Consider the following 144,179-nt stretch of genomic DNA (forward strand, 5'->3'; position numbering starts at 1 on the left):
ACATTGCTTTTGTGCTGTGTCTGTAGCTTTTCATTTGACTTGCACAGTCTCCAGCTTCCTCCTTGTCTCTTTTTCTTCCTTTTTATTTTATGATCAGATCTGAAGAGCCTATACTCTAGGTTGTCTTTCTGTTCTGTGTTTTACAGTACCCAGTGTAAGTGGGAATACAAAGTTGTAAGATGGCAATAATATTCAGATAGCACTGTGATTGACAGGCAGACTAGATCTTACCCATCAGATCCTTTTCACAAAAGAATAGTGAATTTGACATACTCAGTTATGAAATTCCTTCATAGGCATTTTATTTCGTGGTGTAAACAGTGATTCAGTTCTTGTTACCTGAAAAACATTTTGCTCAGTTTATCTGGAGGAAGTTCCTGTGGTAGGCTTTATTTGACTGTGAAGTTTCTAAGGTGCTTTGAATCAGGACAGTGTCACCTTGTACTACTCCAGTATGATTTTGTTGCTGCTTATTTAGTGACTTACAAACTAGGTTTTGACGTTTTTACTAAAGCAGTAACTTCTTTCTTTAATAGGAAATGGACCTTCAGGAATTTGTCTTTCTTACCTGCTCTCTGGATACAGGCCATATTTATCTCCTGAAGCTATACACCCGAACCCCATTCTACATACAAAATTAGAAGAAGCTCGACATCTTTCCATTGTTGATCAAGTAAGCTTTGAATCATAGAATGGTTTGGGTTGGAAGGGACCTTAAAGATCATCTAGTTCCAACCCCCATGCCATGGGCAGGGACACCTTCCACTAGACCAGGCTGCTCAAAGCCCCATCCAGCCTGCCCTTGGTTGCCATCTTGTCTAGCCTTTTTCCTACCGCAAGCTGGATTATGAAACCGTAGGCTTTCTTTTAACTTACATAAGTAGTTCCATAGACAAAAAAAAGACTTAATATTCTCACCCCACAAAAAATTAGACCGCAGTAAAGCACAGTAACTGTGTGGCCTCAAACGACTAGCTTTGTCTCTTGGCCTTGGTTTTTCCTACCTGTAAGATAAAGAGCAGTATGTATCTTCTTCAGTGGCTTGTAACAAATTATATATAGGGCACTTGAGATGAAAAGCAATGCATTTTAAGAACCGCTTATCCAAAAAATTTATGCAGATTGCATTGTGAAGAACCAGGTCACTTACCTAATCATATTTCTCATGCATTAGTAAGTTATTTTGTTATTCTGTTAATAAATATAATCAACTCATGACCATTGGATCTAGTCCTGGGTCATGTGGTGCTTTTTGTGGTTCTTGAGGGCTTTCTGTTTGTGATGGTTTTTGTTTCTACAGTCTGCCCTTTGTCGTGTTCTTGCTACTTGCCAAAAGTGTCTAAAGCACCACTTGGTCAGGGAGTAGCTGATGCAGGAATTCCAGCTTTCATGTCCTAGGATGTTTGGGCACTATCGTAAAAGAACACATGCTGCTAACATACTTCAAGTACCCAGACTTCAAGATAAAATTTTCCGAAATAGCACAATTCTCATTAAGACTTCATTTTTTAGTAATGTTAGGGATGTATATCCTCTATCAACACAACCCATTTTTCTTTTCTGAATAGTATGCATGCTTCAGTGTTTGTGTTGCACTCACAGTTGCTTTTGTGCTGTATTTGTTATCCTCGTATACATCCAATTTTTCTGTCTTGTTTGATTAGTTAAATCTTTTCCAATATTTTTCTCCCCCACTTGTCCATTTGTTTGCCATGTTATTGTTTTCTATTCTACTATCACTATACTCCTGATGGATTACTCACAATTCTATCACTAACTGCATTGCCTGTGTGACTAAGTTGTTTGAAATAGAAACATGCATATGTGTTTGTAGTAGGGAAGTAGGGGTGGTTTGGCTTTGGGTTTGGTTTTTTTGTTTGTTTGTTTAGTGCTGTGCTGTTTGCATGTAACCTTAACCTCAAGTCTCAAGGTTTATTTTTTTGACAGGAGAGTAAGTTGCCTAAGCTTTTGGCTACAAATGTTTCATGTACTTCATCCTCCCCTGTCCCTCTGAGATTTTCCTAGTTTAGGAAACTAAACTGTCCTGTCTTTGTCAGCAAAAATTGTCCTTATGGCCAATTCTTTCTTCAGATCTCTATTGTGTCTTCCAATATGTGCCATTGCATCTCTGAGTTTTTAGAACAGGGCTGGTTAATAGATGCTGAAATGTGAACAACTAAAAAAGTTCTCAAAATTGTTCTCGATGTTAACTGCTTTGTAAAATAAGCCTAGTTTTAATTAATTTTTAAAAATAATACTTAGAATACCTCCATTACTTCAAAATATAATAAAGTTATTGTTGGAACTACCTGAGAGCTGTCAAAGGAGCTTTTTCTACTCAATCTTTAAAACTTAATGTTTTTAGATTCACTTTTGCTTTGTCAAAATGTGGGTCTTAGAAATACTAGCAGTTCTTCATTAAAAGCAGTCTGCTATCTATAAATATAAATTTTACTAAGTTGCTCTGATCTCTGAATATTTGTCCCTATATTTCTTTTTCTACAAGGAATTTCAAATACTGACCTGCCCCGGTATTCCTGTGGTGTTAATATGTAATTTTTAAATGAGTGAAATGCATTATTCTGAGTTACAGAAGACCTGAATCATGGCAGTTATTTCTGAAAAGTGCTGTGATTGTGATTGAATCCCTACACTAAATAGTTACCTCCGCTTAAAATGTGACTTGAACTAAATGTCTTTTCTTTTGAAATTTGACTTCTGTATATCAGAACAGCATGATGAATAATAAAAGCTGCATGAACAGATCAAACTTTCTTTCATACTTTAGGATCTGGAGTATCTGTCTGAAGGCCTCGAAGGACGCTCTTCAAATCCAGTTGCAGTGCTTTTTGATACACTGCTTCATCCTGATGCTGACTTTGGGTATGACTACCCACCGGTTTTGCACTGGAAGCTAGAACAACATCATTATATTCCCCATATAGTGCTTGGTAAAGGACCGCCTGGTGGGGCTTGGCATGTGAGTAAAAACTTCGTATTGCTTCCAGGGTAACTTGGTGGTTTCGGGGTTTTCTTACTATCCAAAGTTGTTTTAGATAGTAATGGCAATCACAGTTTCAACTGGTCAATTACCAAAGCCCAAATATGTTAGAGAGATGCAGAAGGAAGGACAAGTTTTCCTTAATTTGGAGACTTGTGACCATGACTGCTGTCTTATGTGGGGTTTTATTAGTTTTGATTTAATGACTTCTAATGAAGAGTATTTTCTATTTCTTTTTTCTCCTGTCTTTGCATTGTTTCCAGGTACTGTTTGTACAAAGTCTTAAATCTTAATGTTCATTTTGTGTTGGTTGGAGACTTCTTCTTTTGTATTTTAAATAACTTGCTTTTAGTTTCCCTTTCACTTGTTCTCTCTTCACCTTCTGCTTTATTAGATCATGTAGTTGCTCCTTAAAATAGCATCTAACTGTAACACAAAAAGTAGTTCATCAACTCTTCATGTAATGTCCTGGTATTATGTTATGCTCTGGTATTTTACTGCTCTAAGTGAATACCGTGAGAAGAACTTACCGGTGTTTTACGTAAGTGTATGTATTTGAAATGTATCTGGTCATGCATCTTGGTTTTTTTCTCCACAGTCCATGGAAGGCTCTATGCTAACAATCAGTTTTGGAGACTGGATGGAATTGCCTGGCCTCACCTTCAAGGAGTGGGCAGCTAGCAAACGCAGGTAAAGACCTTGCATTATGTATTTGGGGAATGTAGTTGCTGTAAGAATCCAGATGATGTTATTTTAAGAACTGAAAAACATTCAAGCTTCATTGTTCACAGGAGGGCTTCTTGTTTTGTTTGTTAAATTGCCTGATGGCACTGGAAATGATTCTGCTGTGTGTACTCTGATGGAAAAAATGGACAGTGGTTGGCCAGAGTAATTGCTTTGAGTGTATCAAAAGCGTACGTACTAGCAGTGGTGTGTTTTAGCAACACTTCACAAAGCAGCGCTGTTTAAGCAGTTTTGCTCAGAGTTGAGGGAAGATTGAGGGAGGAATTTAAAATCTGAGGAAGTACTGAAGTTCCTCTTTCAACGTCGATGCAACTTAAGTTGCTGTGCACACTAGCTTTCTTGTAATTCAGGAAGTCGTCTACTTCAGTATTTGCTTTTACAGGCAAAGCTGCAGCATCTGAAGTGTTGCTATCTATGAATTTTAATTTTAAGAGCATAATTCAGTATTTCCATATGTTATTTTCTAGTAGCAAGTTTTTTTTCAAAAAATTTAGAGAAGAAGAATCACTGTCTTGTCAAGTTCACTGTTTTTACTTCATTATACAAGTAGTTCACAAAGGTCTGTGTCAGAAGATGAACCTAGGAATGCTCTACATAAGCTTTTTCTTAAATTTTAATTTTCCTGACTTTGCTCTAGCAAAATTGAAGGAAGTTGTTCTTCTACCACGTATGGCAAAAGTAGTAGAAGAATTACTTGGGCATATGTCTTTAAGGGGAGACTGTTACTCATTTCAGGACAATACTTACAGTGAAGAAACTGTACCTTTGTTCTTTAATTGCTTTCTTAGATAACCACAGTAATCTTGCCTCCTTATTAACTGAAATCCCATAAGCTGCTTATTATCAGAAGCTAATTTGTTTATATTATAGTTTCCAACAATACTAAAACCAGAAATGCTGATCTATTGTACTACAATTAAACATATTTAAAAGTATTGATGATAATGAAAACTTGTAGTCATGTAAAATAGTTTCCCAAGTTTCATTATAATGGGTGTCACACTGTTGCATTATCGTCTTCAATAAATATGTCATCAGGATTTCCAGAGTAGTAACCTGAACATTTAAAACTACATATGTTATTACCTTGTTAATCTATGAGAATGAGTAGCCCAATCTCTTGTAAATATGCTTTTAAACACAATTAAGTGGCATTCCTGATGTTCACTACTGTTTCTTTTGCCTTCTTCCTAGACCTTACTTCTAAAAAAGCAGCAAAACTCGTGTACCTGTTCAAAACAATTACATTTTCAGCTTACTTTTTTTATAAAGGAGAATGCAATAAGCATGAGAAAAGCATAGATGTAATATCAGGATTGCACTGAAACAATGTTTTTATTGGTTACTTGGACATCATAATCCTATTTACATAGTTGTATTAAGGTTCTGTGTCACACTTGCTTTGTTCATCCCTGTGATAGGGAACTACTTAATTTGATACTTACTGAATTTACCTGTACCCAAGGGAGAGATCTTTTGCAAGGTATAATGAAGAATACTTGCGTCATGTAATATATCAAACCAAGAGTTTCAAAATCAGCACTTAACAACTACTATGATATTTAATTACTTATACCCTAAGTAAGTGTATTCTCACTGAGTACCAGTTTAGCCAGTATTGTGTTGTTGACAGTCGTGATGCTAAACTGGCTTTGTAAAACACTTCCATACAGACCTGCTGTGATACTGCACATTTTTGTCATGCTTAATTTGTTAATCACCATAGCACTGTACGCTGTAAAGATTTACAACTATTAAAAAAAAAAAAGTTAGCTTGTCTTGTATATCAGCAATCAAGAGAACAAATAAAACAAATTGAATGCATTTAAAGATATTGAACCCACTGTCAGTTACACTGAGCAGATTCAGTCCTCTTCAATGTGACTGTCATGTGGTATGCCATATATGATATTCAGATTACCGATAAGGTCTAAATATTAACTGGAACCATTCAATTTTGTTTCAGAAACATAAAGAGTGATCGAGTAATGCCAGAAGAAATAGCTTGTTATTATAAACACTATGTTAAAGTCATGGGTCTCCAAAAGAATTTCAGAGACAACGTTTACATAACATCAGTATCCAGGCTTTACCGAGGAAAGGATGATGAAGATAGAAGTGAACTAAATGAAAATATTTCAACACAGCATTTGGAAATGGAAGATGGACAGAAATCACTGATTAAGAGAAACTGGGAAGTCAGAGGTTATCAGCGAGCAACAGATGGTTCTCATGTGCCCTTCTGCCTCTTTGCTGAGAATGTGGCTCTTGCCACAGGAACCTTTGATTCTCCGGGACGACTACAAGTAGAAGGAGAAGACTTTCCTTTTGTGCTTCATTCCATGTCTGACTTCGGAGCTGCTATCAGCAAAGGAAAGTTACGTGGGAAGGCAGACCCTGTGTTAATTGTGGGTGCTGGACTTACAGCAGCTGATGCAGTACTCTGTGCCTACAACAACAACATCCCAGTAATCCATGTGTTTCGTAGAAGAGTTACCGATACAAGTCTAATTTTCAAACAGTTACCTAAAAAGCTTTACCCTGAATACCATAAGGTCTATCATATGATGTGTACTCAGTCACATACTGTGGACTCTAATGTACATTCTGCTTACACTAGTTTCCCTGAACACAATGTGCTTTCCTTCAAGCCTGAAATGAAATGTGTTCTTCAGAGTGCCTCCGGACTGAAGAAAATTTTGAAGTTTTCTGTAGCCTTAGTTCTGATAGGTTCTCACCCAAATCTTTTCTTTCTAAAGGACCAAGGACATAGCATAGGTCATCACTCTAATCAGCCCATCACATGCAAGGGGAATCCCATAGAGATTGATCCATACACTTATGAATGCACTAAAGAAGCTAACCTCTTTGCTTTAGGTCCTCTGGTGGGAGACAACTTTGTACGGTTTTTAAAAGGAGGTGCGTTGGGCATTGCACGATGCTTGGCAATAAGACAAAAGAAGAAACATGAATTGATTGAAAGTGGGGATGGAGGAGGTGATGGGGTACCATAAATGAGACATTAGAAATTTTCACGTACAGGATTACAGATGTAGTCTAACAGAACACTCATGGACAGCGCAAGTTGATAGCAGTCACATTTCTGTTGTATACAAGTAACCTGTGCTTGTATTGCTTGGTAAAGGATGCTGCTACTACAATACTTCATCTTTTCAAAACACAAAAGATTGATCTGCTATTACAACTGATCTCTACTCAACTGGAATTACTTCCAGATAGACAGAAAATGAGACTAACTCACACTGACCTGCCTGTCATCTCTTGCTCTGCTAAAAGAGCAGACTTCCTCTGGGATAGGCAATGCCTACCAGAGTGGCTTTACATTTCAGTGTCAAATGTGACAAAATATTTTTACCATGAAATTAAAATAACTTCTAAAAGCAGAAAGCTTGCTTAGTACAAAGCTGTTCTTGGTCCCAAAGCAAATTTGGAGCCTTCTGCTTCAAACAAGGATTTTATTTATTTGCCATAGTAATACAGTAATACTTGGAATGAGCACTTAGTAAAATGGTTTTTACTATAAGAAGGGTGGCTGTAAGCAAGAAGTATTCCTCAACAGTTATAAATTATCCTATTTGATAATTGCAATAAAAGCATAAGCATTCCCATTTAATCTTTAATGCGTGATTTGACACAATCTATTACGTTTTTTCACACCATGCCTAGATTTGGGTGAGTGCAGAAAGACTAACATGAGATGTTCCCCTATAGTGATATGTACATTCTGAGAATACTTATTAACATAAACAATAAAGTACTGATGTAAGTGCTCTTATTACAGTGTCAATATAATGAATATCTAGTGTACTACTGAAAAATTAAGTACATGAGAAAACTTAAGGTTTTTTTTGCTTCCTAGCTCAGGAAGACTGAATGGGGTCACTTGACTGATGAAGGTGGGTGATAGATACTCTCGTCTCCCATTTGACCACGTATTGGTTATTTCTCTTTTTTCTAGAGCAGCACATAACACTAAAACTATTTTAGCTTGCAGTTTCTGAAACTTGAAAAAGGCTTATATCTCACAGCCAGCTTAAAAAATAAAGAAACCAAACCAAACATGCTGTAGTTCCTATAAATCTTAAAGCTTCTTATGAAAGACAAAGACTTAAGTTGTACCTACCTCTGAATTGAAGTTTCACCTTTCTGCTCCGTAACTTAAGACCTAGATTTCATTTGCTGGATTTTAGAGTAGTTAGTTTACCTAAACACACTCATGAGTTATTCACCATAGTGAGGTAAGCAACCACTGGTTAGAAAACTTAAGTTATCTTCCAGAACTCTCAATAGACCAAGTGCTTGGTTTGAACTGATTTATTACCAAACATTTTCATTCAGGTCCAATGTGATGGAATAGATGTTATTTAATTTAATTTTTTGTTTGGGGCTTTTTTGTCTTAAGAATGTCATGTTAGTTTAAGGTATTGTATTTGCATGATTAAAATCTCCATATTAGAACTTGAACAGATTTTAAAAAGGAAATTAGGCTTAGGCTTTGTGAAACTGCTAGTGCTTGCTGGTTTCCCAGCTGTCTAACTTTCGTAAGTTGTAGATACCTATATGCAATAAATGCCTGTTTTCTGTGCCTACTGAATTATGGGGTTCTGTGGCTACTGCAGGCCTTTATGCATCTGAGTAAGTTACTCAGACTTTGGACATAGAAATTGAAAAGGTAAAGTACGCAAGGATTAAAATGACAGTATTTTCAATGAAAGTCCAAAGTAATTTATGAAATGATACTACTAATAGTAATAAATTTTAGTTTAGAGCCAGCTTAATTGTATAAAAATGAACACAAATGAGGCAAAATTTGTATTAATTTATGCATTGCCTACATGGTTGGATTTAACCATGCATTGTCAATACTGGTTAAGATATCTTTTTATACTTATATCTGAGCTGGTTTTAATTATGCTAAATTCTGGGCTTATTTTCTTTATAATTTAATTGAGATTCTATAATTTGCCGCCTTTGGCGGAAACTGTGTGTATATAGATCTATCCGAAACCTGTGATACCTAATAATTTAACTGAGAATCAATGTTATGAGTGCTAAATACTTGATTATAGAACTTTATTTCAGTTAATATATTGGGAATACATCTGCGCTGTGATTACATTCCTTCAGTTTTGTGTCAATATAAATGTCCAAATACAACAAATCATGTCACGTTACTGCATTTTCATTTGTCACATGAAACGTTTAAAATGCCAGCAAGACAAAGGAAGCAATTTACTTAAACATTTTGCAAAAAGGGGGGGAAAGCTTCAAACAGCCAAATTTCTAGCCTCAGCTGCTGCAGCTACTTGCAGGCTACGTGTGTTGTAGTGACAAATTTGTAGCAGAGATTTTTGTCCTGTTACTGCACAGGTATCTTTCACTGCAGTATTACAGCACCTTGAGGTTTAACTGCTTTTTTTCTTTATCAATCTTGATGGTATTTTGGAGATAGAAAATTGCATGTGAGACCCCTTAGTTGGGCAGAGAATTTTTCTCAATGGTCACGTTTATTAAGACAGCATAAAAATACTTTCTTCAACCAAAGCTTTACTAAAAAAATCATCCTGTTTCTTCTAGGAATTGCTAGTTTAAAGTTGTAGCTAGACTTTCTCACTTTTGGGTTTTTGATTTTGAGAGAAATTTCTGTTTCTTTCCTCTTTGATATTTTGAGAGAACAAGAGATGTAAAAATTCAAGCTTTGCCTTAGGGTAGTTTTACCTAAAGCATTATATCATACTTACTGCATTTATTGTGGTTTAGATCTTGGCACTGAATAGTTGTCTTTTGGGGAAATACTTTGTTTCTCAGATTTAAAAAAAAAAAAAAAAATTGAATTTCCTGTATGTTATAATAGTTCCAGAAGGGAGACTGTTTGCTTTTCAGCTCTTCTTTCAGTAAGAAAGATAAGGTTTTAAACATCATGGATTTAAAAGGGATGCTTACTACTTGAGCTTTATTACTAAAATACAGACAGGAAGAATATCGGTTTTAGCTAAAGGAATTTAATTTGGATTTATGGAGTTTGTAAAGGTATGTTAACCCATACTGTGTATTTTCTAATAGGATAGTGGGAAAATGTCTCTTACGCTTGGGTTTGGTTCTTAATGCTGAATGTGTCTCCTAGCTAAATTATTGCTAAGATTATTTTAAGTAGTATCCAGCCGTTGAACTGGGACTAAGATTTGTCATAGTTCCCTAACAACCTGCCTTGTATGTGTGTATGTGATTATTTAACAATAGGTGCTTGTTAATGAAGGCACCTGACGAAGCGGTAGGAGACAGCGCAGCCTTTCTTTTGGTTTCCAGTGGATGATTGACTTCTTAAAACATTTGCCACAAAAGAGCAAGGCTAAGTTTTACCCTGGTGAGTAAACACAGAAATCCGTTCTGCGAGTAATCCAGAGAGAGTGGTGACAATAACATTGGATTCTTCTGTCTCTTAGGAAGATGCATTGCTTTGGGCTGGCACCATGGCTTGCCAGTGAATGCACAGAAAGAGTACAGGTCCCAGAAACAGCGCCTATAAACTGAGTAAGGGACACCAAAGTGCATCCCACAGCTCTGCGTCCCTAGTCCTCAGCACGTGGGGAATTGTTAGGGTATACTGTGTTTTCCTTCTGGCGTGGTGAGTGTAGGCACCTTTTCTTTTAATGATTAATTTCATAGAGTGGTGGTTGCATAATGAAAAACACTAGTTTTGAAGAGGGATGTGGCTGTAGGTTCTTTCTCTTGCAGCTCAAGAACTGTGACGAGAAGGCTACAGCCAGAAATCCAAAGTGCTTATTCAAAGATGGAGGAAATTAAATGAAGACCCAAACTTTGAGCAGGCCTGACCTGCATATCCGGTTGAAAGGAAGAAAAGGTCATTTTTAGGCCAACTGCTGTTGAGAGAGAAAGAGGGTGTAAAATTTGCAAACTCCTAGTAAGTCCTCGCTGATAACAAGTGATGACCAGTGAGGAACAATGGGAGGAAAGAATGTGAGCAATATGAACTGTAAACCTATAGGTGCTGAAGTGAATCCATGCAGCGTTGATAGGCTGGTGTCTTCCATCCTCTTGTGTCAAGGCCGGCATACTGTAACTTTAGAGCTCTGTGCTAGAACTGTTGGTCTAACGTTTTTACATTTTTAATTGGCTATTAACTGAAGTTACACTGACGTGCAATACATATGTATGAGCTAGAAGCAATTGTATTTGCTCCAGAAGTTGTAGGACTGGATCAGTAAGGTGGTGCCAAGAGATGAGACTTGGTCGCCCTGGTATCATATTTTCTACTTCTGAGAAAGCAAGAAGGTATTTTCATGTAATAGAGGGATCTGTGCTGTAACAGTGCAACCTCCCAAACGTTTCTAAACAGCAAGAGGTAGCACACGTATGCCTTAAAGGCAGATGATTATTCGATTTTATTATCATCCTTATAGTAATGATTTCATTTTGAAGGAGTTATGGAACAAAAAATGCTAAGAGGTTTATACTGTTACATTTTAATTTAGATAATATTTTAGAACCCTACAGTAACAATATTCTGTCATCATTTTGGATTATTTTTTGAGGTGAGAGCAAGATGGGAGCACAGTACCTCAACTGATATGAGAGGTTTTTGGACATTTACTTCCCCCTCTTCCCCTTGCCCAACCTGAAAGAGAAGTCATGCTTCTTTTGAAATAACCATAATACTTGATTCCATTTAGCAGAAACAATGGAAACTGGAACACTCTTTGACAGAGAAAGGAAGGCTTTGGTGACATTAGGGGTACAAATTTGAAGTTAGGATATTGAATTATAAACAGCTCATTTTTCCTGAAAAAGACTGTATTTTGGGGAATATGATACAGGCATTTGAGTTCAGCTAATTTTTGAAGCTCGAATTACACAAGGAAGTGTGAAGTCAAGGATTAATTTAGTGTAAGGAACAAAGATTATGGAGGGGGAAAAAGGTGTTACAGTATAATTGAGTAATTGTAGTGAAGCTAAGCACTGTTTTAAGGATGGTTTTGTCTTTGCAGACACTATGGAACATTTCAGTTTAAACAAACCCTGAACTTGAGTTCACATTACACCTGTCTGCATGCTAGCTGATTTTCTAAAATAATTTTGTACTTATAGAGCACATTAAGCCAACTTTTAGAACCTAGTGGTCATCAGTAGTCATCAAAACTGGGAAAAAAATATACTTTGTATTCTTAGCTCTCCTATCCTTTTGAAACAACTTGTTCTGGAGACTAATTTAACCTAATTTGCACTTTCCTCCTCCACCTTTTTATCCTGTGATCGCTGGCAATGTGCAAGTATCAGCCTACATTGCCTACAGTGCATGCTTCAATAAAGTAAAATTCAGGCTCATGTTCCTGGACACATTCTATAGACTTACATGCCAACATAAAGAAAATTAACAACTAGGTTTGTTATGTAGTCACAAAATATTATGGAATCCTGGCATTTTTTAGGTTCTTTTTTTAACTAGGTATGTAAATAAAAAAATAGTTGTCCATAAGTCTAAAGCTAGAGGCAAGATGATCAGAGAGATTTGATACAGTTCCACGGGGTACTCTGAGGAGAGGGAAATGGTTCATTTTTCATCAGTTTGGATTCTAGGACCAGCTTCTATGTGAGCACTGAGTTACTGCTGTTCAAGAACTGATCCTGCTACCTTATATCTACCTGGCACAATTTGGAAAGTCAGTACTCTGATCTTGCCTGTTTCTCTGTTAGGTCCCGGTATGCTGCTTGTGGAATTCCAGTTCTAAATGAGATAAAGGCTTATATTCATCTACCTATATTTATGTTCACACACACGATACACCTGGACTTGGAGATACTATGTAAACGTTATTTCCATGTGTCATGCCTCAGTTATTTCTGCTTTTGCTGGAGTATGCTTGGGTTACACCCTTTCTTTTTTTAGATGAGCAATGTAAATGTGTACAGAACATCTGCTGTCAGCTGAAGTATTCTCTCCTGAGCTGCAAGCAACTTGTGGGCAAAACCTCAGCTTTGATTTAGATGATAAACCTACCTGAGGCTTGCATGCTAAGCTTGTTTTATCTTTATGTGTGAAAACTGATGACAGATGGAAGGCTAAAGGAGTAATATTAAAACAGTTTCACCTAGAGGCCAATTATTTTGGTTTGGAGAAGCGGGGAACTCTTAAGTCAGAGTCAAACTATGGGGAGGAAAAGGCATTCAGAGAGCTGTAGTGTTCAAAAAGAGGGAAAAGGTGGTGGTTTGCATGGATCTGGTGCTGTAGAAAATGCTTGAGAGAAGATTCTGATAGTCAAAGCTGGGGCAGAGTGGTATGGGCATAGTGCTAAAGCAAATGGCAGAGAAAGTTGCTAGTTGGGGAGATGTGATTTTATAGCATTTTTATAACTGTCTCACTGGAATGTGGTGATGGTGGTTATCAAAACAGTGTAAGAGGAAGGAGGAGGAATAATAAAGAAGACAGTTCAGTTTTTGCCATGTTTGGCTTAAGTTCTAGGGAGATACCAGAACATGGAAGTAGCTAATTTGTGAATCAAACACCAGGTATGGCCACATGTGACCATGGATAGATTCAAGAAATGGAACAGAGCAAGAGAAGGGCTAGTTGCATGGGGGGGGTGGGAGGTGGAGGAGGGAGACAAGGTAAGAATCAGGACTGAGAAAACACCTGTACAAAACAAATTGGTAACCCGAGTGGGTTGGAGGTAGGTCTGTAGCAGAGATTTCAGCTGGTGTATCAGTGACAAACTTAATGTTTGATGGTAAATGTGGACTAGAGCCTCTCGGACATATCAGGAATGGAGGCATGAAGGGGGCTTAGCATGCTGGAGGAAGCTGATGGGGAGGTCGATGGAGGGAAGAAACCAAAGCTGACTGCAAACACACCTTCAGAATATAAGAACTGGTGCAATGACGCAGGAGAGGCCAGCCCTGCTGCACCAGCCCCCCCTTTCTGGCAGAAAAGGGGAAGTAAGGAGAGGAAAAAAGGGGCAGTCAGTCACAGATGTGAATGGACAGAAATAGACAACAAACTTCCACAGTGAGAGTATCTTGGTAGTCTTACCAACAAGGGCAGTGGGTTTCCCAACAGATGTAGGAAAGATGGGAAGTCAGCTGAAACTGGTGTGAGTTAAATTGAAAATGAAGCATGTTGTTCCTGCAGGGATACAGCACCCATCTTCTATTTTAGTGGTGCATGAAGTAATTCAATCTGCTTTAAACCGTGTTCAGCTAAGCTGCCGAATGCAAGACTGTGTTTTAAAAGCCTTGCTAATAAAAAGTATATTTAGCTTATGTATTGTGTGCATCTCCTTCCTGTGAGCAGTGTGAACAAAGATAACGCATGCTATAAAAATAGCAATCCTAACAAACCCTCAAACTTTGTGTTACACAGAAAAATGCAAGAAACAAGATGTGAAGATAAGTTTCTGCTTAGATTTATTTTTGTGAAGAGCAGCACTTTGTCAAAAAGGTGTGGTTTGAGGCAGATGAGAGAAACCTTAGATGTCATGTCTGAGTTACTGAACTTTTTTTAACCTTCTAAAGAAAATCAACACCACACACATTCTCTCAGAAAACTGGTGAACGGCTTATTGAAACCACAGGGCACAAGACCCACATAATGAAGATGGAGCATGCAGCAATAGTTCTGAACTGCAGAGTGCAAAGTTAATTGCCTTTGCTTGTGCTCACAGCTTCTGCTTCACTTGTAAAACTGCCTTCAGCTCAGCCTGTATGTTTTTTCCACTTTTACCCTTCTCTCTCTCCCATCCCGCTGCAGGGGGAGCAAGTGAGCAGCTGCATGGGGCTTAGCTGCCGGCTGGGGTTAGCCCACAAGAGTATGTTTTATAAAATAAAGGAAGCATCAAGTCAAGTTAATGACATAGTTCCAGGGGTAAGGCAAATACTGTTGTAATTTATTGGATGTTCAGGCTCCCAAGACTTGGATCGTGTGGTGGGTTGACCCTGGCTGGACACCAGGTGCCACCAAAGCCACTCTATCACTCCCCTCCTTGGCAGGACAGGGGAGAGAAAATATAATAAAAGGCTTGTGGGTTGAGATAAGGGCAGGGAGAAATCATTCACTAATTACCATGAGGGGCAAAAAGACTGTCACTGATACACTTCCACTTGGGAAAATTAGTTAATTTATTATAAATCAAATCAGACTAGGGTAATGAGAAATAAAAACAAATCTTAAAATGCCTTCCCCCCACCCCTCCCTTCTTCCCAGGCTCAACTTCACTCCTGATTTCTCCACCTCCTCCTCCTGAGCAGTGCAGGGAATGGTGTGATGCAGCCCATCACATGTTGTCTCTGCCGCTCCTTCTTCCTCAGGGGGGGACTCCTCACACTCTTCCCCTGCTCCAGTGTGGGGTCCCACCCACAGGAGACAGTCCTCCATGAACTTCTCTAATGTAGGTGCTTCCCACAGGCTGCAGATCTTCAGGAACTGCTCCAGCGTGGGTCCCTTCCATGGGGTGCAGTCCTTCAGGAGCAGACTGCTCCAGCGTGGGTCCCCCATGGGGTCACAAGTCCTGCCAGCAAACCTGCTCCAGCATGGGCTCCTCTCTCTCCATGGGTCCACAGGTCCTGCCAGGAGCCTGCTCCAGCACGGGCTTCCCATGGGGTCACAACCTCCTTTGGGCACATCCACCTGCTCCAGCATGGGGTCCTCCCCGGGCTGCAGGTGGATATCCGCTCCACTGTGGACCTCCATGGGTGCAGGGGCACAGCTGTCTCACCATGGTCTGGCACCATGGGCTGCAGGGGAATCTCTGCTCCAGCGCCTGGAGCACCTCCTCCCCCTCCTTCCTCACTGACCTTGGTGTCTGCAGGGCTGTTCCTCTCACATAGTCTCACTCCTTTCTCCTTGCTGCAATTGCTGCTGCACAGCAACTTTTTCCCTTCTTAAATGTTATCCCAGAGGTGCTACCACCATCACTGATGGGCTCGGCCTTGGCCAGCAGCAGGTCCACCTTGGAGCCGGCTGGCATTGCCTCTGTTGGCCACAGGGGAAGCTTCTAGGAGCTTCTCACAGAAGCCACCCCTGCAGCCTCCCCTGCTCCCAAAACCTTACCAACACAATACAAACCCAATACAATACTGCAATAGCAAAAGGCTCAGATTCACTAATCTACAGGCTTCTCATCAACCAGACAGCAGATGCAACTGAATTAGCAACCAAATTATCACATATTAGGCACCCTCAAGTTGGACCCAAAACAGGAATATATGCTGGGTGTATCTTTAGCCAAGTCCTAACTCTTTTTTTCCCTCAGCAATACTGTGGAAATCCCCAGAATGCCCTCCCCTCTTGAGAACACACAGCACCCCGTGAAAGACTGCAAAGAAATCTGAAGATGTTAGAATTGTTGATACAGAGAAGACATCTCAAACAAGATCTATGAAGAAATCTCCAAGTATTTGTCTGTGGGTGCTCCCTCAGTCACATGGTGGGCGAGTCTATCAGTCCTAGGACACTAAATAACTAAAAAACCAAAAAGTATCAAAGCTGCTAAATTCAACTCTCTGGAGAATTGGATTTGAAGACTCCTAATCATATAACATGAATAGAAGGTGAAAGGTGAAATGACAAGTGCTGTTTTTTACAACTGTAAACACAACCCTTCTGAAGGATCTTGTCCATTGATATTCTGCTACCCAAGCTGTTAGCTTGAATTTAGTTACAACCACCAAAAAGGTCATCCTCAACAGTCTATAAGAGGTGCCCTGTTGGACCACTGGGTCTTCAACAGGAAAACCTGGAGATTCTCATTGTGACCATAGAAAAATTCATCTGAGGGTGCAACAAATAGCAGTCAGTACATCTCTTCCAGGAAATATTTCAACTGTTGAAGAACAGTGTTTTTAAAGGTATTTGGTGGACAAGATTTGATGTGCCCTGATGCAAGTTACAATACCAAAGCACTCCCATGGCTATTGCTGAACTCAGAGGTACTGGTCTTGTACTTTGTGTATCACTCTGGACAGCCCTGACCAAGTGATCAAGAAGCAGCCAAAACAGACCAGAGGAAAGACTGGTTTTTGAAGACCAAGTATTTTCTGAGACCATGCAACCATGTTGAGTAACCTGCTATCTTGATATACAGAGATCTCAGGATGCCGTTCTTCAAATTTGATACACGACAGAGTGGCTTGAAAACACCTCAGCTCAGCTCATCTTGCTTGCACATTCTGAGCCAGAGGAAGCTTACTGAGTACTTAAATTCACTTACATCAACAAAATTACTTCCTCACATAAGGAAGGAGATGCTACTATCCTGCCTCTTGAAACAGGATGCAATGGAGCTACTGTCCATCTTCATCTGTATGTGACGGTTTCATACAGCTGAGCAGAAAATCTGGAAGGCTGTTCTCACTCTACTTCCAGGGGAATCCTTCAAATTCCAAATTCTCAGATGAGCTCTCCTAACCCAAAAATGGGTAGCTGTTTCGCAGCTTTCACTGTCGATGTAGATGATGGAATTATTTTGAAGGGCAGATTTTTTACACAGTGATTGAAAAAAGTAAAGACATGGATAGCAGACATTATTTCCAATAGCAAGGGGATTCATTTGGCTTCTCTGCCACTCCCTGATCTGGAGCTTTCAAGTTTTTCTTTTTTTATTTTCCAGGGAAATTCCCCCCAACCCCCAACCATTTTTTATTTTTAAGTCTTATTTTTGGCGTGTTCCACTTGCCCTCCTTGACTCCTGGAAACTATCCAATTCAGTCTTCTCCCCCTCTAACTTGAGTCTCATTACAAATAGAAACAAACTACAAAATACGAGACATCATTATACCACAATTTACACTTCTGAGGAATGTACAAGGTTATTTCTTATTTAATACTACAGGAAAGTAGACAGACTCTCATAATCTGATGGTTCTCAGATTTTGGGCTTTCCATATACATCTTTTGTTCTTAAACAGCCATTTTCAAACACATCTCTCTCCTATTTGCAAAGGAAAGGAAATACGCAGAAAAAGAAACTGCAGTTCCCCCTCTCTCCCTTCTCAACAAACCAAAAGTAAACTGCTTGTTGCTGCTGCAAAATTTTTTGGTATCTTTTTCTGAGTTTATAAGAGTGTTTCTAGTCTGTAGGCTGTTGAAACAAATATTGAAGATTTGAAGACATAATAGGGCAAAAAGTTTAAATTCTAAAATTCAGTGACATTTGTTGCAAATCTGTCATCACACAAAATTGGTGGCTGGCTGCAAATAATTTGGTATCACCAACTTCAAAAAATAGGAAAAAGCTTGGCCTTATCAATATTAAATACTTTTTGTTTACTCAGATACAAATTTGAAGTTTAGTCTAACTTATTTATGAAGTCTTCAAAATCCTCCACCTCAAGACTAAATTGCCAATATACAAAAAATCTAATTAACAAAGCCTTTCTGCAAAGAAAAAAGCCTGATGCTGATTTCCTTTTTTTCCCCAAAGTAGTACTGACAAGCAAACATTAGAAATAAACAGCCTAAATTGAAATTCTAAGTATCTATGGTATTTTACTGAGCATTACTCTGAAGCAAATAATGTGAAGGTCTTAAAAACATGCAACCCCTAAGTACCAAGCAGCGAAAGAAACTTTTCTTTTTCTTTAATAAAAGCAAGACTTAAAAACAAGTCGTACAATTATATGGTCATATGTAGGTATATATGTAACCAGCAAACCTAAGGAACAGAAAGCAGATTTTGCTAGAGAACTGTAAATTCAGGTCACAATTTATCTTCTCCTTTTCACATTAGGATCGTATCTGCAACAAAAAAGAAATTTTGTCACAAATAAGTAAAACTTAATGATATTCGAAGTTAACAATGTGATATAAATAGCTTTATTATATATTCATAACAAGGGATTTATCAGTGTTCAGTCCTTTCCCTGACTGCACTTCTGTAACTACAGTTGCTATAATTTGACTGAAGGATGCATAAGCTAGAACCTGTGCATGAACTAGGGATAACCTTTACTAAAATTTGCACTGACTTCCTACCTACTTAAAATCTTTAAATCCGACGCATGAACAAGCTTCTCCAAGCCTGTAATGTCCCAACATTAAAACCCTCACTAAAAACAAAAAAACGGAAGAGGGAGGGGAAAGGGGTCCTGTATATTCACAGCAACGTACAACATTTGGCCACTACTCATTCAGGCAAAACCCTTTTGCTGCTTCCTACTCCCACACAAAGCAGTTCCTTACCTTACCTTCCCCTTTACATAGCTTGATTGATTTTTAGTAATTTATAGCTACTTTCTGGATATACTAAATAGTTACTTGACTTACTGCAATATGCTTATAGTTTGCCTCTGCTTGACACTGCTATCCCTTGGCCTCCTCTTTCCCTCCGTTTGTGCTTTATCTCCCCAAATCCTGTGTCGCTTCTTTGAAATTTTGATGTGTTTTGTATTCATGCATGAATAACTTAAGGACACAATTGAATGACCAGGCAGTTTTACTTCCACTAAGTCTGTTCTCATTCATCAACACTTTTTTTTGCTTAGACAGGAAAATGTGACAACTTGTGAGCCAAATTACATCACCACATAACTAGAAAGGTATTAGAAGTCACTGTTGTTGCTATACAACTCAGAATTCTGGCAAAAATGAAATGTGTACCCTTTGAAAGAAATGCTCTATTATTAACTGTTAATTAACAGTGCGAGCTGTTAATGCAGTAATATTTTCTGAATGGCTCTTACACATTGATATGCGGTATTATGTTTCTTTGATAGTGATTTGGACAAAAATGTCTGTCTTCGCCATACACATTTTTCTACCTAAATGCACAATTTTTAGTGTTAGTCAAATGCATGGCAGGTGAGAAGTCAAACAGTGGTTGCTTGTTTCTTCACATAAAAACTAAGAAAAGAATGAAACCTCTGCTAAACAAAATGAGATCCTTATATTAAATCCCAAAGCATTTCTTTGAATTTATTGCTATAACATTGTAACACATCAGTTCTACCTTTTAAATATGTCCTGAACACCAAATCCTATTTTGGGGGGGTGGGGGCAGGAAGGAGTGTGAGGAAAGACACCTGCCATCAGGACACCAACAGCTTCAACCCTCTCTGTGACTGGCCTATGGAGATGCTGACATTGACCGTCATGAACATCTTTTTATGTAATCTCCCCCACCTCACCTCCAGCCATTTTCCAGGTTAACAAAGCCTGGATGATGTTTTCCAGACAGAAAGAAATCAAGCAATATTATCAGAAAGGAAACTGTACAGTGCCTGTGGCCTGAAATGGAAAAAGGACGACAGAGATTCTACTACTGTGAGTGAATGCACAAAGAAACAAAGGATCTTGCTGGGAACAGGGAGTAAAGGATACAAAGGCCTATTACTGAACATAATCTGTATATCTGTAGTCTTACAGATAGTATGATATGCCTTCCCTTCCTCCTCTATCTCAATACGCACTCAGCAGCAGTTGAGGGTACAGCTTTTCTTTCTAGCTCATCTTCACCCTGGAGTACTGCATGACTTTTTCTAATGGCATCTTCAAATGCAATTTTCATGGGAAATTGCAGCTGTTAACATTAGCATTATGCCAAGTAGTTTTATTCAGGATTAAGGACAAAATTAGAAGTAGGTTACAAACTGCTGAACATTAAATTGCATGTTTTAATATTTCTGTGGCAACTTCCATAAAGTACAACTATCCTAAATAAATTGGAGATGAGGTAAAAACTTTTCTAAGCATGAATGCATGCAAATTATCTAAGTTTCCACTGCTGTATTTTGAAAGGCTAAAATTAATCAAAATTATTTTGGACCAGTTAATATTCCAGCACAGCAATCAAGCTGCACCATGTTTTTATAAATGTCTTCATAATTGACATATATTTAAAGGCTATACTTAAATTAGGATTACAGTTGAAACTAACTGGACAGGAAATCAACTGAATGGGATGATTCTCTCTTTCAAAAGAGAGATTAGGGAAAGTGTTAGACAACTGAAATGAGGGTTATTGAAGAAAACCGCTGAAACAGACTGTATTTTAGAGGCAAATGTAATGAGTTATGGCAAAAACCAATGGCAAACAGCCAAGGTGAACATGGACCTACCAAATAAATCTCTCAAACTCCTGTGACATAAGCACTGATTAAGGCAGAATTAATGACTCTGCTACACTGTCTGCTACAGGAGCATAGAATGATTGGTGTAAAAATGCCTCCTCAGTCTTAAAACTGGAAAGATGGTAAGGCATTCAGGTAGATTCTAATAAGTGAAAAAAGGTAGGAACTCTTTCATTGTGAATGGTTTGAAAGCAGCTTAAGTTCTCAAAGATAAGGGACAAAGAGGGGCCACACTGAAGGATTTACTACTTTTGGTTTTTTTAATATTTGTTTTAAATTCTGGGAATTATTACTCCAAAGATTAAAAAAAAGCAAGCAAGCCATCCTGCCAATCACTTTTTCACAGAATTAGTATTCTGTTGCTTTAGCTCCCTCAAGTGACTCAGCACAGGAACAGACAAGTGCCATGGCCAGAATGAAAAAGTGGCAGACCCCATCACTTTTTCTTGGAAGTTTGGATGACTGACTCAATTGTAAGATCAAAACACTTCACTAGGTTCTAGCAACCACTAATGGCAGAAAACCTGACCCAGGAATCTCTTCCAGCCTTTGTGAACAATCAAGCTTGTGCATATGAGACAGGAAATTGCAACATTTTTGTTTTGAGAATGCTCTTATTAAAAAATTGTAGCAAGTCTGAATTAAATTGAAAGTTTAAGACATAAAAAAAATAGAGAGAAGTTGATGAGTTATTTGGGGTATATTCCATACATGGGAATACACAGAATGTTCAAAAGAATAGTCAAAGAAGTCTTTTACAAAACTGGAATTTGTCCAAAAGAAGATGTGATGCAAGTTATACACACACAAACACAAAACCCTTACCTAAAGAGATCATCAGCAAGTGAGTCTTCTCTTGCCTGTCGGTTCTGTTCCTGAGAAAATAAGTTTATTCAGTATTTGATGTGAAGGGTGAAGCTAATGAACAACACAGAAGAACAATATATCCCTGCTCTAACACAGCTTTTCCTGAAGAAATAAGTTTTCTCTAAGTACTCCCTTCAGCGCACATTATATTAGATAATACAATGCACTACTCAAGTTTGGCTACTGCTACCAACTAACGGAACAGATTAGTTTGTGCAAGGTATGAATTTTGGTCAGAAATGTGTTTTTTGGTTTTTAAGCATCATTACAGAATAGGGACATTTTTATCTGATTATTGGTGTGTAACAGGAATTTTAATTTGCATTATCTATACCCAGGGACAAAAAAAAAAGTTAATAAAAAAACATTGATGTAACAGGATCTCGATCAGGCTGTGGAAACAGAATATGGCTCATCAGCAAGTACTTTTAAAGAAACTACTGGAAAATGAAATACTGGAAAACAAAAGTACTAGAGAACGGCTATGATAAAATATAGTATTTTTTAGAACTTTTACATACTAAGGGGAAGATTTTTATAATAGAAAAATATTGAATTTATTCTTACTGTATCTCTTCAGCCTACTGCAACAGAATTTTACTCAGGTATTTTCTGTTCAAGAGTAGAATATCAATTGTACTGTATAAAAATTTGAACACAGATTACCATATAAAAGTTCTTCCTAGTTCTCTGTCACATTTTTAGAAGTCACAAGTGTCTGTAATGCTTCTTTTGCTTATTAAAAAAAAAAGATCATACTCTTTCAGGTTATTGATTTTGTTTAAATCGGTTTTTCTTTTTTTTTTTTTATATGAATGTTACATGTAAAATGAATTCAAATAATCAGCAAAAAATGAGCCCTACCACTGACTTTAGAATTCCAGTAACTTTCCTAATGCTTATGTTCCTATGAGCATGTGTGGACAGCTAACTGGCTGAGGTTTTATTTAAAAAATAAAATTCTAAAGTATTTCAGAAACAACCACAGGTTCCTATGACCACTTACATAAGACAAGTTTTTGTTTGGTTATCTTTCAGAAAGAATTCCTTACCTCTATTTCTTGCTTTAACCAGTCTTCTAGCTCTGAATTCTTTTTAGCATGGTGAGCAATCAAATCTGACCCTCCAATAATGTAAGGAGGTTGTCCTGCCCCTGGATACGCTACCTGTTGGACAATAAATTCTTACAGTTACAATACAAGGCAAGCACACTGCAAGTAAAAAGTCTTTTAACAAACTCAGAAAGTCTATTTAGATATCACAGAAGAAGGTCAGCCAGTCTTTCTTTGAATAACATTTATCGGGGATCATATTTAAAAGCAAGCTATTAACTCCCTCCTTTTACCAAAGGAAACAAACAAAAAAAGCTGACAAGTCACATATGCTAAATAAATCTGACTACATTAAATGGAGTTTGAAAACATTTTAAACTGACTTTTACTGATAGATTCTATTTTATCATCAGAATGCATAAGAATCTATTACAAAACAGTGGAAAAGAAAATACTATCAGAAATGTTACCTAAAAATGAGTGTTATCTAAAAATGAGAGCATACTCCCAGAAAGCTGGAATTTGTATTATGTGACTCACGTTGTCTACATAATATTTTCCTGAAATGCATTTCTAGTAATCTTATTAAAAATACATAAATATATATGGTATATGAGCTGAAGTGGTATTTTTACATTAACACTAAGAATCTTCTTGAAATTATCTCCAGAACCCAAGCAAGCAATCATCTTACTTTTGTGAGACACTAGATTTAGTTCTATTTAGAAACCAAAGATTTATTAGATAAAATGCAAGATGCTGAATCAGCATATGCTTTATATGTAGGTCTTTGGAGAAGTCAAATTGCTAGCTTTTGGAGGTACAACCGGAAGTTATGGTAGGCATCACTTAACAACTTATTCCCAGTAACAGCTTGGAATAGAGAGTACCAGTATCTAAATAATCTAGCATGAGGTAAGGCTTTGGCAGCCTGGTAGTTATTTAGTCAATTAGCAAAATATTTGTTAACAGTATAATATGGTACTTAAATTGCTTCTTTCTGTAGTTACTATCAATTTAAAAAAAATCTTTCATAACATATTTCTACAATCTTAAGGCAATACCTTTTAGTATTTTTAAACAGTGCCATCTTGTGACCATTTCAAATACACACCAACCTTTCTGAACATTTTGAAATTCTTCTTTCCCCCGTAGCTGGTATTTCCAGTAAGCTGACTGTTCTGTCTTGGATGGCTAACAACCAACGATCTAAACTCAGTCAACAGAAGTCTGCTAGGAAGATTGCTGGAGTCATCTTGAAGTTTGTTGTGGTTCTTACGTGGGAAGAAAAAGGAAGGAGCACTTCAAGCGTATAAACAGACATACAGCATATCTAACAGTACAAACTTTAGAGAAAGAAATTATAATGAGCACAGCTGAGGCAAAAGTTACGATTACAAAAGGGCAAGGGGAAGCAGCAGCAGTGCTAGAAGCCAAGAAGACAGATATACTTCTCGGCCTCCTTATATACTACCAATACAGCCGGGAGCTCAGTAAATTTATTTCTCTCATATTTACATCTGTTGAAAAGACAGGATCATTAAGAACTGCACTAATAATGAAGTCAGTGTACCTCATTTCACTAGGATTTTACTTCAAGATAAAACTCCAAGTAAAAAAAAAAAATTTTTTTGCAATTCAGCTATTATCCAAGAATGACTTCTCTCCTCCCCTCCACCTTGCTTCTCACCTGAACAAATTTAACCAAATATGCTTATGCTAATGAAAACTCCAGCTAACTCCAAGGAAGACGAAGTTGAACACCTTCAGCTCATTTCTAGCCTACAGATTTACCATTTAGGCCAACTTTAGGGCTGTTAGCTGGATCTGATCCATGAAGCAACTTTTTCTTGTACACAAGAATGCTCATACATCAGCAAGTTTGCATGCAAACTTTGGTCCTTGGGGCTAGACCTATGTGGGTTAAAAAGGAAGTCGGGGTGCAGGACAAGTTCACAAGTAATGTTAAACTATCTTCATGGACAGCTCCAGCCCAGATGTAGTACAGTTGTTTTACAGAAAAGTATAAACTAGAAGTCCCTTAATCTGAGCTGACCCTGCACTTCAGTATACCTGCACAGCATTCCCTCTTCTTGGACTGTTTTCTGTATGTATGTGAAAAGGTTTTAACCTGCCCCTTGTTGACTGGCTACAGTCTCCTTTATCTCTTCAGATTCATTCCATGTCATTTTCATTTGGCCTTGTGTCCTTTTTCTCTGCCTCACTGCCATTCCCAGCAACTCTCCCCTCCTTCCTTCATTCTCTCACCTATAACAAAGTTAGCACACTATTTACTGTTAATCAGTGTATGTCATATCTATTTTCTCAATGGTCCATCTCCTCCATTCTAGCTGTGATCTCCTTACAGCAGACAAGGAGATTACATTCTTGTCTGGTCTTTAAGCAGTAACCTAACAAAAATATCAGTACAAGTATTAACCGCACTGAAGGGTTAATACAATTACATTAGGTTTCTGTACATTAGGTTTCTGTAGTTTAAGTATCTTAAGTAGCCATCCAAATGCCATTACAAAAGCATGCAGATGAACTACAATTCTCTGTCTTTTCACGGTCAATAATTGGACTGTACTATTCAAATTTACACATGATTATTTTAAGGAGTACAATCTTCAGAACTTCCTTTACTCTGAGAAGCATTAAGAAAATGCATCAAAATTTTGCTTTTAAGAACATAGTATTTATGGATCCTATTTCAAAGTTTCCTGTTCAAACTTACAATTAACTGGTTTCTTACCAAGACTGGGGACTCTTGCCTGATCTCACTTTTCATTTCTGAAGTTAGAACTGATCCAAGTTCCTCTTCTTTCTATTTGATTAAAAATTATTTAAAATGTAACACTGAAATTAAATGCAAATTTAATTACATAAATTTTTTTCTGCTCTTTACAGTGGAATAAGCGTTTTCAAATCAATATAAATATTTAGACAGAAAAGAAATCGCACTGTACTGTTAAATTTATATGATTTTATGTACATTATAACAATTTTGGTTTTTTTCTCCTATTAAAAAAAAAATGACCATTATTTTCTCACTTTTTTTCCTTATACCAATAGCAAGTGTTGTCCATGCATACAATCTTTACAGTCCTGCCAGGTTCTGGAAAATACTGTAAAAGCTTTTATATTTAAAAAGTAGCATTTTCAATTTCATATGTTAAGTGCCCATGTGTGCAGAACGAAAATTTCATTACTAGGATAGAAAAGTATTCTGTGGTTTGCTTTCCTCCCATAGTTTAAAACTGGATTTGTCTTTCGTAAGTTATTTTCAGTGGTTGAAAAAAAAATCAGATCAGCTTTATGCACTCTGTAGATTTTGAGTCAATTACTGACATTGTCTGTCTTGCCAGATACACAAGGTGCATCTATACTTAAAGAAAATGGGTAACATAAATATGCCTGTGGAACTTTATCATGAAATCTCCTTCCTATTCCACTGGAAATATAATTTACATAAATAAAATAGGTCACTATTAATTAAACTATTAAAAGACTTTTTGTCAGCAAAAAGTGCTCATCTGATAAAATAACAGCTTAGTTTTATGTAAGAATTTGTTTTCCTTCATGATCCTGACAAGAAGTTAGACTAGCAAAACTTCCCAGGCCATAACAAAATTTGAAAGACTATTCCAAGTAGCCATTTTAGTCTCTCGGTACTGTTAGACCCGATAGAAAATACCTCCTCTCTGACAGTATAAACAGCAAAAACCATAGATTCTCTACAATTGTAAGACTTCCTTGTCTTTTCAAACTTGCCTGTTACTAACACAAAAATAAAGCATTATAACAAAGTTCAAAATTCACACTTTGCCCGAAGCAAGCTCCGGTAAAGTATCAAGAGAAGAGTGTTAAGCTAGTCTGAGCTAAGGATGCACAGACAATTACTAATTCTCATCTGATCCAAGGTAACTTGGAAATTCCAGTTACTCAATGATACATTCAAACTTTATTATTACAGCATTTGAACACTGCCTACACTGTGTAAGAATTGACTGGACAGTAAGCTTTAATATATATATTTTTTTAAAGAAACAAAAATTAAACCTCTGTTCCTTCTCTCTTATTCCTCTCTGCATTGTTAATAGTCTGCTTTGCTAGAGCTCTCAACATTGTTTTCCTCTACAAACCTGCTTTTGTGTTTTTTTCAATGAAGTGACTACTGTTAACTTAAAATCCATTGTTTTCTTTATTTCTCTTAGAAAACTGCCTTATTGTTAACAACAAAACCAGAGAAATAATCAGAAAAACTAATCACAAGCTGTGGGTATTTTTTTGTTTGTTTGTTTGTTTGGGTTTTTTTAAGAGGACATTAGTGACTTGAATTGCCTCATACAGGAATTTTAATAAAATAAATTTCATGTGACATCTAGAGATTCTGACTTGAAAGACGTTGGGCACTACTGTGGTATTCAACAGAAGAGGTTAACTAAAGGTTTCTTCAGAAAATTTATTACATAAAGATAATATAATTAAGTATTATTTTAGTATAAACATCAACATTACACTTAACACAACACCACACAGTATGAGAAGTTTTTTCTGGGAACAGGGATATATTCTGCTGTTCTACCTACAGTACTTCAAGCAAAAAGAGAGGAAAACAACGAATACAAGCAGCTTTCAATTCAGAAAGAAACAATGTCCTCAAAAATGAAAAAACATTTAGATAGGTGTAACACTGCAATGTTCACATATAATAGATACATAATTTCAGTTTTTAGGTTAGAGTGATTTGAGAGGTTTAAGCAAACAAATTTTACAAAGCCACTTTCTGTATGCAGGCAGCCTCATCCTTAAAGGAGCTATCTGCATCCTTCTAACACAGTCGTAAATTTCAAGAGTAGGCACATGGAAAGAATAAAACTTACCAGTATTTTATTCTCCTCTCCCTGTTTTACATTTATTTCTTGAATCCAGCTTCCTCTGGTTTCCAAACATCTTTTTTTTTTTATATTTTCTTGAGCTTCCTGGCCATGATCTGCCATTTGACCTTCCCAGTCTAGGTCTCTGCTTCCAAACACAATTTCTAGAGCCTCTGTATCTTCAGCTGAATCATCTAACTCCTTTCTCTTCTTTGGTGCATGCTTTTCATTAGAAGTAATTTTAGTGTCTGTTTTCTCACTTGCTAGTTTGCCACCTTCCCCCCTAAGTTTTATACCTGTGCCTTCTAATGCAACTGTGTCTTCTAATGCAAAACTTGGTTTTGGGTCCAGGATGTTACTTTCCTTTTGATGCTGTTCTGCTTCATTGTTCCACACTGATGAAGCTGTGGGTTTGGTGCACTTGGAAACCGGTGACGACCTTTCCTCCAGTTTTGCTAGTTTGGGTACAGATGTTTCTTCTTCTTCTTCAGCTCTTTCCCTTAGCGAGAAAGTAATTACAAAAGAAATAAATCACAAAAGCATTTTTTTATTATGACTAGCTGCATCTGCAACATAACAGCTTCCTGGGGTTTTAGTGACAGCATTGTAAAATTTGACCATTAAGTACCTTTGAGGAAAAGCTTGCCATTCTAGGATGCTGATCCAAAAATTACCTTTTTAAGTATGTTTTGAATTAAATGTACATCCCTTGAGTTAAAATTATTTTCCAGAAACAGCACCAACATAACAGTAAGGGAAGTGATGTCAAGAACATTTCAACATACCTTTTTCCAGCTACCTGGAAGTAATTTGTAATTGAATTAGACTGGTGACGTGAAGCACACTCTCTAGGTTTACCAGCTTCTAAAATTTTAGATGGCAAGACAGAATGGCTTTTTTGACTAAACCCAGATATTCTGTTCACTCTAGGTATCGATGTTCCTGCATTTACGTTGCCACTTGTGCTAGGGTTTTTCTTTACAGTGGTTATATCCTGGAAAGCTATTTTCTCTCTTCTGTCCATCTGGGGAGTATTCTCTATCTCCATACTATATTAGAGAGAAAAAAAATATTAAGTGAACACACAAGAAGTTACCACAGAGACACACTGTAGAATACCACTTTTTAAAAAAGCTGTACTTGTACTTTGAACATACTTATGAACAATGTAGGTGTGCTAAAAACAAACTATAAAATCCGCTGTGACAAACATATTTTTATAACTGTGAAATGGCTTGAAAATTTTTAATAGTTAAGACAGTCAAGTCAGATATACAGTATCTACATCTGTATCTGAAAGAGTGCAAAATCCTATGTGATGTTTTCTGTTATCTACCACTCAAAAGCAGAAATCATCTCACTGCAGACAAGTGACAGCAATTTAGTAAGTGCCATTTCAAACACTGTGTATCTTTGTCCATGGTAATGATACAGTTCCTCTGCCACAAAAGACTGCTTTATTTGCAAGTATTAGCTTAGAAACGATTTCCATTAATATTTTACCATGTCTGCTCTTCTATTTCTGTATCAGCTATATATACTGCGCTGTTATCTGCAGCAGTTGGCATTACGGTTTCATCCACTGCCAAACTCTGAGAAATGGCTCGCCCTGCAACAGCTGATGCAGGAGTACTTTTAGTTAAAGCTGCAAGATGAACACAAGAGAAGAATTAAAAGGTTAATATCAAATCTGTGTTTCTTTGCATGTGTCATCACACATTGGTAACTGATCAGGTGAGATTTCTGTAAAATGGTCTTAATGCAATTTTAATAAAAAAAATTAAGCGGATTTATTGATTCAAAAAACCTGAAAGAAACAGTTATAAAAGACCATATTTCAGTTTTAGTTCAATATTCCACTAAATTAAGTCATGGAATTTTGCTTAAATAAAAATGAAGCATAATGTGAAATCACATATGAATAAGGACATAATGTAATTAATAAATCATGCAATATGTATTTTATGAAAAACGATCAGAGCACAAAATTCCTTACATTTACTGTTTTATGATAATCTCTACCATGTGATTATTATATTTGGGATTATTTCTATTAATACAGAACCAATATTTGCTATCCAAAAACCTTAGAATAAATGTCTTCTACAGCCAATTTCTCACAATCCCCATAGTCAGGGGATTGCCTTAAAACATCGTTTGCTGCTCTCTAGTTACTCACATTATTTCTCTGTAAAACAGAAAGAAGAGCATATACAACATCTTTTATATTGTCTGCCCTTTCACTTGTCCTTGTCTTCATATACTTATGTCTTCTCCAAGTCAAAGGATACTAACATTTACTATTTCCATATATGTCTCATCATGTTTCTAGCTAACACTGGGGTCTTTTTACTGCTCATCTCTCAGTCCTTTACATTCCTCCTGCACCTCATTCAGATTGAGATTATGACGACAGTACTATCCTTTCAGAGCACCCCTTCTTTATACATCCATTTTTTCCTACCGTTGTAATCTATAGAGGAATAACCTATAGGGACACCTAGGTCTCCTCCTTGAGCAACTTCACATTATATATGTTGCTATTCATTGTTCTGAGACACGATCAGAGGAAGAAGTCATTTACAATCCCTTTGATCTGCAACACATACATGGAAGTTTTTTGTAACTCCCAAACAATAGCATTTGTTCCCTCTTAGCAAATAAACTCTAAACATAGCCACCTTTAAGAGCCTGATATACAGTCCTTTTACACAATTCAATCAGACAATTTAATTTTTATCCAATTGAATCATTCAGACTGAAAAAAAGAATCAGCATTTCTGATTTATCCAGATGTCTGCAGGGTCAGTATCTTGAAATTTAATCTAAGAATCAATTTATTTTGTATTGTTTTCTAAACTAACTGAACAGACAACAGATCACATGCAAGTTATTCATACAAGAATACAAGTCAGCCAAAATATTTTTCAGAGCTCTGCCAGTACTGCATGTATATCTTTCTCTCTTCAAAACACATTTTTGAATAGGTAATGTTCTTGTATGTAAAGACAAATTTATGGGTTGTTTGATTTTTTAAAAATTGTAGGATTTGCTACTTAATGCAACACTTTGTAGAACAGAATAGAACCTAAAAATTATACACATAACTCTGACAAATTTTATAGAAACAAACTACAGACCAACAATTTTGGAAGAAGCATGAAAAGAGAATTAGACAAACAAAGATTTTTATTACTACTGTATTAGCAAATACAAGTTAAGTTTCAAATTGAGACTTGGAATGTCCACCCCCAAATTATTACTTTAGCAAATGTGGCAATCACATCTCATTGTTTTTACTTGTTACATCGATTACGTTTGATTTTGAACTGAGCAGGGGGCAGTTGAATTTCCAAAAAGCAAATTCCTTTTTTTTTTGGGGGGGGGAGGGAGGGAGAAAGTAAAAAGGTAAGCCTTTATAAGTTAATTCCAGTCTCATTCTCTCAATTTCTAACATTCACCTTCTACCACATTACACCAGTCTTCTCATAGAAGATAGAATAGCATGGAATTCAAACTACCACATACATACTAATTCAGTGGTCACTAAAAATGTGAACTTCAGAAGATTGTTTTAAAGTACCTTTCCTTTAAAGATCAATATACTATGTGTCTGCTTTTTACACTAATTTGAGATCTGCTTTTTTTATTTACATCTAAGAGTCATATAATTTTCATTGCAGTTTATTGCAAGACCATTAAAAAACAATTACCTCTTCAGACTTGTATACATTTTTCATACAGTGTAATTTTATTTTAGTGGTCTTGCAAAACAAAACAAAAGAACTGGAACATTAGGCATTGATGCCCCTGTACAAAAAGAAATACTGCCTCTTTAATGCTGTTAACTTGTTACTACTCTTCTTCCAATTACCTTTGTTACCAGGCTGCTTTTGAGGATTGCAGTATTTTTCCGTAGACATGAAAATAACTGCCAATCCAATTTCTGCCTCGGGAATAGCTCTGAGATCCTTGCTGTTAATATACAAAAAAGGAAAATGTTTCTCAATACAGATTCAAAGATGAATAGGCAAATGGGCACAGATATGACAAAGTACAAAATATTGCATTCCTCCTTTCAAAAAACATCCGTCTACACTACAGTTTTTCACAACACAGTAAGTCAGCATATTACCCATCATTATACCCATGTCCCATACATATGAACTTCCATGTTTCCTGCTGCGGTAGCCACTGTCTAGTCCTAGTAATCCAGCCAATGCATCTCTCCCTACCTGATTTATGAGCATTTAACCACCTGTGCTCTACCTCTGACTCAAAAATGTGTGTGAATGGAAAAATGACTTGAAAGATTTGAGCACTTCTTACAAGGCACACACACACCTCTTCCATGCTACAGCCATGAGAAGAGCTTGAGTACAGTTTTCTTGATATAGCAGCAAAATTCAGAGGAACTAGGTTTAGGTATTAGGTTAAGGGTTGGCATTTTGATTTCTTTCATTGTTTTAATAAAATAGCATCATGAAAACCCTGGTATCTATAAAAATATGCAGTCTCCCCCCTCAAACAGAAAAAAACCACCATCAAAACAAAAACTGATTTTTATTAAACAGAAGCTGCTCTTCAGAAACATTGCATGCAAATAATTAGATGGCAATGAACTACATGACTTCAAGGTGTTATTTTACCTGTTTTCCATTAGATAAATATGTATATTTATTGAAAAGTCATATATTTTGCCATTCTTAGAATATATTCATTTTTAACTTCTTTTAAATAGTAGAAGAAAAACCAGTTGCTGTCTGTAATTTCAAAGCAGTTTCATTACAATTAATTTTTGTAGAACCGGATCCAAAGGGGGGCAGGGCACGGGGGAAAGAAAAGCCCCACCAAATCCTCACAAAACTGCCAAGTCCTTTCTTTCCTGCTTCAAGAAATTTTAGTTACTATGTTAAATACTTCAAGCAATGAATAAAATACCCTCTTTATAAGCATGCTACTGCTTAAATATGTATGCAAACACCATGACTAATTCTCTGCAGAAATTCTGAAATTACCATACTGCTGTACAAGAGAACAATGCTGCACCTTTGCAAGACAGTCAGAATAGAACCAGTCCAGTTTCTCATGGAGTCAGATCCTGGGATCTGAGAGTTTGTCAACCCCACATCAACAACACAAACTTCAGGAGAAACCAGTAAAGAAGTTTCGTTTCTTCCCTCCGTCATCAATTTTGCTTCCCCTCCTCCAAGAACAACTGCTGGACCCAGTTTCTTGTACTAAAAAGAGAATACAATTTAAAAAAAAAAAAAAACTTAAAATACAGCCAGTTTAGAAGTATCAGCATAATGAACTATAAGCATAATGCTTATCACTGATGCACTAATGCAGATGTGAGGTGTTCTGTTTCTCCCCCTGTATTTCATCTTGCTTAGGCCATCTTATTGTAAGAAGATAAATACAAAGAAATCCTTCTTCCCTGATGAACCCAGAATAAGCATGAATTCAGAGAGAACAGAATCTGTGCTTAGCTACCCCTGCAATATTTTTGCAATACAAAGCCTAATTACCTGCTTGTCAGTGAGAAATAAGAAAGTTTTTCCACTGAATATTTTTTTCCTTTCATGATGCTCAGATAAATCCAGGTTTTCGGTGCCAATGGAAGGCTCATCAACTGGTGGACAAAAGCTGCAAGAACAGAAAATTAAAGTTATAAAATTCAGATTTACCTGTCAGTACTGTTTTATAGTCGTTTCTGTTTTAGAGTAAAGCTCTGAAGTTAAAATATTGTATTCCTCTCTTAAAACTATTTATATAAATGCTTTTCAAGAGATTGTTAAGAAGAAACAGAGCCTCTAACTTCTCAACATCTAAGCTAAGACCAAGACTTTCTACTTCAGTAACTAAGAGGACAGCACTTTTAGGAATGTATTCAACCTATCCACACTACCAGCATCTGCTGTACACTTATCTAGTCTCCACTAACAATACTGACAACTGAGACTGCAATCTCATTCTGCACTTACTCTAGCTAACAATAAAACTCCACACAGTTAGCCATCTTGCTCCCGCTACCCTTCAGGTGGGGACAGCCACTCCTCCTCTTTTATTGGATCAAGAAATTGCGTACCACCGCACTACATGACAGCAAATAAGTACACTTTTCTTGCTGGTGAGCTGGAGAACTGAACTGATTCACCCTGCAGATTCTCAATTGTTTTGTCCAATAGAAGAAAAGCGACCAGGAGTTCAGCTGTGGAACAGATTAGGCAGAAGTGAAATTCCACCCTGAAGCTCTAATTCTTCTCATGGCCTGTGATATCAGCTCTAGTTAATGAGAGCATGCCCACATCATAAAAAGCCTCTAGAGTTAAGACAAGTATCTAACTGATAATTTCAGGGTAATATTTACAGGATCTTTGAGCCACGTATTCACTGCTACAGCTCTTCTGACAGAGCCAGGTGAAGGTACATACTAGAAAGGAGGGCAACTATAGGTTGATTTCAACTGTGCTATACTACATCTGTACCTAAACAGCAGTTTCTGTATGTACTCTGTCTGAACAAAGAACTACCGATCTTTATTTTGACTGTTGATTATACATCCTTCTTATAGTACTACACAGGAAAAAAAGATGCTGAAACACACTCCCAAAATCTGGTTTAACAGCCCAATAGATTACATATATACATACACACACGGATATGTTTTTAAATTATTTTTTTCCTCATTTATGCAAAGATGAGCAGATTCTAAGCAAAGAAGCATACTCCATGAAATGCTGAAATATTTAAGTTTCTGAAAAAAATGCATTTATTACATAGGCAATTTCACCATCTGTAAACATATAAACATTCTTCAGACACTGCAAATATTCACATACTTAGAGCTGAACACAAAAATAAGCATGTACATTTTCTACTGCATCCAAATATGTAATTCAGTTATGATAGACTAAAATGTACTATATAGGTACAGTTAATTTTAAATAATCTTTGTTCTTTTTTGTTCTTAATAATCAGTTTCTGAAGCTTTATGGACACAATGGAAATTAACCAGCAGAAAACCATCAGGTTAGGAAAAATTAGTATTTGATAAGTTTCAGCAACCTGTTGAAGTCTGCAAAAATATTGTTCCATTGAAGTTGAAATAGATACAATCAATTCTATTAATTTTAAGAAATAGGGCAACTCAGATTTTAGTTACCAAGCCAGAAGACTTCTGATACCAAGCCCCACAGAGACAGTTATTAACCTAAGATAAATACAGGGGACAGTTATTTTTAGAAACCAAAGGATGAGTAAGAAGGGAGAAATGGCAGTTGCCATTACTTCAGAACTGAACTATAGTTTCTCTAGAAACACATTTCAAATCTCTGGTTTTTAATTTCAGCAGGAACCTTCAACTGATCCATTTCCTCCTCAAAGAAACCTTTGATTTTCCTTTGAAACTCCTACCCAATCCTGGCGTAAGCTCAAAGGCAACAGTCTTTTTCCATCTTATGATTCTGAAGCACTCATTGTACTCTCTCCCCATAAGCTTTGAACAGTAACACCATTATCCAGCAAGGACCCTCTACAGTCTTGAATCTTTCAATAAATAGAATTTGATTCTTGATAAGCTGCTGTTAAAGGCTCAGTTACTTTCCTACTTTTTCAAAGCCCTGCACTATTTACACTGGACTGCTGTAATAAAACACATTATTTCATATAGGGCTGCACTTACGCAGCTATTAATGAAATCCCCAGTTATTTTTCTTCGTTGCCTGGGTTATCAGAGAGTATCAGAGGACTGGGGTAATACAATTCACTGCAAAAAGCATCAAGTAAGAAGCCACATTCATTATGTGAACTGCAGGTTTGCAGTTCTACAAAGTCTTAGTATAAACAACAAGTTTGGGTTTTTTTTTAATTTTAGGATTTTATTTCCCTAAGATTGTTTTATCAGATCTACAGTAGCAATCAAGATTTAATTAACAGCATCACCCTGTATTAATTACCATATCAATATGCCTTTCTCATTTCATATCCAAACTTATTTCATATCCAAGTTGTTTAGTGTCTTGCAGAGGTACCAGCTCAAGTCAGCTCTAGCTACAGCGCACAACATAGAGATTCCTGCGCAAGTTAAAAGCATTTTTGGAAATTGAATGCAAACAGTTGCTAAGTAAATTTTCAGTATCTTCCCACAAGCTTCATTTTAAAAATATCACGTATTTAAGATACTGTAATTATTTTAAATATAGAACTGCGTATTATATCAGCTGTCTCATTTAGCTTGATGCAGAACTCTCTGTGAAAGCTAAATAATAGATATACTGCTAGTGTCAATCATGTTTAGTGAACTCAATCCCTCTGAGGGTCTGAAAAGTTAACAAAAACGTTAAAAAAAGGGAAACATATCCATCTGATTCTATTTTAGGGAGCACTTAACAGCTCAATTATACTGTCACTTCTCTAGTAAAGGAATGGACAACATGCACCTTGGTTTCAAGAGCCCAAACCACTGTCAGCTTGTTAGTGTAAAAAACAGTAACAGCAGCCTTACAGCTAAGTAACATTAGATCAAGCGAATTTCAGATTGAACAACCAATTGCTAGCTTTTGATGGCTTGTACTACCTATACTAAACAAACAAAAAAATCTGCCAGAAAACCTTATGTCCGGTATTTTGGAGAGGACTCTAAATAGTTTGCTTCATTTTCTCATATCCTTACCAAACACAGAAGTATAAGCAGAAGGAAAATTTAAAATCCATGAAGTTTCCTCCTTTCTTCTGAAAACTGGAGACCAAATGAGCTTTAAACCACTCACAGATGACTGACTGGATGTATTACATAAACCCCTGCAAATGTAAAACAGCATCTAGAAACTGAAGAGTATTTGCTACCAATCGCTCCAGAGTGGCACCTGTATTGTTCTAACAAGGTACTGTCACACTCTGTGAAATATATTTTAACACGCAGCAAGTGCAGCATATTGTGACTCCTCTGCAGCTTTGCTTCCATTACCACATGTGCATCACTGAGGTTTGTTTAGCTGCCCTTTTTCCCCCCGTTCTTCAAACCGTTCTACTAATGGCTATCATCAGACCCACTAAAGAAAATAAACTGCTATGTCCTAACACATAATGTATGTATGGATATACATACATACATATGTAAAAGCAACAAAGTGGCTTCTCTTCTTCACCAATTATTTCCCCCGAATCAAATGTCTGGTGTCCAGCATCCATCTGGTTAAAACAACACATCCAGAAAAATCACAATGTCTTGAATGTATTTAAAGTAATTTCACAAATTCTTCTCCCTGTTAACTGACATTAAATGTTCAGCATGTTACTTTTGCAAATGCCAAGTATTCTTACAATTTCCATTCATTATGTATTTCATTTCACAGTATCTTCCAAAGCATACAAAGAGTAGAAGCGATAAAAACACAAGTACCCATGCAGTTTACCTTTTAAAAATACACGATGGAAATTTCTCACCCACATAAATCATGTGTTCATAAAAAAAACTTCAAACAAACAAAACACAACTGTGTCCCTTTTCAAGGTAAGAATAGTAGCAATACAGGCTCAGATGAAATTCTCTCATACAGTAACAAGATCAGTGTACACTGTTCTACATGGAGAAAATAGCTGAAAGGGCTATTCTAAAGTACTTATTTATTCCAAAGTAAGAATTCCCTTTTCAAGTTAGTTTAACCATGAAAACATGAGTATTTTATTCTCATATAGTAAAGACCAATGCACACTAGTCTCACTTCATCTCTTAACAGATAATTAAAAACCCCTGCTATTTCAGGGAATTCAATAGTCAGGCTAACTCTGTTTTGACTAAAGTTTACAGTAAACTCAGTAACTAACTGCGTGCTGGGAAAATATGTCCACATAACAAAATATGTTTGATATAATTTCTTTTATAAAAATATAATTTTCTTTATTTTAATCTATCAGCTCCCCAAGAGTTTAAATGTTGCTTCAAGCATATCAAAAAAACAAGTTCCTATTTAGAGCTAGTAACATCTCTAAGCAGATAGTCAATTCCAAGAGCTCATTTTATAACTCCAGGTATGACAGCAAGAAAATTGCCTGAATATTAAAATGTGTATCATATTAAGCATTTTTCCACAAATAAAGTCACTGTAATTCACATATTCTGTCAAATATAATCAGATAAATGTGTAGTTATTGGATAATTAACTCCCATAGATTTAATTGTGACATTGGAAACATGATACTTACCTTTCATGACTTGGCAACTGTTGCCTGGACTGAATAGCTTTGATTAATTCAACAAAAAACTCTGGTTTTACAATTGGTCGGCCACAAACCAAAGCACATATAGTCTGAAAAGACAGAAAATATCTATTTACTGTATGGAAAAAGTTCAGCTAGAATATGGTTCAAAGGACGTTAGATTTTTAAGATCTCAGACGTGGAAAAAGTCACACAAACAAATAGAACAATACTGAATTTTGCTACTGAAAAACAGTTGCTTCTAATAGCCTAGCTTTTAATTACTGTCTTGACCAAAGTTATGAAAATGTACAATGCAACTGATGAAAATCAGTAACAGTCTTCAAAACTGGCTTTTTTCATTTTCTTTCCCTCCAACCTCCCACCAATATGCACCTCTTTCTAAACTTGGGAAAGGAAGAGTTGACTTCATTGCACTGTAGGGGAAAATCTTGAGCAAGGCTAGAATTTAATTTGCATTTGTGGGAAAACTGCAAAGCAACGCCATCAATATGCAAAAGCTCGACATACCTTAACAGTAACTTTTACTGATATCATTACAAGGTGAGTACACTCTTTTGTCCATTCATTCACTACAAGACCTCCAAGCTGCTGGATGGCTTGATTTAAAGCAGTTTTCTGAGCAACATCCAAACATGAGGAGCAGACAACCAAAGGTTCATACTCTACTCTGAAAAGAACAAGTGAAAGAGAATTGCTTTAGTTATGTCAGCCAATCATTATGATGAACAGAGCTGACTGAACTATCTTGTTTGTGTCTCAGGGAAATCTGGGGAGAAAAAAAAAAAAAAAAAGGACCCATGACTCTTTACCTAGATCAAAACTGTGCTTTAAAATTTCCTGAGAAAGTAAACACTGATTTTTACTCAGAAAAATTAATAACATTTTGACTCGATGTCTGAAATATTTCTAAAGACTTTTGGATCTTTCACAGATATCACATAGAGTTAGTGCTTCAAGAATACTGCAAGGTCAGGGAATATCAGAAGAAATTGAGCGTGCGCTTCCAAAGGCAAAAGTGTGCTCAACAGAACAGTCCACAAACAGATTACTATTTAAAAAATATAAATGTCATAGAATGCAAGTTCAAGTAACTTTTTTCACCTAACACTGCCGTTACCCTTGACCTTCAGCCTATTTATATTTGTAGATCTTCCATATGGAGTTACAGTGTATCAAATCCATGATTTGATTTGGTTTAGTCTACAAAGCAGAAAGAAATTTAAATAATCTTTCTGGTACAACAGTCACAATGTATCTGGTCTCACGGCATGATTCCTGTACCACACGTCAGGTATGTTTACCTAAAATATCAAAAATACTTTATTGTAATCAGTGGACGAGACTGACGTCTCTTCTATCAAATAACACCAGCAGCAGTGACAAAACAGAGTCAAATTTTAAGGAACAAAGCCAACCTCTGGTTGCTTTAATGCTGATTTGAACGGTCATTAGAATTTGTTCTACTTACCTGCCACTTTACTTCAAGGAGTGCTTCATATATTCAAACAGATAGCACTGACTACCATGTTAAATTTGAAAAATTAGCAAGGTGGGTTCACTAAAGAGAATGCAGGCATACATCAAAGCAACAAGCATTCAATGGCTAGCACTGCACAAACCATCCTCCAGCTATTTCGTTCTTTTTTTGTTACATTATCAACAACTAACCAGCTCTCTCCCTACCCTAAACCTTCCTCCCTTCTTTAGAACCACTTATGGTTTAGGATTTTGTTTTTTGCCTAAGACAGCCTGAAAACACTCACTGTACATGATACAACATCTTCTAATATGCCAATGCTTTACTATGAACAACTTTAATCTCTTAGTTTCAAAATAAATAGTATTATAAAAGTATGTAATGGAAAACTATTGCAGAAGCAGGTATGGAACACAGGCAAAACACTACTTCCTTTGCTTTCTAAAAACTCATCATTGCTGTATCACTTGCAAAGTTGTATGATGTGCAAAAATACTCCTTTCAAAACTGGCAGTTTTCTACTTGATATTTTATAATCAAAGCACTTACCTAAACTTGCTCTCAAAGACTCCGAAGTTGATTCTGTCACCAGACTGCACAGACACTGAAGCGCCATTGAGTTTTGATCCATTAACAAAGGTACCATACTTAGATGTATCTCTTACTGTTAATATAGGGACTGAGAGAGAGTGGCTCTGAAAATAAACATAAATAAACCATTATAGTTTATCAGAATTAGGTAGTTTCACCAGAAACAGGTTACTACCATTATGGATCAAAGCAGTAGGTAAATTAAGAAAAAGCCCACAAAATACCATCCTAAATAAAGATTTTTGACAATGAGGCTGGCCTCATTGTCATTATGTGTAATTATGTGTATTTATTCATCTATGTGTAATTATTCATCTTCTGGTTTACACTGTGAAGGAATGAGAGAAAAGGTACCTATTTTTAGCTTCAGAACTTTTGTGCTTCTTACATTGAGCCTTTCTGGAGGCTGTGCAAGGCAATCATTCACCAACCCAAAGCCTCTGCTAGGGCGACTTAGCAAGGCTCTGAGATTTATTATTGATGCTTTTACCTACCATTCAGCCCTGGCATAGGTGCCCAAGTCACTTTCCCTCACCTCCTTCCATTAGCACTGCTAGTCTTCCACAAGCTGCAGGGCATGGTGACACCAGCATGTCTTGAGAAGAGGTTAGACACTGTCGTATCTCCCAAATGGTTCACAAGCCAATGAGAACACTGTCAGCCCGTTTTTATGAAATTTTGCCATGTAGTTATACACTATTTGCAGTCTTAGAAGGACAAATAAATTTAATGTATTTCATTTCAAATTCTATATAAGGTTACATAAATGAAATTCCTGATGACTGGCTTCAAAATGTCTGTAAACACTGCAACACAAGTGATAGTAAATTGCTGCTTGCTAATTCTCCTTGGGACATTTTTATTTTCGGTCCCCTAAGCAAATACAGAATTCATTATGTGAAATGAAACACAAAGTAAGCCTGCAGTAAGACAGCTGAAGCACTTTCCAGGACCAAGACCTAAAACTTGTCTATGTAATGAAATTTAATTGCATAGGTTTCCTGCTATGATTATTTTAATACAAATTCCTAGTGAATCTTCACTCTGGGATAAAAGAAATGCTCAAATGGGAGCCTGGACCAATAGAATTATGACACGAAATTTCTCAATACAGGCAAGCAACCCAGAGGGGGAAAAAAAAAAAAAGTTAGGACTAAGAAAAGACAGGTGGTCAATGGTTCTGCTCTATGCATAAAACACCAGTGAGAGCAAACTGAGTGTATGTATGGTCATGTGAATTATCCACATAGCATATTGATAATGCAGTAAAATACTGGCTACTTACAGGGGTTGTTTCAGGACGACTTACTGTCAGAACTGCATGACTTCGACTGATGGACTGATCACCCTGAATTAAAATCGTGCAGTTTCTGCGTCCAACAACATATTCTGTACCACTTAAAAGCCGATATGGCTCTCCTGAAAATAAACAAGAGACAGAAAAATACCAATTTACAAAAAACTCCAAAATGCTCAAAGCACTTAGGAAACGTTCAAGAAGTTTGTAGTATATCTGAAACTCAACTCTGTCATGCACCATTTATTACGCTGACTAGAATTATGCATTTACGGACAAAGTCTCTTTCTCCCCCTCTTACTTGCTTTGGCCATTATAAAAGGGTACATTTTTATGATTAACAAAGCAGTTACAAAAGTGGCAGCACACTTTTTTCAAGGACAATGCATTTTTACTAATATTTTGCTGCTTATCTTTTCTCTCACATTACTTCTTGAGGATTAAGTGTTACACACAGAAGAGGGGAAAAAAAAAAGATTACTATGTAAGGTAGCTTTCCCAAAACACAAGTTTTAAGGGCACATAATTTTTTGAGGGTACATAATTTATTTACATAACTTATTAAGTGGTTCAGAGGAAAACATCCTAATGAATGTGGGAAGATCTGCAATGTAAATAAAACTGATACTTAGTAAGTTCAGTCTCTGACCTATGCTTTAGCTCACTTTTGGTATCTGTCATCTATCAAGCCACATGGTGGCTTTTCAGTGAATGGCCTGACTACATCCAAAAGGTGTGTGTTACCTACTGGTCAACAAAAGCAGAAGAGTTTCTTGATGAAAATGGATGAATAATTCCAGATTAAATTCTAGTTATCAACCCATGACAAATAACTCTCCAAATACGAACTGCATCCTGGATACAAGAATACCAATGCTTTGGCTCTTGCTCAAGTTCTCAGGCAGTAAGAGATAACTCAGTTCATTTCAATGGGATTAGGTACTGTTGCCACCAGAAGATAAAGCAAACATCCAAAATTCATTCCTCTTGAATTAGGAAATAAAGAGGAGATGCATTTGTGGTAGGACTGCTCGTTATACAGAAGAGAAAACCTTTAAGTCAAGAAGAAATGTGTGTATTATGTGATACCTATTATCAGAGTTATCAACATATCAGAGCTCCTACAGATAAGGAAAGTGATGAAGAAAGGTACAGTGGCAATTCAGTTTCAAAGCTCTGCATCTAAGAAACAACATGATTTAAATCCAACACCTGAAACAACATAATACTTAGACTCTGAAAGGAGAGACTCCTGAGGTTGACTTTGCATCTGAGCTCAATTCTTCAGGTATTTTAAAGCAGCACTCTGCGACCTGCTTCACTGGCTGCAACAGCACCTGAAGACATCCCAGATGTACAGAACAGCAAAACCAAAAGCCCTATTAAATTTAACGGGAGCTGTGCTCCGCAGTGCTCAGGGCTCAAGGAAAAACGGAGGCTCGGCCGCGGACGAGCGCCCGGAGCGACGAGGGCTCCCGTCACTTGTGCACGCCGGACCAACGCAGCGTTGCCCGGGGAGCACGGACAAGCACGCCCGCCGGCAGACCCCAGTGGAAGCCGCAAGGCCGGCTCCTGGCGCCGGCACGCCTCGGCAGCCCACGGCAGCGGCCGGGCCGGCAGCTTCGGCCGCGGGCCGCCGCAGGATGCCAGCCGCAGGCCGGGCGCCGGCCCCGGGGGCTCCGCGCAGGTAGAGCGGGGCAGGGCCGGGGGCCCGCGGTGCCGGGACCCAGCCCGCCCGAGCGCCGGCGGGTCTGGCGCTCCCTCACCGTTTCCTGAGGCAGGAACCAGCTTCCACATCCTGGAGGGCGGCGAGGGGCGCCTCGGCGGGGCGGGGCGGGGCGCCGGCTCCGCACAGAGCCCCCCGGCGAGCTAGGGGCAAGGCTGGGGAGGGCAGTGAAAAACCCTCGGTCGCTGCTGCCGCCGGTGCCGCCGCGTCCCTGCGAGACCCGGGCCGCGGCTGCGGCCGCGCCCTGGGAGGGGAGGGGAGGGGAGGGGAAGGGAAGGGAAGGGAAGGGAAAAGAGGAAGGGAGGGAGGGAGACCGCCCCCTGCCGGCGGCCGGAAGCCAGTGCAGGCGGGGCGCGGCGCGCATGCGCGGCGGGGAGTGGCGGGCCTGCGCGGCCCCGGGGAGGTCCCTGGCCCCTCGGCACCCCCGCTGGCGGCCTCCCCCTCTCCCCTGCCCTCGGCCCTCTTTCAGCCCCCCCGGGAGCTGCCAGTCCCCCATGCCCCGTGACAGCTTCGGCCGGACCGACAGCCCCAGGCTGAACTGGGGCAGGGTGCGGGTGGGGGCCCCCGGTGAGGCTGGGCGGGGCTGGCAAGGCCTGAGGAGCGCCCCTCACCCCAATAGGGGCGTCCCTCTGTCCTGCCCTTCGCGGTGCGCTAATAGCCCTAACGAAATGCATTGCAAGAGGAACAGGAAATACTACAGAAAGTCATCTCTTACGGAAAGAAACTTTTGGATAAAAAGAAAAAAATAAACTTACTAGAATTTTAAGTAAAAGAAAAAATGCCTGGGAAGTTTGAAGGCTGTTTGGTAGGTTACCAAGGTCTTGCTACTCTGTTACGCTGATTTTCTGGAAAGGAACAGCAGAGGACAGATAATGGAGAAGCCATAGGTGGGGTCATGCACATTTGAGGTATGGCTGAAAATACCCATTTCTCCTTGCGCTATGCAGCTCACAAGGAGTAGGGTGGCAAATTGCTCATGTCCATAATACTGGCCAGCAGCTGGAGAGCAAATTTCTTCCTACTGGGCAATCGGCCCGCTTCTCAGGTAATAAATATCGCTAATTGTTTGCCCTTTATCTTTGCAAAACAGCAAAAGCTTTTGGAGGTATGCCCACGGTTAGTTAAGTTTTAGCATCAGAAAACCCGTGGAGTTGAAATGGAGTGAAGGAACTCACAATAACATTCTTCTAATAGGAAAGGGTTGATTTAAAACATACAGAAATGTAAATAGGAATGATCAGAAATGTTCCTGTAGAATCATTATCTGTTTAATCTCCATGTGTTATGACTAAGTATCCTTTGTCCTTAAATGTTCACTTAGATACCTTTTTGATATTTTCTCTCCTATGCTTCTAAGATGAATAATCCAGGTCTCCTTCATCTCTTTTCTTGTGAGTTTTCTTCATCTTCTTCGCTTGTTTTTTTAGTCCCTCATAATTTTGCAATTTCAGTTTTGAGCTGGGGTGACCAGAAATACAGAGTGTATCCTAAATGAGACTATTTCTCAGCTTTATATAACTGTACCTAAATATTCGCTGTATTGCCATTATTCTGTCTTATTTATCCTATTGGTTTGACTTTTGTGATCACATCCTCATATGACAAATTATCATCATAGGACACTGTATGAATCCTGTAAACCCCATTATAATGTTTATACTGTCAATTTCCCTGCATTTATCCAATTTTGTTTTATTTTATAGTACCATGTTTTCCTATTCATTTACCTTCTACACTTCTTGAGTTCTTGCTGTCTCTCTGATCCTGATCGACCTGTCTGTCCTCTAATATTTGTTGGTTTTCTACTTGTTCCTTTTTTCAGTTCATAAATAAATGATTCAGCAGAGTCACAAACTCAGAGACTATCAGAGCAGAAAGAGGCATTTCAGACATTCATATGGGCTACAGACTTAACTTGCATACACCTGGTGAAATAGTACCACAGTTGACTAACCCCTGCGAAACAATGTCTGAACAGAGTATTGAGGTGATCTATCATTAAACTTTTGCCCTTAACAGAAATGTAGGTCTGCATTATGTCCATGTTGATATTTTATCCCTGACCTAGGATTTTTTCTTAGTAGCCTTTTGTCTCAAAAGTCTCTTGGACTATTTTTAAACTTTATCACGAGGTGCCATGCATTTCTTTTGACAAGGTAGTTTGAGTGGCAGAAACAGCGTAGGCATGCAAGTTTACAATGAGGACTCCGGTTTCTGCTGAGCTCTATGTCACGCCACTTGACCAAATGCTTCAAAGTCTAAATTATGCCTGCCAGCTCTTATATATTCATTACCTATTAGACATTTCTGTAAAAGATTGTTAAGACATAGTTATCGTCGCAGAAGACTAGTACTAGGTTGACACTTTCAGATCATGCTTTTTTAGGTGTTACGGTTTTTAATTACTTTTTCCCCTGCAGATACTAGATTTACAGTCTTATAATTTCTCATGTTACCCTACAAGATTTTTTAAAAACTACGTATTTTCTACGCTGCAAACCCCCTGACTTACTTTAAACCAGAGATTGGATGCTTTAATATTTCAGTTAAGCTATTCTTAAACTTTTCCTAAACTTGTAAATAAGCATCACCCAAACTGAAGTATGACTTTATAAAGTGGAGTAATAGCCTATTAGGCCAATTTATTTTCCTTGTAACATGCAGGCAGTCTGCCTTCAATTGTATTTTTAGATCATGAGACATGAAAGTGTTATTGCAGTTTTCTAAATTTGTCTGCTTCCTAGTCTTGGAGACCCCTTTCTTCTTATTACCAAAAAATAACAGATCTGGTATAGGAATTGCACCTCAACAATGAACGTTGCTGAAAAACATTTTCTGAAATTTAGTTGGGTTATATCTTCTTGTTCACTTTTATCATGACCACCAATGATTCTTTCAGAGGTAGCTGTTTGGCACATTTGTATCTTCCAATGCATAGAAGGTTTGCTTTTGTAGTTTGTTTCCTCTTAATTGTTGGCTTCATTCCAGTGAAGCTTTCTAAATTCTGTAGTATTTGTTCATTTTAAAACATTTCTTGAATTATATTCAAGAATTATATGGAATTATTGTGGTTGGTTGACCCTGGCTGGATGCCAAGTGCCCACCAAAGCTGCTCTATCACTCTCCTTCTCAACTGGACAGGGGAGACAAAATATAATGAAAAAGCTCGAGGGTTGAGATAAGGACAGGGAGATCACTCAGCGATTACTGTCATGGGCAAAACAGGCTCGACTTGGGGAAAATTAGTTTAACTTATTACCAATCAAATCAGAGAAGGGTAATGACAAATAAAACCAAATCTTAAAACACCTTCCCCTCTCCCCTCCCTTCTTCCCAGGCTCAACTCACTCCTGATTTTTTCTACCTCCTCACCCCGAGCAGCACAGAGGGACAGGGAATGGGGGTTGCAGTCAGTTCATCATGCATTGTCCCTGCTGCTCCTTCCTCCTCAGGGGGGGACTCCTCACACTCTTCCCCTGCTCCAGTGTGGGGTCCCACCCACGGGAGACAGTCCTCCATGAACTTCTCCAACATGGGTCCTTCCCACAGGCTGCAGATCTTCAGGAACTGCTCCAGCGTGGGTCCCTTCCATGGGGTGCAGCCCTTCAGGAGCAGACTGCTCCAGCGTGGGTCCCCCACGGGGTCACAAGTCCTGCCAGCAAACCTGCTCCAGCATGGGCTCCTCTCTCTCCATGGGTCCACAGGTCCTGCCAGGAGCCTGTTCCAGCACGGGCTTCCCACAGGGTCACAACCTCCTTTGGGCACATCCACCTGCTCTGGCATGGGGTCCTCCCCAGGCTGCAGGTGGATATCTGCTCCACCATGGACCTCCATGGGCTGCAGGGGCACAGCTGCCTCACCATGGTCTTCACCAGGGGCTGCAGGGGAATCTCTGCTCCGGAGCCTGGAACACCTCCTCCCCCTCCTTCCTCACTGACCTTGGTGTCTGCAGAGTCGTTCCTCTCACATATTCTCACTCCTCTCTCCAGCTGCAGTTTGTATCCCGTTGTTTTTTGGTTTTTTTTTCCCCTTCTTAAATGTGTTATCCCAGAGGCACTACCACTGTTGCTGATGGACTCGGCCTTGGCCAGCAGCAGGTCCCTCTTGGAGCCGGCTGGCATTGGCTCTGTTGGCCATAGGGGAAGCTTCTAGCAGCTTCTCACAGAAGCCACCCCTGTAGCCCCCCCACTGCCAAAACCTTGCCACGCAAACCCAGTACAATTATATTCAAGAGATACTCCCTTTCTCCAACTTTCCTTTTTTTGTTCAATGATTACATATCTCTTGAGACTCGGTGTGTTTTGAATTAACTGATTTGAATGAAATACTGCTATGTAAACCTTACAGTGACTCTTTAACACCTTCCACATATTTGACATACGGCTTTAATGATAATGTGGCAACTACTGCTTAGTGGTGTGGCACTACTGCTTTAGTGGCTGCTGGACAGTGTGCAGGACCAGTAATTATCTTATGTGTTCTAGAACTTACTGTGCTAACAAGCAAGAGCATCAACAATACTTTTCTCTAAAATTTGAACATTGAGCTGTTTGACCATTTTTATACAGGGTACTGATGACTAAGCCTTAGGAATTTAATTTTGATGCCTCCGAGCTCCCATAGCAGTGTGTATTCAGTTTGCCCTAAATTCTTCATTCAGAAGTTGATAGTATAGACCCACTGATAGGTTTGTTGTCTTTCATGCTGAGTTTTGTAACTCTGCAGATTCGTCGGTGTGGTCTCTTCTCCTCAGAATATGCAGTTTTCTTGAATCCATAGGTTCTTAGAGGTACCATGCTACCCCTCACCCCTTCACCCCGCCATTCCTTATGGCCAGATACGACTCTGCAGGCTTCTCTGCCTTATTACCCTGGCTGTGCAAAAGGGTGGGTATCAGTCAGTCAGTACCTTTCCAATCAGTCTATGTACTCAGCACAGATAAATGTCTTTTTATCTCAGTCCCCTCTAGATTAGCACGGTTTAATGTTCACAGACTGCTCAGGCCTTTTCTGAACCCCATTGACAGTGCTGAATTTGAAATGAGGCATCTTGGTCTTTCTGGCAAACCTCCTTTCACAGCAGTCCGCAAGGTGAAAGGTGTCCTGTGCGGTGGAGCCAGCGCGGAGCCTCTGCGCTGCTGCTGCTGTCCGCGACCGAGCGGTGAGCGCGCTCAGCACAGGATCACCCCAAATCGGGCTGCGTGTTACCCACCCCATTTGAGAACCCCAACTGGCAGCCTGCTGCGCACCCACTCTTCTCGTATTTCTTAAAGAAATGACTGCTGTCCCCCAAAAACACATGCCAAGAACTGGCAAAACCGCTTGACAAGGAGCCATGCTAAGGGTACAAAGGACACATCAATCCCTGGTTTTAGATCCCAAAAGGCAAAAAAAAAAAAAAAAAAAAAAAAAAAAAAGATAGTTATTTAGTGTCCTTCAAATCGCACTTTTATTGCATTTGCAATAAAAATCCCCAACCCAGGGAAGCATATGAACTGAAGCGAGCACAAGGCGTCCCTGGCAGCCGGAACTGGCGGCCCCGGGCCGGCGGCAGCGGCCGGGCGAGGCTCCTCCCGGCGGGGCCGAGCCCCTGCGGCTGGCGGGCTCCGATTTTGCGCTACCGCGACGGCCTCGCTGCGTTCCCCGCTGCAGTAGCTCAGGCAGGAGCGGCGGCGGCGGCGCCCCGCGATCGACAGCGCAGCCCCGCCCGCCCGGGGACCGCGGGGAGGCCCGGCGGCCGGACCGCCCCGGGGCGGGCGCTGGCCCCGGCCCCGGCCCCGGCCCCGGCCCCGGCCCCGGCCCCGGCCCCGGAGCAGGCGCACAGCCCGGCCCCCGCCGCCCCCGGCCCCTCGGCAGGGAAAGATGGCGGCGGCGCTGCGGCTGTGGCGGCGCGGTGCCCGCGGCGGTGCCGCCGTTTGCTTCTCCGGCAGCGGGCGGGTAAGGCGCTCCCTGCTCTGGTGGGGCCGAGGGCGGCCGGCGGCGCCTCGGGGGAGCTCCGCGTCCTCTTCCCCCGCTCCCCCGGCGCTGCCCGGCCGCCCCTGCCCCGCCAGAGGACGCGGCGACTTCTCCGCGACCGGGCCCTGCCGGAGCCTTCGCAGAGGTGCGGCCTCTGCTCGGCCGGTCGTGGCCCCCTGCCCCAGCGCAGGGCAGCTCCCGTTCCTCTCCCATCTCGGTGCAGGCTGTGGAGGCAGTGCTGTCGCCCTTTGATCCCAACAGCAAAGCTGCGCAGCGCGCTTTGGCTGAAGTGGCGTGCACGTTGCCGTCCCAGCGGTGACTTGGGTGTTGCTGGAGGCCATTTCTAGTGAGTTCTGCCCAGGCACCGCGTCTTGCCAGCGACTGCGTGCTTCGAGAGGGCCTTCCGCAGTAATTTAATGATTCACCTCCGCCCCCGGGTGACGGTTGTTTTTTGGTTTGTTCGTGTGTTGGAGTTTTTTTTAAGTGCTGTTTCCTGGCTTCTTTCTATCTCTCTTTACACCTGAGGTTTAATTTAAAGCCTTGACCTTAAATGGTGGAATGATTAAATGGAGTGAGTCCTGTCGCGGAAGCCCCTTGTGCAAGCTGGTAGCGAGACGATAGCAGTCTCCTGAGAAGATACCTGGATGATACCAGCTTTGCTGGCTGCCTGCGTTCCCGTACTCTGTTAGTGCAGTCTCCCTACCTGCCCCTGCCGTGGCCTGCTCCCTCACCTTCCTCCCCCGAGCAGGAGGAAGGCTGCTTGCACGGTGTCTGTAATGGTGGCAAGAGCAGCGGGCTGTGGCCGTCCCTAGCAGAGCACCTGATCAGGGAGACTCCGTACTGCGTGGGGGTTGCCTCCGGTTATCTCCTTATACTGGAGGAAGAGGGAGTCCAAATGCCGTCTTGATTTGCCGTCTCTGCCATGAGCTGAAGTTCTCCAGAGCGAGCCCCTCTCTCTCCCTGCATACCTGAAGAGAGATGACAGGGGCAGGGGACTACAAAGAAAGACCCAAAAGAGAATCTTCATGCTCCCCTTTCCTGGAGGCTTAATAGTATTCTGGTACTCTGTGAAAATATGCAAATTTTACTTCTGTTGGGAGAATTAAAAAAAAAAGAACCATCAGTGTTTTACAGACATTTGGTGGCAGATCTGATCTGTAGAATTTTGTTACTTCAGAAAAGTGTGGCATTCTTTGGATTTTCCATTTGGTCTGCTTGTGTTTCTTAGAACCGCCTTTGGTTTATTTTTTAATTTGTGAGAAGCTGTTCCACATAGCTGAAGAGTCCAAGTTCCAGAAAGCACACCTTTAATATAAATGCTGTAGGACTTGCTGCACTGCTTTACTTTTGTGATAATTCTAGCTTTAGTTCGAGCTTTACTTTCTTAATTTTATTCTACAGAGTGCCCACAACTCTTCTTCACTCTTAGTTTTTGTTTCATCCTTTCTTTGGAACATAAGCTCCGTTAAATTGCCACTGTAATTCCTTGATTATCCTCTCTGTTTTCACCTGTGTTACTAATATGCAAATGTATTACCACACAGAAGGATTCATATGCACACTTTCTCAGGCCAGCTTTAAGCTCTGTGAAGCCCCCATCTCTGTGCATTATCGCTCTGGCATGTACAGATTATTCAGCTACCACTAAAAATGTTGTCTCTCAATTGTAGTGTTGAAAATGTGAGTTAGTAAACAGAACAATAAGTTGTAATATTTTTACTCTTTTGAAATAACCTTTCTTCTTAGTGCAGCCTATTGAACAATTGCACATTTTTATTAACAACACTATATAAGAGTAACCATTCAGTCTTCTTTCCTAAAATTATACTAGAATTTTTTGTATTCAGATAAATACATTAAATGCTCAAGTGCAAATTAGTATTAGAGAAAATGAATATAACTTAATGTTCTTCTAATTTTTTGCACATCAAAAATAAAAATAGTCAGTTTTGTCGTACTTAGAAGTGTTTGCAGCTTCAGGTTGAGGTAACTTTTGTATTCTAAATAATTTGGGAATTTCTGAGTTATTACTGTAATGATGCTGTCCCAAAGCATTTAATTGAGTATTTAGTTTAGGGCTTGAGTTAGCTTAGTGTTTTAGGATGCTAGAAATATCCTCTTGGCTATTTTTGCTGCTATTTTCTTGGTGGCATCATAAATTCTCATTGCATTAATGGGATGTTTTCTTAGGAACATGGATCACTAGATGTAATACTGAATTTTCTTCTCATTTCCATGTATGTTTTTAAACACGTACCAGCCATGTGTCTTTTTGCAAGGACCAGTTCATCGAGGGCTAATTTGCTGTAAATGGTAGTTCTGCTGGGACAGAGTATAATGCTGATAACCAAACCTTGCACAGTTTTGCCTGGGAGCTGGCGCTGGTTTGCTTAGCAACTCCACTAACAGTTGGGACAGGTCTCGTGGAGTTTGATTCTGCCCCATTCTCCAGTAAAGAATGTTTTGTTGTCTACAGTAGGAAAGAATCAAAGCCTTGAAGCTAGTACTGAAGCTTTTGAGTTTGTAAATGTATACACATGTAATCTCAAAATCACATGGATTTGTTAGGGCTAAACTCCTTATGCATAAAGTACAGTACACAGATGAATCTGAAACCCGAATCCTGCTGGGAGTTGTAATTGGTAATGGTTTTCCACACACTTTAGTAAAAGTGACAGACATTAGAATAACTAACTTTCAAAATAACAAAAATCATGACTAAAAGATTTTTTTTCAGTAGTTCTCTAGTTGGAATGGAACGTCTAAGAATAGCTCAGGCGCTTTCCTAGTCTAGTATTAGCATTTATGTGAAGGTCCGTGTGTTTTAGTATAACAGAATCTAATCATTCTTACATTCAGTTTATAATATGGCAGTGGTGGTTGTTACCACCACTGTCATAAGAAAATTAATCTTGCGTAACAGTCCTGTATACAGAAATGAGAAGAAACTAACTTGCCTCTTTTTTTCTTTCAGTTTTTCAGCCGGGGGCCAAATATGCTGCATGAAGACAGCAAAGCACCACAAGCTGCATTCTTTGCACCTCTTCAAAAAGTGATGTTGCCACCAAATACTTTTCAAGGGAAAGTGGCCTTTATAACTGGTGGAGGTACTGGGATTGGCAAAGGAATGACAACAACTTTGTCCAGTTTAGGCGCCCAGTGTGTTATAGCAAGTCGGTAAATATTAATGAAAATGTTTTAGAGCTTTCATTTACTACCGAATGCTGAATGGATGTTTTCTTCTTTGTAATGGGTCTTGCTTTCTTCTTCATAAACTGGATAAATTTATTCTATTTACTCTATTTCAGTACACTTTTAAATTATAATGTCATACTGTAAATACCAGAAACTTGCAGATCCATCTACAGATGTCTAATGGTATAACCAGCAGTAGGCAGAAATAAACTAAATGCATTTCCATGAAACGTGGCAGCAAAATAAACAACCCAGAATATTAGGCATAAATTCAACTAAAGCCTAAAAGAGAACAAAAAATTGAAAGGGCCATTGTTGAACATTTTGAATGTATTATTGCAGGTGTTCTTGACACAGGTTTGAATTGCAATAAAGAATTAAAGCCATTCCTCTTAATTCTTATGACTTGAAAAACAGCCCTGATTGTCCCTTAATGAAGGTGATCTTTCTACAGTTTTCTTAAGTAGCACTACAGTAAAGACTAGAAAAGCAATCTCATTTTTAATCAAAATAAGCAAAAGTGTTGTGACATTTGCCCAAACAGCGGTTTAGATTTAGTTTTAAATCTGAATATGTATGTCCCTTCTAAAATACTAGTAAAGTAGTAGCTAAAATTAACTTTGTTATGATTATGTACTCAGAATGAAAATATTTTTTCTAGCTTACCATGTTTGATTAAGATAGTGTCTTACCATAGTCACTTCTGAGTTGTTTTGTGAAGTAGTACTAACCAGAAATTACTTAAAGTTTTCTTTCAGAAAGTTAGTGGCTAAACATAGTTTTTATCTTAAAGCTCAGTTTTCATGAAAATCAGCAACACGCACATGCGCACACACATATTTTAAGTTCTAGCTCACATTTGCTCAGAAAAAATAATCAGATTTTATTAATTTGAATTGTAATTGTATTGAAATTTAGTGAAATTATATACTTATTTCTAGGAAGCTTGATGTTTTGAAAGGAACAGCAGAAGAAATTTCTTCTAAAACGGGGAACAAGGTAAATTTTTACAGAATTGTGAATATGTTAGTTATTATACTTTAAATGGTTATAGGATTTTTATGCGTTTGTGTGCTTCTGTGGGCTTGTTTAATTTATGAGTGATATAGTTTTGAAGTCTTACAGCTGCCTTTTCATTATTATATAGGTTCATGCCATCCAGTGTGATGTGAGAGATCCAGTTTCAGTTAAGAATGCTGTTGCCGAAGTAATCCAGGTGGCAGGACATCCTGATGTAAGTGTTCTAGTGAAAGGAAAGAACTTCAGTCTTCATTACTGAAAATATTCTGCATAGTAGGTATGAAGAAAATGAGTATGATAGAAAGTTAATGCAATCTAAAGAGACACCAGCCAAAAAGTCACAGTACTTCAAGATAAAGCTAACATCTGTTCTAGTGCTGTGGCCAGATAAACAAAATATTGTTGTCCTTACTCTAAGGACTAACATTTTCTTTGTAAACAGTGGGACAGTTGTGATGGGATTCTTTGAATTAATGAAGTGAACAGAATATTGCCCTTAAATCCTCCGAAAATGCAACTTACACCTGTTGCTTATTAATAGAATGTCTCACAAATTAGAAATGGAAGTAATCATGCCTTCTTTGGTCTTTGCTTAGGTTATTAAAATACACAAAGAAGGTTCTAACTTGAAAACTAAGTTCTCATAAAATCAGGAAAAAAACCTTCAGTCAAGCTAAGTGTCTGGTTTTTAATAGTTTGGCACAAAACACAGAGCTCTTCTACATCAGACTGTTGCTTTGAGAAGGGTGGTGCGGTGGAGTCTGAACAATGATAGGCACCAAATTCTGATTTGATTATGAGAGAAACAACTCAGATTCTGCTAGTTGATAGAAAGTGTGATGAGGATGTTAACATCAATGTAAAGGATAGTCAGTGAGATTTAAAACTGTTTATTGTAGATTTAAAACTATCATATGTGTATCGTAGCACTTTGCATTCACCAGTAGCTTCCTATAGACATGGGAGAGAACCTACTGAATTCTAAATGTGGTAAGAAGTGGAGAAACATATTTCTCACAGCTGTATGCTCCAACAGTGCTCTAAAATAAGGCAGCTCACTGTCCTGATTTGTAGACAAGATGCTTTGGATATTATTTTGACTACCAGTTACTGCAGGTTTTGGCCAAAGCACATCACAATCTCCAGGTTTTAAGGGTGTGCAGAGAAGTAGACTTCTTCCTATATATTACGTTTTTAGTACACCAGTAATTTTCTGAATAAACGCTTCCCATGACTTGTTCTTTACAAGCATTTTCTTTCTCTTTAATTTCACATATTCTGTGTGTTTAAGAGAGACTGCAGAGTAAATTGAATATTTGGTTCTTTTTGTCTGGTTTTTCTCTTAGTGACAGACATGACACGTATGTTTATGAATACTGCATGCCTGGGTATCACTGCCACTGTGCGTGTGAGGTGAGATCTCAGAGATAGACGTTAATGGCAGTATCGTATTCCTTCTAGCTTTGTTTTGTTCATTCCATCCCCAAGACTGTTAGTCCCAATTAGAAAGCAATCATTCTTTTGTCATACGGATTGTTTTGGCAGTCATATGTATCTACATACCTCAAAGACTGTGTCATGCAGTCCTTAGTTCACTAGCTTTATTATTGTGTCTTCGCTATATTTATTCAGTGGTTCAACTGACCTCCACAGTATCTTGAGGTGTTTGGATTTTATGTTTTTTTTTCTTCAAACTGTAGGGAGGTCTTTTAATTGTATTTGCCACCTATATGTATAATTTATGGCAGTTGTATTTTATTTGTTTTATATTCATGCAATAGGTGCTGTGCTTTGTTTTTTTACTGAAAATTCTAATGTCTTAGTTTAGCCCACAAGTTCTTCAGGACAAAGACTTTGTTTTATGTGCAAACCTACAGGAATCTAGGTGCTATTCCATAAGTAATTCACCATTTTATTGCTTCAGCACATTATATTGTTATTAAATACACAAGGTCTGGCCACATAAGTTTTGGTTTAAAAACTGCTTATGTGATGCTTAGTCCCCTTAAAAAAAAAAAAAATCTAACTTGCTAGCTTGAAGGGCTAAGCAGATGATATATCAAAAGTATCCTCTGCCTAATTATTGTTTGTAGAAAGGCAACAAGTGACAGATATACATCTATTCGAAAAAAGTTTTGAGGTAGTTGCTTGCAGTTCACTAAATCACAATATTCTCTTTGTCATGACTGATTACACTTCCTGTTACACAACAGTCAGCTAATCCAGACTTCAGGTTACCTGATCTTTTTTTGCCTTTATTCCCATGCATCTGTTACGTTAAATATGATACGTGACCTTGGAACTTGGTGGTGACAAACTATTCTGTTAGGATGCACTCGAGACACTATGGAAAATAGCAATTTAAGTCACCCTCTACGCTAGTACCCTCAGTACTAGACTAGTAACTACAGCAGTTTGGACATACAGCTCATTTTCTGTTACTGATACATATCTGTGTTGCAGATGTTAAAATTTCTGATGGATTTCTCCCCCCCCCCCCCCCCCCCCCCCCATTTGACAAGGGTATTTTTACTTTTCTACCTGCAAACAGTAAGAAGTTCCTTCTAAAGTCTTTACTTTTCTCTCAGGAAGAGTTACTTTTCGTTAACTGTTAAGTTTCCCTTTATGTGTTTCAGGTTGTGATAAACAACGCAGCTGGAAACTTTATTTCCCCTTCTGAACGACTTTCTGCTAATGCGTGGAAAACAATAACTGATATTGTGCTTAATGGTACTGCTTTTGTAACTCTGGAAATCGGAAAGGAGCTCATTAAAGTACAAAAAGGTATCTTAAGTTTAAGATAAATGGTAACTAAGCATTGTGACAATACTATTACTTGCTTTCCTTGCCTTACTGTTATTATAGACAGTTTTGAGAGTTTGAAAAGAAACAATTTTTAACATTCTATGTCTTTTTTAGAAAGAAACTTCATTTTGACTAAAGCCATACTTAAATATCACACAGTCAAACTGGTTAGCAATTACTTCATTGTAGAATTTGCCCTTAAAATTGGACCCAGAGGCCATGAGGTTGAATATAAAAATCTGATTGCAGAGTTTGTACTAGTTGTAAAACGTTTTTAAAATTTAAAAAATAAGGCTTTCTTTAAAACATATACTGTTATTTCTTTGGAGTCTTCTATATCTATGTTGGTTTCACTGAGCAACTGAACATGTGGCAATTATATAAATGAGCAGCAAGTCAGGGTATCACTTTGAATTTTCCTCCTACACTTAAATAAATTCACAGCTGTGGTATTTGACTAATAGCACTAGAGAACACAACCTTTGAGATAATTTGAAAAATTCAAAATTGAAATCAGTATTAGGTTTTATTTTTCCAGGTATAATTCTTAGTTCTAGACTACCTTGGAGTTGAATCCAATATTTTGGCTTTACCTTAGAACTATGATAGTTCTTTGATATACTATTTAGCCAAAGATTTACTGAACCAGATTGTTATCTTTAAGAGAAAGATAATGTATGCTCTTCTGTGTTATGTCATAGATTATATACCAAGAACGACTTTCATTTTACATGATGTTTTTCAATTCATAACTAGAATATAGAGCTTATTTTTTGATCAGAATGATATCATCGCAAATAGCATTTAGAAGCAGTGAGGTATATTATGATTTTCCATCTGCCCTCACTTCTGAATCCTGTTTTCTAGGTGCAGCCACTGTGTTGAAATAATCCTTTTGTATTTGCACTGTATTTCTCTAACTCCTGAATTAGTTGAATTTCTTCAAAACTCCTCTCCAAAAAGTACTCAGTGGATTTATACTATTTAATGATAACAATATAAAGTTAATGTTGTTTCAGTAAGTCTGTAACAGTTTTGGTCAGTTGACAAGGTATTTCCCACATATATTTTAGCAGCACATGAAAAAATTATTTCCACCATTCTAGTGCTAATATCCCCACATTAAAAACTCATCTCCAACTCCAACTTACTATGTCATTGTGGCAAACTATTGTAATAGTTTGCTTTGTGGCCTTCCAGTTGGATGTCTCCCCATATTAATGTGAAATACAGCTTTAAAAATGCTTTTGTTAATGGTTGGACTGGATGATCTTAAAGGTCTTTTCCAACATAAATGATTCTATGATTTGTCTCTACTGCTGTTGAATAAAAACCTACTTTCTTTGCTTCCATCTTCAAATTTGGCAAAATCCAGAAGTCATTCACCTTCATTTGTGTCTCCTCCTTTTGCTTCTAAGCTTCCAAAACATGCAAATTTCTTTTGTTATTATTTGCATGCCTTCTTTCTAGGGGATTCTGTCTGTATGTAAGATTTTTTATTTAAGGCTTTCTTTAAGACATGTTTTTGCAAGTAAATCAAGTGTACCTGTTTGTCCTCTCATTCCCCACCTTCATTTTCTTTTTACTTGCTTGTTTTTTTAAGTTTGAGGAGAGACCTTAGTTTCTGAAGTGATAGAGATGCTACCCAATGCAAGTGGTCTATGAGGATGCTATGTATCTGACAATTGCTAGAACACTGGCGCATCCATTAGGTCTGCAGCGTGACCTACATTAAACCTAAGTTAGTAAATAATAGAAGTGCTCTGGTTTTAGACTCTTAAGTTTATACTGGTATTTAAAAGGGATTTGTAGTCTGTTAGTGCGTTATTTATACACTAAGATTTTACAGAATGAGAGGAGTTAATTGGTTAGATATTGTCCATTTTATGAATATAGGCATTAGAAATAAAAATTATGTATGAACTGAAGTGTACTTTAAACTTCAAGCTGTAAATTTATCAGTCATTCTTGCTTCTGTTAGGTTCACCCAGCTCACCTCTATTTAACCTGTATTTTAAACATTCTATGGTTTAATTCTGCAAAATGTATAATCAACAATCAACTCTAGATAACTTCAGATTTGTTCTGGTTTTTTTGCCTCTGTTGATTTTTCTTTCAAAGTCTCACTGTAGACTACTTTCTTTGTAAATAGGGTCCACAGTTTCTGGATATCTGCTGGCATTTCTGTCAGTGCTTGTTTATGGTTCTCTTTAGTTTCTCTTCTGTAACATTACTGTAATTTTTTAAGTCTCTACTTCATCGTCACATGCATTCTATCAGTAACGTCTATTGTTTTAGAAATATCCCTTGGGTAGTGATTCTAATCAAATTATTTTTAAAATACAGTAAATAGAACAGTTATTTTAGTTACTGTGGCGTAAGTAGCTAACTGTCGTCCCTTGTCCTCCATTTCCCAGTTAGAGTAAGTTCATACTAGTCATTAATCAGACAATTAGAATTTGCAGGCTTCTATAAAAGAAAGATTAAACAAACATTTGCAGTTTCCGTTATTTTCCATAATGTTTTTGCTAAATCTGTTGTAAAATATAACATATAAAAGAAAGTGGTCTTTTTATAATACAGTTTGTTGTGATAATAATGGGGAAAAAGTTATGCAGGCTAACTTTGTTATAAGCTCTACTGCAGAAAAGGCTTCTGAAAATTTCATAAAATAATTTTTTTTTCTGCATAAACTTTAACTCAAGCCCTAAACTATGTCATTTTAAGATTATGCCAAACCTAATTGTTAATGCTGATTTTCTTTTTTTTTGGTCAGCCAGGAATTGATGAAATTAGGGCAGATTACCTGATTAGTGACTATTAGGCAGCTTCTAAAAAGACACTTTTTCTTAGGCCTTCACTCCAGTTAGACTGATTGGCACATGTAAATTCATTATCAGTGGAAGTCTGAGGGTTTAGACTTTTGGAGCCTAATCAATAGCTATTTACACTTACATGGAACAACTCTTTAAGTTTCATGGAAAAGAGGGAACTGAAATAAAAAGGCTTGAAAGCAAAGCTTCCAAGACTAGATTTTTAAAGTACCTTTTCACAACCCAAAGTGAAAAGGCATCCGTAACACTTGAGCTGCAAACTTCTGTACCACTGCGGTTGCTTTTTACCTTAAGTTCAGAGTTTGATCTTCATGCATTTTTTGTTTGGTTGGTGTGGGTTTTTTTTTTTTTTTTTAAATGTTTTTGCAACTTCCAGGAGCAGCATTCCTGTCTATTACAACAATTTATGCAGAGAGTGGTTCAGGATTTGTGTTGCCGAGCGCCTCTGCTAAAGCTGGTGTAGAAGCAATGAGCAAGTGAGTAATATAGCAAAATGTGTGTTCTGCTTTTCACATCCTTGAGATAGGGTAATTGGTCTACAAAAATGGAGCTAGTTGATATAGTCCTATTCCATTGTATCATAAGAGAACCTTCCAGCCTCCAGTATCCTAGCAAGAAAATAGTATGCTGACTAGCTTCTTACAGAAGGAAGTATTAACTGCTATTATTGTGATGATTTTTATCACAAGGACGAGTGGACAATTTTTATCACAAGGACAAGGTAAGGACAAGTGGAACTACTTGTTTTGGCAATAGCAAGTTCTAAAGCTTCAATTACAGAGCTTCAATAATCAGATTCTCTTGCATTCTCATAGGTGAACCAGCTCTTAAAGACAGTTATTAGGGGAAGTGTTCGAGGTCTATAGTGCTCTCCACTTTCTTTTGTCTCAGGAAAAGATGTGCTTGTATTTGGGTGGAGTATACTGTTGCTTCATCTATGTAGTTTCATAAAGAAATGTGTTGTCTATGACTATTTTAAATTAAGATCTGCGGTTATACTTAATTCAGAACAGTATCGTGACGTTTCCATGTTACTCAGCAAACAAAAGGATTTCTATTATTATTAACTATAGGGCAGTCCTTCATAGCAAATAGATCCTCCTCTGCACTTTGGCAGAAGAATTGAATAGTTTGGCAGCCTTTTAGTAACTAGAATTCTTTATCCAGAAAAAAATGAGGGAATGAGTGATGGTCTTGATTTCCGTTCTATCAAGGTGAAACTGAAGTGTGTACTTTTCAGAGACTTTATGACCCAGCTAATTCATTCACCGTAGTAGATGATCTATCTGAAGTACTGCTTATGCAGAGAAAATGTTACCAGAAAGCAAAATTATTCTACTGGTCCCATTTTAGAATGTAATCTCTGTTTGTGTTATTTCACAACATCTAATGTGAGAGCTGTGTTGAAAATGTTAGAAATATATACTTGTGGGATAGTCTAGATTACCAGAGAAAGATGGTGGCCTAACAGTTGTTTGTCAAGGAGTTTAGGTGCCAAAATCATCTGTGTGATTTGCAAGGGAGAAAGAACTGCTCCTTAGTATTGCTTTATCTATGACGCATCTATTAAATCAATATTCCTTTGTTTGTGAATGTGATTTTTTGCTTTTTCTTCTCTGAAATGTTTTTGTTAAGAACAAAAAAAAAAAAAAACCCTAAGTAAAAATGCCTGTTCAGGAAAATTCTAGTGTTTACACACTTGATTCAGTTTTAAATGGTTTTTTTTGCTGAATAGCATTGTTAAAATATTGTGTTTAAAATATTGATGCATTCTGTTAATGAATTTTTAGGTCTCTTGCGGCTGAATGGGGTAGATATGGCATGAGATTCAATGTGATTCAACCAGGTCCAATAAAAACAAAGGTACATAGCATGAAGTGAAACACAGCCTTGAATATGCTTTGTAGTACAGACTTAACTTTAAGATAATCTAACCTTTTCTGTAACTGTTAAATTCAAGTATGATTTCCTTGGTAGTCAAGACTGTGCTGGAATATTGAACACACTACCTCTCAATAATTCTTTTGTAAAATAAAATTTCTTGAACTTTTGAAACCTGCCACTGCCCCTTCTACTACACTAATATAAACTAAACCTTTTTTTAGCGTTTCAAAGAAATGAAATAACAAAATATTTTATGTGGAATCTTATCAACTGTATGTACCTAGTTTGTCAAGTGAAGTGAATTCTTACACTTGGTGGAGTAAAAGTGCCTATTTCTGCCTGAACTCCTAATTTTTAAACAAAACATCTTATCGATTCCAAAATTTCAGAATCTCTTTTAGGTATATGAGAACAGAATCTCACTAGTTTTGTTGAAAATCAGAAAACTAGAAAGAGAAAAACTAAGCAAGGAAATGTGAAGCTTTGATATGAGTGAGAAGGAGGACTGGAGGGTTTGAAGGAAGTAATCCAGACCAGCTGGAACAGGAAGAAAAAAGAAAGCAGTCCTGAAGGAGGAGAGAGGAGGATCTGTTTCACATTGAATCAATATATTACAATTATGAGCAGTAACAGCTAATAATGGTATTACTACTACCTGTCTACCTGTAAAATATTTCACACTTGGTTTTGTTGTTGTTTTGGGGGTAGGGTGCAGGGTTGATTCCTCTTTCCCCCCCTCCCTCCCCCCCGCCTTTTTTCCTCTTGTCAATATTAGATGCTACACTGGGCAACTCAGTTTTACCTTTTTTGACTGTAAAGAAAGATAAGTGGCAGTATCAGCAGGATTATCAGAATGTTGAAACAACGTTACAGGATCAGACCAAAACTCCTCCAGGCCTTGTATCTGGTGGATTTTTAGGCAAGAGTAGAAGAAAAACATTTAATGACACTACTTCTTTATGTCTCTAGCCTCTGGCAGTCTATGGCCCAGGGAGTTTGATACGTTGATCTCTCTTCATATTGTAATCATCTTAATGGATTTTTTTCTCCCATTAGTTTGTCCTGTTCCTTTTTGAATCCATATAAACTTCTGGCATCCACTATACCATGTTGCAAGATCACTTTGATTTATAGATTCTTGTAATTTTTGGCAAGTTAACTGCTTTAAATGTCAATATTGCTACCTCCTGTTAATGTTTCTGATATAAACTAATAGCGTATATCCCACTTGAGATACTGTGTGTTCTTAAAGTACTACGTTTGTCATACTGGTTCCAAGTTAAAATTTCCCTGAAAGCATAAAAAGGCAGACCGGCTTTGCTTAAAACAGCATAGGGGCCTTAGGGGCTACATCCATGTCTTTAAAAAACACTGTTGTAAGTCATGGTAGAAAAAGGAAAAAGCATACAAGTGCGATACCATTAAGCTTAGAAACTGGCATTTAAAAACATGGCAATAGAAGACTTAAATGGCATTAGTACACCTGTGATTACATAAATTACAGTGTGCTTTAACTCTCATAACTTCAGTAACTTAACATAAATGTTACTGATACATTTCTGATTTTGCCTGAGGAAGTTGTTTCCTTGTGGAGGAGCCAGGAAGCACAAAAAACCTCTTCTGTTTCCCAAGCCATTCTAAGCTATCAAATACTAAAACTTCAGTGACTTAGTTGAATTCTAGCCACTGGTGCAATTTAACTGAACTTGATTCCCCGCCCCTCCCCCCCCCCCCCCCCGCCTTTTTTTTCAGGTTTACTTACTCTGTGTCACGTCTAATTTTTCTGTCACTTCCCTGCTCCTCTTCTCTCCTTGTTCCTCTCCCCTGTCCCTGCAGCAATTTTGACTCTTGCTTGTTTCCTCAAATGTTTATCAGTGGTGTTTGGGAAACAAAGGTTACTAACCCTTTTAGTTTTTCATAGATAGATGGTGGGTGACTATCCCAAACATATTAAATCCAAACACATTAAATTCCAGATTGTCACCCTCAGTAGATGCATATCAGTGCAATGGATAAATTCTGTTTTCTGTTCCCTAATTCTTTTTCATCCTACTGACAAAGATGGTGTAGACAGTTTACTCACAAATGTTAACTTCCATATTGTTTATGCAGAGTCAAATCTCTGTTGGATTTTAATTTCTGATACAGTTCTAACTTTTTTTTTTTCCAAATGTTTCTCTTAATTCTCAGGGTGCTTTTAGCCGTCTTGACCCAACAGGCATATATGAGAAGAAATTTCTTCAGAGGATTCCCTGTGGCCGTCTGGGAACTATAGAAGAAATTGCAAATCTTGCTGCCTATTTCTGCAGTGACTATGCAAGCTGGGTTAATGGAGCAGTAAGTTTTAGTTGGTCTTGTTTATACAATTAACCTAATGATGGTCTGAGTTTCGCTGATATTTTTTAAAGCCCTGGTTTCAGAAATAAACCAAAACCTGTTATTTTTAAATTCTTTACAAGCATTATTACCATTTTAATTGTAATGCATGGTAGTCAGTACCTTTAAAAAGAACTTTTAAAAATGATTGAATTAAATTATTTTGAACATTTTTTTTCTGATCCAAATCAATAAAAATTACTTTGACAGTTCACAACAAGGGAATGCTACAGAAAACCCACTATTAAATACACCGCTTATGCTTTTTCTAGGTTATTAGAATGGATGGTGGAGAATATGTTTCTATGGCAGGAGAATTCAATGATTTGAAGGAGGTATTAAATTCTTTGCTTGCTATTTTACATTCAAACAAATACTTAGATATGTAATTATTTTATGGAATTCCAATAAAATACTCTTTTCTTTTATTAGGTTACCAAAGAGCAGTGGGATGTGATGGAAGCAATGATTAGAAAAACAAAAGGCTCTTAAAGTAGGTAACTGTATGGTGGAGATTTTTGGAAATCAACCACTACTTTTTCATGAATACTTAGAAATAACCAATTGAGAAATTGCCTTTAAAATCTTTTGTATGCTGATTTCAATAAAATATTTTGAAATTGTCATATTTTAAATATAGCATGTTTATTTTTCCCATCTACAGTCTAACCTGTTGCCAATAGTGAACAACCGTTGTTCATTGAAATTTTATTGTTCTTTAGATTATGTATCATATAGACATGCCGTGGTCCACAATTAGCTTTTTTTTTAATATTTCAGAGGATTTTTTTGTTTCTCAGATACATGTCTCCTAATATTATAGTTCCAATAGCATTTCAGGACTATCATAACTGAATATAATTGTTAATCTGAGGAAAAACTAAGAAATTAAGTCCTAATTTTCACACTTCAGTAGTTAAGTGCTAAACGTGCAGATAACAAAGTTTCAAGTTACCGGCAGGAGTACATTACCTGAGATAGGTTGTAACTCCTGTCGTTACTTACAAAATCTTGAAATACATAACCATCATGGTCTCATCTTTTGCTGACATTTTCAGTCTGTTAATTATCTTAGGCTGAACTTCAAAAATGGCATTTAAGGACTAGCAGTGCCTTTCTAAGGAGCTCACTCTTTGTCATGATTAAGCTAATGTTCTTGAAAATGAGAAACTAAAAATCATTTGCTATTAATATGTGTGTGACTAGGGGAGTCTCTCCATAAAAAATGGTTTATTTAAGACTAGTAAAGGACATCGGTAAATCAGGACTGAAAATGTTGAAACCTCATTGGCTGAGATTTACAGAAATCCCTAGATTTCATTTGCATTCACAGGCTGGTACTAAAAGAAACTTTGACTACTGAATGTAGTCACTTTATCCATCCCAAATAAGCAGGTGATTAAAAAACAAACCAACCCAAATGAACAATGTTTATTGCTGTCCCTCCTTTAGTACATTTTCCAGATTAGGGGGTTGCCAGTAGTTTGTCCCTCCTGCTTCAAACAATGGATGGATTTCTTCAAAGAATGGATTTCTTCAAAGAAATTCACAGGCTGTATTGGGTTTGCGTGGCAAGGTTTTGGTAGCAGTGGGGGCTACAGGCGTGGCTTCTGTGAGAAGCTGCTAGAAGCTTCCCCTGTGGCCGACAGAGCCAATGCCAGCTGGCTCCAAGATGGACCCGCTGCTGGCCAAGGCCGAGCCCATCAGTGATGGTGGTAGCACCTCTGGGATAACATATTTAAGAAGGGAAAAAAAAAAAAAAAACCCCAGGCACAAACTGCAGCTGGAGTGAGGAGTGAGACTATGTGAGAGGAACGACTCTGCAGACACCAAGGTCAGTGAAGGAGGGGGAGGAGGTGCTCCAGGCACCGGAGCAGAGATTCCCCTGCAGCCCCTGGTGAAGACCATGGTGAGGCAGCTGTGCCCCTGCAGCCCATGGAGGTCCACGGTGGAGCAGATATCCACCTGCAGCCTGGGGAGGACCCCACGCTGGAGCAGGTAGCTGTGCCCAAAGGAGGTTGTGACCCTGTGGGAAGCCCGCGCTGGAGCAGGCTCCTGGCAGGACCTGTGGACCCATGGAGAGAGAGGAGCCCATGCTGGAGCAGGTTTGCTGGCAGGACTTGTGACCTCATGGGGGACCCACGCTGGAGCAGTCTGCTCCTGAAGGGCTGTACCCCGTGGAAGGGACCCACGCTGGAGCAGTTCCTGAAGATCTGCAGCCTGTGAGAAGGACCCATGTTGGAGAAGTTCATGGAGGACTGTCTCCCGTGGGTGGGACCCCACACTGGAGCAGGGGAAGAGTGTGAGGAGTCCTCCCCTGAGGAGGAAGGAGCAGCAGGGACAATGCATGATGAACTGACTGCAACCCCCATTCCCCGTCCCCCTGCGCTGCTCGGGGGGAGGCGGTAGAGAAATTGGGAGTGAAGCCCTGGAAAAAGGGAGGGGAGAGGGGAAGGTGTTTTTAAGATTTGGTTTTATTTCTCATTATCCTACTCCGATTTGATTGGTAATAAATTAAACTGATTTTCCCCAAGTTGAGTCTGTTTTGCCCGTGATGGTAATTAGTGAATGGTCTCCCCTGTCCTGCTGAGGAGGGGAGTGATAGAGTGGCTTTGGTGGCCACCTGGCATCCAGCCAGGGTCAACCCACCACACAGGCTCTGGCCTTTACAGCCTGAAATCCATGCCTTTGTTTTTTAATTGTTTAACCCGAGCTCCATCCACATAAAAGTGTGGACATAGCTGTATGTGCTTTGAAATTGATACAGTAATTTAAGAGTCAGGAATATAGAAGCAATTCAGGGATGTCTTCCCTCAAGTGCTGACAGCGCTCTTGTCACTTTGCCCACACTTCAGGCCTTACTTACATATGCCAGCATCTGACTTTGAAATCATTTGATTGCCTTAATACAAAGCTGAAGCAAGGTAATCTATGTTCTGCTGAAAGCGTGGGCTATATCAGTGCAGGCTTCCATGTGCCAGCTTTCTCCTGAGAGTGATGGTCCTTTGGGGGATTGAATAGCATTTGTGCCACTGATAATAAAGCAAATGTGTTTATCATAGCAGCCTTCGAGGTGTCTCTTGAACATAATGTAAAGCTTTATTACAGCATCTTGGGTCTTGGTAGGTCTACTGTAGAGATCAAATTCTGACACGATATCCATGTCTTTTCCCCAAGAAGTGATTTAATTGAGAAGTTAGCCCCGTATATACTGTTCTTTGCTTGTTGTCCTTTGCATATACTTACATTTTCTCTTTGTGTGGGACACAGTTGCATATAAGGCTTTGACACTTGGAAAAAAAGAGTTTCAGAAAAAAAAAATCAAAGGTATGTTTGTGAGCCGTGGTATGATCAAGCATTTCTCTGTGGTATTTAGTAGGGTATCCTCTGGAGATGGACTGTCAAAAAAAGTAAGTTCCCACAGGTCTTTTGCATACATGGGTGTGTACAACTTCTACTATAGGAAAGTGTCATGTGGTTGAAGTACTAGAATGAGATTGAAGATAACGATGTTCAGTCTCCAACATTGTCACAGACTTTGTGGGACCTTAAGTCGTTTCTGTTGCATCCGAACAGCAGGGCAGGTACACTTTGCAGCGTTTCCTCAGGAACTGGTCATCTGAAGCAGGGAGACTGGCACATTCCTTTTAGTTCACAAAACATAGGTCCTGGGTGGGGCACAGTGGAAAAGATCAAGAAAAGAGGCACATTCCCAATCTCAACATTAAGTTAGCATCAAGTCTATACTTGGCTTTGGGGGCTAGGAAGCACTGCTGGCTGCCACATATTCTTAATCCATCTCTCTTCCCTGCATAGAAATTAATAGTAACAATACTTTTTTAAAAATCTTGCATACCTTTTTTTTTAATAATTCTACGTACTGTTTAATGTATTTTTTAGATATTAAAAGCAGAAGCATTTTTTTGGTGGTGGTAGGGTGAGATGGAAAAGGAAGGAAGGACAGAGGAGAAAAGGGGGATAAGCCTAGCCCTGCTGCAGGTTTTTTCCAAATATGTCAGCAATAGGTACTGTGGTGCTTAGATGTAATGCCTCCTGACATAGTAAATGTCAGAAATCCGTTGTGTGGCTTTAAACACGTAGACCCACTATTCTTTAGCTCAACCACCACTATAATAGTGCTTTGCCTGCGTATGTCCTTTGTTTAGAAAGTAAACTTTTCAGAGGTCAGTTCAGAAATGTTTCTGTTCCACAGCAAGAGGCAGTGGGTTCCTGTACAAAAGTACTGAAAGAATTTCAAGTGCTTTTGCAGTTTAAAGTAAATACTGCTTCTTGACCTAAAATTAAAAAATGAGAAGATCATTGTCTTTCCTTCATTGTTTTACTCATCAGGGAGATTCAGGCCAGCTTTGCATATAGGAGAAGCTCACTTTAATTCATAGTGAACCTTTCAGGGACTGAAGCTCTTTTCTGAACCATCAGAGTTACTGGAATATGTCCTTTAAGGGTGGAGTTTTTTGCTTTATTTAATAGGGTCAGAATACTGAAGGGAGGCCTCTTAAAGCCGGTCTTGTGAATAGATACTGGGTATTCATTCAATAAGAGAACATTTATCACTTGCAGAAACAGGTATTGCTTCTAAAGTATCTTCTTCTACCTGTTTACTGTCCATAGCTAAATGAATTATTAATTGTAAAGTGACAACAAACCATTTTTAAAGCATATATTATTCAGCAATAGAACCAGAAAGCACATTTTCAATTTTAATGAGCATCTATAATAAGAATAGAGTCTATTTTACCTTACTTACACCAATGACATCCATTTCAAACTTTGCAAGTTAGTTGCTTTTCGATTCTGAACATTCTGTCTTGACAAGAGGTATACAATGTGTTGATGCACGTTTTAGAAATGGCATATAATGTTTTAAAGAGTTGTATGTTACTGGATAGTTTATAAAACATTTCCTGAATTATAGACTTAGTTAAGTGAAAAAACTTAGCTCTCATCTAGCCGTCCACTTCTGCAGGAGAATGGAATAGTCTGGCTTGGATTCATTTCCTTCATTAAAAGAGTTGTTAGACTTGTTAGGTACAGGAGAGGAACATTACTATAAAGAGATGAATCTTGAACATCTCAGGTTTATGTTTCACCTGAATACAATTTAATTGTTTGTTACTAAAGTAGCAACACATGACATCTGAACTCAGGAAAAGGACAAGAGAAACTAGCTTTATAGCGACTACCTAACCCAGGCGGTGTCTGGCTTGGCTTGGAAATTCCAAAAGAACCTGTTCCTAAATGCCGGTGAGGATGAGACTGCCCTGAAAAAGGCATAAAATATCTCTAAATCCCAAGAGGTGCCCAATCCATAAACATGCTCTGCAGTTTTATATTGTGCAGCCTATCACTGTTGTATGACGCAGACTGATATAAAACATAGCCACTACCGTTACTTTATTCAAAACATAGCAAAAATGGTAGGAGATAGTATCCCCATTCTACACACTGTCTGATGCTGATGTATTTGCCCTGGGACTGTTACATTCCTGACCCTACATCAGCTTGCCAGCAAGCCACAAAGCAAAGGGGAGTATGAAAAAAGTATTGCTTTGCAGCATAATAATTTTATGGAGGTGAAGTTGTAGGGACAAGAAAGTGGAGGGATGAGTCAGAAAAAAGGTGATGGCATACATGGAGATCGCGAAAGGAGTCTGTAGGGTTGCAGAGGCAGTTTAGTTTCCATGGATCACCAGGAAAGCTTTCCAGGAATCCAAATACCTTTTCTTAAAATGACTTTTGCATGACCTGTCAGTCAAAGGTGTTAACACTTCCATGAACTCAGCTGACAGACACTCCCAAACAAGGATTCATTGTGTGTTTTCAACTGAAGTGTATATCTTGTCTGCTTGATTAAATCTTGAAATTACCCTTTTTATTTCAGTCGATAATTGACTGTCTTTGAATATGTCTGCTACAATTACTTAGATTAATTCTGTGCTGTAAAAGTGGTACTGTATTATAATAGAGGCTTATAAACAAGTTATGGAAATCATTTGAGGTTGCAAATGAAAGAGATTAATTGTATTACCTCTTAGCTATGATACTATAGCTGCTGTCAATCTTTGGTTCTCCTGTTTCTGGGAATTCCCTCCTCTTGAATATTTCATTACTGTTGAGAATATTGCTATTATTTACCAATTCAAGAATCTGCTTTACAAGCACAAAATGACAGTATTTGAGGCAACTATAGGTTCCTACCTGTCTGTACTGGCTTCGAAGTTCATTGGCACATGACCTGCTTATTTATCTTTCCTTTATTTTCACATGCTGATAACACATAAGTAAAGACACTGAAGAGCACGGAAATTTGTAACTTTATCTAACTCTATGGAGCTTCTTGTGTTCTAGCTGCTAAACATGTAACCCCACTTTAACCGAGGTAAAAGCTCCAATCTTTCATGTGGTAATTTAATATGCAGAAAATAAGATGATCTTTGGGATTTTGGTGCAGTGGCCTGCTTTTAATTAGTGCAGAACAACTTCAGTTGATTTCAGGGGGATTTGGAGGTGCTCAGCACTTCAGAAAATCAGGCCACATGTATTTGGGTCCCTAAATACGGATTCTGAGCCTCCTCGTAGACATAGCAAGTAGGTGTGGATTTTGGTATGCCTCCACAGTCAGTGATTATAACCATGATTATGATGAGGACTTAGTATAAAAATGCCCAAGATGCCAAATGGAAATTAATCAGAAAAAGCTAACGTTGTCTAATGAAACAAAGACTTCATCCTAGTTTAAGTGGAGTTTAGCAGCAGCATGTGCATATTTTGTGAGACAAAGTTCGCTTTATGTAAAAGCACTCCTGTGTCTCAGCATTCTGATCTGTGTTTGACATTTGCACATGGAATATGCTGTCCAGAAACTTCTTAAGCTTGCTGGGGTAATCTTTTCAAAGATAAATAACTAAGTTGTAAACAGGGGGGATTAGACCAGTGCTATGATACTGTGCATGAAATACTCAGGATAGAACAGTGCAGCAGTGAATGAAAGCCAAATGGCTTGCTTCAAGGCCTGTGTTCAATCCTGATGAAATTGTCCCTGAAAAATAGCATGACATTCTCCCTAATGGGCAGTGGTTTGTATCACGGCTGCCAGCTGGGCAGTGTTAGTGACTCCGGATCAGGTGGGGCCCCCGAGGTGCGCCGGTGGACTGTGCTCTGGGCACAGCTGGAAGCAGGCACTCACTATGCCTGACCTGGTACTGTTAAAGTTCACATCTGCCAGCAAATACTGCATTTATAATGCCAAAGGTTTTTAAAGGGCCTAATCGTTACTGGATATTTTTTTTTTTTCTTTGAACATTAGTAAAAGTTTGGTGCTTTGTGCTTTAAAATTAATGGAAAATCACCTTCTTCCTTGATTTGAATAGGAAACACTGTGTTAAGTTTTCATCTGTACACATTTACACTAGAATGGGCTAAAATTTTGCACAGCATACTTGTTTGCAATTTGTAGGACTGTGAGTATTTATTAGCTTGAGTGCTTATTAGTTTGAGTATTTATTTAAATAAAATATGTATTTTTAGACAGTAAAATGGTTAACTTCAGTAAATTAGATCCCATGTAATTAATTTTTGTGCATGCTATTCTCTTACTTTCAATCTTTCTTTTGGTCACCAAATGTCTACCAGAAGAAAGAAGCTTGCAGTCTTGCCTATCATCGCCTCTCTTACTCTTCCAGGCCTTGCTCTACCCCAACGCTGACATTTTTAAGAGCTCTGCCCAGGTGTGTTTTAGAGATTTTAAAACCTGGAGTTTTGGACTTACCCATATTAGCTACACTTTGCCTTGCAGTGACATAGACGACACCTTTGCTAGAGCTGGGCTTTTAAATTGCTGTCTTTTAATCCAAGTTTTATTTATGAGAAATAACTGCAGGAAACATTCTGCCTGTGGGTGACTGAGACCTGCTGTCTGTGTCGTGATGCACAGCAGAGCCAGCTGGTGGGCAGCAGCAGTAGTAGAAGGGTGACTTCAGAACAGATCTGTGACAGGCGACTTGTTCAGGAAGACAGAGTCAACCTTCTGTGATGACTTTTTGTCAAAACACTTTAAACACTTTATCTTCCACTGTAATGATTTTGGCAAACAGTAACGTCGTATTTTTCCATACAAGTTTTTTGTGTTTCTTCTTTACCTTTACACTTTTAAAATGTTAAAATAAGGCAAAATCCGGGGTTTCAAGTGCACAGTATGAACAATATAAATCATTTATTGTACTGATAGGCAGATTCACTGTTTCTTCACTTAACATTCACAATTGTATTTCACATTGCATAGAGAAATGAGGAGAACAAGCCGGTGAGAAGTTAAACCACTGTGCGTGGAGTGGGAGTAAAGCAGTGAGAATGAGCTAGCTTAATCTTACTTTACTTTTTTTGTGGCTGTTTTCAGCAAGGCCTCATCCTGCACCAGCTACTCCTTAACTTTTCAAGGCTCAGACTACAGAGACCCCAAGGCCTGAAATGGTATTTAGTTGGCTGAGTTCACCTGAGGAATTCAAGGATTCATTTCAGTGGGAGTTCAGTGACTGTAATTTTGAAGGATCTGAGCCTCATTGTTTGAGACACATTTCAAATAAAATGCATTTGCTTCTGCTTGCTAAATAAGACACAGAGATGCATCTGAGAAGTTTTATATAGCTAATCTGCTAACCTGGAATTGCTTCTAAACCAGCTGTACATGGAGGCAACGTAGGTTTATTGGCTTTAAGACATAGCCCAATTTCCTTCCTACACCAGTACATACCGGGAACAACAGCCTGGACATTCATGGAGTTGTCTGGCTTAAAACTGGTGTAAAGTAAAAAGGGAGCCAGGCCAAAAAAATAAAGATGGAAGAAGACAGGGCTGTTTCCATATTATAGTTCCCATTTAGAAAATACCTCTCTAGAGCAATAAAAAGCAGAGCCCACCATGTAAACTAAATTACTAAATTGGTATAAAATCTGTACTAGATCTTTTGCTTCTTTTAGTGTTAAATTTTAATACTATTATTATAGATTAGTAATTCAGTGTAAGATCCAAGGAGGCACATTTTTTTAAAATAGTTGTTTTGTCCTTTACATGGTACAGAAAAAAGAATCCAGGAGATAGACAAACTAGACACCAACAATCTTAGGATATTAAATTTAATTATAGATTACACAGAATATGATGTAAAAACAGCAATTTACTAGAATAATTATAACCTGCAAAATGTGAAAATAGTTTAGAAAATGGATTGTCATATTCTCTGACACAGCAATAGTCATGAAAGGTACACTTATAATATCATATGTTAATCTGTGTATTAACTATACTACCTGTCATTTAGCCAGGAATCCAAGACAGATTAAAGGCATTTATTTCTGAAGTGCCTATGTTTAAATTCAGTAAAGTTAAACAGCTAGATTGAAAACACTATATTTTTGTCAACTACTGCATGGAGGTCTATCCCGGATAAATGCTTTGTCTATATGCTATGAGTTCATAATGAGAAGAGTAATTGAAAAACTTCAGAGAGCACAGACCTGTAAGTGGGTGGTTTGACAACTGAAAATATTTCTTAGTGCCTTGGTAAATTTTGGAAATCAGACATGCCAATGTCTCTTTCCTATTTCAAATGTAAGTCATATGTCATCTGGATTCATGTTTTGCATTAAAAAGCATTTAGTTGTAATTGGGAAAGAGATCTGTAGACCTTTTTGTTCCATAGATCAACAAGGAGAAACGCTGCAAGTGTCAAAGGATATGATGACCACAGCAATGTCAGCAGGTTTAATTTTTTTCCAGCCGTGTTTATGAAAGCAAAAAAAAAAAAAAAACCAAACCAAAACCAACCCCGACATATTTTAGTTTCTTTTTGAATATACAGACTGGCCCAAACATAGACATTCTCTTTATCAATCTTATTGTTACAAAAACTGTACATTACAAACAGTATAGAAACAAACTGAAAGGAATGTGCCACACATCCTGGCTAATATTCTATACGCAGTTTAAAAATACAGCCTACTCCCTTATAGTGCACAGTTATTGTGTAGATAGAGTACATCACTAGTTAAGTGGACATGATAGAAGAGTTCTAGTTTTCCTCAGCACAGAGAATAAGAGCCAGTTCTGCTCGGTAAAGCTTTCCTCCATCAGACAAGGCCATGATGCTTTTCTTGTATGTCGCAAGGTTGCTAATGTCTAATTCCTATTTAAAGAACAGATAATGCTTTATAATCCTGTTTAGTTACCAGCATGAAGAAGTTTGCTTCCAATGGTAGAGGGAAAAAAAAAGGTGCTCTCAGCCCGTCCAACAGTAACACATTGCAAATGTTTATGTATTTGTATGTTATCCATATTATAGCCATGTTAGATTGCTGATAGCTGATGTCTCAGAAGCAAGCTTTTGACAGGGTCACTGTGTAATCACAACTCCCCTAGTTCAGGATTTACATTGCTATGACTTCTGCCAAGATTTTTGGTTATACTTTGACTTCAGGAATTATGACTTAGAAGCTCTATATTTATCTTAATTGGGTGGATTATAGTGTCCTTAAAATCCAAATTAAATCTAATCTCTACAGGGAAAAAAGCCCTCTAGGATTACCTTTTTGTTCTTTTCACAGAGGTCCTTCAGTAGTGCATCAAGTTCATTTTCATCTATATAGCCATTGCCATCCTGAAAAATAACATTAAAGATAATTTTAAACATTTATTTTTCATTGCAGAGGTTATGGCTAGTTTTCCACAAATTCAGAAAATAAGTGCCATCAAATTACGTGATTAATAAAAATGTTCTCTGAAGACTTACTTGATCATACATCTCAAAGGCTTTATTGAATTCTTTTGCACACATTTTGACACCCTAAATGCCAAAAGGAAAAAAAATCCATTAGTGACACCAGTTATGTGTGATGGTAAGAGATTACCTTAAGATTGTGAAAATTCATACCTGAAATTTAATAAGAAAATTTTCCTGTACAGGGAGTAGTCTTTGGAGAGAAAAAACAAAGGTCAAAATATTTAAGTGTTTCCATAACAGCAATTGGTCCATGATATTTGTTGTGAAAAGACACAGAAGACATACCTGGCCAGTTCAGTAAGCTCCAACTTCCCATCATTGTTTGCATCAAACATCCTGAGCTGAAATAATATATAATTTTACATTACTAATCAAAATTAATCAATGTAGTGAAGAAAACACTACTTTGGAAAACTTAAATTCAACGAAATTTAAACTATTTCATGCTGAAATAATGGCCCCAAGTTTTTAATCTGTCACATTTGCTGTGTAATACATTTATTGCAAGTACTGAAGAAGCAATTTATAGTAATTAATTCTACTGCAAAAGCCTGATAAGAAACCAGATGAACAATTCTGATTAACCTACTGCAAGGTAGGTCTTAACCTGCCTACAGTGATGAATGTCCCATATGAGAAATGTGCATGTAATTATTTATGAATGAGAGGAGTCTTGACATGATAACATTTTACTTTTGACTTTGTGTCATGGTCTGATAGCAGTATCATTATTCTCTATTCATAAAGGTGAAACAACAGTTGGGTAAAGTTCAATAGGATCCAAGGCATTCAATTCCATAGACACAAAATAATAGACATTTCATTCAATTGGCTGCTAGGTCTAAATACTTAAGTAAAGATCACATTCTGTTTCTGGGATATAGTTCAAGAAAAGAGTGAACAGATGCTGTAGATGATCACATTTTGTTGATCGTATGAAAATGGGAAATTAAATGTCTCCAAATAATTATAATTAAATTATAGAAATAAATATATTAATGTAATTTGTCAAAACGTGTGAATACTATTTATGATAATTTTTAATCATTCTATTGTATTAAAGTGTTTTCCTTTGAGCCCTTGAAAGCATGAGCTCCTGCTGCTTGAGTGGCACAAACAGCTTATATTCGTTACTGGAAATAGATGGAGATATTACACTTGCGTGGGAGTTCCTCTCCCAGTTTTTATGTCTGTATAGTTCCATTTTTCTACTTGCAAGTATTAATTTGCCTTTGCTGCATAAAAGTCACAAAAGCAGCAAACTGTACAAAACATTGTTAGACACTGTACTGAAAACACCACTACCCACACTCCATCCCATCACTTTCAATCACAGTAATTTTAGATGTAATTTTTAGAGAAGAGGAAAAGTGGTATCCTGTACTGAGATAAGTGTATGTCCTTTTAAAGACAGAATTAATGCCATGAAAAAAAAAACAATTTCACTTGGTTAATAGACCATAAATGGCAAAGGACACCAGAAAAGAGACCAATTCTATAAACATTTGTCTCTACCTAACACCCTGGTTCCTTTTAACACTTCCTTTCCTTGTATGAACGCATCTGCCTTGCACGCATTTCACAGGCAAGGAGATTTGCTTTTGGGGGAGGTAAGCAGTGGCAGCTATGAAGTCAACATACTTTGTATTTTGATGGGTTGTTAGTGGCTGGCTGTGCCCACCTGCAGCTGCTCAGGACGATATGTTTTCTATTAGTCTTCTTTTCTAATTTCTGAGGAGATTATGGGAGAGCTGGCCTTATATTTTTTTTTCTTATTCCTGTTAATTCTTTGTCATTGTGTCTCTCTGCAGAGGCCAGAACTTAGAGCGCAGTTTAAGATGAAGGTCAAAAAGCTCACTGAATGAAAAGCATACATGTTATCTTCACCAGTGAATAAACAGTGACAGTTCTAGGTAAATGGTTTATACTGGTACAACAAACCAGCAGACTTTTTCCAGGAGAAGCACAAGTTTTGATCAGCCGTTCTCAGGCCAGTTTGAGGGCTAGTGTGTTTACCTAGCACATTTTTGATTGCTAAAGATATTTTAGCTGGTAAAACAAAAAATGTAGTGTTATGCATTTCCTGAAGACAAGAATTCTGAGTCTTTTTTTTCTTGAAACATCCACTCAGAAGCCAATACTGGTCCCAATACTGGAGCACCATAATTGTACTGAAGGATGGAAGGAGTCCCCCAAGGATGGGCTGATTTAAGGCCAGGGAAGTGACAGTTTTGTTCTAGTGTTTATCTAAAACATCAGTTTCTCCTTCTTGAAGGGGGGGAAGAAGGAAAGAGTGAGATGTTTGTAAACCTGATAAGAAGCCACCAAGCAGAGATGGCTTTTAAGACAAGAGACAGACACTACAGCACTGTAAGAAGGCAAAACATAGAAAGTTACCCTAAATTAATTTGATCTAAACATAATAATGTAATTATGATAGCTAAAATTTTTCTCCTACGAACTGTGAAGACTTCAGTTTTACAACTAATGGCACAGGGAAGCATAACAGGGGAAAATAGTATGGTATGGTCTGGTTTTATATGAATACCAAAGAGATTCAAAATTCCTGAGCTTTTTTTTTTTTTTTAAGCAGCACTGAAAACTGCCCATCAAAGCTCTGTAGCTGCAGAAGTACTTGCAGTGCTAGATGCCACAGTCATCTCTCTGTTGCAATGACATAGTTAGCCTGATTAGGACCTGGTGGGGCTCCAAGTCATTTGGAGCCTTCCAGTGGCTAAAGATAAACAGAGTTTGGCTTAATCCAATCTTGATGAAATATGCCTGTAAGTAATCTTACCATTATTTCTGTGTATTCTGTTAGCTTTGAGTCTTCAATCTGCTTATTTGCTTTCTGTAATAAATCTTTCAAGAAGCTCTGTTAAAATAAATAGAAGAGTAATAGGTGAATTTTTATCTACAGTATAAAATGCTTGATTTGCTAACTTCAGATTAAGGTAATGGGAAATACTATTTTACTCCTACTGTAGTATTTACTGCTGAAGTTACAAATTTCTATGAAAAGAAGTAGTAATTAACAGCTAAGAATGTAACAGTTTCTTTTGATTAATTCAAGTATACTTCACATTTTTATTTGGAAAAAGTGACTCATAAAACTTTCTGCATTGTATGCCATTTGTTGTATTGTGAATTTGGAAAAAAATAGTTTGGCTTTCAAGTATACTGCTTCCTAATCAGCTCTATCAGTAAATGAAACTAATTAACCTTGGGTGTCCTTGAAAACTTGGATGCCTAATCACTTCTTGCAACATAGGAACAATTTTACAGAAAAGATCAATGATTAATCAAGTTTTGTCCTTGCCTATGGCAGTACCCAGTGCTTGAAGTGAATGTTAACCTGTGTTGCTCCTTCCTACCTTGTATTTTAAATATGTGCAGCCAGTTCCATTTGGTTTTTTTTTAATAAGAATTTGATATATCACATGACTTTAAACAACAGCCTTTTTTACTTTAAAAGATAAGATTGTTTCCACCCATTCAGTGGTTTAAATTTCTGTACTAGATCTGTGACATTAAAAAAGAAAAATATCAACTTAACAAGGGCATTACAAGACCTGAGATGTCTGTATGCCTGTCAATGCTCAATGAAATACCTAATTACTGTCATCAGTTGGAGTGTCATTATTTTTGTGGAATTTTGGGCCACATTTCAAGATAGAAAATGGGGTAGCTCATAAGAAAATTTATTTGTACGTAGAGGACATTCTTGAACTTGAATGCAACCATGTCAATAGTCATAAGACTGATACCTGCTATAGTTCTTCCAGTCTGACCCCCTCTGTGCTGGAGGGCCTTCCTGGTAGCTTGTATACAAAGAATATGACTGAAATGTTGTAAATGGATGTTACGGAGACATGTTTAATCTTGTGTGCTTTGATGGAAAATAGAACTGGAAAGGGCACTGAAAGGCTGTCCAGTCCATCTCCATGTCTCAAGGGAGGATCATCTATATCTAAACTGCCTGAGTTACTGTCTGATCTGAGCTATTGCCAAACCTTTCCTAAATACAGGCAGTGATGGAGAGTCTGCCTCCTCCTTAGACAATGTATTCCACTGCTGTTACTATTAGAAAGTTTTCCTAATTTCCAGCTTAAACTTCTCTAACAAAGTTGTAAGTACGTGTACTCCTCACATAGCAAATACTTAAAATGTTTGGGCTTGTCAAGAAATACTGATCTAAAAATAAAACCAGACATTTATGTCTTATTTTCAACATGTTAAAATGGCCTGTTTCTCTGAGGCAGACAAAACCTTGCAGCACGAGAGAGATGGGACCATTCGGGATCAGTTAAAATGTCTTCATTCTTCAGCTGGTCCTCAGTCAGCCCTGCCTTTTTAAGTCTATTTTAAATTATTATTATTATTATTAAGTCTATTATTAAATTATAGCAGCCAGCAACAGTCCTTAAGGAATCGTCTAACCACTGAAAAGTTCTCAAGTGCTACATGCATGGCCTTTTCCTGATCCTACCAGCCTTTGATACACCAACCTGCTGTGACCAGGCAGCAGAAGAATGGGCTCGTCTGCCTGAGGGTTACCTTGAGGTAGGATCCTCAGCAAAAGTCACACAGATACCAAACTCAAAGAGGAAGGGAAAAGGAAAAAAGATGTGAATTGTCTGATGTGGATTTCTCTTCTGAACAGAAGAGCTGTAAGGATTTCAGACAGTTTGATCTCATGGTGCTTTAGTTAATAAAGCTTGTGTAGTCCTTCTTTAGAATACCACATATGGCAAAATAGTCCAAATTAGATGGATAAACATTGCTAGGTCTTTCTTTTTGACTCCCCTGAATTTAAAGCTACAGTAATGAATCAAGTGCAATTGAACTGTGGAAAATGGCACCCTTCTACTCAGTCTGCTGTATATAAGCATCTCTCCTATGAGGAAGGGCTGAGAGAGCTGGGAGTGTTTAGCCTGGAGAAGAGAAGGCTTGGGGGGACCTCATCAATGTACATAAATACTTCAAGGCAGGGTGCATAGAGGACGGAAGCAGGCTGGTACCCAGTGACAGGACAAGAGGCAATGGGCACAAACTGAAACACAGAAGGTTCCCTCTGAACATCAGGAAACACTTTTTCACTGTGAGAGTGACTGAGCACTGGCACAGGTTGCCCAGGGAGGTTGTGGAGTCTTCATCCTTGGAGATATTCAAAAGCCATCTGGACATGGTCCTGGGCAACTGGCTGTAGATGGCCCTGCTTGAGCAGGGGGGTTGGACCAGATGACCTCCAGAGGTCCCTTCCAACTACTCAGTGATCCTGTGACACCGTGATTCAGTATCTACAAATTTATGTTATTTTTATGACTCTAGTTTTAAGGTTTGTTAACTCTGCAAGGCTGAGATAGCTAATGGAATAATCTCAGTTCTGCTCTTGTGCATATTAAAGCTGATACCAAAATCCCACTAAGTTAACCAAGCAGGGGCAACACAATTCCAGTTGTGTAGCCTAACAGCATTACTGTGGAAACTGTAGGGTTATATGGTACTTCAGAGAGCATGATCTGTCCAGTAGCACAGTGACTAATGGTAGTGATGCCCTTAGGAAGAAAAAAAACCAGCCCCCCTCCCTAATGGACCGAAAAAAGAACACAGCTTTCAGAGGTCTATCTTGCTTTCTTAATCTTTCTTACTTCTAAGCTAGAGTACCCACTACTTTGAGTCACTTGAGACAAACATTGATCTGAATTAAAACACGCTTTAAAAGATATTTACTTTGAATGATTTACTGGTGATAAATACATCAGCTAACCATATTGCTTTTTGGTCATGTTTGAAATGCAAACACACGCATGGGTGGGTATCTGAAGAAACAGATAGAAGCACAGGCTGTAATCCAACACCCATTCTCATGTTGTGCATACTCATAGGTATTGGTTTACCTTAAGTTCCTCAGAATCAATGAAGCCGCTGTGGTCGCTGTCATATTTTCTCCATGTCTGCAATCAGAACGTGAATGATTTAATGCCATATTTATGGCACGTGGGTCTTGATGATTTTACAAAAGGCAGCTTTTCATACTGTACCTGCATGAAGTCTTCACTTGACTTTAGCTGCTGGCACCTGAAGAACAACAGGAAATTTTCTTCCGTCGGTAATATCTGAGCAAGCTGTAACAGAATTTAAAAAAGATTCAATTATGATTCTTCATTAGGCCAGCTGAGCCTGTAGAAGAGCATGAAACTTTTAAAAAGAGTATGAAATTCTTTGTGCTCATACTGCCCTATTGTGGCCCCATAGGAAGCTTCATCTTGTTAGCTGAAATGTTTGGAAGATGCCTCTGAAAGGCTTCTGGCTTGCAGCTTTGCCATATTCATCAAGGTCAAACAGAACTGAGGTCTGAGAGAAGGGACTGTTTAGCACTTTACTGAAAAGGATAGCTGGGTAAAGACGGGAAAAAATTCACCCATGCAGAGTTAGGATCTGTGGTGAAAACCTTGGAATCAGCACGAAAGGAAAGAGAAACACAAGGATGTTTAGAGGATAAGCGTGAAAGGCCATGAATTAAGAAAGTGAGGAAAATAGACTACTCACAGATACTGAGGCAGAGGAGAGAGGAACACTGACATGAAGAACATATGTGTAAGGTAAACAGAAAAATACATGGAAAAGCCAGGAGAAAAAAAGAAAGCGGGGAGGGTAAGGAGACGGCAACTGGTCATCATTTGACAGGCACAGAAATGTGTTCAAGAAGAGCTATAAATACCAGAAAGAAATCAAAAGGGCTTTTAGCCCTGCAAAATCATGTGTGGTTCTTCCAATGCCTCTGCTCTACAAAAGGCTTTTTTAAAATCAGACATTATTGTACTGATTATTGAAAATGTTCATTTACCATAACTCAATTTTGGCAAGTGACAAACGTAGAAGATGGAGAATATGCTGTATAATTTAATGTAAAATCATGATTTGTTTTTAACAAAAGCCCAATATTTTTTTCTGTCCTCAAAATGTATGAAATGTGTTTTGATTAAAGAAAACTTTTTACTTGAAGAATAGACCAGCTGTGCTTACTAGGAAGAGAAAATGGAGAAAGACGGATTTCTTAGCTGCATTCTTTTATGAAAAATGACATCTGCAGACTTCCTGGAACTCCATCTTAAAATTTTGATTCAAATTTTTGGGTTTCTGCATTCATTTCATACCCTGAAATCCCTCATTTGATCTACTTCGGGGCCATTGCCTAATTGCTCAGGCTTTTTTATTGGGCTCCAGTGGCACCATAGGTGATTTCAGCTCTCTCTCTTGCCCTACAGACACAACAAGAGTATGGAGACAGATCTCTCGTTTCTCTAAAATTATCTGTGCAAGAAATCAGTTATATTCTTTAAGTGTTGGTACAACTGAAAAGACACATAAAAGCACTCTCCTTACAGAAATGGAGCAGCTGATGACACTGTCAGGCCCATCAGAGTGTTCTGAGTGCTTTTGCGAAATGGCTGAACACCAAACCAAATCAACTTAAATAATGTGATTCTGTCAGCAGCTTTTGAAACCTACACCATTATAAATAGCATATACATGTGTGGGTAAGTACATGTTCATATGTAAGCAATAGCTAAATGTGTGTAACTTAGTACTGATTTATGGAAAAAATTATTTATTTCTCCCATGACAGGGGAACTTTGATTTTTAGAATAAATCAACATTCCAACTCAACAACCAACGTTGAATGGAAGAACTGATTATAACAATAAGCAGAGTTTGGGGGAAGGGACTGATTATGACAATGAGGAAGGGTTTACATGTGTGGAAATTATAAATAAGATGTCATTCGTGGGACCTCTGTAGCTAACTGGTGAATTTTGCAAGGCCACTGTAAAATAGTACAAGGTGCAAGGGTAAATGTAAAATAGCAACTTTCCAAAGAATCATTAACAGCTTATTAGCAGTACCAAACTGTATTTGAGGTACATAATATATTACCTCTAGAAGAAAATTACCTTATTTTAAGCTATACCTCTCACCCTTTGTCTCAGGGGAAAGCACAGGCTTTTATGTTACAAAGATGAGCATTAGCTCAGGCTTCTGTCAAAAAAAGAAGTATTTTGTGTTTTCTTAATAGAAACAATATAGCTACAGCAAAGTCCAGTTCTCCAAGCTTATGCATCAAATAGCATTAAATTGCTTTTTGTGGAAAACCTTGTGTTACTAAGGGATGAGGAGGTCATCTGAAAACTGGCTCAACTTCCCAGTCTCAATTATATCTCTCCAGAGAGGAAAGATGGAAACCTGGTGCTGTTTCTAATGACAACTCCATTGTGAGAATAAGCATAGGGGGACTCCATGAGCATGTTTGAATAAGAGTGCAGACCACTATGAGTTTGTCTATGGCAGCAATAGCAGTTTAGTGAGCGTTTCTGTGAGCTCTGCTACTTTTATGGAGAATGTTGGCTATTTCTGCATGGTGAGTAATAGAGGACAACCACAAAGCCTGAGACTGTCTTGACTCCTCCCTGCTCAGCTGCAGGCTGAGGTACATCTTTGTAGGTTGCCTAGCAGAAAAAATACTCTCAGTACTTAAAACAATATCAGAACTATTTTCTAGAAATCATTCTCTAAGTAAATTCTGTTGATATTTAATGCTATTTAAAATTCCTTTCACCTAATACAGAAAATTTGCTTTTTAAAATCCTATAATAGAGAATGGGAGTACAAATAATATTTTAGGCTAATAAGTAGTTATTTTTACAGTAGCAGTAAGCTTCAAATAATTTGAATGTGGAATTACTGCAGGCCTGAGTTTTGAAACCTTGGGTTTCACATCCACATTTTAGTGAAAACATTGGTCTGCATGAGTACAAAAGGTGAAAGAAAAGTCCCTTACACAAGACAAGCAAGTGGACAGGTCAGACTCTGCCTTTAGTTGGATAAAAGGGCACTGGATAAAAGCTAGTGAACTATCTGCAGTGTGCTTGCAAAGACAGAATCAACACTTAATCTGAGCTGAAAATCCACTCCTTCCTCTGTGAAGCCAATCCACTCCTTCCTCTGTGAAGCCATCCAGGCCTCCTCTTTATCTCAGTCAACAGACCTTTCCTGAAAACTCATTATTTGCAAGGACATTTTCCATCAGATGCTGGGGTATTCATTATGATGGCTGGGAGTCTGAATGACTTTACATAATTTCTTTTTAAACAACATGCGTATACTTTTTCAGAAAAACTATTTGATGTACTGTGTAAATGGCAGCAATCTGGAATTACTGGACATTTTTATTTATAAGGAAGGAGAATCAAGTCCAAATACCAACTATAATATCATACTGCTCTGCACGTACAACCTATTCGTCTGATTCCCATCAGCATTTTCCAAATCAAGCTTCATGCTGATGTAAGTGAAATAAAATATAGCTATTGGGTTAGGAGACTGCTATATTAAGGGAGAAAGTCCCTTCAGTCACTGAACTGAGTACTGTCACTATTCAATGGCTTCCGTGGATGCTGAGCATGCTTGGCACTTCACTGGGGGGGGTGAGCACCGCATCGTATCAGGCCCTATCGGATTTGCTCACCTTTACCCATTAAGTCAATAGCAGAAAGATAAACATTTCAGTTATCTTTCCTAAGCTAAGAAACACAGCCTTTTTCAGGCACTGTCTACACAATCTTCTTGCATCCAATGCTTGCTTTTACATATATTCAAAAATAGTAAATTAAATAGGATTCTTCAATACTAAATGAATAAGCATTTGTTAGTTCAAAGCTAAATAATTCGTTAGTCCACATAAACACTAGCTCTTTTCAGATGCAGAACTACTTGATCAATGCAAAGTATTGTCAAAAGATGTATTTTTAAAAATCAATTATAGCTGCAAGTGAAAGGAACTGTTCGTATTTCCATGGTAGTTTAGTCATAATTACATATGCATTTAAACAAGGATATGCAATTCAGATGCATGACAGAGGAGAAAAAAATACCCTGAAATGATCTATTATATCAGCAGGGATACTTCCTATTGACTTTTACAGATTCTATTCAGTCCTCTATTTTAAAATTAGCTACTGACCCAAAGTTGGTCACTGTAGAAATTTTGCAGACCTGGCTTGTTTCCAGCTGTTTCTTAATTAGCTCTCTAGGTCAGATTTCTTATTATCAGGAAAAAAAAATATAATAGCATTTAATAATAAAACCACAGTCTCACTGCACTCAGAGTGACATAAAAGAGTCGTAGATTTAGGCTTGAAAAAGTGACTTCCCAAGCTGTAACCCAGCAAACTCTCCTTTTTGCCTTGCAGCACTGAAAAGCGAAAGCGAGAGAAAACACAATGGTTCCCCCCTTCCTAGCAAGTTGTCTAAATTACAAAATTGTTGAGTGGCTGTATGTGTAGAAGGGGTTGGTTATCTTTGCCCTCTTTAGAAAGTGGTAGTGAGGAACAGGGGAATTTTCTGCCTGAAGTTCCGTTAAAGTTCAAGAAAGGAATTCATAAAAAATTATGATCTTTCACAAGCTGGATTGCAACTACTATTAAAATTTTGTTTAACATGATTAACGTGCTCTCTTACCATATATGTATTTTTTTTAGAATAGACTACATAACTGATTACCAATTGTGTTCACTTGTGTGTTGTCCTCACTATAGGAGTGGTGACAGAGCATTAGTTCAAAATCATAGGTAGAAATAAATCACATTACCTTTCACAATTTAAATTTCTAAAATAGAGCTCTTACCTGCTTTGCAGGAAAACTACATTGCTGTTAATGCTTATTTGTACAAAATAAAGCTTGCAAAGTTAAATGAAGTGTAGTGAAATGTCCAGAGAGGGGTAAGGAATACAACTTTTTGTTAATGAAAAAAATTCATTAGTGAAAATAATACTAAAGATCTTAAGGCAGAGGAAGAAATTTTCTGTGTAACTAAAAATCCAAAATATTTACATATTATGCTCACATTGTTCTGTGCTGAATGTATTTTCTACAAGCAAACATGTTAGTCTTTTTTTATAAAGTAACCATCTTACCTCAACTATTCCTATTTTTCCATCAGGAGTCTTCCCATATTGGTCCACAAAAGCTTTCATTTCGGGTGTTAAATCCTACAAAGTTACAATGAGAGAAGCATTACTTTAAGATACAGAGAAACATATGTAAACTTACTTGAGAATTCTATTAGTTGCCAAATAATATACTACATTTAATGAAGCACTCACACTGCAGCTAGATTCCTCAAGTTTAAATGAAATTGAGTATTTTTTAATCATGAATAACGTCATTGTTATAAATTTTACTTCCAAAGGAATTACATTATAGTCAGTGTGAATGATTGGCATCTAAATACTTAGAACTCCTATTTTAGTTTTCAGAATGAAAAAATTATAAAGACAGATGTGTTGGAAGATGTGTATAACAGCTCTTTTGTTTAAGAGGGTGACAGTGAAGTTCATAGGCAATTATTAGTCAATTTTCTCAGTTTTCATTTTTAAATTAGTAACTTGAAGGCAGTGCAAAATCTTTCAAAATAAGGAACACTTCAGGATAATACATCTGAACACCAAAATAGCCTTTCCATGTCTTTGAGTTGATTTTTCCTGAACAATGGATGCTATTTTAGCCCTAAAAGAACTCATCACGAGATCATATTTTTCACTGGTTAGTATTTGGTTATCATAAAAACAGAGTCAAAATGTCACTGCTGAAATATAGACAGGCAGATTTAGGAGGCAGAAAACTTTGAGCAGAACCTTAAAACTGACAGAGTAAAGCCAGCATAATTGTTCTTCATATAAATTATGGTCCCTGCTATACATCTGTTCTCTAAAGGCTATCCTCACTCTAGGCCATGGCAAAGGTGCCAGCCTTGGGGTGAATAAATATTTGATTTCACACTTCAAATTGACTTGCCTTGCTTTGATATGAGCTGCCATCAACCTTCAATACTGATTGAACTTTTAACTTTCTTTGTATTTCTTATAGGTATGAGCTAGTAAAACCATGCAGCAAGAATCAGGACTACAGTTGTATTAAAATAATAGACAATTCTATGGTTATAGATGAAGATACAGCAGTCTTTGGAAATTAAAGGTTTAGTTGCTATAATAGATCTGATTATACAGGGCCTAAGTGATTCTCTCACTGGAGATACAGGGAATCTCAGCTGTACAAAGTCCATTGTAGTTTGTCCCAAATTTGAACTACCAAAGCTAACTAAAATGTCAGTTCCTTGTTGCTGATGCAGTCATGGCCTAGTATCCTATTTCTCTCAAAGTCATCCATGGCAGGTTAGTAATTTGCCATGGCTTTAATTAGAGATGTGGTTATTAATACAATGCACTTCAATGTCACCTTTCATCTAATGATCCCAAAGTGGGGACAAATTTGCTTAGCATATAGAACGGAGAATTTAGACACCTGGATTTTAATTAGTCCTGGTTAAATATTTTACTAATCTTTTTCGTAGCAGTTCTGCAGTGCCAGACAGTGTCCAGCCATTGAAGGAGGCACAGCCAATTACAGGTTAAACAAAACAGCATGCTCATCCTCTAGTACGTTATTCAGAAAGGGTTTTATTTTTGGTGTTCACTTCACCTGCTCGTGAGCTGCTTGATGAGTTATTTGAGTTATGTTATTCAAATAAATGTTTTCAGTCAAAAAATCTTGCCTAAATTTAACCAAGTCTAGTCCTAAACTTGATACGGATGCAGTTTTTCAATATTTGAAACTGAGAAACTAGCCCTTCACATCTCAGTCTCCTCTTTTAAAACTTAAGAGACACTTATCCAACCAAGTGGAGCTGTAGAAAAAAATAGCTTTTTGAGATGATTTAAAAACGTAAGGATAGATGGCACTACAGAAACACTTATGTGACTGTATTCATAAACATCTATTAAATCACATATTTCTGTGGAGAAATACAGTCATTGCCTATATATGCAGAGAAAGTGAGAAACAGATGTGGAATAGCTTGGCTGAGATCCACCGACTGACCCTTTATCAGCCTCTGTGTTAGTCACTTATACCCCACCGTTTCTTTTGGCAATTGGCATACCTAAATAGAGAAGGTATTGCATAAATGTGGAGCACAATAAATGGAAGCTATGCTTATGTACTTACATAGCTTTTATCTTTAAAAAAAGAGGCAGTTCTTTCAACCTATCTGAAAGTTTATCAGATCAATTCACTATCTACCATAACGTATGAAGTGAAAAGACAGAAGAAAAGCCCAAGCCCTTAAAACCCGCAAGTACACATCCACCCTTTGGGGTTAGCATCAGTCAGGCTGCATGCTACTGCTCTGCCTGGGAAAAAAGCAACTACAGAAGTACGGGCTTACTGAGTGGATTAATAAAAGGATTAGAATTAGGACATAATTAGAACATTTCTGTAGTTGGGAAGAATAGTGGGAAATGTTAAACCATCCTATTCGGTGACAGAATCAATGTGATTCTTTAATGCATATGGCATGACTGATGTAAAATCCAGCTATGAAGAATGCATAATTGAATATTTCAAAAATAGTGAGCAGGAGAGTGACCTGAAATGCAGAAGTTAATGATGACAAAGAAGCTTTGGGGTGTTAAAAGAAGGACAGCCAAGGAAATGACATATAACCTACACCAGTTTCTCAATGTGTCCCTTCTGGCAAAAGAATAGAAATTCAAAGCTACTGAATTAGTATCCCGTGAGACAAGACACGAACTAATGAGATGCTTGTTTGGCAAATGAGCCTTCAAATCCAAGAATCAGCTTAGATTTGAAACCTAAGATGGCATATATCCATACTCCAGAAAAAGACTTCAGGGATGAAGGTAACATCTATCAAAAGCAGAACCAATGGATCAAGTACTGAATTTGATGTTGCTACTGTAGATTGCTCTCTTCAGCGCAACACTCCACAGATAGGTTTGAATCAGAGAAATAGGAAAGGAAAACCTAATTAAACACCTGAGCATTTTTAAAATATAGTGTGGGATATGGGCAGAGGTTTTTTTTTAAAAAAAAAAGCATAAATTATGAGATTTGTAGCAGATAAGACCAATCCTGCAAGGCTTTTCTGTGTTACTTTGAGCAGGCTCTGTTTTTAAGAAGAGATGCACACTCGCTCTGAGAGAGGAAAGAATCTGATCTTAAAATGATAAATATTTTTTTCCTTGAGCCTCTAATTTTTTTAACCACTGAATAATATCAGCATTTCTACTAAGAATACCATTCATACTAAATATACACAGGCTTTAATAACTTCTTTCTAATGGACATACTTAAGTTTCTTGCACTTCAGTACAGAAGAGAGATTTGTTCTGTTGCAATATTTGAAAGCTATTGAAGTTGTGTTTAATCTTTTCTGGGAAAAAAATAGACTTTTCCCTCTGAAAAACACATTACTTGCCCAATTTTCTGGCTTTTTTTTTTAGTTGACTGGGTTTTTAATTTTAGTTTAAACTTACATGCATGAAAATGAGTGCCTACATCAATAGCTATACGAAGAATTAACTGGTACCACGACCTCAGTAACATTAGAGGCATTGCTGGGAGATAGATTTTCAGATGCATGAAGTTTACACTCATAAAATTAATAAGAAGATACAATTTTCCACAAAATAAATAAAGATGCATATTATTTTTTTTCATTTACTTCTAAATTATACAGCAGCTTTTAAAGAAAAGTTAATTATTGAAGAGCTATTGCTCAGTTCGGAGGTATTCTTATATAAAGTAATAATCTATATGCCCCCATGCACACATGCCATCCAGTTAAATTATAATTTTCTTTTCTGTTACTTCAGAAGCCTTTTAGTATAGATTGATTTAAATAGTCTTAATTAGGTTATATATTTGAGTTTGATGCTAAGTGGCCTGTTTTAGAAACCGATTATTTTAAAGGCAATTTATTTGTTAAAAAGGTTCACTTCTATTTTAATTCAAATCTTGACATGGAATCTTTCATTTCTTCCTTTCTTTTTTTCCTTTCTTTCTTTCTTTCTTTCTGTTTTTTTCCCCACTTGGGTATAGTTTGGAGGAAATTTATAATTAGTTCTTTAATAAGTCATACACAGAATTGTTTTGACAGTATTGTCAAAAAGTTTCCTGTCCCTCTGAACAATTTAAACGACCAGGATTTGGCACTCATACTCCTGGTGTATAACACTGGTGAAGGGCAAAAAGCGGTTAGCAGTCATCTGCAGATCTATTTACTGACCAGCAAGGGGCAGAAATGCATTTCAGCCCATACTGCCCATTAGGTATGAAATTAAAATGGAGTCCAACTAACTTGAAGTGTTGTTTTTTCTTTTTCTTTTTTTTTTTTTCTTTTTAGTATCAGTACATATCTGGATCAGGTAAGGTTAATTGCAATGGGACAAGGTCCCAGCCATTACAAAAGGGCAGCGTCCATGCATTTCTTGATTTTTTTTTTTTTTAAGCACTGTAAGAAGTATCAGCTCGTAGCCTGGCAAGATGTGAGCGGGACCTGCTCTCCAGGGGACGTGGACCCTGGCCTCACCTTTCCAAAGCAGACGGTTTATTTCATTTGCTGCCTGCTGATTTCTAACCGAGCTACTTCCCTTTGCCTGGTGAGGCAAGTGCATGAACCGTGTGACAGCAACGGAGAAGAGAAGGAACCGGGGCACTTTTCTTGAGTTTGCTCAAGAAAACTCTTCGTTCCCGGAGAAGGCGGAAAAGTGGGGCGGAACGTTAACCTACCAAGCCTGCCTTCTTCCGCGCCTGCTGCAGCTCCTGGATGAAGTTTTGTAGCTCCTTCCCATCCATGTACCCATTGCCTACAACAGAAAGAGTTACGCTTGCGGTCACCGCTCCCTCCAAACTCTCTCCGCTCTTCAGCGCTGGCGGGGACGGCTCCGACCCGCGGGCTCCCTCCCGGCGGAGGGGCTCCCCCCGCACCCCGCCCGGCCCCAGCCCCTGACGGCTCCGGGGCAGCCGGCGGGCGCGGAGCGGGGCCGGGGCCGCTTTCGGGCGGGGAGCGGTGGGGTGTCGTCCCCCCCCTCAGCCTCCCGCGGGCCTGCCCCCACCTCCCCCCCGCCCCCCGCCGCCCCGGGGGGAAAGGAGTCACCGTCGGAGTCGTAGTGGTGCCAGATCTCGAAGAACTGGGCGGCCGAGATCTCCCGGCCCTGCAGGTGGGTCTCCGCCGTCATGCTGGGGCGCGGGGGGCGCGGGGGGCGCGGGGGGCGCGGCGGGGCGCTGTCCGCGGTGCTGACTCTGCCCGCGGCCGGCGCGGCGACGGCGGCGGCTGCGGCGACGGCTCCGACGACGGCTCCTCCCGCCGCCGCCCTGCCGAGGGCTATTTATGGGGCCGTCCCGGCCGGGCCACTCCCCCCGGCGCTGCCCTCCCTCTCCGCGGGCCCCGGCGCGGCCTCCCCGCCCTGCGCGGGGGGGGCCGGGGTCTCCCGCCGGCGGCACCAAGGCTGGGGCCGGGCCGGAGGCACCTTCCCCGGCCCCCGGCGCAGAGCCCGCCGGGGACGATCGCCCCTAAGCGTGGGTCGGAGTGAGGGGTCTGCTGGCGCCGGTGGAGGCCCCCGAGCAGAGGGAGCAGGGCTGGGTGACCCAGGAGTTCCCGGGGGTCACTCTCGCTGGGGGAGCGTGTGCCCATGAGGCGTGGGGGACAGAGGGCGAGCAGGGTCTCCCAGTTTAGCCATCGTGTTTCCATCTGGGAAAGGGTCCTGGACGTCAGAGCATGGCTAATAGCACTGCAGGATCTCCTGGTACAAAAAAAGCCATATGGGACACCATGTGGGGTGCAAGTAATCAGCTTTGGTTACACCATTTGTCACTGCTCCATCCCCAAACCAGACCCGCAGACAGCACCACACAGACCTAATCTTTGAAGTGCTGCAACCCTTTAAACCGATATTCCCACTGAGATATCACATGATATTGAGATATCCATATTGAGATAACATGGGAACAGGCATGGTAAATTTATATATACTGCCCTAGCAGGTAATTTCATCCCAACAGGTAAGTATGGAAGACTTCATTAGTGAGCCCTTTCTTTCCCAGTGCGGAGGTGCGAGGGACACTACCACAGTCACTTCTGACTGGGCAAGAATGGTTTTTGGTAGACTGGCTTTGGAGAGTTGCTCTCCTACAGCAGTGGGTTGGTGGGAGGGGACAGAGCAGCTTACCAAAGATCTTCCTTTCGTCATGGGGTAACATGGTATTGCACCAGTGATAATGATTAAGTCCCTTTTGGGATGACTCATTTTAGTCATTAGGGTTACCTGGGTACTCTGAAGAACTGAAACTGCCTTTCTCCCTCCGACAATATCCCTCAGATGCCACATTGAGTTAGCATGGTTTGGTGGCCAAGACGATCGGCTGACAGGACATTGCCACATACAGTAGGTAGTATAGTAAGGATGGGGGATGAGAACAGCTGGGAAACCCGGGAATCTCCATGTGTTAAGTGATTGACATGAGCAACAGTAGGACCATAGTATGTTAAGACTCACATATAGTGTGAGGATAAAAAAAACGATGGGAGAACAGAAGACAGCAAAATGCCAGGGGAGATGAATAACCCAGCAGGATGAGAGGTGGATGCTTAGTTAAAGGTTGACATGTCCTGAGAGCAATTTCAGTAGATTGGGTGGCTGAAATCTTGTATGCATTATGGAACAAGATGTGGGCATAGCAATTAAGTAATCATGAGACCTTATACTTGATTCCCTCCATCTTTCCATTCTCCTGTTTCTCCACCTGTTATATGCATCTTTCTCTCATTCTGTTGCTGCTGTTTGGCCATGAGTTCTTCAAGACATACATCATGTTGGTCTGTGTTTTGTGACCTGCTGAACAAAGCAGCAGCTAAGATGAAAGACACAAGAATCTGATCATTAATCCCTTCAGTTCAAAATATTTGTATTAGTGAAAAATGTTCAGAATAGTTTTTACAGCCACAAATAGCATTATAAACGTGCAAAAGGACTGAAGAAATTTTAAGTATTCCTTTACAATCAGGCTTTGTGTTTCACCATGTAAAAAAGAAATAAAAGATATGGCTGGGTCAATTTCCCATCTAGGAACGGTTTTTCGGGCCTGGCTTTCTCAGACTAATAGACTTCAGTGGTAGCCAGATCCTGAAACTTCTGTAATTTGCCTATCTCTTGTCTTGAAAATAAATATCTGAAACTAATGCATTTCCATAAAGTAGCGATGATGACAGGAAAAGAGAGGATTCATGAGGGTTTTTTTTACCAGGAGCAAGGACATGGCAGAGCTCTGGCCTTGACAAGCAGAAGCACAGTGACTCGAGCCTGGGATTATCCTTTGTATTTGGAAAAAACAACTGGGTGCCAGTGACGCAAGGGCACTCGAAGGAGACAAAGGTGGAACTGGCATTTCCGTCATTTTTAGATAGAAGAGGTCTGTGCCAGTAAGCAATTTCTTATATTTGCCAAGCATATTGAATTACTCTGTTCAGTGCAGAATTTCAGCTTCCAGCAAGCCTGCATGAATGGAAACTGAGTGCTGAACCTGTTTCAACAGTCCTCTGACTTGCATCTTGTGTTGATTTGCTCCTTGCTGTGTACCGTTTTCCAAAGGCACATCAAACCTTGTGCTTGGTACTTTTCCCTGACCCAGAAGCCTGTAGATGAATGGGAGAGAAGAATTTAGCATTGTTTGGGGCCAGTCCAATCTTGCTCAGCTGTCTGCTCAGACTTTTAAATGAACAGGAGCTGTAATGTTTGCATTTTCAAAAGTCCTCAGAATAAAATATTTTACATAGGTCACATGTGGCCAGGAGGGTTTGAAGAAAGTCTCACAGGAACTTTCAAAATAATGCTGCTTCTCCCCACCAGGAACATGCGTAATTGTGTGCAGGTAGGATACTTGGCCATGCTGGCCTTTCATTATGTTAACATGTACAAAATCAGTACTGTCTACAGAGCACTTAGGTGTCTTTTTGCATTCTTTGTAAAACAGTATTTCGAGGTGAATGGGTTTGTATGTTCTTGCTGCTGCACTTGAAGTGATTCTGCACAGGCATAAAAGTAGCAGACATTTCCATGCAAAAATAATCACTTATATAACTAACTGCACACCATATTTTCATGATTAATGAATTACCAAGTCACCATTCATATTTAATCCCACCGGACTCTACTTCTTATGCAAAACTAAATCAGAAACTGGTCATTTCAATTCCAAGAAGCTATTAATTCCATTGAAAGAGAAAGCACTGGAAAAGATTTTAAAATGTAGATATATACAGGATGTGATCCATGACCCAATGGAGTCCATGCAAATTTTTCCAGTGACTCTAGAGGGCTTTATACAAGGACACAGTTCTTCATATTTTCAGAAATTATATGTATGGTGATACATATATATACACATTGATTAATGAATTACTTCACTGAGAAGCCTAAGCCTTGTCATTCATTTTAGCTAGAGCTACTTGAAGTTCTCTTTACAAAAAATGAGCCAGATCCATATCTGGCAGAAGTCAGAAATGCTGCACTGAAGCCAGCTGGGAACTTGACCCAGAATCTAAGTGACTATGATTTTCTTTGAAAACATTTGTTGTTCATAGCTGTTCTTCAAATGCTTTTCATTAATAATTTTTTTTTAATGTGGGTTTTCTGAGACTTCCTAGTTCTGACTACCAGACTTCTGTCTTCACTCTCTGAAGAGCATCTAGCTGTAATATCCCAAGGGTTTCTCAAGATGGATGGAAATCAAATATGCCAATTGTAATAGTAATCCAACCTGAAATACCCCCCAAATAAAAGCAAGAAATAACAAGATAAGTAATTCTCATCCAGAAAGCACCAATATTTCCAGCATCATCTGAAGCACCACAAACTTGGATTTTGATGAGCAGAGACCAAGAGAGACCCAAACGTAAGAACTTTCAAATAAGAAACATGAACACCACAAATGGTCCGTAGGGACAATATAAGTTATTTACTCAGTTATTCTTGGGCCACCATTAGAAGATACATCAAAGGCAGGCACTGCTGTGTCACCTCTCTTCTGAAAGGACAAATTTGTGTGTGATCTTGAGGTGTGGCTGGACTTCCTTATCAACTACTTCTTTCCCATTTGATGCTTAGTGATGATTAGCAGCACAGTCGGTCTAGAAAGATGTAGGAGGAAATTCTGATCCTTGGCTGTTACTCCTCGCTACAATCCTGCCTCCCTGTAGAGAAATATCACAGTAAGAAGCATTTTGAAAGAAGTGATTACCTAGATTTTAATTATAACCTTTTCATGATTATATGATATGGAAAAAGTCTCTCTTACACTTCTATACACTCCCACATTAAAACATGTATCTGAGAAACATCATAACTGGAAGGATAATAAGGTTTTAAAAACTGGAAGAGTGTTGGTACCTGGTTTGTGCTGTAGCAGAATTTGCAGAGGTAGCACTGGGCTTTAGAAGGCAGCTTGAAGTTATGTGCAACTGTCAGCAAATATGGCTGGCCATGGTGGAGGAACATATCTTTTAAAAATATTTGGATAATATTACAGAATAATTTATTGCTTATTTTTTCCTTATGTACATTTCATTCAGTATTTGTATTCTTTAAAAATGAAAAAGAAAATGCAGCACTGAAGTGCTGCTCTATCTCAAGCTGTCCTAGGCTTATATAGTCATTATGGTAAACCGCTATTTGCACAGGAAATACGTTATGTAAATAGTGATTTACATGAGCCTTCAGAGTTTTTCAAAGACAGCATTATATAGAAATATATTTTTCATGCACCAGACAGAATTGTCCAAAATAATTTTAAGGGCATGAAATGTTTTTTAATATATACTACAAATTGGTGAGCCACTTGTAAATTCAGGTTACAACACATCCCAAGCCTTGACCTTCTGACAGGTGAAGCCAGGGCCTAATTCATCCCTTTTTAACCTATTTTATACCCTTACAGTGTCATCTGTAACTTTCCAAGGAGCAGCGTGCTGATGACAAGGCAATGCTCATCAACAGATTCCTTGGTATTAGAAGGCCCAAAGTCCATGCAACCATGCTTTGCCATGTCTTCCTACCCTGTAAGATCATTGGAGCCATGAGAGCATTTCATTCTTCATATTGCAGCTCCCTTCTTTCAAGGACCACGTGGATGTTCAGCACAGGCCTCACAGGCAGCACTGGCCTTGCACCTCCCTCTGGCCCAGCAATTCCGAAGGGCAGGGAGCGTGAGAACCTGTGGCTCCAGGCACGGGGGAATGGCTTTTTTGTTTGAAGGAATCCAACAACATGTTAGTACTACAGGTGCATGAAAGGCTGTACTGGGTTGTCGATGTATCAGTGCCACCAGGAAAAGCGCCTGAAGTTGATGGGATCTGTTTGATGCTCTACAATACTATAGACCAACTAGGAAACCGAAAAGAAAGAAAGTGAAACTGTGCAGCATTCTTGTATTTAGCTCCATCTTTTCCAAGATAATGCTTAACAGTGTTTTTTCTTGTATTTTGCACCTGTCCAACTATGAGATTTAGAAGAGCCTCAGAGATGACTTAACTCATAGCAGGAGAAAGAAGCTTGGGGATGACCTAACTCATGCCAGGAGAAAGCATGTCCTCTTGCCCACCTGCCATGATCTTGTAATACCTTCACATCGGTGAGGTGTGAGGCATTGTGAAGTTACCTTTACCGCCAAAGCATAGCGGTACCAAAGTACTGCCCTGGCATGAAGAAATCTTCATCTGTTGCCTTGAGCTCTCTGCATGGTACGGACTGAGTGGGGACAGGGTGCATCTGGCTGGACCTAGTGCTTTGTCTGACAGTCTCATCCAATGTTTATTAAAATCAGTGTTTGTCCTTTTCTTGATTTCCAGTGAGTTTCAGTGGGATTTTTAGTGGCTTATGCTGCTATATGCCAGAGCAGGTTTTTATTATCTTTTCACTGTTTGGATAATGTGTATTTGCATGTAATTCCAAGCAAATTCAACACAGTATGATAGTCTAACAAGTAGTTAACGGGAATGTTCGTGCTACTGCTGGTGGTGGTTGGTTACCGAAGCTTTCGGAGACCCATCTTGTGACACATCTTACTGGGATACTGCTGGAAATTTAGGATCCTGATTTAGGAGGATTGTCTGTCTCTGAAGGATTTTAGAGCTCCTTTTGAGTATTTAGGATACTTTCACTTTACCCCGCCCACTCAGACTGTGTCTAGCTTACAGGGCAGTATGCATACTTCGGCAGCTGAGCATTAGCTCCACAATGGGAGGAGAGCTGGGTGTGTGTCAGTGGTCCTTCCTCCCAGAGTCCTCACTTCCTGAGCACTGAATTTTTTTTTGGAAGGAAACTTGAGCTGACAGCTGAAAGGAAACTCCAGAGTACGCCCACAGGTACTGCTGTCTGGGTGAGTGGGGGACCAGGGATGTGGGGTGTACCCTGGGGCACGCCTGCTCTGCAGCCCAAGGAACATCCATGGGACATTATTCTACTTGGAGAAAAAACTGACTGTGTGACCAAAACTTGGGGGTACATTTTAGGGGTATGTTAGATGTGATGGGATCCAAGCAAAGTAGTGTTATGGCTCAATCCCCTGTGAACAGATTGGGAGGAAAATGCTCCCCTCTCTTCTCCATACTTCCCCCTAACTGAAGCTAATGGTCTTTAAGAAGAGCAAGAATCACAAGAAACACAATCTGCATCCTAGAGGAGTAATGCAGGAAAAAAACATACTGTTAATTTGTAACTAGGAAATGCAGTGTTCTTCAGAAAGGTTGAATTAAAAATTTAAACTGGAGGGTTTTCTTGCTTGAGGTCACAGCACAGCCCTATCCTGTCCAACCTGTGTGCTGCAAGGGTCTACCACAACATAATGGCTGCTTGAAAAATTATTCATTTTAGCAATGTTATGGAATATGAAGGTGTTTAATAAGTAGCCTCAACCTTTTGTAAGTAATGGAAAAACTGGTGTTATCTCATTCCAAATTCTTTTATTACAGTTATAGGTCAACCCACACAACTTCAAAGCCATAAAATTACATGGTGAGAGTCTCAAAGTGTAACATGGAAAAAACAATAAATAAAGAAAACAATATTAGAAGGTGAACAGGTTCATCTTTCAACCCTGCTGAACTCAAAACTAGCTCAGCAAAAATGATGTAAGTGTTGTTATAATAAAAATCTCAGTCACTGTATGCTGCTGCACAGCAATGTGAGTTCTTGGTACGGACAGAAATCTGTGTGATCAATGATCACTGTGACTGGAAGTCTACAGAAGCAGGCATGTAACTCTTCACTTTTTCCATGCAAAATACCAGCAACTGCAGTTCAGCTGTAAGGTCCATTCTTATGCATGGCTCTCACTGAAGATCAATGGCTGGTAATCTTACATATCAAAGGAAGAATAACTCTTCCATATGCTAGTTATCTCCCAAATGATATGAGCCCTTTTTACATAGACTGCTGCATTCTTTTGTCTATTTTTTTTTTTTACTTTTCATATTTCCACCAGTTTATCTCCTTTCTTATCCACAGATTAAAAAACATGTGTGATTTTATCAAGAAAATAGAGTATTACATTGGGAAGGCAGACTTGCTATCGGTATTTTCCATCCCTCTGATTTATTTTAAAAAAAAAAAAGTTTCGTGTTCTTTAAAAATTTAAATAATGTACTTTGTACATGAGTTCAAGATCAGAAAAGAGAAATCTAGTAAGGAATCTATTAATTCTCCAAGGCATATCACTTCTGAAGAGAATTGACAGCTACTTCTAAGTAGCTCCTGGAAATGATTTCAGCATCTGATAAGCACAGTGGCTTCTTGGAAGCTTGTAAATGATACATTAAAAAGCATTTATTTTGTTTTATTTCAAAATTCGATCCATTCTACCTTGCTGTGATACTGTTCAAGATTAGAAGCTTTCCTTCCAACAATTCATAACATAACCACTTATCAAAATTGTCCAAGGTTTGCAGCAAAATTATGATGAGCAGGTTTGATATAAGAGCTGGACCCTTTTCGGAGCAAAGATCAGGGCCTGGCCTCGTGATCGTGGAAAGAAGTGACATTTACAACAGCCAGAGAATGGAAAATGTTAGCGAGCTAAAGCAAACAGAAGCTAAACATTAGGCTTTCACAACACAACAGTGCAGTGTGTCCAACTTGTTATCAGTTTACAACTTTAGCCTCGCAGCCCTCTTTCCGAACTCACAAAGTTCTTTGTTACTTCTCAATTGAGATCGACCTGGATTAGAAGACTATTCCCACCATGCCTCATGTAATACTGGTGGTGTGGGAGCCAGCAGAAGTTTAAGGGCTGTGCAGTCCAACTTGCTGCATTATTTCTTATCAGTGAGAGAGAGTATTTAGTACCTGCCATGAAAAGATTTTGGGGAGCTTGCTTTCTCTCCTCAGCTAATTACTAGAACTGGCTACCATCAGCACTGCCAGTTTGTCCAGGTGGAAACAATGTAAATCAGGAAAAGTTCATCCTATATTTAAATAGCTATAAACTAAGCAAAGCAATGCAATGGATAAGTACATGTTGTGGACATACTGACTGATCAGGTTTTGCACTCAACCATGCTGGAAAAATGTGTCATGAATACTTAAAATGATCACTGTTCTGTCAGGGCACAAACTTATTTTCCCAGGTGTTTTTCTCCCAGTTTCACCTAATTGCAACACACGACTGACCTCAGCTCCAGGTTTCTAGTCCTCCATCTGTTTGTGAGAGAAGCACAGGGACAAGTCCCAGAAAGCCTCTTGTCTTCTACAGTCCCACCAGCAGGATGTTTTGCACAGGTTTTCCTTGTGATCCACCATTAGCTGCAGTAGGGCTCTTCACCTGGAGCATGGAAATCCCAAATATTCAGGTGCCTGGGCTGGCTCCCGAGTGCCAGTTTGTCTGCAGTGAACCTATCCCAGATTTGCAGGGAATGAGAATAATAGCTGGAGGTTCCCCACAACTTTTCGACAATGCCTCAATGGCTATATTCAGTTGCTCAGTTTCAGAATGACTATTTTGAAATGTCTGTCCCTCTGCTTCTCATCATGTCCCTAGTCTTCCCACAACCTGGAGGAGGGTAGGGAAGAACTTGGCTTTCTGCCATGGAAAAGCATGGAAGGCAAAAGTGGCAGATAAAATAATCCCCTCAAAATGAGGTCCTCTGTAGCCTGAAACAGAACATGAATCTGTGGCCAAAATGTGCAGAGGAAAATCTCCTGAAAAGCTACAAAGAATTTAATAAACCAGCTGAGAAATAGCAAAACATGTAAGCTTAACACCAGCAACACTGCAGTCTGACAGAGCTGGTGTTAGAACTGAAGGAAGCCCTAGGAAGGGATTAACCTTCTCTCTTCATCTGTATAGGGGTCACTTTCTCCAGTCATAGATACGAAGACAAACTGCTCCCATTTTGGTGCAGCCACAGTTTCCGTAACTGCTCTTGAAGTCATTCTGCAGACTGAAGGACAGACATGCCAGAAAGTAAATATCTGTGCTGGCACTGAGACTAGCCCAGCTCCATTCCTGTCCTGCAGTTGCCCTATGGAGCTTATGCTTGTCTAACCAAAAGCTTGCTCTGTGCATACCCCACATACTTTAGAGCCGTTTCATTGTGATTTTCCATTCAGAATTGCACTATTCTCTTTATTTCAGGAAGATCCTGCATGCCTTTTGGGCTGACTCTTCCCCTCTTCTCTGTGATATTATCTAGGATACAGATAAGTGGAGGAATTAGGGCTGTTTTGCATGGCTGCTCTTACAATTTTGAAACACTTAGAGCCTTTACCTTTGAGAAAAGTTTGCTAACTTCAGCAAGCCTTTCCAGCACTTTTCTAGACACTTACAAGAACTTTTTTCACCATATATTTTCCATTGACAAGCCAAGTTCATAGAGCAGGATTAACCTTTAATCTTTGTAATTAATGTTTCAAGTAACATAAAGATGTATTATTAAATATTGCAAGCCCCATTTCTTCCCTGGATGCAAGGGTGTGGCTTCTTTTAACTCAGAGCGACAATAAACATATGTACATTTGGCTTGTTGATGCTCTGCTTGTTGGTATAAAAGCCGTAGTACAAAGGACTTCTCTAGTTTCTTACACAGGACTCATATTCTTCCCTTTTGCTACCCATAAATCTTCAAGGTCATCTGTTCCTTTAACTAATGTACAAAGCAGATACAATTCAAGAAAGTGGGAGGAGGCTTTGATTTCACAGGATGGCGTAGTGGGCAGGCTGGATTCTTTAGGCAACAAAGTCGGCGGAAGCTTTCTTAATGGTGACTTCTTCAAGGGGAGATCACCGGTAACAACGATTCATGATCTCTTCTCTCCATGTATTTAAAAGACAGTAAGGCACAAGCACACGTCCTAAAATGCTGGCAGCCAGGAAGTGTCTGGGACTTGCATGTGGAAGACATGGCCCAGGAAACCCCACCAGAGGTGACCCCCGTCGGGGAGCAGATGGCCTAAGTTCAAGCAGGATTTTTGCACTTATCCTTAGTGTAGACCATAGGGAAGAGCTGCTTCAGTGTGGGAGGGGTCTGCAGACGGTATTGCATGTTGTATGAAGGTCTTTAAACTTAGAGAAAAGGCCTTTTTCATTAACTAATATGGTTACGGTAATGTACCCAGACCCGTAGCTTCTGGGATGTTATTCATCCTTCCCCTGTCAAATGGGCACAAAAGTATGTATGCAGAAAAGGAAAAACATGCTTTTGGGAGGCAGAATGATGGATTCATTTCATCAAATTGGTCTGTTTGCTGATTTTACGCACACAGGTAGCCATACCACCTCGTGTGTGAGGCTACCTATGTACGTGGCCATTTGCGTCCTGCACCAGGGAGGAGCAGGCTGGACCACTGGTGGCAGGAGCTGAAAGGACCGAGTAATGTTCACTTATTCCCATCCAATAGAGGGGGGTTGCTGCTGAGAGCATGTCTTATGTCATGAGAAAAACTAAAAAGTGTGGAACTTAATTTTTTAAAGTTTATTTAAAGAAGAAAGGGGCCCAAACTTGTTTATATAATATGGACATATCTTAAGACTGCTTCTGGACAAGCTACATTTTCTGCCTGAATTCCAGCAAACTAAAACCCTCGTTTCTTTGGTATTTGAGACTTCTTAGAGAGGAAGAGTTTTGGGCTTCTGAGTCCTGATGTTGTGATAGAGAAATCTTTGAAGGTGTCTTGAGGTTGAGTAAATTTATTAATAATGTAAGCTAAATGAATGCCCAATCTGATTTTCTGTGCTTTGAACCAAAGTTGTTAATAACTGCTAGAAAACAAGTAAAAATGTAACACTGTGAAGCTCAGTTATTCAAATAGGTCTTTCTTTCACCTAAGAGTAGGAAAGTCTGGCAAAAGAGTAATATGTATTGTTTTGTCAGATTGCCTGATACACTCCAATTTAGAGATTTATATCAGGCTCCAAAGTCTATATCTAGGCACCTAAGAACACACTGTATGACTTTTCAAAACTCAAGTGCACACAAATCCTATTAAAACAATGGAAGCTGTAGATATCCACTATCACTTTATGAAAGCTTTTTCCTGCAGGCAGAAAAGATTATCATCATCATCAGTTTTAGGACCTTTTATGGTATGTACTGCAGCTCAAGCTGAGAGAAGGTGAACTTCTTCCTAAACCTCCTAAGTGGAATAAAACAATTTTTTGATCAGGACCATAGCTAATTTATGATTTCAACTGCAATGACCACCAAAACATGCACATAACTGGGCCCAAAGTGTCTTCAGATTTAGGTGTCTGATGTTTCATTTAACTCCACTGAGCTCAAGCTATTAGTTTGGAAAGTCTACAAATACCCTGTCTGCACAATTCAGTGCAGGCTACAAAATGATCAAGGTGTTATATCAAATTAGGGTCAAATCTTCCCAGCACCAAAAGAGAGGAGATGAAATGAAGAGAATAGTCTAAGATAAAACTAGTTGGATCAGATATAGTTAACTTGAATTACTGGTGAAGATCTATTTTAAACTTAAGCTTAACAAGTTTGTATTGCTGCAGGCATCACACTATCAGACTGGTTAACACCAGTTGCTCTCCCGGACATGCTCTCCAGATTATCCAGGCATGAAGTAACAGAACCTAAATATAGGTTTCTATTTTTGTTAGCAGGTGTTATCCTTACCAGGTAAAATTTCTCATTCCTTTCCTTGGTAGCACACAAAGTTTTTATACAGTCTATTGCTTTAAAGCAGAGACGAAGCAGTTAGGGAGTGGTCACCTGTAAGTATTGGCAAATGAAAGTATTTGGAATCATGAAAGGGAATTTGATGCAACCGTTTTAGTAGCTCTCCTTAACAACGCTGAAGTCTTTCTAATGCCTTTAAGTACCTGGCATTTATAAAAGTGTAAGTTAAATCATTGGTCATGCAATGCTGTTAGCTGTCAGGGAGTGCTAGTCAGGGAGATGTACCTCTGTTTCAGTCTCCATTATCACCTTTTCTAGTTTTTTTCATCTCCCTTTGGACCCAGATCCTTTTCTGAGCACACATTTGTGTATAATTCAGAATATTCTGGGTTTGGAAGGAGACCCCTTTTTTTTTTTTTAGTTTATGAAAACAAAAAACCCAACAGAAACCTTAAAATGTGTCAGTTTCTGTGGTTGTTAGAAAAGAAGAAAATTAATTACGCCCTGTTGGTTTTTTTTTTTTTTTTTCTCAGGGTTTTTGTTAGGAGGAGGGTAAGTAGAACAGTCTTTTAAGCTTTTAGGAGGAAATACCCTTGTTTTATCAGCTCCTGCAGCCTTGCCTTAGTAAGGCACCTTGTTGCCAGTAGCAGGTCACCATGCCCAGGAAATCTCACACAACTGGAAGGAGTCCCAAACACCGTTGCCCTAGCACTCCCTCAGCTTGGGTCTGTATCATCCACACAAAGCAGCCCTAATGCCAGCCTAACTGGCCGCCAGATGATCCGCATCTCAGGGAGATCCAGGGGCTGAGCAAGATCAGTTTGACAACTGCTCTGGCACCTCTGTGGACCAAGGTAGCTGGGTTAGGTAGGCAAATAACTCTCAGTAATTAGAGCAGCTCTAATGTCTGCTAGGACAAGTAGAGGAGGCTAGAAAAATGGTGAACCCCCAGGTCAGGGGGGCACAAAAGCCACCTAAGTGCCCCCTCATTAAAGTGACAGGCAGTGCCAGGAGGTCTCTGACTTAAAGCTATATATTTGTGTTAATAGCTTGAAACCTGAATTTGCTTATTGCATGGTAGTCCACATTTGCTGTTGGATTAGTGACTACCCACTTGTAAATGGATTGGCCAGTTTCTTATTCTCACTTGTGCTAAAAAAGTGTGGATCTGGGAGGGAAGAACTGGTCCTGCAGAGCAAAGATAGCAATCTAATGAAGGAAGAGAATTCAGAAAGAGAGATAAGTGGGAATCACTTCTATGTTAGTGGCTATTATTTGTAATTTCCTGGCATTTACAGATTCAAGACCTGTAGGGTCAGTATTCAAGATTTTGGTACCTGTGGTATATATGCCTCCAAAATTGGTGCGTGTACCCCATTTCCCACAAACCCCATGTTTCCTCATTTGTATGCAGACAAAGCTTAGAAAGACTTTGTTTTAAATATGTCAGTACAAATGTTGCCTGCAGAGCAAGAGTCTGACCTGGAAGGAAAGAATCCTGTTTTCTCCAGAGGGTTTTGAGTAAAGCCTGAAACACATTTGTATGGAGGATGGTGGTGTGCACGTTTGTCCCAGTGTTTCCAAAGGTATCTCTTAAAGCCATCCAAGACACTATTTCATACTCAGTACACTTGGATAATATGAAATGCAGGAAAGGATTAATCAGTCTTCTATGATACATGACATAAAGTTAATTATTTACATAGTAGATAGAAATAGTTCCAGTATATTTGCTTAATACAGGGTTGAATTAAATTGTTATTTTATAAGTGAACTTCTTGCTGGTGATCTACATCTGATGAAGGACACTAGAACCTTTGCCATGCTGTATCTGCCTGCTCGTCACCCCGTTACCGGGGCTTGAAGGGTGACGGCCAGGTATGCCATAGATGTGACAAATTCTCATTATCCACAGGAAGCTCTTGTCTTTCATTTCTTCTGCATAACCAAAGAATCTAGAAGTCACTTGCGTCTATGACTCACATTTGAAAATAAGATTATAAAGAGCATAGGTAAATTTTTCAAGGAATATTTTCCCATTTTCATGTGTGATTCAGAGGTAAATAACCAAGGAAGGAAAGCAATGTTTTTACTGATGTCTAGAGTGTACCACAAGGCAACCATCAAGCCGGGGCACACAGGTCCTCTGCCCTGAGCCCCCTTCTCCAGAGGCTGTAAGGCCTCCTGCTGAATGCCAGTTCTCAGACTCTAGTGCTGCTTGTCCCAGGCTCAGGAAACCTCCTAGTGCAGCCCTAGATGCCACTGTTCCTTATTTCTTTCTCCCTCAAATCCCTCTTTCTTTAGTGAGGAGTACATTGGGGAGAAGAGAACGATTCCCAGAACTCCAGTTGCTCTGAACTCCATTGAACTCCAATTGCTGTGGACACTGGTGAAGCACCTATCTTACTTCAGGATTTGTACCTCTCCTTGTGCTCTTCCTGCATCACCAAAGGTGGAAAGAGCAGGTTCGCCCTCTCCGTTCTGCCCGCGTACTCAGTTGCAGGGGTGAGGGCTCTAGCAGCAGGTGATGGGGTACTGCAGACTGGGGCTCTCCTCCATCCTCCCCTTGCAGCTGTTTGGCGCTGCATTGTGTAGCTGCACATTCCTATGGCCAGAGAGAAGGAGCATCATCCCAGTGGCTGGGCACTCACCTGAGCTAGAGGACAGAGCAGGAGAAGAGGTACCTGCTTTCCTGACCCCACTCCACTGCTCTTCATGTAGTAACGGGAGGCAGGACTGAAACACAGGTGTTCCCTTGCCCAAAGGAGCATTTAGAGAGTAATGCTTATTTTCTGGCCAATTAAAATGTAGTCATCCTACATAAGATGAGTAGCTCCAACAGGAAAAATTGCAAGTGGGCTTTCTTCTCCCCCCGCACACCCCCAAGAATATGTGATAGACTGAAAGTGAGAGCTTTCCTCCCCTGAAAAGTGTGAGGCACCATGGATTCAAATCCTCATGGGAAGAGCAGGAGGGTATAATCTCAGCTCCCACACCCCGGTTAATACTTCATACAAGCTGATGGGTAAAGACCGGGGCGTGGGAGCTTCTCTTTCTGTGGAATCAGGTGCCTGGTTGGCCTTGTGTTACAACAATCTTTGACAGATTTTGCAGGCTTATTTGAAAAACTCAGTTCTGTGGCTGCCCGATTCTTAAGGCTTCTTTATATTGTAAAAGGAGCCATACATATTCCGAGGAGAAATGTTTTGAAGTGCCCTGCCATCATACCATACAGCCACCCTTTAGGACTGTGTTGTAAAGCCGTTGGGACCAGGGTGGTCCCCACCAGACTGAGCACTTCGAAAATTTCCACTTGGGTTGTAAGAACCTCATGTCCCTGCCTTTTGGCCAGCTCCTAATTCTGGAAGCAAATGTCAGAAGACATGGCCAAAATATTTACTGATGCAATGGCTGGGTGTTAAAAGGTCTGCGCTGAGGACTGTTTTTAAGGAAAGTACTAGCCCATTAAAAATTGTATACTTATAGACTGGAAAACTTAGAAATTTAACATCTCAAAGTATTTTGCTGCCTAGGCAGTAGAATGATAAGCCACACTGTTTACTTTTATGGTCAATAAAGTAAAGCCTGTTCTCAGGTGCAGTGCTCTTAAGTGGCTGCCAATCGCTAACGTGAGACTTTAGACTGATTTTATCCTTCTGACGTTCAATGGAACAAATATCCCATAGTTTGCAGATAAGGATCACTCCAGGATCAGTTTCAGTTTGACACAGTTGTTTCAAAATTCACCTTGGGTATGCTTTTTCCCTTCGACTTTATCTAAAAAACTAATCTGCCTGGCTAATGAATTACAGGGATCAAAGGAATCAATGATCCTTATTTGCATTCATTCAAATTAATACATACCTGTTTTCTTGAATAAGGATTTACAGGTCTGGTATTCATAAATGATACAGAATGAACATAATTCAGTAAAAATATTCTGGTTTTCTTGTTATGAATCAACATACACTGAATATAAGTATTTTTACGATTAAAAAGATTTGTCAGGTGAAAGTGATCGCCGGGCAGGTAAAATGGTGCTATTGAAAGGAAGGATGATTGAATAGCTGAGGTCCTGCTGTTAGACTTAGGAGGCCTGGGCTAAGTGCTCTCTGAACTGACTCCCTGAATGGCTCTGGGAGCTCTTCGTTGCTCTGGTGCTTCAGTTTCCCCCTCATGAATTTTCTTTCTTAGAGCAGTTTGGTGAAAATGAATACCTTAGAAGTTGAGGATGTCAGATCTTTCAGTTGTGCAATATGGTAAGAATAGAAGACGAATACAAAAGAAAAAAGGTCAATCTCTTTAAAATGGAATAAAGAAATGTAGGGGGAAAACTGGAAGGGCTGACAAGGATTTTTTGTTAAAGTCCGTCTTGTTTTTCCATGACGTGCTAAGCTAGGTCTGGCTGTAATATGGGCACTAGAGGGAACCTGATTTGAAAGCACATTGGGCTATTTTCAAAACTGTTCAATCCCTAATCATTCCTGAGACCGCTGGAAAACTGCACTACATTCTTCTGGAAATTATTTTATGTATTTAAGGTAATGGAGTTACTTGTCCGGCTGCAGAGTCAAAAGACTCCTGACCATTCCTGTAATATCTGGTCAGAAGAAAAATACTCTGAATTTAGGCCCCACTCCTGCTGAAGCACACCTGCTTTTAATTGTAAGGGCACAGGATGTCAGCTGGCAGGACTTAGTGTCGGTGAGATGGCTCAGCTGGGTAACAAAACTCTTCAGAGCAAATCCCCTTTATGCAGAAGTAATGGATGTGTCAGTGCCACACAGTTCAGTACCGTATGGAGAAACCTGAACTGTTTCTGCTGCTCTGGCTGGGACCACAGAAGCCAGGCAAGCTACGCCAGCCAGCGTGGAGTGCTGCACTGACATGACCCTGCTGAGACAAAATGGTTACATTTGCAGTAGCTACTAAACGTGAAACCCTTTGGGCAACCCACTTGAATTCCTAAAACGGTTATAAAAATGTATTCCTCAGATCATCTGTGGTAGTTTTTTATTGAAAATATATGTGATATAAACCACGTAGTCAGTAGTACTCAGGTGTACACACTCAGGTGTCTCCTCTCTCAGATAAGCATCCTCAGTCGCTAGCCAGAGGAAGTGTCTGTCCCCCTCTTCCACGCAGAAATGAATGGCTTTCATGGCAGGGAGGAGACACCTTTTTTGCAGCCCACAAAGGAGCCTATAGATGAATAGACAGGGCCCTCTCATGCTCAGCGTTCAACCTCATTAGGACAAAAGCAGGACCTAAATGCAGATCTCTACATCTCAGATAGCTGCACACATCGACGGAGGAAGCAGATCGCCACCACAGCTTTGAATGAAAGGGCTTTCATGATCAGTTCATGAAAGAAACAAACTTGGAGCAAGACTCGGGAATATTGTGGCACCAGCTCAGCATTAATCAGCGCCTGGTATAACACCTAGAGTAAGAAGAAGATTGCCTGGTACAACACCTGAAAGGCCACCTCCATTTCCCTGCAGACCTTGGTGCTTATCTGTATGGGAAAAGATTTTGAGCTAAGAATCACAAATAGGGAGAATCTTAAGACACCTTTTTCGGGGCTTTTCCACTTTGATTACTTAGGTGGCTTTCCCCTAGAGCACGATTTTTTGCATATCTCTTTCAGAAATGCTGCACTATTTCCAGCCTTTGTAAGCCAGGCAGGTTTCACCCCCGGGGCTGTAGATCAGAGAGGGCTGGAGGGCAGATAAGATCCCTTGTGTACCTAACCCCCTGTTAGTATTAATAACAATAGTTCAAACCTGAAGGCATTCAGATCTTGTCTGTCTATAGAGAAAGAACTGAAACAAATATTTAATTTGATTTAACAGCAAGGCAGGAAGAAATATTTCACAGAGCTCCAAGAGTTTCCTATTGGCTTTCTCTGTGCCTCACCCCTTTAAATTTCTTCCTTCTTAATTGGTGAAGATTTAAGAACAAGATTCCTCAAGCTCTTTTTATCTCTGTAACAAGATGTGGAGTCATTGTGGGGGTACTAGAGAAGGAAGAAGGAACATTGGACCCTGGGGATACATTTCCATAGGGTAATGCTATTGAGCTGCTTGATTTGTGCACAGCATTGTGCCTTGGGATGCAAGCCAGGGAGGTGTTTGGAAAGCTACCTACTCACTCAAGTTATTTGACTGAAGTTTGCCATTACCTGCATGTGCACACAAAGTACTCATTTGTGTTTATAACTGCTCTGTGCAGATTTTTGGCAGATGTTGTGCTGTTACCCTGAAATATGGCTCTTTGTTCTCCTTAATGAGCAAGAACTGTTAATATCATGCTGTGTTTCTGATGTCTTTTTGCTGGTCAGTACTCACTGCCCTCTTTGCTCCAGCAGAAGCAGGAATAGAAGCAGTGATAGCAGACCACTGCACCTCCCACTTACCTGATGCTACAGGCTGGCAAAGTGAGGAGATGTCTGGGAGGAAGAGCCATTTTCTTTTAATCAATTATTAACTGGTAAGTCACCCTGGTCAATCTTTGCTCAGCAGTTGAGTGAAACTTGTGAGCACTTTTTTGAGCAGACTAGGCTTAGCTGAAAACAAGTGAAAGGAAAATCATATTCTGTGCAAACCCACTGAAAAATTAAGCAGGTGGCAAACTGTGGAGAAAGTGGGAATGCGCCCACTTACATTTATAGAAGTGCTCTTGTCCTAAGTATCATAAAGCTCTTTAGAAACCTAGAAATACGTACAGTGCACAGGGACTCTTTCATTTTCCCCTTAGAAACAATAAATGAATGAAAGAGGCCTTCTTATGGCAGCACTGCAGTGAAGAATATCTAGTAGCAGGTTCTGTTAGCCAAATATAACTACCTAGTACCAACTTGGCACAGTGTTGTTACTAGTGCAGCTATTTTTACTGTGAGTGATACAGCACATGTAGCTAGTATATGTAGTGAAAACACTGATGACATCTTCATCACCACAATACCCCTTAAAATGGAGGAGTGCACAGATGCAGTACAGAAAGAAATCCCTCATTTAAACTCTTTTTTCCCTGGGAACAAATGCAAAGCTAGCCAATTGCTGCTTGTTTCCTTGCAATAAACTCCATCTGTTAATCTGGTAAGAAGAAAGATGTTTCCAGTTTAGTAGTCAAACTAGCTAGGTATTCTGACAAAGGTCACTAAAAGATGTGTGTCATTAAAGGAAGTAGGGTGAAAGTTTTGGGTTTGCAGTGACATTGGATGCTAAGCAAGCATAATCCAGATTAAGGTTCATCATAGTAAGTGTCCCAGTTGACATGCTGGAAAAAGTAATTCCCATAAATTCTCTGTGGAAGAGCTGATACATGTTCTCTAGCTCTGATTCATGGATGACACATACAACCCTGACCACTTTTTAAGAGCAGGAGGACTTTTTATGGCTCCACAGTGATAGCTTTCTTGGAAGAAGCCCTCTGAGACCTCAGACTGCAAGTCCTACTGCAAATGTGTGCTACAGAGTTTAAATGGGGACCTGATGTAAACAAATACTGAACATTTGTTAGAGGTAATTAAATCTTCTCAGAACACTAGATTCTCAAAAAATACAACTGTATAATTTTTATGGTTATCTTCAAAAGAGAATTTACTACACAGTCACCAAGGTGTACAGTTAATGAACAGCAAATTAATCAAAACATTCTTCTGATAATGTGCTTGTCTTCAGCTTACATAAGCATTACTTTCAGCAAAGAATTTGCTAATGAGTTTCCTGCCACACTAGGACTTATTCAACAGAGAAAAATGAGATGCACAGAGAGAACTGTGTGAGGGTGTGATGCTTCTAATTCATCAGAGCTATTCAAATGCAGCCCTTCTCTGAGCAGCTTCAGTGTGAAGCTGTCTTTTCTATACATATCTGCTTTATATGGTTTTGTCTACTTTAGTGCTTTTTTTTGGATCAGAAGTGTGTTTTAAAACAAATGTCCCTACTCACACTTACTGTGCTTTGGTTCCCATTGTGGAACAGTTTTTGAAGACATGAACTGGATTCCTTTTGCATGAAACTGAGGTGGAAAATGTTCCCTAGTAGCATAGCTAATGCACTGCAGCCACAAACAGGTCTTCAGTCTGTGGGACAGGACCAGAACTGTTCTGAAGAAAAAGGTAAAACAAAACCATGGGATGGGTGCTGTGTGGATGTTGGGTTCTCAAACTCTTTCACTTTATAGATCTGCTCCTACTGATCCAAAGTATTACATAATACAGATGTCGGCTGCATCATGAGGGCCATCTCTACTAAACGGCCACATCTACATGATGATGATGATGTGTTGCTTCTACCCTTATTGAACCAAGCTAGCAAAGCTGCTGTTTGTTCTTGTGTGTCACTTCACATGTTTTCTTCTAATCAAGTCATGTTCTAGTCCTTTCCTGTATTTAATCAACAGACTTTCTTAATGAAACACAAAGGATAAATCTGGCAATCCCACTAAAGTAAAAAAGGCTGCAAAGGTGTCATTGCAGACTGCTTGAAATTCCATGGGGTTCTTACACAGCAAACCTATTTGACCTTGGCTACCTTATTAACACTGGTGACATGCAAGAAATAATAATTTTTTTAGTTCTGATCCCATGCGGAGTTCTCCAGACTGTAAAGTGTGTACCTTGTTTGTCTAGATAAGATTGTGTCATGGTTTAACCACAGTCAGCAGCTAAGCATCACACAGCCTCTTGCTGACCCTCCCCACCCCTGGTGGGATGGGAGAGAGAATTGGGGAAAAAAAAGTAAAACCTGTGGGTTGAGCTAAAGGCATTTTAATAGGACAGCAGAGGAAGAGAAAATAATAATGATATTAATAGCAATAATAATAATAATAATGATAAAACAATATACAAAACAAGTGACGCACAATGCAATTGCTCACCACCCACTGACTGATGCCCAGCCAATCCTTGAGCAGCAGTCACTGCCCCCTGGCCCACTCCCCCCAGTTTCTATACTGAGCATGATGTCATATGGTATGGAATAGCCCTTTGGTCAGTTTGGGTCAGCTGTCCTGGCTGTGCCCCCTCCCAGCTTCTTGTGCACCTGGCAGAGCATGGGAAGCTGAAAAGTCCTTGACTAGTGTAAGCACGACCTAGCAACAACTAAAACATCAGTGTGTTATCAACATTCTTCTCATGCTAAATCCAAAACACAGCACTATGCCTGCTACTAGGAAGAAAATTAACTCTATCCCAGCCAAAACCAGGACAGATGGTACAGGTGGATCCTAGCCATACTACTTTTAGAGAGGAGAAATGGACTTGACATGAGGAAGAGGCCCCAGCTAAGAGACTGGGGAAGGATATTAATGTGCAATTAATGGACTAAGGGATTGCATTCATAATAATAAAAGAATAAGGCTATTCAGTTACTAGAGTTCTGTAATTATTTTCTGTGTTAGTCCCTAATGTGTGGGCCAAACCTTTTGTCTACTAAGTTGACAAAAATATTCCATCTGGCATCAGAAGGACACAGCCAGGGCCCATTAGAAATAAACTGCTCCTCTGATGTGCATACACTGTCATGTGCATAAACTCTAATGCACTCACTAGTGCCTTTGTGGAAATAATATACATCTCTAAAGTATATTTGTATATCTCTGTACATCTGTATACAGTTGAAAGTGAAACCAGTATAGATTTCAATAGTAGTAGTACCATGATAATTTAGTAGAAAAATCCTAAGAGTGTGTATGTCTTTGCAAGGAAAATTCTTCAGACTTTTTGTAGGATGGGCACTGGCTAATACCACTCTGTAGTGCACTTACATGCCTTAGAAAACAGATCGGGTTTTCAAACTGCAGATGGAGCTGAAACAAGTGTCTCTTTTCAAGTTAATTTCACTTCCAAGCCATCTCAGTAATGCTACTAATGAATTTCTGTCTCTATGTATATGATATTTCTGAATGTCTATCACCAGGGTATCTAAATGTCATTATAAATTTAATGAACAGCTGCTGCCCATTAAAAGTAAGTGTAACTTCTATTGCTTAAATTAAACTAGTTTAAAGTAAAATGAGCATTTAGGTTAGGCAGGTGTGGCTGCTATTTATATCCAAAAGTCAAATTTCTCCTAGACCGAGGGCTAGTTTCAAAATTGCACTTTTTCTGCCACTGTTATTTTGCCAGAAAAAGCTCCATAAACTGGTATCTAAATTGCAGAGATGGTAAAAGAGGTGCCTACATCACATTTCTGGTCATCTCTAAAATGTGGGTACTCATGCCACAGGATTGAGTGATCTTCTTACATGAGGAACTTCTAGCATTTGCCTTCTATATTGCCAATTGATGGTACTACGCTGAGGTTAATTGGGCCATTCAATCGTGTGCTGCCACTCTGTCTTTCCTTTAAGGATTCAGTAAGATTGCCTGCTAAAATTCTTATTATCTCTGTAACAAATCTTAATTTTACTACTGCTGGTCTCAGAGCAGAGGAAAAGGATTGGGACAGCTCCACAGCAGAATCAATTAGTGTCTTCGATGCTTTTTTGAATACTCAGTTACCAGAGCTCACAGAGGTGTCCAGAAACAAACTTGGCCAGGGTAAATATACCAGGACAATTGTAACCTCTCTGCCAGGCAACTAATAGCAGCACAAAGGGCCACGTTCAGTATATCTAGGTCTGCTCTTCACAAGTGACTGAGCAAGGTCCAGCCCCCACTCATGGAGCGGTGTCCTGCGCAGGTAGATCATCCCCCTGCTAGCTCCTTCTAATTGTAGGAAATCTGTTTATCAAGGCATAGAAAATGGATGTAATTGGAGGGAACTAGAGAAGCGTATCACACATGCACAAATATTGATAGCATCTGTGAGTCAAGAGGAAATGATGTTGTAAATAAGCCATTTAGCATCCTTCATCTTCACCACTGAGTATCTCGCATCACTCCACTTTAGACATCCACCCCACTCTCTCCTCAGCTTACGTCTGCAAAGAGCAGCTCTGTGAAGGTCTCTTTGCCTGTCTCGGCTCCTCAGAGAGCTTTTCCAATCCTGCTGTGAGCTGCTGCTCCTTAGCGATTCAGCTGCAGGAAGATGCTGAGAAAGCAGGACTTGATAGCAGAGTCCACTGAGCGATGCTTTCCGCCCCATCTCCTCTCATCCAAAGGATTTCCTGCAGTGTTTCCTAACATGCAGCATTTCCCAGCCTGGGGAATGGCAGTCAAGCCCAGGCCTGGCCATTTAGAAATAAATGGAGGGTAGGGGAAGGTGAAGGCTGAGCCCACAAACCCCTTTGATCTTGTGGTAACTTCCTGAATGTTGCTGGGGGACGTGTTAACCTGTGCTCATCCCCGTCCCCAGGGAGGTGCCCGATGCCCAGGGCTGGGGCTGCTCCAGCTGCTCTGCTTCCCATATCCCTGCCCTGCTGCTGCAATGAGGAGCCCACAACACCCCCAGCCCTGAGCAGCCCCCATCCCACTGGAAACTGTGTGAAAGGCCCTGCTTTAACTGTGTGTCTATGAACATTTCCAGGTTGTTTTCAGTGCATAACATCAATTATCAGAAACCTCAGAAGACTTTGGACACATCTGGCTGAGCAGATGTCCAAACAGATTTCAGCTGAAATTTGAATGCCGAATCTAAATTTTCCATTGTCCACCTGCGATGGTTGGAGCCTACATGCATTTTGACTACACACCTGGTGTAGAACGCTTGGCACAAGTCAGGTGGAAGAGCTCTTTTAGGTCCTGGCTGTCTGGGGCTATCTCAGATGACAGCAGATTCAGCACAGCTGTCCTCCACCGTTTCTTCAACAAGCAAATGCCCATTGAATTCACCATCTTATTCAGACAGGGAAATGTAATCCTCCTCTTCAACAGTGCTACCGCCTCCCCTCCTTTTCTCCTGCTCTGGGTATCAGGCTATCACTGGCCTCATTAATACACTTATTCCTTCCTGCAGATCCTCTTTACATTTGACCTAATATGTGCCAGTTTTATTTTGAGGAGAAATAAATGCACTGGGTTTCTTTATCAGCCTGCCAAATTGTTGCTTTTGAATAGCTTATACGTAATGCTCCTGTAATTTCTTAGTCTACTGGGAAACAGTCTTTCTATCCTTATGAACTTTAAACTTGGCATTTGCTGTATTGCAAGGGAGAGATGGTGGCTCTGTGAGAACGTGCCTGATGTCTGACTGCTGTATAATAGAGCAGGTGCAGATCTCAGTAGGGCAGTAAAGAGTTCATGTGGCATGGTGCCTGAGATGGAAAAAGGAAGGACTCGGTGGCCAGGAGGTCTCTTCGAGCCCTGTGTTATTTTTGCGTTATTCTTTGCTGGATTAGGAGGATCATCTCAAAGGATGAGATACAAAAGACAGGTTAAAAGGCTTCAGTACACTGCAGCCTTGATGTCAGCTGTTGTGTCAATCACTCTCTCACTGATTTTCTTATTAATTACGAGTAATTCAGCAACATCTGGGTTTGGTTCAAGCTTTACATATAACTTCAAGTGAACAAGGAAAATGATTCAATGATCAGTGACAGCAGTCAAGCACCAGCAGTGTATATCATATATTTTAACCCCAGGCCTTATCAGGCAACAGAGGACTAAAATCAGAAGTTAATTTGCCATATCCAAACATCCTTCTGTGCTGTGAGAAAACACCCAAATCTTATACACATCCTGAAGCCATGAAAATACATGACTGCCTTAGAGCAAAACTTTTGAGGTGTATTGTTGATGAGTGAGACACTTTGACAGAAGACAAAGCCATGCTGAAGGAAGCCCTTGACGTGCTGTTGTATGACCTGGAATGTGGGAGTTGGAGGTTTCGCCCATGTTGTTTGGGGAAACTGAGGGAGGTAGTCCAGAGTCTCTAACACTCTTAAAAAGGCTCTGAGAAATTAAAAAATCCTTTATCCAAATTTCCTCATTTGGTGGCTAACATTGTGTAAATGGGTCTTTTCAGGAGGTTTCATGTGTGTCACCTCTCTGCTCTGGATGAAGAGCTATTCCTTCAGCTGGCTGAGTTCTGAGTATGAAGACCCTGAGGTTTATTCCAGATACCACGTGCAGTAGGAGAGACTTTTTAAATCATTATATATATACAATGCATACATATACAATGCACTACAGTTCATTAGTCACACTGCAAACAGTTTTCCTTCAATGGAAGTAGTCATGCAGATATATATCCTCTCCAGCCACTGAACTCATTGTCAGCATGACCTTGGCAACATTAATGCAACATCAAAGTGGAAGACCTCAGTGCAAAACTACTGGATATGTAAAACAAAGAAAGGATTTAGTGGAAAAGATAAGCAGCTCTGTTCACTGCCTCCCCAACAGATGCACTCTCATGCCTCTAGCTACCACCTGGTTTATTAATGGACTAAAGAGAGGCAAAATGCTGTACATCACCTCTTCCATGAGGAACAATTTGAAGGACTGCCTAATGGAGACAACTAATATGATGGGCAGAACAACTGCTTTTTTACCTTCCTCATAGCAATAGGATATTTCCTTTTTTACAAGGAACTGATTTTGAGCAAAATGCTAGTCAAAGACTTCTGAGCAGCCTACTGAATTCTGTTTAGTGCCAACCTTGAGGTGTTACAAATCAGTGTTAGGCACTTCAGAGGATTAAATACATTTTGCTGCCTCAGAATGTAATTGATTTTGTTTAGCTCCAGAAAGGTTTGAAAAATATGGTGATTCTTTTCACATTGCAGCAGCTGCACTGGTGTGAAACTTTAATCAATTATGCATGATTTTTAATACATGGTTTCCCATCTCTAGAAGTGTTGTAAAATGGGAGTGTTTTCATTTGCACTCTACTACTGTATTTGTCTTCCTTCAAGAAAACATAGCCAGTCTAAGTCAGGAACATTGCTCAATATGAGAATTAAGCTCCTGAATTTTAAAAGCAATATGACTACTATGGTTATCTCAGTGGATCTGCAAAACCCTCAGTCAGGGAAGTGGCATTCAGAAATTCATGTCTCAAGCTTGATCCATTGTGCATCCCATTTCAGAAAAGTTAAAAATTATAGGGGATTTAACAAGCACAAGATCCTCCCACATCCCCCCAAAAAATAGAATTGGGACAGTAAAGACAACATCATCAACCAGAACACGAGCTGTTAAAACAGCAGCAATCTGTTTTAAAAAAGCAATATAGTAAAATTATGAGTGCATGTAAACTGCTTCTTCCTGAGTACACAAGGCACTGCAAAATCCTCTGTAAGGGATATTATACTTTATCTTGGACATGTGTATTGCTGCAATTAGGTAATTTGCTCTTTAACTTGAAAGCATGAATTGTCTGGACAGTAGTATTAGAGCTAGTTGTATTCTCAATTCCCTGCTGTGCAGTCAGCAGGAATAATTTTACTGTTCTCCTTTATGAGCCTTTGGAGCCATAAACACCTCCCCAGCTTTCTGTGCGGAGCTCTGTAACTGGATAAGCAGTGAGTCCATTAGCAATCTGGTTGCAGAGAGGGAGCTGGAGTTTATCCTCCGGAAAACTATATGTCTGCCTTGTACTAGCTGGTGCAGCCCTCTAGCAAGGACTGACATCAATTTTCTGCTTCAACACCACCATGTGAGAAATTCAAGGGAGGCAAGAGATGGGTGGAGATCATACAAGCAGAATCAACCTACATTTTTCTTCCCCTTGAAACATATAGATATGTATATAATAAACCTTTTGTCCCTCAATAAGTGGTTCACACCCAGTTCTTGTTAGAAATACTTAAAACTGGCACAAGATGATGTTTGGATTTTGACTTCTGTGAGATGTTCATTTCCACGTGGATGGAGACTGACATTACGCATTCCATGACCATAGCCGGCCCCAAATCTGGCAGCCTCAGCGGTAACCAAACCTCTTAGCTCAGAGGTGGCTCTTTCTGTGTCAGGGTTGATGGAAACTGGCAGGTCTGCCTATACAGGGAGCTGACCCTGATGTTAATCTTCAGATGTTAAGTGCAAGATGCTGGTCATCTTCACCATTTTTTTTAATGAGTGCTAAATTCACTTGAAAATATGAACAATGTCTTGGAGGAATGAGCATCTTGCATCTTCAGCTCTGCAGAATTTTCTGCTGCCTGACTGTGGGATGGTGTGATGAACGGTCATCTATGTGACAGGTTAATAGAAACAGATTTTTACAGGCATGAGACCCCCACAAGTGTGTGGTGGGAGGTAGCAGTGCATGGGTTTTTTTATCAAACTTCTGGCAAAGCGGTTAACTTGTGATCTTAAATATGCACCTTTTCATATTAATTATGTAAATCTGACATGGCCCATTTCTATGGAAACATTAACAAGGAAACACACGCCTTCACTGTGTGAATGTGCAGCTGGCTTCCTTGCAAGTACCACCTTTCTTTCTTCATTCATACATTCATGAACACCTCATGGGACTATGGACAATAGTTGCTCAGAAGAAGGCATGAAGAGACAAGACAATTATTACTCCTATTCTGATGGACAAATATGGTTGAACAATTTTCAAATCTAGCTGTTTAAATCCATATTGCCTCTCCACACAGACAGTATCTTGGAGAAGAGATACAGGAAAGCAGGAAGAATTTCACCACAAAAGGAAGAATTCCCAGTTCTACAGCTGGAAAGGAGATGCACTCTGGCCACACATCCTCTCCATGGACCTCTAAGGAATGATTCCTTCATTGGCCAGCAGCTAACAAAGTTCCCTGGGGTGTCTGCACAGTCAAATGGTGTCAGGAAATGTCACTGGACAGTGAAACTTTATTATCTACTATGCTAGACTGTTAAAACTGTCCCCAGCACAGCCCAGGCTAGCTGATGCTCTTCCATACAATTTCCAAGCAATCTGGGGGTTAGTGCAAGCTAGGGACTATTGCCAATACACAATTTGTCTTTGAGGCTAAGGAAGTTTAGCATCATGGCCACAGGCTGTTTGGTGATGGAGAAAATGTGTAACACTACTGTAAATGTAGCTGGCTGGAGGGTGAGGCATCCCTCAGTCTCTATTAGAGGATGGGTGGTAAAGCTTTAAATAACAGATGCTCTGCTCCTGGTGTAATAAACTGTGTTCCTGTTGCTGAGGAAATAGTGATTTGGTTTTGGGAAGACTGGTTGAAGTGCTGAGTTTATCACTGTGAACAGTTCTGTGGAGGACTTTATGGGTCTTAAACTCAGCTAGCCAGAGGGTACGTGCAGGTGAGACATAGGGATTGTGATCCCAAATGTAAGGGGAAGGTGGAAGAATTCCTTCAGAGTGGGAAAAAGGCAAAGACTGATACCAGAGACGGTGAGTAGGAGGCCAGAAAGGGGATGAAGGTGCAGGGATGTCTGGCTTTGCTGAAGCAGCAAGCATGCCATGATTTGTTTGGTTTATGTTACCTAATTTTCCACCAGGTCTGCATGATTAGCCCATCTGTTGGGTCATCTGCATGACCCACAGGGACAGAGGAGTGCATGGGAGGCTACCCTCCTCTTCAGGAGTTTTCCACACTGTCGTTAGCACGGGCAGACCTTGATCCTGGGCAGCCCATCAAGTGCAAGGTGTTAAGGAATGTAGCCAGACCCTTGCTTTGACCCTTCTTCCCCTCTCATGGGAAGACCAGTTCCCTGTGTTCATTTTCTCAACAAACCCTGCTAAAGAAGCAGCCATGAATTTCCTGGAAGAGGGGTATGGTATAGTGGAGTGAGACAGAAGAGAAATCTCTGTAGCATGAAGTTCTTCCGGTAAAGCGGCTGAACATCAATTTCAGGATGATGCAAACTCCAGCACCAACTCACTGGGAGCATTGCCTGGATGAGACTTCATAAAGCTATTATATCATAATACATACTTAAAGAAATTGAGTGGCATCTTATCTAAGCTCTTGCACTGGAGTTTGCTGTGTACTGAAGCTCTTTCTGAAGACTTAGAAAGTTAGTGTGGTACTGCAAAGGGGTCCTCCTCCTAAATGTTCAGAACACAGACACTGACATAGCTAAACCAAGGTGTAGCATGGGCAGGCTGTACCAAAGGAAGAAAGAGGTGGGTTGGAGGTGGCTGGAAATTACACTTGCACTGGGAGTTATGTTTAGGATCTTATGTACAATCACAGATCGTAAATGATACATGACTTTCTAAATTCTTCTTATTAAGAAATAAATCAGGTGATTGAGACCACTTTGGAATATAAGAATAAGAGCTGATTCAACAAATGAGATGTGTCTAGAAGCACAGAGCATGAATTTATGCATCTGACAAATGTAACTAGATCTCTACTCCTTACCCAGTCATTATTCTCTTTTCAGCAGGAGTCTCACGCTAAAAGGGATGACTGGTTTAAATGCAGTATCAACGGGAAAAACCACAAGCTTAAACTCCCCTTTTTTGGTTCCAGCTTTGTTCTCAAGCCAAAGCACGTGCAATCAGGATGGGATGCAGTGTGAGGCAATATGCTTGGGAATGCAATGTCTTATTAAGGGATTTGTGAGTGAAATACTATTAATCTTCCCCAATCCGCACACATTTACCCAGTGTAAAATAATTATTACATCCTGAAAGTAAATCAGCACAATGAGATAGGGAAGCTGAGTACCAAGTTATTTATGCCTCTTTCTCGATGTAAGATTTTGGGAGTCCAACAGCTGTTGGAAAAGATAATTTCCTGATTCCTTTTGATCTTCACAGCAAAGGCTGACTTCCATCTCACCATCTAACACAAAGTTTCATGCTACACTGCTAAGAAGGTTTTCAAGGTTTACGTACAGGAAACTGATGTGTTTGCATTTTGTCTCCCCACCCTGTTGTTTCTTTTCAGGGGGAAAACCAGCTGCAGTATTTACAAAACAGTTGCAGACACTGCAGGCATAGTGTAATATCTAAAGTTTAGGTTAGCCCCATCACCGGAATCATGGGATGTGGGAAGGGTAAGGTAGAGGCATTACATATGCAAGGTAGTGCAATAGAAGAAGCCATTCTGGACAGTGGTCAAAGCTATATTTTTTCTCTTCCCAGTAAATTAGTGTCCATTTTTGGGGTTTTGTTTAGTTTTCTTTTGTTTTACAGGTAAATCTTTGATTCTGGTCCCCGAATTTTATGTGCAATGTTGGCTTTTTTTTTTTCCAAAGCAGAAATGAAAAGAAGGGAATTATTTTGAGCTCCTGCTCTTTACTAACATAATGTATCTTCTTCAAGGAGCTCTTTGGATACTAAATTTGTGGGTCTTACTTTCTAACCTGCTTACTTACCAAAAAAGGATAAAGTAATTTACCTAGAGTATGGTGAATGCTTTTGGGTGAGGTTTAAAGCAAAGGATTTCCTCTGTCTTTCAAGTTTAGATAATTTTAAGACTTCCGGCATGAAATCTGAGATTACAAGTGGAGTTTTCCAGGTCTGCATGGGATGATTTTCTGTCTCACAAAACTGCTGCACAGCTGAACTAAGAAGATTTAGGGGTAGCTGAAGCTTATAGAAGGCAAGGACCGTGCTCTTGTACCTGGAGAGCAAAGCCTGCTTACTATAAGTCCTAGCCTAGCAAAAGGACAGTTTGCAAATCAAATTGGCTCATGCCCTTGTTGACCCTGATATTATGACAATATGCACAGCGTGAAACCTCTCTTGTGAACAAGAAGAGATAACATACAGTATGATAAATTCAATATTTTCCTGGAAGTTAAGGAAAGAGGAGATAATAATGATTGCCTCTATTCTTGTGTTTCTCTCCTCTTATAGGAAGAATAGCTCTTCAATATCTTTTCAGTTTTAATCAATAAATAAGTTATTGAAAATATAAAAAATTAAAGAGAATTTTGCCCTTTTTTTTTTTAAAATTATATCCTATGCCCCTCCTGTATTTCTTTGTACATGTGACCTCTGCTTTTTCCTTGATCTTCAAACCTTTCTCTCTCCTTTGCACTTTTGTAAGGCTCTGAACAACCCTGCTGGTGTAAAATGGACCTGGTTTTCATGTAGTCTGAGCCTTGTAATTAGGACTTTGAATGTTTTCCTTTTAGAGTAAGTGAACCATATCTGACCCAGATTGGCCACAATGAGACATTTCTATCTTCTAGAAGTTGTCTGGAGAGCAGTGTTAAATGCTCACCATTTCTTTCCTGATGGAGAGTGTCTCAGCACAGAAATGTCTGACATTATGATTAGTTCTTTTGTTGACAGTTCCAAGCCAGAAAGAATTAGAGACCAGACTACCTTAGCAGCAGGGAACCACTTATCTGTGGGTTCCACAGTTAGCCCAGAGCTTTCCAGGAGAGGTAAATTAGGGGTTTTTCTCAGATGTACTGAAGACTTAGGTGTCTATGTGGTATCTTGAATTCAAGGGCAGAGCACCTGATATTCAACACTGCCAGACCTGGTTTCTTTATGCAATGAAGAGAAATGGGAGCTGGATTCAGGCTGCCCTCTACAGCAATGTAATATAAGTGTTTAGCAGGAATTGGAGAGCTTACCATGGCCATGCAGATGGGGCTCTCTATGCAGTCATGGGGCTCCCTAGGCAGTCAGGACAGACAGTGATCAGAAGGTCAAAATAAAGCAACTGTGTTGTTCCTGGCAGTCCAGGCTGTCACTGAGCTGGATGTCACATAGTTTGCATCACCGTGAAATGGGGTCTGCCTCTTGCCAGTGACTGAGGGTGCAGGTACTCGCTCTGATTCAGGACGTGTTGCACCCTTGCTGCTGCTGTGCTTGGCACCAGGGGCCTCTTGCCAGAGGAAAACCTAGTGCCCTGTGTCCCCCTCAGTGGAGAGGGTGTTTACTGAAGGTCACCCTTGTCCTTCAGTGTAGGCTTAGCTTAAGTTAAAAACTGGCCATTTGGTCATCTCCACAAAGTATCTCAACTGTGTGCTCTGAATAAGCCTGCCAGGCCAGGAAACTACATCTAAGTGGTACAACATCGAATGTTGGGCAAACATAAATCATTGCACAGAGAAAAAGAAAAAAGAAAAACTGTCAGTTCTCCTAGGAAGTTATTACTACAATTCACTCTTAATCCTGTGTTCACAGAGTCCAAGTCCCTTCCTCAATGTCTTTGCAATCTCAATATTAGTGACATAAGCAGAAGTAGCGATGAAAGCATTTCCCTTAAAACAGCCTAAAATCCATCTCTCTCATTTCATACACAAACACTGTTATCACCCATGTTTGTGTACAATTGCAGAGTATGACAGAGCACGGAGGTGCGGGTGACATTCTTTGCCTGGTGTCACTCGCTGGAGAGCTTGAATTTATCTCTTTTCATGCTTCCTGGTTTATCAAGATAAAGCTGACATCAGCTGTTGAAAATGGCTCAAAAATGCTGTTCCTTGACAAAAAGTGAGTCATTCATGGCTAAGAGGAATATGATTATCTTTTCAAATTCTTTCTCCAAACAATAAACAAGAACAGCAGCAATACTGATTTTTCTGTTCTGTGCTTTTGCCCTCTGTTCTGTTTTATTTCAACCTGCACAGCTCAGGGCTCATCAGGGAGTATATCGAGCATTCACAATTCTTGCAGAAGTCTGTGTGATTTGTGGAAATTCAGTATGTCTTCAGCTTTGGTCCTGCTAAAGAACTTCAGTAAGATGTGCAGAAAAAACCCTTTTCTTTGCATAATCCCCAGCTGAGGCTTTTCACTCACCACTTGAGATGAGTCGTTAACAACTGTACTTCATGTCATGGATGATTGTCTTCATGCAGTATGTTTGGTTTTGGGTTCTCTGTTTACCACAGACATGCTATAAGCAACCACACCTCGGGACTATGGTGAAGTCTGGTCCGCCAGGTCCAGTTAAAGCTACAGTAAGAAAGACCGTGGGTCTGGTTACATTGCAGCCTTGCAAAGTTACAAATATTTCTCTGCACATTTTGGGGGGTGTCTTACTACTCAGTCTTTTCAGTGGTGTTCACAGTGGTCTCTGCCTAAGTTCACAACAGGATAAAACATGAAGTGGAAGGGGCAAATACAAGGCAGAGCAGATTTAAAAGGTCTCTTTTCGGATGTATGGGGAGCTAAGACCTAGGCATTGTACAGCATACTGCAGCAGCTACATTAAATAAGATTATATCTGCTCTGGTGAAGCTGTTTTCCCACCAAATTCAGTAGGAGTTTTTGTAGCTTCCCTAGACTATGCTTAGAAAGTTGATTTCAGTTTTATAAATAGCAATGATTTCAGATGAGATATTTATGCCTACAACAAAGAATCTAACTTCATTGGCACACAAAAAACTTTTTGCTTCCATGACAAAACAGTAGGATAACTTAAATGAAATATTTGGGAGCTGGTTTATATTTTCTGACATATTGAAATGAAGTTAATTCCTTAATCTTGAATCTGCTGAACTTAAATTTAGCTTCACAATGATTTTCTGAGTCTGTGTGTTGGGAGGGTTCATTAACAAAAAGGCTTTAAATAAGTATTTAAGTTTAGCTTTTTTTTTGTGTAGCTGAATTTATTTATTTTTTTAATTCTTAGGAATTAAGCCACCTTCAAAAACTGTATTTTTGAGTAAATAAATTGTGCACCTAAAAAGTTTAGCTAGCTCTGTGTTAGCTGGTCTAATGCATTCACTACAGTGAGTTTTTGAATCACATCCAGTATTTTTTAATGAGTGGTAGACCAAGCCCTAAGGTTTGAATGCAAACCCACACTTTAAGTCTTTAAAGGTTCTTATCTGGATGAGATTTGGTGTTACTACCATCAAACTCCACTGTGAAACGAAGCTATTACTGAACATGGAGATCAATTGAGCATCTCAATGGATTTTCAATGTTACATCAGTATAAATGGAATTAAGCCAAAATTGGCTTTGCTGGGATCTGCCAGGTCTAAATAAAACTTCTAGCAGGAAAATCCCTATTGCATACTGCATCAATTGATAAGTCAATAAACTGAATTTGCAAAAGACTCAATGTATAAAAAGATCAATGACTCCTTGGATTCTTACCAGTTTCTCTTGGCAAGACACTCTTGGTACTTAAATGCCTTTAACCTTCACTAGAGCCCTTACAATTTCTCTGATATGATGTATATGGGGTGAAGATATTTGAAATAGATAAGGTAGGATCTCAAGATTTGCTCTTCTGATTGCCTTGTATGATGGAAAAGTAGGGAAGGAGAAGGATAAAATTTGACTGCAAAGATAAAATAACATTGGGTAAAATTGCTAGCTAGAAAACTCACAGGGTTTTATTCAGCTAACTCATTTAAGAGGGATCCAAGTTCAAGAAAATTATGAACAATTAATCTTCACTCTCCAAGCTGACAGACTCTGTCTCTTATGAAGTTTATGAAGAGACGCAGGTGGGACACCCAGGCTGGACCAGTGTGCTGTGGCAGTTGGATCTCTTCATGGATGGTACAGGAGGTCCAGGGATGACAATGACAGCCATGGACAGTGGGGAGCTTGGATCACTAAGCATCAGTCTTAGATTACTCCTAATTGCCTAATTCCACCTCTGTATTTTGTATTTATTGAATATCTCACATGCAGCTACTTTAGGCACCACCCTCACCTTTGATACCCATCTGTAAAAGATATACAGATTATATCATTATAGACTCTTCTCCAAATACCAGCTAGGATAAAGCTGCCAAAACCCAGGTCTGATTGCCACCAGACTCTGGGTTCCTTCACCTTGTATTTGGACAAGAAATCTGCAGACAATACCAAAATTTGTGTCACATTGCAGATCTATGTCTTCCCAGAATCCTTCTCTGATGACAACCAATGCTGGGAATAGTATACAGAAGGGACAGACGTGTCATATGTCCTCCAAGATCTCTCCAGCTTTCTGAAATTTGAGACTCAAGTATTTCCTGAACCAAGGTGTTTAAGTACTTTCAGTGGGTTGCTCTTTTATTATTCATAAACCTATATTGTGTGGAAATAGCATCTAAAGTCTGGAGACTGCATCTGTCTCTTCACTAGGCACCAGGAGCAGCCTGCAGGTCATTCGCATAGGCAATTCATTTAAACGCATCTGCCCATACAGCTCCCACTGAAACCGATGGCTATGTCCACGGTACCTGGAGCAGTGATCTGCCTCTCCCACACCTCCTGCACATGGAGCTGCCTTGAAGACAGCCTGCCTGAGAGCACAGCACACGTTTGGGGATATGGGACCCTTTGGGATGTTTGAGGTCATTGGTGTGCTCTGGCTGCACAGGAAGCCAGCTTTGCAAACTTTCAGCTTTGGTTTTCCATGTTTTCTTGGGGCAACCATTAACACACAAATCCAGAAATATCACTGAAAACTAGGTTCCTAAGTGCCTCATCCTAAATCTACCCTCTGCAAAGAATAGAAGATGATTTTGCCTTTTCTACTTACAGTACTATGGATAGATGTAATACTATTGGTAAGGCACACAGCTATTATAGTGGCAGAAGAAGACAGAATGGAAATCCTAGATCCAAAACCAAATTAAAAAGATACCAGCTTGAATCCCAGCAGCATTATGGATACATTGGTGGCACTAATTGCTTTACCTCCTAAAGGAAGCAAACTTTTTTACTATCTCATTTAGAGCTAATCTGTGAATTTCTACACAATTTTTCTTCATACGATGCAGAGAAACCTCATGATTCTCTGCAGCTTTCAAAAAAAAAAAAAAAAACGGAAATCCCTCTTGCATTTTCCTTTTCTCACAGGTTGGTCTGGACATGTGTTTCATCAATGCCAGTGTTCCTGGTGTTGACAGTTTATATTGCATTTTCCTGTTACTGAATAACATTTTATAACGATGAATACAATTCCCTTGAGCCTGTCCCCCCAGTGTCTGGTTCCTTGCCTCTGCATCATAAAATATTACAGTTTGGTCATTACAGCTGTCTCTGACTAGTCTATTTTTGTGCAGGTTATTTGGGGACATCCCCAAATCTTTGCTTTCTGTTACCCAATTTAGCCCCAATTTCACCAGTGAAAATTCTAAGGATCAGGGAAGGATTTTTTTACACTTAGCAGCTTGTGACATAACTTACAATTTTCATCAAGCCTAATTCAGAAGGAAATGCAAAATAAGCCAGTTACCAAACTTCTTCCATCTCTGAAGTTCTCCCATTTCACAAGAAGAGAGGGGTCTAACATGCATAAGACTGGATTAAGAGACTTTGAAAGAATATCCAGAGTAGCAGTGATTCCCAGCAGACGGATTATCTCACTATAGGACAGTCAAAACTACACAGTTTTGCAAGTAATTTACAGATCACTCTGCTTTGAGAGGCTCTGAAGTCCTTTATGACTGAGACTTTTAAGTATTCAACACTGAATATATTCAGTCAGTTTTGTAGGACCATGCTCAGAGTTGTCCAACTGTAAAGGCCTCCCTCAGATCTATGGAAACAAATTAGATTGTGGGAAATAATAATTAAATATTGGCTCAAACAAACATTTATTGTGAAATAACAAAACACTAGCCGTTAATATTTAATGCAAGGACATATAGTTTTGGCTAGTGTCAGCAAAACCATGAGAAGGCACAGAACTACCGAGGAGAAAATTCATTTAGCTAAATTTAGAACCTCCTCAAAATGACAGAAACTCCCATTAACTTCAATAGAGCCAAGATTTCATGCAGAGCTCCTAAATTTAGTACAGAACTTGAAACATTCATAATTAGCAAAATGGGAATTCTGAAATGGTGGGAATGGCTTTATTTATTTGCCCACTAACACTTATTCCACTGTAATTTGAACAATCATTCATTAGAGGAATGGTTCATCTATTTCCCACGTTGTTTTCTTAAATCTTGAGAAGATTTTTGAGGAAAGATTCCCCAAGTCTTGTATTGCTGATGGGATTTTAGCATGCTCCTTGAATCAATAAATGGCAAGCTTCCTTCAAAAATCTGTTTTGATTTTCAAACAGCTGACGATAGGCTGTTCCCTGCATCAAAGTAGAGAAAAAGACATACATCCTTTGTCAGTGTGAGAAAAACATAGATCTACATTTTTATTCATTCATGTCTGGCTTCCACCCAAACACCAGAAGGGATTTCTTGTTTCCTCCATCAATTGTAAACCGGAACGAGCTTGTATCTTCTTCCTCTTGAAAAGGCAGCTGTTGGGCAAATGGTTTCACAAAAAATAATGCTTGTGCATACTCTGCAGTCAGCTTAATTTGTACGTCCACAAACTGTGAATTGTGCAGAACTGGATCTCTATCAGCTGACCTCTGGCAGGCAGAACTGTTAGCTTCAATTAAAAAAAGCACAAACAGAAACACTAAATCTGCTGACTGGCCTGTAAGCAATTTCACCTTCTTTAGGGCTTTTTCTTGGGAAATGAATTCAACATGTAGGCCATGAATGGGTCAGTGAATCTTTGCTTTTTCAGGGTCAAGCCAAGTCATATCAATGGCTGACTAGGTAACTGCAGTAACTTTGATAAGCTTTTACTGGAGCGTATTTCATTAACAAAATTTTGTTAGAAAATTTTGTGACTCTAATAGCAAGTACATAAAATGCCCTCCCACCTACCCTAAAGCTTATGCAGCCATGTAAACCTCAAGAGACTGCTCAGATGAAGGATAAACTTGCTTACTCTGTAGATAGTGGTCTTTAATAGTAGATATGTGGTCTTCATATATGGATATCAGCATTATATAAGTAGTGATTTCTATGAACTGTGTCCATAATTGCTGCTTTTACCACTGGCTGGATGTGAGCTGAACCATTGGTGGCTGAACACATATGAAACACTCAAGATAACTTGCATCTCGTTTTCATACAAGTAGCTAATCTTAATATTTGTCACCATGAGAATGTACAAAGTGAACAAGGAACTCACTGGCTTGAACCAAAAGATTGCTCAGAGAGCTGTGTCTCCAGCAGCAGCCACTAATGCAAAGCTTGAAGAATATCTGTAAGAAACAGGCATGATTGGCTGATGCTTCTCTTTGTATATCTTCCTGGCTATTGCTCCTTAGTTTATTCTCCTTCCCTATCATAATTTCTCCATTTCCAGAAAAAAGCTGTTTAGACATCTCTGGAGTAGAAAGTTGCATCCGGACTACTGTATATTCATTCTCCAGCAATCTGTTGAGTTTCTGAGTGCACTGATATTTTGGCCTCCCCAACACCCTGTGGCAGAGTTCCACCGTTCAGCTATGTTCCACATGAAAGAGAACTTCTTTATATCTTCAGTGTGCTGCTTGATAACACCACCATTTTCTGAAAACCTGAAGTACTTGAAAAAAGTACATCTCATATTAATTCTCTGTAACAAAGAAGGCATCTTTCCAGGGAGCTACTGATTGCCTACTTTCTAATTTAATGCCTGGCTTCCTCTAGGATACATCTAATTTGGGGATATCTTGTGCTAGCAAAACAGACTTTCATACAGAACTGTCTCATAAATAACTCACAGTTCCCTCTGTCTCTGGTCACTACGCCTACCAGGTGTGCCAGGGTGTTCGGAAGCTGCTGAATGATTGTTTCCTTTGCCATGGTAAGCTGAGAAGAAGAGGAGCCTCTAGCAAGGTCTGCCACATGCTGACTGGGAAGATGAGGCTTTCAGAAGTTCCCTTTGCCCTTCGCTCACCGCCCACCCACCCCGCTTTCCAGAGCACAGCAAGCATTTCTTTTTTTTGGTAAAGTGATAAAGCAGGTTTTTGTCATCCTATCCTTCTCCATATGCTTCTTTTAGCAGAAAAATAATCCAGCAGCAGCAAGAAAGCTCTGTTTGAGTGAGTAAACTCCTTTCAGCAACCTGGCTGAAAGGACCTTTTCCCTTCCTCCCCAAGTCTATTTATCTAACTGCTTAAGCAAATTTATGTTCTTAAGCAGAAGTTGGATAAGTTCATTTGTTCTTGTTTGTCTTCAGGGAGAGTCAAAAAACTTCAGTCTTTAGCAATCATAAAGCTTGCTAATGAGTGGTTTAGTTTTCTAATTATAGTTTCTGTGCATTAAATACAAAAATGAATATTTTTGTTGCTGTTCCTCTTTTTCTAAAGAAACAAAATTTCCTTTAGTCACCTTTTCGATCTCTGAGATCTCTCCTTTTAGATCTCACTAAAATAGTTGCTCAAAAACAAATGCACAGTGTCACTAGTTGCTTTTAACAATCTTGGGGTTCCGTTTGACAGCACATTCCATATGCAGGTGTTGAATACTTCTGAAGGCAGGGGAGAAATGCCATTACAATACATTTCTATTCAAGGCTACAGTCATAGTAAGACAGCAAGCATCCCAGGCAGACTCTGAGTTTGACTTCTGAGCTAGGATGGGTGTGTGGCCCTGCACAGGCTGGGCCTTATGCAGGATGCTTCAGCAGTACCTCCTATTTCAGTTGACTAGAAAGAGCCAGAACTGATGGTAGAACCTCTGCTCGATCTATCCTTAGAAGCCTCCAACACTCCTAGGATGCTTGGAGACCAGCCAAGCTGGACATGGTCCTAGGTCCAGCTTTTCCTCTTCTACAAACATTGAGAGGATGCCAAAGGAGCTGTGCCTTCTCCTTATGGTACGTGGCTTCTTCCTGGGTCCAAGCACTCAACTGGCTTCTGACCCAACAACAAGGCAGGGAAAGGGCAGAGTCTATGTTTACGATGCAGACTGTCATTCTCTGGCTGTGCAGCTCACTTTGCCCATGGCCACACTAAGGAGTTCAGGGACTGTATGAGCCTGGTATGCAGCTGGCTTCTTTACTGAAAACGCAGAGGAAGCAGTTACCCATGGATAACTTTTCATGAATGAAAGACATCACCACTTGCCCTGTAAAAGAAAGGGGAACAGGTTTCTTAGGGTTTTTGCAAGACTTATATAACTTTTGTTGCCAGTGGGGTTTCTGTGAGACACTGTGAAGACAGACCATCAGGACTACTCATGGAGAGCCAGAGGAATTTGATTTTCTGTTTTTTAGGAAGCATCTGCCCAACTCACCCAAGATCCAAGGACACCATCTCACATAGTTCAGGGTTACCAGTGAGCCTCAGAAGTGTCTTCTCAGGCAGTAATGTGCATGTCGGCACAATCCCCCACCAAGCTGAAAGGGACACATTATTAACTGGGAATGGTCCTTAGCACATGCTGACCCCTGAATCATCCACAGGTGTTATCTTCAGGAGTGCTCTTCCTGCAGACAAAACCTGTGTTGGGCAGTTGCAGTATGGGCAAGCCACAAGCTTGTGCTTGTTCCGTAATTTTTTTTTAATCACATTCCCCAAAAGTGGATGATAAAGTTCTGAAAGGAGCAGACAGAGGCACTGCTTAGAATACTAGAACAGCAGCATTACTAGCCCATAGCCCAGCAGAACTAGCCCATACCACAGATGTACCAGTCTAAATTCCAAAAGCTGCTCTGCTTTGACTCAAAACTGGCAACATGTTTCAGGCCTCACACTTCTCTGGGCTCTCAGTTCTTATCTGATGAAGAACCTGACACGTCTGCAAGTGCTGGTGCTCCTGTTCTTTCAGATAGGGGGTAGAGGCATCACATATCATGGCATCTTGTTGCCTTTCCGCAGTTACCATGTACCTTGTCACCACATCAGTGTCCTGCTGCAGAGCAGGGTATTTCATTGGGGGATGCACCTGGAACTCCTACTCCTGTGAATGCAGAGCTCTGGGAAGGAGAGTGGACTAGGATACTCCTAAAATAAGTCACGTTTCCCCACATAAGGAGTTACATATCAAAAGGGATTACATTGCAGTGACAGGTGCCTCAGATATGCCTGTAAGGGTTAAAGATCCAATTGCACCAGCAAGGAGGGGTGCACACAGTCTCCAAAGCTAGCCCTGCTTGCTACCTTTAAGGAAAGAAAGGCATGAAGTTGCCCACTGCAGAGCTGTGATTGGGTTACTTGGAGATTCCTCAGTCTCTTGGTACATTTTGGAGCAATTGGAAATCTTTCAGGACAAAGCATGTGATGAGGATAAGCATTTAGAAACACAGATGTGTACCCTACCTTCCTAAGACTCCAGCTGGCAAACTCAGCAGCTGCTGTCTTTCACCCTGTTCCTTAAGCTCTTGCAAATCCAGCCTGTGATTTCGGCCTGTTTCCTGGTGCCCCCAGAGGACTAGCTCCACAGCTAGCCTGGACTGCAAAGACCCTTCCAACACACGCAGTCCTTCTCAGACCAGGGACCAGCAACTTCCTTGATTTACAGAATAATTCCTCCTTCCACTGACAAACAGTGCCTTCAGCACCATGGAATATTTCATACACTTCCACTTGGGAAAAAACCTCACCCCTCTAGCTGTCTTTTTTCCTGGAACATTTCTGGCAAAATGTCCTCTGAAGTCCTCAATACTCTCCAGGCCTGAAGAAAACACACAAATGCAGCAGCCTTGTTCCTTTCCCTAGGAGTGGAAAATGTTTTGCTGCTGCCCATATATCACCCAGCAGCTCATTGCACTGTGAGGTATGCTTAGACCTTGCCAAGGATGGAGAGTAGATGAACAGATTAACTACTTTGTTTGGTCCTTGCTGAGACTTTTGGGAGAATTACTCTTCTCTCAAATACAATTTTTCATGCATACTTTCTTTTTCTTGCTCATTATGCCTGAAAGGTTATAACAGAAAAGTTTTGAAGGTATTTCGACAGCTACACTCGTCATGCAGAGCTAACAGTAGAATTCAGTTTTACCAAGCCTGAAGAGTGGAGATAAATTTGTTTCCCCAGCCCTTAGTAGGAACTGCATTTTGGATAAAACCTTAACTGGCTAATGATTTCTTACACATAGCAGGGTGGGTGTGTGTGTCTGTATGTGAGGATCCAGACCTGTTTCCAGTCTTTGTATACCTAGAAAGATTCTCTTAAATTCCACTTTCTCCACACAGCTTGTAACTTTCCAATTTTGAGGTTCTGCTGCTGACCTATAATTATTCTTTGGCTGAGGTTGCACTTGAAGGTCACTGGGAAACAGCTCCTCATGTGCATTGCAAATGCATACCTATTAGGTAGTGTTAACTAGTAATCATTACATTAGCTCTTTTCTAGTTCTGACGGGTGCATCTCACAGAATCACAGAATGGTTGAGGTTGGCAGAGACCCCTGGAGGTCATCTGGCCCAAGCCCCCTGCTCAAGCAGGGCCACCTACAGCCAGTTGTCCAGGACAGTATCCAGATGGCTTTTGAATATCTCCAAGGATGAAGACTCCACAGCCCCTCTGGGCAACCTGTGCCAGTGCTTGGTCACCCTCACAGTAAAAAAGTGTTTCCTGATGTTCAGAGGGATCCTCCTGTGTTTCACTTTGTGCCCATTGCCTCTTTAATTCTTAGTTGTTCTGACTGCAATTCAAACTGTCAAGCTCCTTATGTGAAGTCCCAGAGTGTTTTTGTCCTTCCTTTCTGAGAGATTTCCTGAGAGTTCCATAGCTCTCCTTAAACACTTCTTGTGGTTGAAACTTCTCCAAAATAATTCTGAAGATGAAGAGTTTGTGGATTCACAACTTCCATCACAGTTAAGGGCTAATGTGTTACTCTTACCTTTCAATCAGGAGATTGGACTTTGTTCTTCTGACACATATTTACACCCAAAATGGAGCTCAAAACATACGTTAGAGCATGAGATTTCTTGACTAGCGGTCGCTTTAAAAGTTGGAGTGGAAATAACAGCTGTGACTGTTCCTATTTAAGAAAAGCCTTAGTGCTGCTTGCCTTTGCATTTGATGCTCCAAGCAATAGATGTGCTTTTGTGCCTTGCTGAGCCCTGCTGTGCCCTGTTGAACCCCCTGCAGCTACTGTACACTCCTCTGGGTTTGAAGATGCTGTGAGAAACAGCAAGATCAGAAGACACCTAACATAGGGTCCATCTATAGGGACAGAATTTCCCATTCATTTTCAATATTCAGACCTGAACCACAAGTTTGTATACTTGTTTGTAAGGCACCTGTTTATGTAAATTCCAAAACAGTGCAAGGAATCATTTGGGGGATGTAACAGGATAATTTATTCCTGTGCATGTTTTATTTTGTTCCCACTTAAAACCTAACATGATTCCTTTGCATTAAAACCATTATCAGATTTCTGGAGTTAATGAGCCAGAGAGACTAGAACACAGTAAATTGTCTTCCACTGAGTTGGAAAAATGTAGTCATTAAAAGAAAAGACATAACTTGTTATTCCATGGGTATAAAAGGTTATTTATTTATTTATTTATTTATGGAGAAAAGTGAAGAGAATCGCAATGGCAGATAATTAGACCTGGAATGACATATTTCAGAAGGAATTGTACAAAGTTTAGAGGCATGTGTTATTCAAAACATTACCTGATGTAAATATCTCTGCTTTTAACATTTCCTCCAGCTCCTAATGGGGTTAATGCTGAGTAAAGCATCAGGGCCTATCAGCAAGGTACAGGCTGTGATGCCAGATGCAGTTTGGCATCTGTTGCATCTCTTTGCGGTGCCACAGCTCTGCCAGGGGCTGCCCAGCATTGCTTAACATCACCGGAGATTTAGGGAGAAACTTCTCCAGGCAGCTCCACAGAGAAGTTACTGCTGGAATGGGGTATATGGCTTCTTCTGCAGCTGCTCGGTGCTAAGCTCAGTGGTAAGCATATAGTTAGCACACATCTATGGACATGCATGCAGGTGTAGATACATGAACCCCTTTACCCACAGCAAAGAATATTTAATATGTTAACAAATAAATAGTATAGCCTGATGATTAAACAGGCATTAGCAATGGAACAGACTGAAGAAATTAACCTTTCAACTCTATATCCAGTGATTATTCTCAAGGTAAAGCTATCCTTGTCAGCTGTTGCATTAGTTGCTTGAACTCAAGGTACCTGAAAATGCTGCAGAAATTTCTGGAAGGATGCAGAGTGTGCCAACACCGCCGCCTGCAGTGTGGCACCGAGATACCTGAGCTTTTCCTCATAAAAAAAAACCCCTCACTGTGATTAAAGGACTGGGTTAAAAGCAGGTGTCTTGGCAGTGTGCCATTCCTTTCCATTTGGGGATGGGAACAATGGGTGAAGCTGCACCCCGGGGGATGACCTGTCACCCCCACCAGCCTTGCTGCCCTGCAGGTCCTGCTGGCAAGCATGGGCATCTGCCATGCAGGAGGTCATCTTCACCATGGAATTGACTCCAGTTGTCCATACTCGAAAGCAAGTCTGAATGAGGAAGCCTTTCCCTCACTCATTTATGTGTGGAGAAATAAGTAGTTGAACTACTTAAATGCCACTTGATTTGTATCTTTTTTAGATTTCCAAAGATTTAGTTTCTATGTGATAAAATGAAACCAAACCCCACAAAGATTTGTTTAAAAAGGATAAGGTTCACTGTGAAAATGTTGCTATTAAACTCCCAAACACCAAAACTTTAAAAACACCAAAAAATGACATTCTCTATGAAAGTGGCATGACCTTCTCTGAGTCTTTGTGTCTACTTGTCAGCACCAGACTATAAAAACACTGACCAAAATGAAAAATCACTAGAAAAATTCCAATTGTAATTGAAGAGCCATTTTAATTGAACAGATGTTGGCTAGATCTAATACACTCTTTATAGAGTAAGATACTGAAATGAAGAAAGCCCCATTAATTTAGAGAGATGAGCTCTATTTTGTTCAGCTAAGCCCATCCCAGAGAGCAGAAGGATAAAAAGATTTAAAGCCTTACCTCCACCAAGCCTAACATCCAAAACATTTTTGTTTAACAGGTTATTAAGCAAAATGGAGCTGATTTCTGCACATGTCTTCTAGAAAGTAATACTGCTGAGCTCATAATGCCTTCTCTCACATCAAAGATATGAAGAAATCAGCTGTTTGGGTATTTTTCTGCTTCAGGGAATCTTAGCTGGACAACTGGGATTCATTAGTGTTTCATTCATTTTAATACCTTACTCTTTAAAATTTAAAGACATTTTAGTGAATCTGCTGTTCCCAGAACATTGTGGGAAACAGACAACAGACATTGTAGCTATTTCTACAAAAGCCGTCTATTTAAATGGCTTTTAGCATCGGGGGCTTAATTTCCTTGAACTCATTCATAGTTCAAATAATCTCAAAAAATAGGACCTTGCTCTCTGATTTACAGGAGTAGCATCTGAACTTGTATCTGCATTTTCAAGAAGGCAGAGAATTTATTTACTCATGGATTTTCTGTCAGGCATAAACTCCACCTCTCTGAGACCAGATTGCATTTAATTGTATGAATGCATGAACTAAATGGTTTCTTAAAGTATTTTAAAAATGCCCATACTAAACTTTAAATAAGATGTCTCAGACCAGACCCAAGAGAGTAGTTTTCATTCAGTACTCATAACACTAATATAAATTAAAGACATACAGTACAAGATTCTTGGTGTGGAGTATACATATGCATAAGTTAAAGTGTTTCAATTCTTTCTCTTTATAGAGAAACAACTGTTCTGCAAGCCACTTAAAAAAAAAAATCCTAAATTGTTGTCAAATAACTAGAGATAATCTACTGTGTCAGTAATTAATGCCCACAGATGATTATAAGGATAAAGCAGTTTTACTACAGTGGCTTGCATTTAGTAAATTGAAAATAAGATGTCAACTTGTAAAAAAACAGAGGATCTTAAGAGACATTGAGAAAACGCAATTAAACCATGCATCCATGCATTCTTGCTTTGTGTATGCAAACAAACAGATCTACTCCCTGTTCTTTTACATTGACTCCTAAATTAATCCCAGAAAACCTCACTATCACGAACCTGTTGGTCATGGTTGTCCAGGTAGGAGCAGGGGTTGGTCATATTCTTCACCAATTTAATCATCCCACTTTAACAGCCAGAGCAACCTTCAAGGAGAGTAATCAGACCAAACACGACCAACTAAACCTTAGATCAAATAATAAAGTGCAACTTCTTTTAACGGTAGTAAGGTAATATTTACATAATTAGAAGTCCAAGATATCAAGAAGATAAATTTTGCATACCAAGTTCCAAAGATAGGGGAAACCTATGGAGCTCAGTGTGGTTTGTTACCCTCTTACACATCCCATCTAGAGGCAGCTTGACCTATACTATTAGCTGGTCAACTGGGATGATGATTCCTGTTTTCTTCAATATGACAACACATCCATTCTGTGGTGATTCTACCCATCAATGTACATTTTTAGGTAAGCTGTCCTTCCTGTAGAATATCCATCGGGGCATATTTTTAAGCCTGCAGACTTATGTGCATGCTAGACATGGTACTTTACTGATGTGTTTCCAAATGTGGTTCGATAGCCTTACTATGTTCTTGATCACTCATAAATTCTTACTTTAGGGTTCCCAGATTTCTCAGGGTCCTTTAAATTTAAATTATATAGCAATAGTAAAAAGTATATATCCAGATGTGTGCATGCATATAGGTAATAATTTTGTATCTATGTATAACACCTTTCTAACTACATGCTCTTAATGTATTAACACCTATCTCATTCTGACTATGTTAATGGTAGTTATAAAACTTCTTAACTTATATTTCCTTGATTTTCTTGAGGCTACAGCATACCACAGCCCTCTGCTTAAACTTCCCGTTGGATTTGGTGGATCGGAAAAAGGAATGGACTAAAATGGTTGGCTGCTGATAAAGCCATGCCTTTTTTAACTTCAGTGCCAGTATCAATGCCTAAGAGAGAGAGTCAGGAAAAGTGTTCGGTAAGGAAACTTATCATGTTCTAATCCATGAAAACAAGATGTTGCTTTGCATGTACCTTGGAAATAAGGCAATTTTGATAGAAGGAGAGTTAGGAAAAGGGAGATGGGTTTGGAAATTTGAGGGGTGCTTTGTAAACAAATACCACTACTCAGATGGAAATGCACTGCCTTGTCATGTGGCTGTCTTGAGACAAAGCTGGATTTTTGTGATCCCAATGTGGCAGTTGTGTCACTTTGTTTATTAACTGCCATTGTTAGTTATCATATAAACTACCATTGGGCCATTGTTTATTAACTGGCAATTTTTAAAAACAAATGGACAAGTCTAGCCTGCATTCACAGTTGGTGGATGTCTTGTTTATTTAGTTAGTGGATTGAATGTCAAAGAACTTGAATGTCTGAAAAGATGAGCATTTTCTACCTACTTTTTTTTTTGTTATGGTGTGCTTGCATGAGTGGATACAGAAAGGTGCCAGGGCACTCATGATTCAGCCCCCTCATGAAATTCTTCACTATGCCTAGGCTTGGGTAATTCCTTCCACTTTGGAAAGAAATGGAGGATTGACTCTCTGACAATGGACTTCATTTTCAAGCCTGAGGAAAAAGAAGAATTTCTGAAGGAGAGACATATCAAGTACAGGGAATCTTTAATTTATTTTCCTCAGGCCTGTGGCGAAATAAAACATTTTAATTGTGTCTGAAATTTTGTTTGCAAACTGCTGACCCAGAAGGATATCCTTGGAAATAATTTGTTATAAGCTTCTTGGTGAACTACTGTGTGAACTGACATGCGTCAGAACTGCCCAGATGTCTTCTGCTGCTGGGAGGAGAATGCAGTGAGTTGCTGATAGCCTCCAAAACCTAAAATCTGATACAAAGCTGTTGCAATATTCAGCACTGGAATCCATGAGAAACATTACTTGACAATTTGTCAAGAAGTAAACAGCACAGGGCATGCCTCTGAATGAGGCTGCAGGCATTGGTTCTTTGGGGATCGGTGTGCTTTGTTATCCAGAACAATTATGTCAAACTGTGGATTCCTGTAAGAGAAATCCCCAGGAGCAGGGTGGTGAAGGCAGCTTTACAGCTTCTGTGCGCTGATGGAGTAGGGGAAAACATCCTGGCCCTGGAATTATAATTCTAGATAGCCAAAATTCTTGTGTGGCTCTTTTGCAAGACTTGGTAAACACAGACTGGAAATAAACAAGTGTGCTCCTATGCTCAGACAAGAACTGTGTAAGGAGGGACTGGGGAAATGTAAAATCATTGTATTTTTCAGAAGATGAAATATGTATTTGTTTTCTTCACATCAAAACATGGCAATATTCTGTAACAGTAGGAAAGGCTTGCTCATGGTTGTTTTGTGGGCAGAAGTGCAATGCTTTTTCATGTGCCCTACGGCAAAGTCTCCACACAAACAAAAGAAGACAGAGAACCTCTACGGGTCAAAGAGTCATCTTGTTTATGTAATACGTCTAAAAACCTCTCTGCCTGCCACAGGTGAGAATGTGCACAGATACTATGACAACTGTAGCCGAGGTAAAGCAAGATCTTATGAGCTTCTGGGACATACAGCAACATCCTGTCAGTCCTGAGGGGGCCATGGTCTGCTCCTAGTCCAGTCCCTTTCATTGGTTGTTGATGGAAGAACAGAGTCATGATGATCTCATTTCCCCACAGCCTTTCCTAAAGCTAACTCAGGTGTGCATGATGCAGGAGCAGGGCCTGTAGTCCATAGAAGGTCTGGTCAGTGGGGACACCCCAGCAGAAGCTGCAGCAGAGTGTGGGAGGCCTCCTTCTGCATGCCCATCCTGGAGCGTCTGCCCATGTGCAAGCTGTGCCTGGGTAGCCTGAGCAATAACAAACTGAGTGCTAAGTGTTACCAGAATGAACTTGGGGGTTTTTGGCTTGAGCTGACATGCTGTGTGAATGGCCAACTTAAATCTCAGTTTCTCTTTTGCTACTCTCTATCCTGCCAGTGGTTCTCACCCTGTATGTCATGCACCATACTTGGCTTAGAAACCAATGTCACTAAAACCCTATGGCTAAAAATGTCGTGATGGAGCTGGGTGGAGCAAGGCATTGCCCAGCAAGGCATTGCAGATAGAGCAGGTACAGGCGATCACAGCATGGCATGAGAGGCAGCTTCTCTGAGAAGTGGGGTCCTCACATGTGCTCATTTCAGTGTACTTGCTTGCCTACAGAGGACTCCTAGCCCTGAGATTTTAAGAAAAAAATTTCAAGCTCCCGCAGGACACCAAGCTCCATCAGAAAGCTTATAAGCCTTGCATGTCTCCCTGCAATTTAGACCTTCCAAACTTCCCTCTCTGCTGAGGCTCAGCAGCAGCAAAGCTACTATGAAGAGAGCTCCAACGTTTCCTGCTAAGCTGAAATGCTCTGAAAGAAATCTTTGATTTCAGTTTTAGAAGGAAATATCTGAACATGGAAAAGAAATATTTTATTAAGGAAATAGAATTGGTCTGCCTCATGTTAGCTCAGCATTAATCTGCCTCTGCATTGCTTGTTTGTGTGTGCTGTATTATGGCATATGTATTATGTATTACATCCAGTGAAGGAGCCCAGCTCACAAAGCACCATGGGATTGCAAAGTACTTTTAACTACAAATCCCATGAAATACTGTTGTGTCTTGAAGAGGATGCAGGTCAATATTCAGTGAAGTCAAAATTAAGTACCTCAAAATTTCTGTATTAATGTCATCCAGAAATGACACATTTTCTTTCACCCTATTCAGTACAAAATCAAGTATTAACAAGTATTTGCACCATAAATTCTCACTTTTAACAGCTCCAATGAATATTAACACTCTAAACTATGTGATTGCACTGGAAAATAAATCCATCCACTAACAGATTTTACTATGACAAAATATACATTACAGCTTCAGACAGCCTGATTACTTAGCCCAACCCATAACTCTGTGACCAGGGACATCTCTGTGAGAGAGCCCGCAGCAGTTGTGCGAGGGCACTGGGGGAAGCCCCTCCAGAGCAGCAGGTACCATGGCCATCATTCTGTGCAGCAGTTCTGGACAGAAATCTCAGACCCAGTAGCATGGGCCAGCAGTCTGATTAGCTGGAAGATGGATTTTATAAACTGATGAACAAAGCAGGTAAGTGAATCTGATGATACAAAGACTCTTGCAGGCCAGTATGCCTATATTCCTGTTTCATCTGTGCATCCTGGAGTCATTCTCAATGCAGGCTCCTATTCTGAGAAGCTTTTAGGACACCTCTCTAGGGACATAGCTCAAGGAATGCTCTCTAGGGACATAGGTCCCCAAGTTTGCATGTAATCATATTGGTTCATGCAAGTTACTTTCTCCACCACTTTAGATGTGTTATCTCCCTCCTCTCTGCAGAGTTATCCCTGGTTTGATTTTTGTCCTAAGAGATCATAAGCCTTTTTTCTAAACAGATAATTTGCTCATTTTCCCCTGAGTTAGGATACAATTTCTTTACCTTCATCTACATCAGGTCCCAGGACAATTACTGGTAAAACACTCCACTGCACCTACCATAGCTGGTTCCCGTGCAAGACACGTGGGTGTTACAGAATTAGACAAAAGAAAGTAAACCGGGGCAGTTTAGCTGATTGTGCTGTTTCCTTGTAAGGTTATAGAACGTAGCAATGTGTCCTAATGAGAGAAATCTCTCCTTTATCAAGGTAAAGCTATTTTTAGCCGATTCTTTTAATTGACTTGCTGTAACTCCTTACATGGAGCAATGAATGTTGAATCGTCTCAAAATGTTCTTCTTCTCTGAATTCCTGCAAAAAAAATCTGTTAAGAACATCTACAATTTTTGTAAGCTAAAATCAAAACTAAAAATGTGGATTTTGGCTTTAGTTCTGACATGAGTCACTGTGGCATAATATGAAATTAAAAGGAAGTGAGGAAAGTCCTTTTTCATTTACTGTGTCTCTTGCTATCTCTGTAAAGGTCTGTGTGTGCATGTGATGTGGAAGAGACAAAGGTGACTAAGGGTCCCAAAAAAGGTCCAAATGAAATGTGGATTATTTTCTAATTTGTCACCTCCACTATCCTGATTTTGCTATATGAGGGGCTATTTGTTTTACCACTCCTTTTTAAGAAGGTTGTGAATACATGTAAGCTGAAGTCTACCTGATACTTACATGGGAATGTAAAGGGAGAGGACAGAAAGGGAGAGAATGCAACAGGAAAGGATACTTTCTCTCTGTTTTTGAGGGGATCTTGCAAAGGCCAACATTTGACCAAAGAAACTGTGGTCAAAGAAAGTTACTCACCACTCCTACTCTGTCCCGTAAGGCCCTACAGGGCATGTTTCCCAAGATGTTAGTGCCACCTGAGGGGAGACAGAATTTCTTTAATCACATATGCCAGGTTACAAAACCAAGATGGCAGGTAGTAAGGCATGGGCTGTATGTGGGTATATTCTTCTTGTACAGGGAGAGTTTCAGACATTAAAATGCTTCCAAGCATTTCCAAGAAGCAGAGTGCCTTGCGGTGTTCCCTCTGGGACAGATTGTTCTTCATTACCCTCTCTTTGAGCTGAGTCTTGAAGTTGTATTTTAGCCCTATATGACCAAGAAAGAGTTTTTTCTCTGCATAAATTTAATCTTCTGTTCAACTGATTTGAAGGTAGTGAGAAAGCTATTTTCTTCCCTATGCACAGAGGACTTACCTTGCAACCTACAGCAGAGCAATTAGTGTTACAAAGAGTTAGCTGCACAAATTCAATCTCCTAGATAGCAAGTACATATTAGCTGCATGGTTATGAATTAGGTATGTTATATATATAGAAAACCTGTCCCCTGGACAGTCATCAAATGTAAAAGCAATCCAACGTCTATGAAATGCTCAGATTAAAAAAAAACAAAGTAGGATATCTCTGCCCATTTACAGCCCAGGAAGTCTTGCATCTGATCTGATACAGGTTATTTTCAGATGTCTTTTAACAATAAAAATAGACCTCTTTAATTATGATGTTAGGTTGCAATATATGCTAGTAAGCAGAACTAAGATCAGAGGACTGTACTGAGCAATCTTTTCTCTGCAGAGCAGGGCAGTAGTATGCAATCAACTCAAGAGCTCAAGTTCATTGACTTTTAACAGGGCTCAGTTTCCTAAACCACTAAACCGTAAGATACTTTTGGTGCATCTTAATGGTGTTCTCACACCAGACCCCTCCTCAAAGGCTTCCTGTGCAGTGTTTTTGGTGAGGCTATCCGTGTTGGGACACAGCATAACAGCATCTCTCATGTTGCAAGACATAAAGCACCTTCCCCATGACCTGGAGAAATCCCTTCCTACACACCCAGAAGTAATAAATTCCCTCCTTCTATCTTAAGCTGCTCAGCACGCTTTAGTGAGGGATATTTGGAAATATTGCCTGCATGTGGGCTGGCCCCATACCTCTTTGCTGGGATGTGGTGCATAGGACGTTTGCTCATCATCCAACAGTGGATGGGCCAGGGCCATGGTGTGCTGCATGTTCTGCCATGGCTTCCCAAACTGCCTGCAGTCAGCTATGTGTTCTTAATAGCATTAAGGGTTCCAAGCAATCCATGAAATGCAGATATTTCATAGGTCTTTAAAAGAAGTAGCTGGGATCTGCACCATGCTATGACATCTGCTATGTCTTGTGTGCCCTGGGGTGAGATGCAAGGGCATGTGGACATGCACCATGGAGCAAAGCACAGCTGCAGGGAGCAGCCCCCATACTCAGCTCACTCTGAAAGATCCAGGGAGTGAACTAATGTACAGTGAACGTGAACAACCAGGACTGTGGCAGCCTCAGCTGTGGGCTGCCACATTGCAGTAATGTAATGTACATACTGTATCACCAAATAGTTTGTTTGCAACAAAATCTTATGTGTCCTCATGAACATACCAGAAAATGGGAAAGTATGAAAACAAAAAAAAATTTCCCCTCCACATGAACACTGTCCTTTCTTAATCTTATTCCCTCAACCTAAGTAGTCATAACATCCAATGTACCCCAACATCTAGGACAAGCTGACTAGTGCCTTCCTGGCATCCTTATCAACCTCTCACACAACAAGGGCATAGCCTTTCTGATGGTAAACTATGGACTTCTTTTTGGTGCTTTGTATTTTTTTCACTACGCTATCCCTAGAATTATCAGTCAAGTGGAGGTTTTGTTGTCTGTATTTTTTAAATTATTATTCTGTGGGATGTGCTTAAGAGTACCAACATTTCAATTGTCAAATATCAATAGTTATGATACTTAGCTTATGTGTCAGTTTTACATTATTGGCAATCATTAAGCCAAGATTAAATTTACTCTTTGCATAATTTTACTCTTTGCTGTCAAAGAGACAACATTCATACTGTATGTGTGTGAAGTGTGACATTCAGTAGCAGGAAGAGCTCTCTTTCTTTTCATGTGGATGTATAACTCTTAAATTATTTACACCTACAAAACATTGCATTACAGGACTTGCAATGATAACCAAAAATTTTCAGACAAAATGCAATCTGAGCAAAGCCTTTTCTCAGTATTCTAAATAATTTAGATTACAGAAAATATTGTATTTTTTCCTAGAAAAGATTTCTGTACAGATAGAGGGGAATGGTGATTAGCTTTGCAATGACAATGAGACCAGTAGTTCAGTTCCTAAGGGTATGAAATGTTCATCTGCTTTTAGAGTACAGTGATTGCAGAAGAGTCATAAAATCTCCTAAATCTGTATATCCCAGTTAAGACTGCATGTCTCTGTTTCTTGGTAAATATAGAGCAACCTTTTAAAATCCCACTTCTGATATCAGAACTCCTAGGATTCTCCAGCCAATACCACACCGTATCTCTCCAAATGATTTTTGCCTGAAGGAAAACTATAAACAGCCTTTTCCATCAGTTAAGTGTATTAACTGAACACCACTGGAAATCTGCTGCTATCTTTTCTGGATCTGACATCTGTTACAGAAATCTCACAGAATCACGGAGTGGTTGAGGTTGGCAGGGACCACTGGAGGTCATCTGGTCCAACTCCCCCGCTCAAGCAGGGCCACCTAGAGCAGGTTGTGCAGGGCTGTGTCCAGATGGCTTCTGAATACCTCCAAGGATGGAGACTCCACAGCCTCTCTGGGCAACCTGTGCCAGTGCTCAGTCACCCTCACAGTGAAAAAAGCATTTGCTGATGTTGAAGAGGGAACCTCCTGTGTTTCAGCTTAGATGCTGTTATCTGGTGTTTCAGTTTCAAGCCCAACCTGAAGATACTCTGATTTGACAGCTTTATACTCTTGTTACAGCAGGGAAATGACAGATTTCTTGACAGCGCTGTCTCTCCTGCTGACAAGGAGGTCGGCTGTTTTATTGTTACCACAATGATGGCAACTCACAGGGCTGAAAAGGTTCTGTTGCTGTAGCGTCTACCCTGTGCATTCACATGGCCTATTGTGAAGGTACCAAGATATCTCAACTTTTTACTATTCTAAACTTCAAAACATTTCTGTGAAATATGGAAAGGTTGTTATCTTTATTGTGTAGCTAAGGAAGCCAGACACAAGAGAAGGTAAGTAATTTCTCATAGCTGTAGTAGAGGAAGGCACTGATCCCACTTCCCAGAGACTTCCCTGCAGCCCTTGCTCACAGGGAGGGTGTGGCTCTTCCCATCACCCAGTGGTGATGATGCCCTTCACTGAAAAAAGGCTTTAGATATTGCTGGTTGGACAAAAACATTCCCTCATCTGCTGTCATTGATGATGTAAGTCACCATGTTTCACTGAGTACATAACTTGGATGAGCCTGGTTCACAGACAGAAGTACTTATTTTAACAGGGTAATATTTCATTC

General features: G+C 39.5%; 4 protein-coding genes across 6 annotated transcripts in view; 2 read left to right on the plus strand and 2 right to left on the minus strand.

The window, feature by feature from the left end:
* Nucleotides 1-8,940, plus strand: part of OSGIN2 (oxidative stress induced growth inhibitor family member 2) — a 16,573-nt gene extending 7,633 nt beyond the window's left edge. For both annotated transcript variants that reach the window (XM_075706206.1, XM_075706207.1), the window contains exons 3-6: nt 537-673; nt 2,789-2,980; nt 3,600-3,691; nt 5,712-8,940. In XM_075706206.1, coding sequence (XP_075562321.1) covers nt 537-673; nt 2,789-2,980; nt 3,600-3,691; nt 5,712-6,759 — 1,469 coding nt within the window. In that variant the 3' untranslated portion in view covers nt 6,760-8,940. The remainder of the gene's footprint in view (nt 1-536; nt 674-2,788; nt 2,981-3,599; nt 3,692-5,711) is intronic.
* A 9,399-nt stretch (nt 8,941-18,339) lies between these two features.
* On the minus strand, nt 18,340-43,052 carry NBN (nibrin). Of its 2 annotated transcripts, XM_075706263.1 has the most exons (16): nt 43,000-43,052; nt 41,222-41,355; nt 39,895-40,040; nt 38,376-38,535; nt 37,851-37,954; nt 33,173-33,290; nt 32,691-32,881; nt 31,516-31,616; nt 29,145-29,286; nt 28,427-28,690; nt 27,648-28,140; nt 25,517-25,588; nt 23,880-24,035; nt 22,762-22,875; nt 21,668-21,717; nt 18,340-18,512 (listed from the first exon to the last, which is right to left on the minus strand). In XM_075706263.1, the coding sequence occupies exons 1-16, from the start codon at nt 43,028-43,030 to the stop codon at nt 18,482-18,484; spliced, it is 2,307 nt and encodes a 768-aa protein (XP_075562378.1). In that variant the 5' UTR covers nt 43,031-43,052; the 3' UTR covers nt 18,340-18,481. The 2 variants fall into 2 exon arrangements, with proteins under 2 accessions (XP_075562378.1, XP_075562379.1); XM_075706264.1 differs by lacking the exon at nt 25,517-25,588.
* A 5,768-nt stretch (nt 43,053-48,820) lies between these two features.
* On the plus strand, nt 48,821-63,651 carry DECR1 (2,4-dienoyl-CoA reductase 1). The gene is made up of 10 exons (XM_075706266.1): nt 48,821-48,895; nt 51,888-52,090; nt 53,050-53,107; nt 53,256-53,342; nt 55,765-55,912; nt 59,144-59,243; nt 60,558-60,630; nt 62,842-62,988; nt 63,300-63,362; nt 63,460-63,651. Exons 1-10 carry the CDS (start codon nt 48,821-48,823, stop codon nt 63,517-63,519), a joined length of 1,014 nt encoding a protein of 337 aa, XP_075562381.1. The 3' UTR covers nt 63,520-63,651.
* A 9,463-nt stretch (nt 63,652-73,114) lies between these two features.
* On the minus strand, nt 73,115-89,923 carry CALB1 (calbindin 1). The gene is made up of 11 exons (XM_075705750.1): nt 89,842-89,923; nt 89,475-89,551; nt 84,800-84,874; nt 79,867-79,950; nt 79,723-79,779; nt 76,620-76,697; nt 74,108-74,163; nt 73,973-74,012; nt 73,832-73,885; nt 73,628-73,699; nt 73,115-73,228 (listed from the first exon to the last, which is right to left on the minus strand). The coding sequence occupies exons 1-11, from the start codon at nt 89,921-89,923 to the stop codon at nt 73,115-73,117; spliced, it is 789 nt and encodes a 262-aa protein (XP_075561865.1).
* Nucleotides 89,924-144,179: the final 54,256 nt, after the last annotated feature.

Source organism: Pelecanus crispus, chromosome 2 (genome assembly GCF_030463565.1).
Source record: "Pelecanus crispus isolate bPelCri1 chromosome 2, bPelCri1.pri, whole genome shotgun sequence".
Lineage (NCBI taxonomy): Eukaryota > Metazoa > Chordata > Aves > Pelecaniformes > Pelecanidae > Pelecanus > Pelecanus crispus.

Excerpts from the sequence above, each read along its gene's own strand:
- NBN (XM_075706263.1), bottom strand. The coding sequence starts at position 43,030 with ATGTGGAAGCTGGTTCCTGCCTCAGGAAACG. Across the intron at positions 40,041-41,221 it reads GTCGTCCTGAAACAACCCCT|AGCCACTCTCTCTCAGTCCC; the intron begins GTAAGTAGCCAG and ends GTTTATTTTCAG. Across the intron at positions 37,955-38,375 it reads CAGTAAAAGTTACTGTTAAG|ACTATATGTGCTTTGGTTTG; the intron begins GTATGTCGAGCT and ends CTGTCTTTTCAG.
- DECR1 (XM_075706266.1), top strand. The coding sequence starts at position 48,821 with ATGGCGGCGGCGCTGCGGCTGTGGCGGCGCGGTGCCCGCGGCGGTGCC. Across the intron at positions 59,244-60,557 it reads GGTGTAGAAGCAATGAGCAA|GTCTCTTGCGGCTGAATGGG; the intron begins GTGAGTAATATA and ends ATGAATTTTTAG. Across the intron at positions 62,989-63,299 it reads CAAGCTGGGTTAATGGAGCA|GTTATTAGAATGGATGGTGG; the intron begins GTAAGTTTTAGT and ends TGCTTTTTCTAG.
- CALB1 (XM_075705750.1), bottom strand. The coding sequence starts at position 89,923 with ATGACGGCGGAGACCCACCTGCAGGGCCGGGAGATCTCGGCCGCCCAG. Across the intron at positions 74,164-76,619 it reads CAGAATACACAGAAATAATG|CTCAGGATGTTTGATGCAAA; the intron begins GTAAGATTACTT and ends ATATTATTTCAG. Across the intron at positions 73,886-73,972 it reads ATTTTCTTATTAAATTTCAG|GGTGTCAAAATGTGTGCAAA; the intron begins GTATGAATTTTC and ends TTTGGCATTTAG.